The 144179-nt window shown below is 39.6% G+C and overlaps 1 protein-coding gene across 1 annotated transcript; it reads left to right on the plus strand.

The window, feature by feature from the left end:
- Window positions 1–240: 240 nt before the first annotated feature.
- On the plus strand, window positions 241–84865 carry tbkbp1 (TBK1 binding protein 1). Its single transcript, XM_011488385.3, has 10 exons — window positions 241–1011; window positions 50273–50532; window positions 58438–58563; window positions 64653–64757; window positions 67772–67919; window positions 70517–70719; window positions 71421–71482; window positions 75723–75838; window positions 79717–80504; window positions 81098–84865. Exons 2-10 carry the CDS (start codon window positions 50290–50292, stop codon window positions 81224–81226), a joined length of 1920 nt encoding a protein of 639 aa, XP_011486687.1. The 5' UTR covers window positions 241–1011; window positions 50273–50289; the 3' UTR covers window positions 81227–84865.
- The last annotated feature ends 59314 nt before the right edge of the window (window positions 84866–144179 follow it).

The following is a 144179-nucleotide window of genomic DNA, read 5'->3' on the forward strand; positions in this document are numbered from 1 at the left end:
ATTCAATTTGCTGGTTCAATATTGGCAAAAATAATTGATTTAAACATGTACATATATATCAACATTTGGGCAGAAATCATGATCTTTTATCCCAAAAATAAAAGAAATCACTGATTAGACAACGTAAGCTTAAAATTAAAACACTTGCAAAAACAGGAAGAAAACAATAAAGTAAAAAAAAGACATAATGATTTCAAAATAAAATAAAGTACAGGAAGAAAAATGTAAAAACAAAAAAATGCACTTAAAAAAAACAAAAATATAATGACATCAGAGTCAATAGATTACACATGATCATACTGGGGAAAAAACGTAAACACATCTAGCACCCACAAACCTGTTATTTCATTTAAATAGTTTTTTTATTCGTCCTCCAGTATTTCTATACAAGGAGACTCAGTGACAGCAGTCTCTCGTTCTTGGCTCAGATTCCTGCGTGTTCATCACAGAAGTGGGACATCGACCCACATTATTCCTATAGGGGTCGCAGCCGTAAATGGAGGAAGCAAACAAGGAAGACCAGACAGCTCACGCGCATTTTCCTGTCGGTGCGAAGAGCAGAAAGGTGCGAAAACCCTTCATGCATAGAGGATGGGAGCATAGGAGGAGGCATGTGGCTTTAAATGAAAGCTGTCGAATTGTTTGCTAAAAGCAGGAGCTATAAATAGTCTGGATAGGAGCTGCTTCAAAAACCAAGTGTGTGAACATCCTTGCAGGTTCAGGTTGCTAGAGGATTATTTTCCTGTGAAATGCGGTGAGTCAGATATGTTCTCGCTCAAAGGAGACTATTCCCGCGACATCACCATCATCCTCCCACGGAGTGGAGCTCCACGTTGCGCGATGTGATGCTCTGTCCTGCCCAGTATCAGCTACGGAAGGCGTGCTTAACCGCACAACAGGAGCACCAGAGAACCGGAGCAGCCCGTTTCCACCGTCCGGGACTCACATTCGGAGCGAGCGAACGTCCACCGCCGGCAGCCATGGCATCCACGCGTGGATCAGCTGGAGCGCGTAAGTTCCACGCGTGTACGTAATGTCTTTGATGTGTCGGACACTGGCGGGAAGGGGGAGTGGATATGGCAAAGTGGATGTTCAATGTTGAACACATCGCGCCACAGCCATGTTTTAGCGGGCCGAACGCGCGGATGTGAGATCCAAATGCAGCCGCACGCGTGGATCTGCTTTGCGGAGCGCATCGGTCACAGTCCTCTCAGAGGACAACGCTCTCTGCAACATCAGCAGGCAGCGCACAGAGCGGAGTCCCTGCCTGCCGCGCACTCCAGCTCGGTGCTGATGGAGAGCGATCAGGCAGCCAGAAGCAGCTGTCGAGTTTCAAGAACCCAGTTTTATCCCAGTATTGGTGCCAAAGTGGCAGAATAAGAGACAACAGCATCGTTTAGTCTGCAAAGACATTACAGATGGAGCGTCGGTCCCGGTTTGATTAGAGATTTAGTCACGCACCAGTAATTTCTCCTCCAGATTAATCCTGATGGGCTCATAACAATAACACATCAGTAAAAACTTTAAGCAGAACAAAAACCATTACCCTCAAATTAATAAAATGAAGCTGTATTTTATAAGACAAAGATGGACTTCACCTTTTGAAACAACAGCTGATGCTTGTATTTTTTATTTTTTGTAGTTTCATTTCACAAAAATTCAAAAAGGCTGCAAAAGCCTGAAAAGGCCACAAGCAAATGAGAAGCAGGCAGTCTCAATTGGCCTTTCCTGTAACAATCAAAACCCAAAACGTGCATGTCACCGGCTGAAAACCCTTGTTGATGCTTTCTTCAGCTGAATGTCAGAGTGTTCCCACAAGAGGATGCAATGTAAACAAACAATTCAGCTCTGCAGAACTCAAAGAATCCTTTAAAAACATACCAGGAAAGCATTTGTTCCACATTATACTGTTGATGCAACAACATCCATGGCACCCATGTAAAAAAAAAAAAAACTTTAAGCTATGAATCCTGTTAGGGAGGAAGAAGAAAGGAACTGAATCCCTCATCATCCATCATCTCCATCACTCCAGATGATAACACCTTTGTGTAACAAGGATAAAGGTGCTGCAACAATAACACAAATACTTTAATCTAGCCTGTTAAGGAGGGAAAATTGCTCACAATTCATCCTTTTCCTGTCGTGAACATGCATATTATGGGCTCTTTAAAGTAAGAAGTACCGAGTGATGTTGTAGGAAAAGCACTTTTAAGCAGCCACTTCCAACGAAAAGTATAGACTTTTCGGCACTTTTACATAGGTAAAAGTGCCGAAAAACACGCAAAACTCTCACATTCACTTGTTGCTACGCAAGTTCTTACTCCGTGGCTCTGTGGTAAAGAAAAAAGTGCAGCCACTGAATGTTCTTGCCAGTTAAACAAGGTCTAATTTTGACCAATCAAGGACTTGGATTTGGTAGTGATGTATGGATGGGGTCCATGTTATTTCAGGGAAATGCCAACCATTTGAAACTTGATCACGGAGGAGAATTAATAATGGCAGTTTAGCTCGGCCAGAATTATTTGACACCAAGGTCTATTCCAAGATTGTGCCTTTTTTTTGACATTTTGCACCAAGCCTCTGCCAACTGTAGGTGGTAGACATGCACTAGTAAACTGTAGCAAAAGAAAAAGAAGAAGCAGACCCTCCAAGTTTGTCCAGTGTGAACACCATGGGCTAAAAGCGCGTTCAAGAACCTGTGATTAGTGTGTTCTTGAATGTGCGTCACATTCCCGGTTTATCTGTAGCTTGTGGCTCCGAAATAGCAGAAATTGTGGTCACAAAAACCCCTGAATGCTCACTGATGATGCTGCTTTCAATGATCCAAAGATTTCCAAGCTGAGTCATTAGCCCCATGCCAAAGTCTGTCAGTCAGCGTCACTGTGCTTCATAGGGGTCTTTAGGTTACACAGAGAGCCCTTCTTCCTCCTGAGCTTTCCTCCGGCTGCACGGGCTTGATTCTTTCACATTTGCAACTGTTTAGCCCACCCTACCTCTCTGTCCCCCTGGGGTTCCCATCAAAAGGAGCTAATTCAGGAACCTGAATCATAACTTCACCTGTTAATCACACCACTGCTGTTCAGTCTCTGGTGGGTTCTGTCTTCTTTTGCTGATTTCTTGGCTTCCTGATCGTGTATTTTGAGCCCTCTTGGATCTCAGCAGGCTTCGATGTGCTTGAAGCTGTTGTGTAATGCACTCTGTAATGTGCTGATTAGTGCTGTACATGGTGTTTTTTTATTTATTTTTAAAGATGATGTGTTGGAAAATAATTATGACAAGGGTCTGACTGTTGGAAAGAAATGGCCTCTCTGAATCATGAAATAACTTTTTGTAAGGACATAACCCTCTGCACATCGCAAACAGATGTTTGGGCTTTTTTTGCTCTTCCTATTATTTAAAGACCCATGCCATTCATGTTTTAATCTATTTTTAAAGCGTTCCAAGTGGTCTTTAATTAAAATTATGCAGTTTTTAGCTAACATAAAAGAACCTTTTCTAGGACATAGTTTCTGCAGAGCAGCAGTAGTTCATTTGAAATTCACGTCTGACCAACCCCGTCCCCTCTTCCTGTCAACTATCTGTTTAGACACTACCGTTAGCTTACAGCCTCTCACACCCTTAGCCTAACATTACCGATGCAACAAAAAAGGCGAGCAATATTAAAGCTATCCAGTCGTACAGTTTTGAGCCAAATTCTGCTCAGACGAGGAAAATAAAGACATAAATGGATCTAGTAATCTACAAGTGGATCCATTAGAATGGAGTGGAGCAGGAAGCTCGTGGCCCGCTCACTGTATTTTCTCTGCACAAATAAGCTATTTTTTAAACAGCATTTTTTATCTGCTCCTGTTTCACAACAATTTAAATAAATAAGTTCTTAGAAATGCAATTTTAAGCTTAAGTTTCTTTATATAAGTCTTCCATCATCTGAATAATGCCACAAAAACATGTTAGAAACACCCAAAAAATGTAATCAGAGTGGATCTTTAAGGAGAAACACCTTGAGGGGACACCAAGACTGGTCAGGTGCAGCTTTGTCATTTCTGAGGATGAACATAAACCCACTCTTCAAGCGTTCATATAGATAATTAATAAATATGGATAATAAGATAATTGGGAGCCAATCTGTGCAGCATGACCTTGAAAAGAGCTCCTCAGGTCTGTTGTCAGAGTGTGTTTTTGTGTGTGCGACTGCTGACACAATCAGGTTCAGAACACTAGCATCTTATATTGAACAGAGGAAGGGATTTTTGGCGCTCGGCGCAAACGAGAAGCAGTTGCAGTTTGGACAACCTACTGGATGCTTTCAGAGATGCTGAATCCAGACCAAAATCTCTGCAAACATTCCAGTCTTTGGAGTTCAAGGATTCAGTATTCCACATTTGAAAAAGCAGGCCTCTCTTTTTGCAAATTACTTATTAAGGAATCTAAATAACTAAATCTAAATAATTATTTGTGACTTTTTTATTTTTAGCCTCAAACAAAATGTTGAGCTTTCGATCTAGTTTTATCATCAGTAAGTGAATACAACAATTAAAAAAACAATCCATCCAAGACTTCTTTTATTCTTTGTCCATTTCAGGCTGCAAATCCCAGCTCTTTTTGCATAAAGCAGTGTTTTTCAACCAGTGTTTTTCAACCAGAGATGGTCAGGTGCGCCGTGGGAAATTGCCCTAATTAACTGATCCAAAAACATTTACCATCTCCAGGATATCAGCTCTGTGTTCATCCAAACAGGCCCTAATAAAACACTGAGTAGTTAGGGATATGAAAGATCGTAAAATACTTTTTTCTTTGTGTTTATTTGATTCTAGTAAAGACATTTTGATAAGAATGACGGTACCGCAATTTAGCTGTAGCGGCAGCTGTTTTCGGAAAAGTCCCGCCCCTTCAACTGTGTCCACCAATCATTCTTGAAGGCTTAATCACATGTCATCTGTCTGACCAATCAGAAGTGGTTAAAGTCCTCACTTCCTGATTCGATTCTGCTCATAAACCTGCTTAGTTCCAACAAAAAGAACAGCTAAAGCTCATATTTAGGGGTGTAGCTTTTCGCGGGATCTGGTATCAGACTGTGGAAAAAGTGAACAAAACAATGAAGCTCAGAGACGCTAGTCCTTCTGGCCTTCGGCGGCTGTTTGCACTACATCTCCCATTAGGCATTGGGTTAAAGTGACAGCGTCTCAGTGCACGAGTCTTCCTTTGACGCCTTGAAACCACAACGAACACACATCAGACAGTTTTTAAGTCTTCTAACTTAACTTTTATTACATCAACTTTTATTACAAAAAAACAGCTTCAACTTCCAGCTTTTTCTGCCACAATTGTCAAAAAAATGCATGTGAGATTGTGGAGGGGCTGTAGATCAATACAGACTATGAATTTCTCCTTTTTTTTATTTTTTGACGCTGGTGTGCCGCTGGATTTTTATCAAGGATGAAGTGTGCCGTGGCTCAAAAAAGGTTGAAAAACATTAAGTAAAAATAAGAGTAGAGGTTTTGTTAACTCACTTCTCCTTTTTTCTAAACCTGTTATCAATCATTTAACTCATCCAGGAATATTTTCTAACATCAAAAACAAAAAAATGACTTTGATGTGGAAAACCCTCATGGTTCTGATAAAAGACGAAGAAGCGGTTGCACAAAACGATGGAAAAAATAAACCACGCTCTCCTATGTTCAGGCCAGGCCCCTGTTCATGCATACTTGATTGCTGTTTTTGTCTGCCCCACTTCAAACAGAAAGACAAGACAGAGGGATCATATAGAACTTTAAAAAATTCATTTCCTTTGACCCCTTTTTTTTCAAGAAAAAGATTTGTTTCAACGGGATCATTAGATTTTTTGGGCGCAAAAAAAGGCCATCTTAAATGTAAACCAACATGTTTCACCGTCTTTAGCTGGAGTAAGTAAACTATAGAGGGCTTTCTTCTACATTGTTGTTCAGGTATCACGATCCACTCTATTTTATAATCTTAAGGTTTCACATCCTTGGGGTTTGTGATCGTTTGCTTGTGCACAGCTCTCCTGAAATCCCATGTCAGCATAAAAAAAAAAGGCTTAGGTCTGGATTTTGACCGGGTCACTGCAACTGCATGATTATTCTCTTGTGCAGCCATTCTGTTGTAGATTTGCTACTGTGCTTGGGGTCATTGTCTGGTGTTATGACCTATTTTGTAACTCTTTTCAAATTGTGGGGCTTACAGATTACATGGATGATTGCATGAAATTACAATATTTATAACTATCAAATAAACTTGACAAATTTCACAAACATGTTTCAAATTAGCTTTGCTTAAAGACTCACTCTGATGAAAATCATGTTTTTTGGTGTTTTGAACATGTTCTTGTGGCATTTTTCTGATGATGGAGGACATATATAAAGGAAATTAGGCTTCAAATTGCATTTCTGAGAATTTCTAATGAAATTATTGTGAATAAGGAGCAGACGAAAAAATGCAGTCCGAAAAAGATAGTATATTGGTGATGTAGAAAATATGCTGGGGAGGCCACAAGCTCCATGCTCCAAGCTCTCAGCAACATTGAGAGAATGGGGTTGCTCCATGCCCAAATTTCTAATCAACTAATTCCACTCTGCAGAAACTACATCCTAAAGAACGACAGATTTTTGGATTTTACCAAAAAACAGCATAATCATAAGTAAAAGACCACTTGGAACACTTTTACAATAGATCAAAAGATGATCAGAGTGGGACTTAAATGGACTTTGAGGATGACCTATGACATGTACTTACATAAAGCCTTTCTACCTTCCTTGAAGACCCAAAGTGCTTTAGAGTCAGTTCCATTCACCCATGCACACACACGCATTCACATCGATGGCAGTTCCACTGCCTTACACCGCTGCAAACCTAAATCATCATTCTCCGTTAGGAATAGGCCTTAAAAGAGCAGAAGGAGCTCCAAAAAAGAAAAATAAATGTTTGTAAAACAGATCTTTGATTGTTTTCCAAACTGATTTTGGAGGGTCAACCACTGGCAGGGGTGTTGCAAAGGCCCCTGGAAGCCCCAATTTAAATTTAATTGCGCCCTAATTAAGCAGTGTAGTTTCCCTTTACATTATCTGATGTTTAAAAAACATTTGAAAGAAAGAAAAAATGTTAAGTTTGATTCTCAAAAGCAACATAAATGTAAAGATTTGTTTATATTTATGCCGACACATGAATGTGAATTATCTGATAGTACAGTTTTAACATGATTAAAATATTTTATTTATAATATAATTATAAAGGCTTAGGTCTTTACATTTCTCACATGCAGCTCCTTTGCTACGATATTTACATTTCTTTACACCCATCTTTTCCCTCTTCGTCCTATGGAGGGTCATAGGACTAAGCATTGAACTGCCCCGATTACTTCAGAGTAAAGCCGAGGTGAACCCTGGACAGTTTTTCCGGGACAGACACACTCAAACCTAAGGGAATATTTAGACCGGGGGTCGGCAACCTGTACCACTCAAAGAGCCATTTGGATCAGTTTCCCACAGAAATGAAATTAAAGGGAGCCGCAACACTGGGGGTGTTAGAAAAAATCGATCTGTCGATATATCGCGATAGTTCATTTGGCGATACTTGTATTGATTCAAAATGCAGTCATGATATTTATTTAACTATTATTTTAATTATTTATAAAAGTTAGGTTTCCTTTGATCTTTTGTCCATTTTACACGATCTTGAATAAACTTTTCCATCAGTGAGATGATGGAAAAAAATTCACTTTGATGCAGACTCGTTTCTATTTTTTTTGTTTGTTGCGGGACTGGAATCATTGACGGTGAGTCTAAGCCCCGCCCCACCTCTCTACCTGTTCACATCCTCTGCAGCTTCGAGTTGTTTCCCCCCGCGTGCAAGCCCCCCCTCCAGCGTGTTCTACACAGACAGCGCAACATACGGTCATCATAGCAGCAAGTTGACAGGATAGTAGGGGCGCCATAGTGCAAATGTTTATATATATATATAAACATTTGCGTTAAACGTTTGCATTATATATATATTTATTTAATGCGGAAATGGGTGGTTTTAGTCTAGGAAAAAAACATTTGGGTTTTTTGGCGTTCATGTGTCTCCTACGAGATCGCCACTGACTGTTTTTTAAGAAGAACTTTCCATCCAATGACAGCGTGCTCACGCTGCTCTCTTCCTCCTGCCCACTCGCACTACCAGACGGTGTTAAAGACAACACGACAATCTTAAAACATGACAGTTATTTTACAAAACCACAGACCACAGACAAAACCACAGACAGCCGCAGCACAAGGATAAAAGAGCCACATGGGCATCAATTCTTTTGATGTAGAATGAAATGGAGAAAGTGGAAAGTCCAGTGCTAATGATCTAAACTGGGGTATTTATGCATTTCACTCAATGAATGGATTCCATTCATTGAATGTGTGCAGACAGGGCGAGCATATCAGTGTTGAACAGTAGCCACAGCTCTTTTAACTATGTCTCTGAAAATCTTTACCCCTCCAACAACCAGTCTGCCTGCAAACAGCAAATCTTATCAAACATCTTGACATGGAGTTGACCAGTTTATACATTGCCTAGCTACAAAAGTGTTTTATTTGTTTATTGGCAAGTTAACTGTAGCCCAGTAGAAATGTTTTTTTTTAAAGAAAGTGTGTTCTTCAGGCAAAAATATATAACGAAATACAAAATTTACATATTTTCTTTTGGTGTTTTGAAGCTTGAAAAATCTAGTATCTGTTATGTATCCCACAAAAATTAATTAATCTTTCCCTTTTAAACTATCACAGTCCAATGATTTTATTGGACTGATGTGATGCATCAGTTGTGTGCTTTGGACAAGAGTTTATCATTTAACACATAAAAACAGATAATCTTTACATGTTTTATATTTACATATTTTTATTTTTACTCATATTTGTACATAAATCATCACACTTCCTTATTTGTCAAAATTTGCAGTAATCAATTTTTGAAAACCCAAAACTAAAAAACTCACCTCTAACTTTTCCTTCACTTCTCTCCTGGATTATGATGAAACTGAATATGTGTTATCCTTGTCATGAAGAGTGAAATTCGAAAACTTTCACTTTTGTTAATACAAATAAAAATGCCTCGACTCTTTGTTTGAGGATCACACCCTTCGACATGCAGCAACAGCAAACATCTTGCTTTCTTTGAATAAATTCCAACTGTTTTCACTAACAAAGTCTTTTAGAGACATAATGTTTGAATGAAATGTAAAAGAAATTCTTGCTGAAAGAAAAACAAAAGGCAGAAGGCAACAAAGACTTTCCAGAGTACAGGCTGTTCTTTTAAAAAGTGCAGAAGATGCTCCTGAAGTTATTTTTGTTTTTCGACAAACCTTGCCCTTTTTAGTCTTTCAAGCTCAGCTAGTTGCTTGTGTGCGACTTCTTCTATCTCCAGCTGGAGTTTGCTGTATATCAGCCTCATCAGAGCAGCCTAAACAAAGAACACTTACTTGTTTATTATATGGTGAAGCCTGCTCTTTGGAGATCAGATGATCCTGCAGCATCATTGGTACTGTGAAGGGCTGATATCATCTCTCATCTCAGCCAGATGAGCTCAGTACAATTGAATAAGGCTCTGATGACTCAGGATCTAATTAATGCTTAAGATGCAATAATTGTGGAAAATATATCTAAATGGGATTATGTAGAGCACAAAAGCATGGCAGGGAAATATTAATGAGGTTTTTGTCTAAATGTGTTCATTCCAGTTTCAGTTGCAGCATTTTTTGGATCCATTTCTAATCGTCAACACTTTTTTTTCTATAGTTACATTTATTTCAACTAGTATTTTAGATATTTTCACATTTCATCATATTTTCAAAATCTATGAAATAATGGTGTATCTGATTAACTGCGTTGTTGATTAGAAAGAAATTAATTTATTGTTTATGCCATTAAAGTTAACAGTAAATTCTCTACTGTCTGGCAGATTTTGTATAAATAGTTTTTTTTAAATAGCCGTCTATTGGGAGTTTTGAACCTTTCCAGTGATTGTATTGATGAGCAGCAGATAAACTGCCCTAGAAATTAAATCAACTCTTGTGGTTTTAGCCCACTGACTGTAAAAACAATGGACAGCTCAACCCCTCCCTTCTCGTGTTCCTAAAACGGGCGCTGCCATGTTAAAATATATATATATGGGTGATGTCACACCTCGATTCGTCCATTGTTTTTACATTCTATGGTTTAGATATAATTTTCTTGATGCTAGAATGTTGAAATAACAAAGAGCATCAACACACTAGCGCTATGGTGCAAAACTCTGCAGACTTTGTATGCTGAGGTTCAGCTCACTTGTTAGATCATCTTTTGCCTTTTGGCTGTTTCCCTTTAGGGGTCCCACAGCCAATCATCCCTGTTTGTTGTTCGCATGATTGATTTGGCTTTGCGACAGAAGGCTTTCCTGACACTACACTCTACGTTTACCCAAACTCACTTGGTAAACCTATTTATAAGAAGGTGTGGAGATAATATGAGGGATAAAAAGAGAAATGTGAAAAGGGGATGATAAGTGATGATAAAAAAGAGAGGAAAAAACTGAACAAAACAAGTAAATAGATGAGAGGAAATGACATAAACAAGAGCATGAAAATATGAGACAAGGAAAAGAATGAAATGACGTAAATTCAAAGCATGAATAAGGAAATATGTGAGCTAAGGACAAGAGAAGAAGCTTTATTAATCCAGAAGGAAGTTATAAAGAGCGAAATGACTTGAAAAAAAGGAGAATAAATACTTCAAAATGTGGAAGCAATGTCTAGAGATGGATTGACAAAACGAGAGAAGGAAGTTTAGAAAAACATAACATATTTTTCTAGCCTTTGAAGACACATAAAGACACATAAAAAATGAGATAAAGTGAAAAAATATGCAAAGGGAGAAAAAAATGAACCTAAAACGAGAATTGACCAGATGTTTAATTAGTCCCACAATGGGGATGTTTTACAATAGACCACTGACATAAACATTTAGTTCAAGTTGGCATCAAAAGCATCTTAATTTCAGAGTATATCATCAGTGTATTCCAAGTATAATTGCACTTACCTATATAATTGTATGTTTTAATAAACACAAAGAATAAAACAAAACAATTAACACTTTATTACCCCTAGCACAACAATTTACGTTATTTGTCCAGGCTGTTCTGCGTAATAGAGGAGGAGGGGAAAGCAATCACTTTGACGTAATAATATACGACTGTATCTTTAAATCATCTTTTACGTTTTTGGCCATCCAAATTTTGAAGGAAAGTACATAAAATAGTGAAAAATAAATGTGATATTTTCTTTTCAAGTAACTTTCAGTGGTTTGCACTCTCACCTCGCAGTGAGGAGGCCTAGCTTCAAATCCCAGCTAGGACCTCTCTGTGTGGATTTTTCATGTTCTCCTCATGGGTTGCTTGGGTTTTCTCAGGGAACTCCAGCTTCCTCTCATGGTCCAAAAGCATTTTTCAGGTGGATTGGTAGCTAGGTGGAAGTGTTTTTTTTATGTGTGGTTGTATGGCCCTGTGATGGACTGGTAACCTGTCCAGGGTGTACCCCACCACACATCACTATTCTGTTCAGGAGTCCAGGGCCTAGTCCCGTGGCAGACCTCTGCCGGCAGGCTGGGGACCAACGCCCTAGGGTTGTACTTGAGATTGTTCCTAGGGAATCTTTGACCAAAAACGCCAAACTAAAGGGGCCCAATGGCACTGTCCAACTGCTGTGCTGTGGTTAGTAGGCCCATGGTCACTATATCTGTTGTGAGGTAAGGTGGCAACGTTTGGCATCGAAAAAGCGATTTTAAGTGACATCACAAGCCCACTCTAGTCTCTGACTGCTTGAAAATGCTGGAGTTTCTACTGAACACCTGAGGTTCAGATTAGCCATAAAAATAGAAAGTAATTCCTCTTACCCAGCAGTGTCATTATCAGTGAGCAGAATACATTACAAACACACGACCCCCCCCCCCACACACACACGCAGACACACATTGAGGAAAGTGTCTGCCCAGAGTTGGTGCTAACATAAGTCACAGGATAAATAATATATACAAAACCACATTTATTCTCCTTATTGTCTGTGCTGTCGTCCTTTACTCGTTTGCAATGATTTGTGCCTCTGATTCCCATAATATGCGTTATGATTGTATTCCTATGTGGGATGTTTATGTAAGCTATTTACTGATTGAACCTCTTCAGGAGGATGCTAGAAGTGCTTGCTGGCTGATGGAATATTCATGGATGCCTTTTCAGGGTCACAAGCAGTAAAACATGGATGAAACAGAGAAAAAGAGGGGCTGACGCACTTTGGTGCTCTTGCTCTTTGAGTTAGTTTTACAGCTGATCCTTCTAGTTGAGCCTTTGCTCTTAAATAAGTCAAAGAGCTGCACAACCAGCTTTTGTCAGGTGGTTTATTATGCGACAGCATTTGTCTGTGTAATGTCAACAAGGGTTATTCTGGGAAAAGTCAGCTATGGATATTCATTTTTGATGCAACAGTGCATTGTTTGCTCAGGTTCAGTCTTGTGGTACCCCCCCCCCCCCCCCCCCAAAAAAAAAAGGGAAAAAAAAGAAATGACAGCTTTGTTTGAAGCATAACTGTTAAAAGTTGTTGTTTTGTAAGTCTTCTTGGTTAAGGTGGAGACCAAATTGACCAGTCATGAAGAGACAGTCATCTTGCATGATGCTCCATCAGCTGTCCAGACAGATTTCAGTCAACAAAGCTAATGGGATCCCAAAAATGCTGTGCAGCCAAAAACACCTGAAAGCAGGTTTTCTGCAAATACTTTCATAATCTGAACAGAGGATACACCTCACACAAGTGTGCCAACCTTGAAATGAGAAGCAGAGGTGCCTAAGGCCCCATTTGCACTGCTTGGTTCGAGTGACACAATTCCGATTTTTTCCTCTCACGTGGGACAGATTGGATATGATTCCGATCTGTGCCACCGCATGGATTTCGATTTTTTCAGATTGGATACAGGCCTCATTCATATGTGGAAATAAATCGGATATGAATTGGATACGTGCATTTGTGTGTGCCATGTAAGCAGACAAATCGGATATTCCCCAGTAAATGCGAGTCGTACGTGTCATCACCATCTATAATGCGAACTCTAATACAAAGAAATACAAAAGAATTTCCAATATATCGAAAATTTTATTCAATTCACAAACAGCAGTTCAAATAGCTTTTTCAAACATTTTGGCATCAACTCAAAAAAGTGCTTTCCAGGAAGTCAGGAATATATTAAAACACAGAGATAAAGACTGAACACATTTTCCAAGAAAAAAAGTAGCTAAGAACGTTTAGATCATGAACTCGTTTCAATTGAATTTTCAAACACACAACTCTGTAGTTAAAAGTGTGTTGGTGGAGAGGAATCACTAAACCTTTTGTGATCAAAGGCAACATGTCTGTGGCAGACTTTTCCTGACAAGACAGAGCAAACACAACAATATTGCACAAGGAAAAAAGGTCAAAGTTGAAATAATAATGCATCCGTATGTGTTTGAAACCAAAAGCACTGCATTTGTGGTAATGTCATACCTGCAGCAATAGGATTAGATATGTCAGAACAAAATACCATCAATATTTCTAATAAATTTACACCCATAACCTTAACATAATAAATAAGCATATTTTGACTTATTCATCTTTTGTTACATTATAAGACAGGGCCTGAATAACTTATTGCCAGTAAATTCTGAAATGATGCTTTATCGCATGTATAATGAAATGTTGTTACTTTTTCCTTAGTTTGCTGGCCTAATTCCTCATTTTTTCCAGTCACAGTAATTAGAGTGGGGATCAGCTGTAGTATTCATTCGAAAACTTTTTCACATTTCATATTGACATTTGGCAGAACAGAAAGAAAGTCCTGGTTTAATCTGACTTTAATTGGTTATTATTTTACAAACTGAACTCAAAACGTCATAAATATCAACTGCTGCGACGCCAAAAACATGAACTAAACAAAAAAACAGCTGTGCAGCGATAAACATCTGCAGCTAGCTGCTATGCGCTTTACCACTCACGCATGCGGGGCGCTCACGTTCCATCCACTGTTACTCATTTCACGCCACCTCTCATCAGCAACAGTTTCAAAATCACATGATCATTATCAGAATGTTTTCATTTCACCATTTTACCAGTAGATTCTTTTTGTTTTCCTATATGGGGCGCACTAATTTAAATTTAATTTTTTTTTTTTTTTAACTTGTTCTGTCCAACAACTGAGCAAACAGATTAGAGCTGAAGGCTTTTTGTGTTGGACAGGTTTTACTATCACAAAAAGAGGTTAGATAGCTTCGAGAAACTAGAGTGTAGATTTGTATAAACCCCTTTTTGTCCTATTATTTTTTATTTATTTGTTACATGTAGTGTGTGTGGGGAGGGAGAGGGGAAGAATGTGAAGGGAGGGTGGAAGAGAGTAAAAGGAAGAAAGGTGAAAAGGTTGGGGATACAAGCACTGATTTGAATAAGTTATTATTTTAAGCTGTAAAAATTATACCAGATCTGCTGGAAAGACAAATATTACAACAAAGGTGAAAATCTGACACTAAGATGAGCGAAAAAAAAAAAAAAAATCTGTCCATCAATACACTGTGGGTAAGGAGGAGGGATGAAGCAGACAAGGAGCAGTGTGGCAGTGTGCACGTGGGGGTGGAGATACATGCATGCTGCCGACGTGAACCGTGTGTTCATAAGGGGAACCAGATCCTACCCAGCCAGACCAGCCAGACCAGGAGAGGGGAGGAGAGCCCCCCAGGCCAGAAGCCCCCCCAGCACCCGGACCCAGGCAGCCCGGGAGGGGAGGAAGAGGGGACCGCCCCCCCCATAAATTGCGCCTTCTTGAAGGCTGATGTGGAAAAGAGGCAGTATTTATAGGCTGTAGGAGGGCGAGGTCACAATAACAGCGCTGCCTGATTGGACCCTTTCTTCATGACGCCATAGGGAAAAAAGATCATTGTAAGAAGAGATGATCACTCAAACCTGATTTTTTTTTAAATACGAAAGATACAAACAGATGACAGATCAAGTGATTATTGTTGTTACACCATCGTGTGCCGCTGTCTTTCCCTCCGTGCAAACTGTGGCATGCGTGCCCTAGGTTGCGACTACTAGGTTAAACATTAATCATTAAGAAATATTTGTATCCATTCATCCATTTTCAGAACCAACTGAATCCCTTTCGGGATTCTTTTCCAGAAATGCTGAAGTCTATTCCAGCTACTGTTGTGCAAAGGTAGGGTACACCCTGGACATTGCACTTCTTTGTTGCCGGGCCACACAACCACACACACAAGGCTATGGGAAGAAGCCGGAGTGCATGGAGTATAGACATTTTTGCAGAATCTGCAGAAACCCATGCATTCATGAAAAGAACATGCAAACTCCAAACAGAATGGTTCCAGCTGGGATTTTTTTATGTTGTGAGGTAAGAGCATTGACTACATATGAGAACTGGACTGAATGAGTATTACGTCACCTGTAGAAAATGGCTTACTTCCGGTTCATGGGAAATCAGGGTTTCGATTCCCAGGGGATGCAATGAGCTTAATCCAGTGTGGGCCCTTGGGTTAGACCCTTAGGCTGCTGCCTAACTATGTATCCAGCCCAGATAGGAGGATGGTATCAGGAAGGGCACCAGCACAAAAATCTCTGTGCAAATCAGTGACAGCTGACAGCTCAATAGAAGCCTATGGGATTTTGGCTTCTTGGAGCCAGCAAGTACTTCCTGTTTGGAACGGCAGGGGGCAGGGGGCACTCAGTCCAGTTCTCATATACAGTCAGTGGGGGAGAGTGCTAACCACTGTATCACCATGCAGCCCTAAGTAATTTTTCTTTCTTAAAATGTCAATAAAATCCACAAGCTCATATATTTTTTCTGTTCCAACTTTGAATTTGTGCCAAACCCATTGCGTTGAAGGTGTCACATGGTACCATATTTCTTGTTTTGTTTGTTTTTGTGACTCTACAATACCTTATCTGGCATAAATTTGTCAAACACCTTTTCTTTTACTCCCTTCCTTTTTCTTTTGTTCTCTATCTTTTTTATCTTTTGCTTGTATAACTGTGGGGTAAAATCAGCTGGCCAAGGCAGTGACTGCAGGCTGTCTCTTTCCTTCTCCTCTCCCGAGCAGCCCACCTGCATCAACGTTCTCTCTATCAGCGTTTTTTGGATATACATGAGTCATGTCAAAGGAAAGAAAGCCTTGCCTCTTACCAAACTCGACTTTGTCTCTCTCAGAGGCAGCAAACTCACACCTCCCACTGCACCGACCAGGCTTTTTTCATTGTTCAGAAGCAACCCCATTGACTTCACCAAAGTCTTTTCACAAGACTACAAAAGGACTTCAAGGATGCAAAGTGATTGGTTTTTTTATCTCCTCTTATGAAACCTTGAACATGGTGTGACAGCAGGAGGATGACATAACAGCGTTGTGTTTTGTTGTCAGAGGACACCTGGTTGCTGAGGAGACTGGAGGAATGTGATGTAACGGCAATGTAATGTGAGCACTCACTGTCTCAGCCCACTCGAGGCACTGTGCCGACCACGGAGGAACAATTTTGTGCAATTCACAGATGATGTCAAAATCTGTGTGTGGTCTGGTGAAAAAGCCTAGTTTGAGAAAGAGGTAGAGTGCTTTTTGCCAGGCTTGGAAACGTCACCCTCTCTGGGGATTCACACGGTTCTTTTTGTGTCTCAGGAAAACCAGGTTACCCACTTGCTTGCCGTTCCTTACTGGACTGCTTCAACTCTCTCCGGGGCAACTAAAAATATCTACACACTGAGAATGTCTCACCTGAGCTCTGCGGGAAAATGCTTAAAATGCTTTAATATACTCAATTAAAAAGATGTTCAGGAGGACTGTTTTGCAAACCCAGCTACAGAGATTTTGTTGAGCAAAATAAATAGATCATAAACAGGTCTGAGTGAAGTACAATGACAACATCCATAAGCACAAGTGTGCCTTCTTCAGTCTGCAGTCATGGCAGAGTGATGATCTGTCGTCTGACAGATGTTAAGGAAAAAATAATCAGGAAAATCTGTGGGTTTGCAGCAGGGCCAGGTCCATAGATTTCCAATAAATGTGTTGCCGGAAAAAAAAAAGCAAGCCTCAGGCGGAGTGACGCATGAGCATGACTGAGAGATGCTGCTGGGGTTTTGTGAGTTTTTTGTGCAGCTCTTCTTTTATCTTTTGTGAAGTGAGGTGAAGGCTGTCTCTCGTTCACCGTTAAGTTACCGTCTTTGACCCTTTTTCTGTGTTTGCAGTTGTAGTTTATGATGCTTTTCAGCTTTTTAAGAGCTCAACCAAATGGAAAAAAACTGCCAAAAAAGGCTCTTTAAAGACAGCTGGTACTATTGGAAGGGTGCTCCCATCAGGAATTTTGGAAGAAAAGGAAAAAGCTTTTTGATAACTGATAGAAGAATGTTTTTCTTTTCTATTTTATAATGCTAAATTTAACAAATAAATATTCCCTCAGTTATTATAATTAACAACAAAGCCTTCTGTTTAATAGGACTTAACTATAAAATCAAAGGATATACAGAATGAAAAAAAATGTTTTTAAATATTTCAGTCAATATCATTTTCTTGGTGACTGATGGTTCTTCAGGTTACTTTGAATATCTTTCAGATAAAAAGAATAAAAAAGAAAGTCCTCCAGACTTTATTACAAGTGTTTTCATTGGAAGTATGACAGGAATAAGGGGACGATTATTGTAAATGAGACAAAAGGTGAAATTCTTAAACAAATGCAGAGATACCATTTGAGGAAAAAAAAACTTTTAATGAAAAAACAAAACCCGTCATCTTTAAAAGCTCAATTGCAAAATCTGTAGATATGTAAAACTTATACACTCATATAGTTCAACAGTAGAGTGTAACACATGTATTTATACTTACACACATTCCTCTAGTTCTTTTTTGAGATGTCTAATTTGCCTTTAGTTGTTCTATGTTCGTTTTTGTCTTTGCTGCTGTAATTCAATCATTTTTCTGACAGGATTATTAAAGTCAGGAATATATTAAAACACAGAGATAAAAACTGAACACATTTTCTAGGAAAAAAAGTAGCTAAGAACGTTTAGATCATGAACTCATTTTAATTGAATTTTCATTGTTGTGCTGCTACAGGCAAATAATAACACGGGAAATTGAGGGGAAAAAGCAACTAAATCTGATTCACACAATGTGACATACACTTGCTAATGTATTTTAAAATGAAATGAAAAATAATGCGATCTTGCTGTCATAGCAGGTCAGACCAGAAACCACCCACTCAATGTAAATTTCTCAGCAAACACACAACTCTGTAGTTAAAAGTGTGTTGGTGGAGAGGAATCACTAACACTTTAGCGATCAAAGGCAACATGTCTGTGGCAGACTTTGCCTGACAAGACAGAGCAAACAAAGAAAGATGCACTTAATGTCATTTTTCTTTATCGTAAATAAGAGTCAATTTTGAAAATCAGGATTGTGTGTAGCTTTGGCTTGAAGCACATTTCCGCTTTCTTTGTAAAAGTTCTTGTTGAAAACCTTTTATAAAAATAAACCCAGGAAATCTGTAGCATTTGAGGAATGATGAAGCCTTGTGATGTTCAGTTCTAACTTTCCTCAAGGTCAAACACAGCTTTAGCCTGTGTACCGAGGACTCTGTTTACAGCTGTGGAACATGATAAATACAAGGCCAGTGAGTCATTTGCTGCTTTCTTTGCAATCTTTACTGCTAAGCAAAAAAACAACAACAAATAAAACAGGAATTAATTCAGGACATATATGAAGTTTTTCTCTCTATCGCTTTACATATATTTTATTTAAATCCATCAAAAAGCAAAAAGATTTAATTAACTAAAATAACTTCCCACAATTCTGTACAAAACTGATGAATAAGAAGAATGGTTTCAATCTTGGAGAGTCAAATTTGGCCACTATTCTTTGAAAATATTTTTACATTTTGGTAAAAAAAATTATTTTTATCAATTTTTTATTTTTGACTGCTGGTAATTTCTGCTACCCAAAATAAATAAATAAAACCACAAACATTGTCAAACTAACTTTAAAAGCCTGAAAGATAACTTTTGGGTTTTCCAGGGTTAAATTGCTAATAATAGAGGCCAATTTGTTTCCCTTACTATGTGTTTTTTTATGCATAATTGCCATTGAAAGGCTATTCCTAATATTAAATCTGTAATTTTATACACACATGGACCAAATTTTAAATGCCTTAAAAATAGACTTTCCAATTTCTGCCAAATCAGAGGCCTGGATCAGACACAGAAGGCAACTGAGGGAAAACATTTTTGGCAATCTGCTTTGCTTGCAAAGTAACAGACATCTATTTTCACAGTCTTTTTAAAAAGACTGTGAATATAGATATAAGATCAGCTAATTTATCTGTTGTATTGGGGTCACAGTGGCAGGCCTTCTTTTAAAATTCTCTGTGCATTTTCATGTCTTTATACGTAGAAAAGGGAAAATAGGATGCTCTCTTTTATCAAAGGCTTGCTTCAAAAGATGAAGAGCAAGCTGGCAGCTTTGGCCACTTCAAGTCCACGTTTGTAGCTTGAAAATTCAATAAGAGCCCTACAATAAGTCTGTAAGTGTTATTGTGTGTAATAATTGCAGCTCTTCCAGCTCAGTTTCTGTGAGCAGAGCACAGGCCATGAAAACCTCAGTGGCCGCTCCTCCTGACCTGTATTCCTCCCTTTGAATCTGTCCCTTTTCCAGCTGACTTCACTCCCTCAGCTGTAAAAAGAATGCGTATCGTCCTCATGTTAAGTCCCATGACGCCCCCAGGTCCCTTAGTTATTTTACTTATGTTGTGTTCTTTTCTCAGTCGTCTATTGGTTGTGTCTCTGTGTCAGCAGATGGTTGATTTCTGCAAACACCCATCATGTCTTTGCTGTTTCTTCAGAGATATCCTCCCATTACATCACCTTATTACCTAATAGTTATACACAATAGGGTTGTGCCGATGGACGATATCATCGTCCATCGTGATGGGTGACTGACATCCCGATGGAAAGACCACCATCGTGATGCCACGCCCCCGCCACGTTGCGCGTCGACACCATAAGCCGCGGTTACATGTACAAAATATCTTGATGGGATCAATGGTCAGATTAGAATCCAACCGTGTACATGGGCCCAGAAAAATGTTTTCAGAATATAAAAACGTTCACTAAGGTCACACTTTCCGTCGGAATAAATCATTCGCACATGCGCAGTAGGGTTTGAAAAACGGAAGGATATAAACTCCGCCGAGCGGCTTTTTTTTTTTCAAACTTTATTGTATGTAACAATTCAATACAAAACATTGTTAAACAGCGCCGAGCGGCTATATACATTGACATGTCAGCTCGGTAAAATACGAGACGATCTTCTAAACGTGCTTTTAATAATGTTACGGTTATTATGAAACACCTGTTCGCTCATCATTTGAATTTTAATCCGTGTGGTCAGTGCTTTTTCTGAACGAAGCCAGGATTAGCAGTATGCTAACACGGGCTAACAACATTAGCTTTGGGTGGTGCTGCTTGCTGGCTGCACGTAAACATGTAAGAATAACATCAGCTTTTATTTAGTCGGGACACGACTGGAAACACAAATCCGCGTGATTGTTTGAATGTTTTCTAAGGACTGAGCGACATTTCTGCTTGAAGCTCAAACCGCTGTGTGTGCTGACAATCCGAGCTGTGCACAGACACACACTTTTAGACCCGGTTCTGAGTTCGGTTGCTTGTACCCCTAGAGCTGCGGGACGGATCGCAGTCTTAAATCTCCCACACATACCGCTCATGTACCCCCCCCCCCCCCCCCCCCTTCCCATCAAACACAAAGCTGTAAGTCCGCACTCCCCCGGAAGTGCGGGAGCGGACTACTTCTTTTCTATTTTGTTTGTTACTTTTTTTGTTAAAGTCACTTCCCTCCGTTTATACTGGATCATCGCGGATTAGTCATCAGTCAGGAAATAAAATGAAAAAAGCAAAAAAAACGAATAGCAGTTATATAAGAACGAAAAATGTAAAAATACCCCCCCCCCCCGGCGATGTCAACGTCCATCCCGATGGTTGACAGCAAACATCGTCAACGGCCAATTTAAGGGACATCGCCCAACCCTAATACACAAAGTACATGATGACCTTCAACCTGAATCATTTCTGACTAAAAATTTTAGACTTTCAGTGTTAACCGGTGAATGAAATATCGATGGAAACAAGTGAAAAAAATATTCATGGTAACAGGTGAAAAAAAAAATGGAATGAAGCATCAGAGTTAAGGAGTTACTAAAATTGTTAATGGGTGAAAAAAGTATCGGTGTCAACGAGTAAATAAAGTATCTTTTTAACGAGTGAATAACATTTTTTGCTAATAGGTGAATAAATTATCTGTGTTAACGAGTGCATAAAATATTAATGGTAACAGGTGAAATAGATTTTCAAGTTGTCTAATATATTCCAACAAAAAAAACTAAAAAGTTACTGATATTAAGCCCTTCTGCCTTTTTCATACTTGCCTGCATTTGCGTAAATCTGATTGCGTGATCTGAAAGTGCAAAACTCAATCATTTTCTTTAACAAATTAACTGGCTGGTGCATATCTTAAATGGATGCAATTCAAGTGAAAGTGTGTTTATGAAAGTGTGTTTATGGCAGAAGGAACTGCAGTTACTTCCACTAACTGTTTTCTGGCATATGGTCTGGATTTGGGAAGAGATTACATGTCGCTTCACAGTTTAGCAAAGGACAATATGATCAGAACTAGTAACTTTTATAACAGTAATTGCTTGTTACACGCTGTGGCAAGAATCTCCTGTTTTTGCTTGTTATGTCAAGAAAAACTTCAAAACTGTATTTATTTAGTGTATTTTGGACTTTAACTTTTTGATCAAAGTATAACGAGTCTTGTGAAATCACATAATATATGATTGTGCAGCAACAAGTCTTATGTAGCTTCTGTTCTTGCTTTCTGATCTCTATAACTGAAAACACTTTGCCGGTGTGACATTTGCATCAGCTCCGCTCTCACAGATGGCCGGGTTGACCTCCTTGGGACTAAATTGGTGCTGGCTCTCCACTGACCTCCTCTAGACGTCAGTTTCATTATATCCTCAGCCACACAGCAACAGTCCAGTAAAGAAACAGTTTTTTTTTTTTTTTTTTAAATTAGCAGGGTTAAAGTTTATTTTTAAGCTAAAAATAACACAGTTCCCCTAAATGTTTCTCTTATTGGCAATCAGTGGAATGACACGAATATATAAGAAACTTAGATGTACTCTTTGGGGTTTATCAGTATATTTATCTAAAGAATGTTTAGTCTGTTCGACTTGCTGAAGAAAGCTGCTTTCTGTGCATCATATTTTGTTTCAAAGTCATGGAGGCTGCCTTTAGTTTACACTCTGTAAAATGTTGTAAAAATTGTTTAGACTGAATCCAGTTTGCTCGCATTAAAGTAATGACGAAAAATGACAACATTCGCCTTCATGTTAATGAAACTGTCATTTGTGCAAATGCATCGTTGGCAACACAGAGAGTGCAGAAGGACCGTATTTCTGTGATTAGAAACCTTTTGACTGATAAAGGTTTATCAAGAACACATTCAAGGCCCCCTGCAAAAGCTCCCTCATAGTTGCCTGTCAATAACTGGCGATGGGAATTTTCCTGAAAGCATGCTGTCACACAAATGTTTGGGTGCAGGCTCACTCAATAACCTATCATTTTGTGCAGGAAAGAAAATTGAATAACTGATTTTTCTTTTTTCTCTGAGCTTCAACCCCACACATTTTGATTTTTCACTACAAATGCGAAGTCATGCTGTCGCTTTTGCAATGCTGGGTGACATGCATGACAACTTTCAGTCTAGATCAGGAAAAGGTGATTGTGGGTAAGAAAGACAGACAAACAAAAGAGGGTAAATGATGAACATACATGTATGGTTCATGAAAAAGCAAGAGTGCAATGTTGTAAAAACCAACAGAATTCCTTGTGCTCCATTTTCTTTTTTCGAAAATGAGTTTATTGGTCTGTTAAACAAATTTATTGAGTCTGTTGATGGATAACAACAACCTCCCACTGAAAGTATTACTTAGGTGGCAGAGACTGAATGGAGAAGATGACTGCTGTTGTCAGAGATATTTTATGTCACCACCACTATAGCCCTGTGACTTACCAGTAGCTCCTACCACACACAACATGGACATCAGGTTTAATGATGGATTTTTGGACAAGTGTTTAGAAGCAAATTTGATGTGGGCCAAAATAGAGGCAAATTTGATGCTCAACTTGCGTTTGGTGTGAACGCAAGATAATAGTGGAAATGCTGTGCTGTGCATTGTTACCCAATGAAACAGTGCTCAGACTGAAAAGGATTGGACCAGGTATAGAGCTCTGTCGTACACAATGACTGACTGTTGAATGAGGAAGACTCATTTTCATGAACTAACCGGAACTTTTCAAAGGAATATGGGCTAAAACAGTTAAAAGCAGTTATTGTAAAACCAATTGTATGTTCTGACCAGTTGGAGCTCTGTGGTCTAAAAGAACAAGAATAGACACAAGTCCACTGTCTGCAGCCATGAGGACATCTTTTTTGCCTTCAGCAGAGCTGCTTCGGAGCTACAATGAGCTCTAAATTCAGACTGAAAATCCCCAAAGCCCATTTCTGTTCAAGCGCATAGAGTTGATCTGCAACAGTTTCCTCTAGAGCTTTAGAAACAAAGGTGAGATAAGATACAGGCCTGGAATTAGGTGCAAGTGAAGGATCAGGTGTTGACTTTTTTAGGAAAGGTTTAATTATAACAACCATGAAATCTCAAAGAACAAAGCCTCCTGTTTATAAGGACATTTTAATCAAATGTTTGTAGAAATAGGGATTACAGGGAAAATCTCTCTAAAACATTAAGTTGGCATCAAATAGAAGAGACAAATTGAAGATTCAGAGACTTTTATGAAAGTTCAGAGCTTTTAAGGACAAAAGGAACTTAAAAGCAAATATAGTTCAGTGTCCCCTGAAGTTGTGGTTCCTGAAAAACAAAAATCTTTGGTATTTTGAAGGTTTTTCCAAAATTTTCTCTGATTGTTGCTTTTTTATTTGGTAAAAAGCTCATGTGTGCTCATGAACCCTTCACGTTGTGATTTGTGTCACCTTAATAAGCAGATGCTGATGCATGACCGCTGATTGACGTCATGCAAGATGGATGTGCATTCTGCTCGTATATCGCAGCACTCACGCTTATTACTGATTCTCTCTGATCCAAGCCTCCAGTCTTTTACCGTCACGGCGTGACTTGACTCATCCATGCACCTGAATTGATCAGTTGCACCAGATTCTCATCTGAACACCCACAAATGCTTTTATGTAGCTCTCAGATTTATTTTAGCACAACTGTGTGGTTTACTGGATTTGATTTGTCACTTAAATTTTTCAAACTTGTGATAAATGGATCATTTTTGGCTTTGCATGAATCTGTGGATGCTTATAGACAGTCATCTTACTTTCCCAAGTTGTTGTTCATCCAATGTTTTATGTACAACATGCTTTCTAAAAAGATGTCAGAGGGACATTAAACTGGAAAGTAAGTAAATGTCAAACCATCAGTATATCATCAGAGGAAAACCGAGTTCTGTGGCTCTCCGAGAAGCACAAGTGCTGGGATGATAGGAAAGAAGACAAAAGTAGAAAAAAAATGGGAGGAAAAGCTGAAGGCACTGACATAATGCGAACCGATCCAGCTGTCAGAGTCTTTTGCTGCTATTAATCCAGTGCTCTCTGCTTTTGAATGTGATGAGATCGAACTGGTTCTGCTTTCCACTTCAAAGCAGTCGAGTCATGGTGTTCTGTACGTTCTCATTCTGCTCTGCAGCAGCTTATAAAACTGGCTAAAATGTATATTTTTTAAATGAAATTCCTGTTCATTGCAAACAATTTCAACTTTATTACAATCCTATAGGGACCCTTCTTCTGTTAAGTGTTAAACTTAATGAAATGTGCAGTAGCTTCTTGATTTTTAGAAGAATCCTGTTAAAAAAATTAAAGTCTTCAAAATTTTTTCCTGTATTTACATATCACATTCTCATTTATGCACACTTTATGCAGTATTAAGGGTAGGAGTTATTGTGTGTGGCTGGATTGTAGCAGCTGGTGCTGTGGGAGACGTTTTACTTTGGAAATGTTCCGGGATTGATAAAAAAAAAAAAATTGATATAAAAAAAACTAGACTACACCACTGATTTATACGCTGAAGCCTCCATCTTTTAACCACACCAACTACAAAGCATCTATAGCTCCCCTAGAATTTAGATGTAGTCATTTTTTGCCAAAAAACAATCTACAAATGAGGTAACTCCATCATGAGCCCACAGGGTTTCCTATTGCTTGCTCAGCACAGCGATTACACCAAAAACCTGTTAACGTTCAGATACAAAGGCCATCATAAATAAGGACAATTAGTACCTAATTGGGATGACCTGGATTATAAATATTCTTGGATTTGATGTTTATGTAACGTGTTAATTCACCAACAGTTGGGAATTTTGCCTAGAATAATTGTAGCTCGTTCTGGATCATATGGGAATAGGCGGTTGTTGAAGCATTTCTTTCCTGGTGCTGGTTCAAGGCGACCTTAATCTGGATGAGGAACTCTGAGTCCTCAGTCCTCTTTTCTGTTGTGTTTTTGTAATTTGCCCCTTCCCTTGACCAGTTTGAGAGATGACAGATGACCTCATCACCACAGCTTCAGGGCTCGTTAATGCACACCAACCCTACTATCTCCATAAATTATCCATGTTTTGCCACCAAGGTGGTGACCTTTTGTTTGGGCTGACAGAGTTCAAGCTGCATTGTTCTTTTAAGATCATCTGAAAAATGTAACCTCCCACATTTTTTTATTCCTGTCATGGTCAAAGAAAAAAAACAACATTCTTTAATTAATAAATGGCGCACAGAGTGTGTTCAATTTCTGTCTCCAGGTGGAAGTGAGCCTGTAAAATACATCAGAAAAGTCAGGTTTTAAAGAATTGCGGTAATTTCCAAATCCTTTGGTGGTGTCATTACTGTGCGAATTCTCCCTAAATCATTTGGTTCATCTATTATATAATCAAACCCTCTATTAGTGCAGTTTAAGGATCTACAAAGTGGATGGATGGCTTCAGGGCTGACTGCCTCTTCTACCCTGTCACATTTTCTCTTCATCATATTGTGGATCTTGTCCATTCACAGCAGCCATGTTTCACTCGAGCCTGCTGGCATGCCAACTGTGCACCGAGAGATAGCATCGCCCTCTCTTCCTTAATGCTCTTTTTACCAGCTGAGACCAAATTACAGGCTTTGTTTCTGCGGGAAACACAAGTGTTCATGAGTCACCCTACTCACTCACCTTGTCAGCAAGGAAGAAGGTGCTGAAAATGGGCCACATGTGTTCGTGACTGTGGGCAGTCATGGTTAATTAAGGAGGCTGAGTGAAACTAGTTGTTGGATTGTACATTTCTGGGTAAAAAACCCCCCACCATTGTTATATCTGTTAATTTCTGTCTTTTCCTTCTAGGGCTGCAGTTAGGTAGCACACTGAGTTGTTTTTCTAGCATTTGATTGGTTGATGCAATAATGAGAATTTTTTTTATCCCGTGTGAGGACGTTCTCATCCAAAGTCAGGAAAGAGTTTTCCAGTTTAAGGGTCAGTGATGAACTCTGAATAACAAGACGGATGGATGTGAGAGGCAGAGCTGAGAAGGTTTGACGTGTAATGTTAGGGAGACAATGAATAAATTGTCAATTTAGTTCCAATTTGGTGAGAAGAAGGATAACAGCAGTGAGAGCGAAGGAAGAGAAATGGAACGGACAGCAAATTGTCTCCATCTTGGCTTTGCCATTAATCTCCCAAATGGCAGCTGCCTAATTCTCGTGCAGGCACCCAACTCCCTGCTTGCCTTTAGTGCGCACAGCTGATTCCCTGGTGATGAATCATGGAGCAGCATGGCATGGCACAGCACGGCGTTTGTTAGAGATGCTGCTTCTCTCCTGCTGACAGGCTAAATAAACTTGGTGTGTCATGTGTATGTTTGTGTGTTGTGTGTGTGTGTATGTGTGCATTGTTCTTGCGGACAGTAGGGATGTAGGCAGAGTTGTGTGTGTGCTGATGACACTACAGATGTGCTTCAGGTGAACATAGAGTCTTGAAGATGTTTGTCGAAGCACAGTAACAACAGTGTCATTAACGGACAGATACTGCGGTTAGCTTTTTGTCATCTACTCAATATATATATATATATATATATATATATACAGCTATACATATATATATATATATATATATATATATATATATATATATACAGCTATACATATTATATATATATATATATATATATATATATATATATATATATATATATATATATATATATTCTATTCCTTAGAGTTTGGTCGATATTAACATGATAGTATCATGCAGTTGCTGCAGATTTGTCGGCTGCCCATCCATGATGCCACTCTATTGTTCCCATTAGGTTCTCTAATGGGTTGAGATCTGTGACTGTGACTGACATTTCAGTCCAGTGAACTCATTGTCATGTTTAAGAAACCAGTCTGAGATGTTATGTGAGATGAGTCAGCTTTGTGACATGGGGTGTTAACCTGCTGGGAGGAGCCTTTAGAAGATGGTACACTGTGGTAACAAAGAGATGGACATGGTCAGTAACAATACTTAGGTTTGTAACCATACTGAATTGGTACTAAGGGGCCCAAAGTGTGCCAAGAAAATATGACCCACACCATTACATCACCACCACCAACCTGACCCGTTGATACAAAGCAGGATGTAACCAGTGGTTATTTGAGTTAATGTTGCATTTCAATCAACTGGAACCAGTATGGCTATTCTCCTTTGACCTCAAGCATCAACAAGGCATTTCCGTCCACAAAACTGCTGCTCACAGCATATTTTTGTCAGGAACTGGCAGTGAAGGACCCAAAATGCAGGAGACCGGGCTTGGTGACACAAAATAAAAGATTTAATAAACAAATTGAAACACGACAAAACAATGGAAGCAACAAAAGGTGGCAAAGGAGAAAACAGCAGATGACCTGACAAGGATGAACAGAAAACAAAACACTTAAATAGGCTGAGGGCAATTAACTGAACGGAAGACAGCTGTGGATCATGAACCAGAAACCGGTGTGACTGACAAAGGAAACCAAAAACATGACCAACAACAACAAAACCAAGCTCAACCACAGAATCCTTACAATTTCCTCTTTTTTGGACCCTAGAGATGGTTGTCAGGAAAATCCCAGTAGATTAGCAGTTTCTGGAAACCTCAAACCAGTAAGAAACCAGTAGCATGCAGGTGATTGGGCCTGGAGTGTCAGGATCTGAAGGATTGGTGTCCTTAATTTAAATTTCAAAGGGGTTTGCTGGCTTCATAGATGGATGATGCATTTTTTGTTTCCTATTGTGTTTCAGCTAAAAACCCATGTCGTTCCAGCTGTGAAGTGTCTTTCTGCTTGCCAAAAAAGGACTGTATAAATCTAAAGTGACACAGAGACCCCAAAAAATTCACAGAAGCCATTAACACCAGTTAAGTTTGTTTGGATCAGCGTTAAACCGATAGAATAGTGATAATGTGCATGTCAGTGGTGATTAATGATTCTATCCAAAACTATAAATCACCCATGAAACACAACCTGAACAAGAAATTTTACCCATAAATTCATTACTAAGGATGTGTGAGCAATAAAATATTTTGCAAGCTCACATGTTTTTTTTTAAAAAAAAGGAAAAAATCTTATCTTCTAATCTTATTCTTATTTCTTATTCATCTTATCTTCATCATCTTTCTAAAATAATATAATGTTCAGCTAAGGTGAACCCACAAGTAACATTTAAAATTACTTACTTTTATCCCACCCCTACAGAAGGCCTTAGAAACCTTGCTGTTAGCATACGTAGTTTTTTTTAAAATATTGTTTTTTATTTAATATTTAGGCTGTTCAAAGAGTCTTGGTTATAGCTCAGAGTCAGATGTATTTGATTTCTGCTCTAAAAGGCCGTGCTGGCTTCTGGTCAGCCTGGAGCCATAAATGTGAATTTTACACCATCTGTCACAGAGAATTTCTGTTTAGTTTCTTCTCAGGAGTTCATGCTGAGAGTGACTTGACAAATTTATACCCTTCCTGTTTTAACCTGTGAAATATCTCAATCTGCCATTTTAACCATAAGTTAGAGGTATCTATTAAAGATATTGTTAGAAAAAGTTTTTTTTATAGTGTGTGAAAATTAGAACTTGTTTCTTAACCAAATGCAGCACATTAATATTTCTGTCCAGGACTGGGATGGAGTGCTGTGGTTTTTCAATTCAAATGAGTACTTATAGATTTCTGCCTTGAGGCAAACGGTTAAACCTCAGTTGCACAGATGGGGGCTGAAGATCTTCTGCAGGGGCACGCAGGTATTAAAAACAGTTTCACAGTATTTCTGACCCAAATCAAATAAGTGAAAATCAATGGCCTAAATTTACTGAGGGACAATCCACAAATGGAGAGCTGCTGTGATATTTCAAAGTACAACTAGGTGGAAAGCTGCAAGAAAACTAGGACTAAAAATAATTAAAAACATAAACACTTAATGAATGTAATTGAATTAGATTTTATTTTTTTGGTAATTTAAGCATAACAACCAGTTATTTTATACCACTGCTATCCATCGAATGAAAGAATGATAAGTAAATAGTTCAATTAACAAAATTTAAATTCATTGTAGGCACATAGTGTCAGCTCATGCTCAAGCAAACATAAAACTTGCTACACAATTTCAGCTCCTCATGAAACACATCTTTTGATCAACATTTATATTTCCTCTCATTATCTAAATTTTGGGCTGCAGAGTGGCGCAGTGGTTCTGGGGGACCTGAAACAGAACATCAATGGGGGACCTTTCTGTGTGGAGTTTGCATGGTCTGCCCGTGAATGCGTGGGTTCTTCAGCTTCCTCCCACTGCTTCACACACATGCTTCATAGGTCAATTGGCAATTCTAAGTGGGTGTGTGATTGTGGCCCTGCGACAGACTGGCAAACTGTCCAGGGTGTACCCTGCCTTTGCTCACAAGCGGCCGGGATAGGCTCCAGCGACCCCGAAAGGGATAAAACGGCAGTGAATGAATCTAGATTTTTTTTGTTTTTAACAGTGATTTGGTTGGACAGAAATGCATGTAATGCAGCTCCATATCCAAAATATGGGGAATAGGTGGAGGTGTTTGTACTGTCAAACTGAGATGTTCTCAGAAATGCCAGAAATCTGTGCTGGTCTTATTCAGCATGTGACTGACTGCACCCCTCCTACCCACTCACATACACATACCAGAAGTGAAGCTCCTACTAATTGTCCTGTAACATCTTTGGGGAATCTTACCCTTCATCTTTTGGGATCAGATCAGCACCACTTCAGAGTTCACTGATTGGTGCTCAAACTCACCTCTGGAAGTCCACATCAGCACAGCTTATTTAATCATGCAGAGGCACAGAATGGATCTGTCAAGGTTATTTATCTGAAAACACAAGACAGTAATAAAAAACAGACACAAGAGCCCAGGACGATTTCTCGAGAGGAGAGCCGAAACAGACAACCGTCCAACGCCTCTGTCTCCAACAGCTCTGCAGATGCCTGTCCGACCTCCTTTTTTATTTAGATGTGGTTGCTCTGGTTACAGAAAAGAATTATGAGCCTAAGAGATACAAGGTCAGTAGTTAACAATACACTCGTTTGAACTTCTTGCTGCCGACATGGGAGTGTTGGTTCACAGTTCCTGAATTGGGTCTTAACCGTTTGTATCCCAAACTCCACTTTCTCGGACACTTCTTCCTCCAGATGGCATGTGGAGAAGAAAAAAAACACAGCAGCCTTCAATGTGTAGGTCAACAGAGTTCAAAAAGCAGTCTTAAAATCAGCTGTTGGAATGATAATAAAGAAAATAAAGTATATACATCCATCAAACAAACATACCAGACATTGGGGTCAAACTTAGAGTCCAGATTGTCTGCAGTAGCACAAAGTCATGAACCAACGTCGTGATTGTTCAGATTGTCTGTTTTAAAGGATTCAGGCTCAGCGACCTTTAGGTTTAGTTGGTGTAAAAAGCATTATTAACAGGTGCTTTAGAAACAAAAGTGCTGGCTAGAGCTAATCTTTAGCAGACATAAAGATGTCTGCTAAAAGTGTTCAACATCCACCATGTGCAGATGACATGAGGGAATAGAAAGAAACTGAAAAGAAGAACTGGGCTGTACATGTAGTTCAGAGAGGTTTGGTGAGGCAGAAACAGATTAAGTAAAATTTGCTTTTAGCTCTAGGAAAGAAAAAGTAACTGAAAAAAGTAAGTGAAACTGAGCGGAAAAAAGCAGTTGTATTTCTCCTCACAGAAGCAGCAGCATTCAAATTTTACTCTGTTGGGAATCAGGCGGCTGTTACCTCTTTGATGCTGCCACTGTTATCGCCCCCAAACCATGGCTTGACTGAGCCGGCATGATTTCTGCTGTTCTCATGTTTATGCCCTCGGATACAACAGAGGTCCCGAATCACACACAGAACACTGTTTATATTCTCTCAGAGGCTTTAAGGAGCAATCTTCAGATTTACGTTTTTATCTCGACACATAAGGCCTCAAATGAACATTTTAGATGGGCAAAAACTGTCAAAATACATTTTTTGTGTCGTCTTTTTTTTATTTCCAAGTTCTTTCATTCATTTAAGACTTTTTGGTTTACTTAAATATTTCTTTTGTCATTTACTTGAAATATTATGACCTTTAAAAACATACATTTTGAAATGTTTGTTAATAGGTTGATTAGGTTGGCAAATTTACAAGCCAGGCTTTAAGCATTTAAATTCTGTGTAATCTGTACTAGAAACATTTTTTTAAATTGAATCTTTAGTAGAAATACTCCCCTTCATCTCACTGCAACCTTTAAAATGTCTCATGGATCCATAGCAGCAGCTAAATCAATCATCTTAAGCCCAAAAAACCACTATTTTTCCTCATTTATTTCAAAGCTCTACCAGAGACTTGCATATTTTAAAAGAACATTTAGCTCTCAAAATATAATTTTATTATTCTGAGAAGATGAATCCTGTAAAGCAAATTTTTGAGTGAATGATGCCAAATCAAAGAAACAGAACTACAGATCAAAGAAAATCTTTAAACTCTGATATAGTTATGTTTTGAACACCGATATGCTCTATAAATTCTTCATTTATTTTTTTTTTGTATTTTTTTTTAACTTGTCCTGTCCAAAAGCTGGGCAGACAGATGAGAGCTGAAGGCCTCTTGTGTTGGACATATTTTACTTTAACAACAGGGGTTATTAATCTTCAGACAAACCAGAGGTTGTGTTGGACCGGACGGAAAAGAAAAGAAGGGAAGAAGAGAGAGGGATGTTAGAGAAAGGGGGGGATAGGAGGGTGAACAGAAGGGGGGGGGGGGGTAAACCATGAAGCAGCATAAAGCAACAAGTTACTGGATGTTTATCATTACAGTAAAGGTTCAGATGTAATACAAATCTAAAAGGGCAGGGCCTGTCCACACACACACTCAAATGTTATAAACAAACCTGCTAGCTGCAAAAATGTCCACATGTCAACATGTACACAACACAGATAGTGTTCACACATGCATACTTATGCCTTCAAACCAACTAGTGTGAGATATTTCATTCAATCAATCACACAAAATATTAGTGCAAAGGTGAGCCTGTGCTCAATTGAGTGTTTATGTTCTTCTAAAATGGATGGTGGAATGTGAAAAGAAGGTGGAAGAGTGCCCAGCTATCCCCACACCAAGACTCCCGCCGCAGCAGCTGCGGCAGCCAGAACCCCCCAACGCCCTACGGCAGCAGGCAGAGAACAACAGCCCCCCGGGGCGATCACATCCACCACCCAGGCCAGGGCCAGCAGGGCCGTCGCGGGGCCCCGAGAGCCAGAGAGCAGGGGGGCATGGGGGGAAAGAGAGTGCTTGCCCAAGGCAAGGCAAGGCAAGTTCATTTGGATTGAACAATTCGTACACAAAGTAATTCAAGGTGCTTCACAAAACAGAAAAATGCATTAAAATCACAATACATCATAGAAATAATCAACGTAATATTTACTTTAAAAGAAAAGAAAAAAATTGAAAATTGAATTAAAAATAAAGGAAGGAAAGGAAAGAAAAGTCCAGATAGGACCTTTCAGTTATATACATGGCTAAACAGAAATGTTTTAAGTCTAGATTTGAACATGAACACAGAAGAGGCCTGTATTACGACTTAAGGAAGGCTGTTCCAGATTTTAGCTGCAGTATATTGAAACGCTGATTCCCCTTGTTTAGTTCTGACTCTGGGAATCAACAGGAGGCCGGTCCCTGAGGTCCTCAGAGTACGAGATGGTTCATATGCCACTAACATGTCAGAGATGTACTTTGGTGCGCGGCCATGGAGAGACTTGTACACAAGCAGAGCTGCTTTGAAGTCTATTCTTTGAGGTACAGGGAGCCAGTGCAGAGACCTGAGCACAGGGCTAATGTGATCATACTTCCTGGTTTTGGTCAGGACTCGAGCAGCAGCATTCTGGATGTACTGAAGCTGTTTTACGGCTCGTTTGGAGAGGCCGGTGAGCAGGCCGTTACAGTAGTCTAACCTACTGGAGACAAATGCATGAATACGTATTTCCAGGTCTGGCTTTGACATTAAGTTTTTGATTTTGGCAATGTTTTTCAGATGGTAAAATGCCGCTGATGTTACTGACTTGATATGGCTGTTAAAGTTTAGGTCAGAGTCCATGATTACCCCTAGATTTCTGACTTGATTTGAGGGTTTAAGAGACAGAGAATGAAGGTAGCTGCTGACACTTTCTCTTTGTTTCTGTGGGCCAAAAATAATAACTTCGGTCTTGTTTGGGTTTCGCTGGAGAAAGTTGTTCTGCATCCACGCACTGATCTGTTGGAGGCAGTGGCTGAGTGAATCCACCGGCCCATATTCACCTGTTGTCAGTGACACATAGATCTGAGTATCATCTGCATAGTTGTGATAAGATATGTTATTACTGCGTACCCTAGTGGCAGCATGTAGAGGTTGAACAGAAGGGGTCCCAGGATCGATCCCTGGGGCACACCACAAGTCAAGGCCATGTAGTCTGAGACACAACTCCCAATTTCAACAAAATATTTCCTGTCTTCTAGATAAGATTGAGCCAACTTAGGGCAGATCCAGAGATGCCAACCCAGTCTTGGAGTCTGTGCAAAAGGATCCCATGATCAACAGTATCAAAGGCAGCACTCAGGTCTACCAGGATTAAGACAGAGACTTTGCCATCATCAGTGTTCAGGCGGATGACGTTGGTTACCTTGAAAAGAGCAGTTTCTGTGCTATGATGGGGTCTAAAACCTGACTGGAAAACATCAAATGAATTGTTTAAAAAGAGAAAGTCAGTGAGCTGTTGGTCGACAACTTTTTCAAGGACTTTTCCTAAAAATGGCAGATTAGAGGTCTGTAATTATTAATAATTACAGGTCTGTAATTATTCAGTACAGTTTAATGACTGCAGTTTCTAAGGCCTCGGGAAATATTCCAGATTGAAGAGACATGTTAACTATTTGAGTAATTGATGGCAACACACTGTTCAGGACAGACTTTAGAAATCTAGTGGGTAACACATCAAGGCAGCATGTAGACGAGCTCAGACGGGTGATGGTCTCTTGGACAGTTTGGTCAGTGACAGGTACAAAGTGAGTCAGCTTAGAGTGAGTAGGTGGCCGTTGGATAGTTATATGTGTTGTGGAGTTGATGGCTTTTTTAATGCCCTGAACCTTGTCATTAAAAAATACAGCATACTCATTACATTTAGGTGTGGAAACCATGTCTATTGGTAGCTGCGTTGGAGGGTTAGTTAATCTGTTTACTGTTGTGAACAGGACACGAGAGTTGGTGCTGCAACTTCTAATGATTTCAGAGAATTACCTTTCCCTTGTTCTGCATAAGATCTGGTTGTAAGCGTACAAGTCCCCCTTATACATTCCATAATGAACCTGGAGTTTTGACTTGTGCCACTTTCGCTCAGCTCTGCGGCACTGTTGTTTCTGTGCCCTGACTAGATCATCGTTCCTCCAGGGAGCTTTCTGTTTATGTTTTCTCAATATAACCTTCATAGGGGCAATGGCATCCAAAACATTCAAGATGCTAGAAGTAACAGAATTTAGCATTTTATCAACATTGGCATTGGCGTTTTCAGGGTTTTTCATTTCTACAAACTGTGTCCTAGTGCTCTCATTTATTTGTGTCCTTTGGACAACTGCAGGGCCAGGCGGTGGTTTGGGAGCAACAGACAGGTCAAAGAATACACAGAAATGATCAGAGAGGGCGACATCAACCACACTGACATTGTAAATATTAACCCCCTTTGTGATGAGCAGCTCCAGAGTGTGCCCTCTGCTGTGGGTGGGGCAACTCACATGCTGAAATAGATCAAAGGTTTCAAGGACAGCCCAACCAGGAGAGCAGCCACCCCGCTGCGCCAGGAAGGCCCAACGCCGGGCCCCACCCGAGAAAGGTGCCCACAGCCCCAGACGAGCACCTCATCACCACCCAGGAGATCTGGGCATCCCCCCGCCCCAACCCTAGGTACGAGCCAGGACCCCCCAAGGGAGACCAGCTCCGCGCTCCAGGCAGCCACCCACCCGGCCCACAGTTGGTCCAGAAAGGAGCAAGGCAGGGGCCAGCCGTCCCCGCCCAGGAGGGGGACACCCCGGGGAGAAGGGGGGCCCATGAAGGGTGTTGTAAACATGGCCCGACCAGGCTCGGCCACAGTTGGAAATTTGGCGAGAACCAGAACCCACTCCACAGGGACATGGACACCCCTGGCTCAGGTGTGATGTGAACCCCGGCTTCTGGCCTTGCCAGAAAGCTCAGGGATCCCTCTCCCTGCGTGGAGAGAGGGCCGCCGGGTCCAGGAAGCCAGCACCCAGGGGACACGGCCGCCGTTGCCAAGGGTCCTGTACCCCCTACCAGGGATGGGGTAGGGGACAGATGGTCCAAGGTCCCACCTTCCTTGCGAAATGCTTGTGAGGGTGTGTGTGTTTATGTTGGAATGCATATTTTGAGGGGTGAAGGGTGTGTGTACTAAGGGGGTGCAGTTAAAATTGGCGGGTAGGGCACTGAGGGGGCATCTCCTAAATACTCACAGTGATGTCCCATCACCCTCCCCACCAAGGGGCCCTAGATGTCTGAGGTGCGGTTAAATTTGGCGGGTAGGGTGCTAAGAGGACATCTGCTGCTTGCTGGCAGTGATGTCCAAGCACCCCCCCTACCAAGGGCCCTACATGTCTAAGGTGCAAATAAAACCGAGAGAGGGGGGGCCCATTCCATACGGCAACCATGGGAGGGGGACCACTGCCAAGTAGCCCCCCCCCCCAAAGTGCATCACAGGCTAAACCCCCCACCCCCTCACATGCTCTATAAATTCTTAATTACTAATGCATTACTTTTTCATAAACTGCACAACATTACGTAATCAAACATGGAAAGTGCTACATTTGCTGGGGTCAGAAATTAATTTTCAAACTTATAGAGCGACAACATTTTTCCTCAATTACTCGACTGATTAAAGTTCCACTCCAATTAAAATTGTGTTTTTAACATGTTCATTAACATGTTTTAACATGTTCTGCCACATGGAGCATATATAAAGACATATATAAATACAATTAATCTTAAAATTGCATTTCTGAGTATTTCTTTATTCAAATATTTGTGAATCAGGAGCAGACAAAAAAACAGTTTGAAAAAGCCAATAGTTGTGATGCAGAAGCAATAACCGGCGGGTCAAAGGCTCCCTGCTCCACTCTATTCCAAATGGATGCTTTAGGTCCATGTATGTATTCAATTTCCTCATTTGAGCAGAAATCTGGATCAAAATGATATGGCTGATAGCTCCAATATTGCTCTCCATTTTTGTTGCACAAGTAATGTTAGGTTGGGGTTGTGGGCTAGGGTGAGAGCGTGTAAACAGACAGACAGACAGACAGACAGATAGACAGATACTTTATTTATCTCCCACGGGAGAAATTCTGGTGTCCGGTAGCAAAACACACGCACAAACACACACAATAAATAACAATAAATTAACAGTTCATGAAATAAAATAGCAGTTCATATCAGGCAGATTTGTTAAACAGCCTGATAGCTGCAGGGACAAATGAGTTCTTAAAGCGCTCTGTCCTGCAGCCCAGTGAAAGGAGCCTATTGCTCTGTGTGCTCCTCTGTGCAGACATTGTGTTGTGCAAAGGATGTTTGGGATTGTCCAGGATGCTTTGCGTTAAGGTCCTCATCCTCTTCTGCCTCACAGTTCCCACTGAGTCCACCCTCCTCCCAATCACAGATGCACACTTCTCTATCAGTTTGTCCAACCGATTGCAATCCGTTTTGGTCATACTGCCACAGAGAGCTCTCAGTTATGGGGAAGGGAAGAGGAGCAGGGTTGCTTTGCGCTCATGGTCCCGTCCACAACTCACAGATGAATTTCTGCCGCTCTGCAGAAAAGAAAATTGAACTACTGCCGCTCTGCAGAAATTATGTCCTAGAAAACGACACACATTTTTTTAAAATTTTAGTTAAAAACCTCCTAATCATAATTAAGAAACCACTATAAACACTTAAAATACATCAAGAGGATCGGACTGGGGCTTTAATGCCTTGTGAGTGTGAAGTATAGAGTTCTCCGCTCTCCTCGCTTTTGCTTAATACATTTTGTCATTAATGCAATCATTCCTAATGCAGAGCATAGATGACTTCCACCTGTTTCATACAAGGTGAGAGGTTTGTTAATGAGTTCACAAGAGAGCAGCCATTAGAGCTGCTCTGCGAGGTTACACTAAATACTGTCATCAGCCTGATACTCTTATAATTACAGCACAAGCACGCTGATGACAAGCATGTAGCTTCTGTTGATTGCAACGCTCTTCATATTAGTTTGTCCTGTTGCAGGAATCAAAACAACATGATGTCAAAGAAGGTGGGTTGGGTGCTTGGTGGTCGGTGGGGGTCTTCTGGTGGGGTTAGTGGTCCAGCGTCTGAAGGCTAGGGTTCCCATTGGGGTTCTAAATGCTCTGGGCGGGGGACCATGGATCTGCGCCCTAGGGGGAATGTGTAGCCTGACCCCTCTCCTGCTGTCTAGATTTGGGTGGCTGGAGAGCTCTATGGCACCCCTGCTGCGCTACCTGCTCGATCTGGCGCGTCCGGCTTAGACAGGGGCTGGAGGACGGGGTTCCGATGGGACAGTATTCCTATTTACACAAACATCTCACTAGGGAAGCCCGAGAGGGAGACAGAAAGAAGTGGAGGGCGGGGGGGGGGGGGGGTGTTTAAAAGAAATAGTATGTGTAGCAGTTAATCGAATATTTAATCAATATTTATTAAAACAAAACACTTCAAGGGAAAAGGGAAATAAAGGGTAAATAAATTACATTTCATAAAAAAGGGCCATCCTTCTCCCCCAGATTTTTATTGCCCTAGTTACGTGGGGACCATTGGTGAAAGTAACCACCAATTTTAAACGCACCTTTTAGTAGAACATACACAACAGATCAATCACCATGATGCACACCTTCACACATGCGGGGGACTTTGGGGGGAATGTTTGGGTGATCGGATGCCGCTGTTGGAGGACGGAGGCGTCCGTTTTGCCCCAACTCCACCAATTTTAACTGCACCGCCTTAGCATATGAACACACAATCACACCAGGACAGGGGTTGGAAACCTGTACCACTCAACGAGCCATTGTTAGAAAAAGATCGTTTAGCCCAGGGGTCGGGAACCTTTTTGGCCAAGAGAGCCATAAACGCCACATATTTTAAAATGTAATTTCGAAAGAGCCATACAATAATGTAGTGTCCCTTTCCCACACTGAGGCACGGAGACTTAACCTCTTTTAAGGTTCTTTATTCTGGTTACTGTAGACCGCAACAAGCACCGTACAATTAATTCAGCAACTCCTGAAAATCTCCCATTGACGTGAGCGCTTCTCTCAACTTTACGTTCCCCTGCTCCCGCTCCAGCCCTCCCATTTCCCTTATTTGGCCCATAGCTGAACCCCATTGGTCCAAACTACCTAACAACAGGCTGAGCGACAGAACTTAGAGCCAATGAGATCGCTGCATGATGCGTTCAATGAACTCCAGAACTTACAACGCGGCCCGACAGCCACCCAGTCCAACTCAGTCCGCGACAATATGTGTATCACTAAATATTCAAATGAATGTGTGCATTTGATGTAATTTCAACATTTTTAAAGTACAATAAGTCTGTAGATTCTTTTTAATAACATTGTTATGCTGTTGCTAATAAATGATGAGTATTTCTCGTGGTAGTTTTGCTGATGGTCTAGTCTGGTTGATACGTGGTGAGTTTCTGCTTCATGCAGGCATTGAGACTTTAAACGTGATCTTAGGTCTGACTGTTCTTTAGATGTGAGAAAGATTGCTCATATGCAGACGCGGAGCCAAATGTACACTCACACGCTGCAGTGACGGGCAGCGGGTTTTACGTTTTTACAATCCCTGCGTGATTCACCTTGCTGCCCGTGACCACAAACCCCCCCTCCCCCCCGCCCCCTATGCTTTCTTCCTCACACATCTCGTCCCTCTTTCTCAGAGACGGGAGCGCGCAGTTTTAGGCACGGCAACTCACAGGTTTCCAGTTGGTCCAAACTCTGTGAAATAATAGATAATAGTAAACTGATAATGCTGGCGCAGATTTTTCTCTCCAAGCACTGCTACTACTGCGCGCCTCTGGCATCGCATCGCGCCCGGGAAGGACTGGTCTAATAAAAAAAAAAAAAAACAAGCATAATTAAAGATTTGTCTGCGAGCCACATGTGACCATCAAAAGAGCCATATATGGCTCGCGAGCCATAGGTTCCCGACCCTTGGTTTAGCCGATATTTCGCGATAGTTCCTTTGGTGATACTTGTATTGATTCAAAATGCTGTCAAGATGTTTATTTAATTATTTATTTTAAGTATTTATGAGCGTTATGTTTCCTTTGATCGTTTGTCCATTATACACAACCTTGAATACACTTTTCTGTCTGTCAAACACCCAGAGTTTAGATGAGTGAAATGGTGGAAAACGTGGCAGACACGCCCCCTCCGCGTGCTCACGCTGCTCTTTTCCTCCTTCCAGCTCGCACTACCAGACAGTGTTAAAGGCACCACCACAATCTAAGAACATGATTGTTATTTTACACAACCACAGAGCCGCAGCACCAGGATGAAAGAGCAGCATGCGGCTCCGGAGCCACAGGTTGCCGACCCCTGCACCAGGAGGAAGGTGGTCGACAGTTGGATGCCGCGTGATGGTGTGTGTATGTGTGTGTATGAGCATCAACGCATGTAATGGAAGTTACATATGACACCCATCCCATGACCTTGTATTATCAACACCCCCCTTCCCCCTGTTCATGTCTGAGCGGCTAAGATTTAATAAAGTTCACATCTGTTACAAAAGGGGTTTATATAAACGCACTTGAAGAATAACAAACAACCCCGATTGTTAGCCTATCCCGGCCACTCGTTGGTGAAGGCAGGGGGAATCCTGGACAGGTCGCCAGTCTGTCACAGGTTTGCTGCTGTTATGTTGCATAAATAGAAACGTAAGTTCTGGTCTTCTTGGTGTTGATTTACCTGCCAGGGCAGTGGGAAGTTGAATTGATCAGTAATGAACCACAAAGGTTTTGGAGAATTTGTGACAGATTCACAATTTGGTCTTTGCGAGGCATGACAGCTTTAGAATCGTATCGCAGCCTGAATGAAAAAAAGCAGTGTTTATTTATTTACAGCATTGTAACTGACACGAAAATGACCACCATGAGCCCAGCCTCTCTACGCCTCTGCAGATTCATGTGGTCCACCAAACACAAAGGAGCCTGTGACTGTTACAGCTCTTCACACAGAGGCACAGAGGGAGGGGGGTTTCACTCTCCAGACAGAATGACCTCTAAAAATAGTCATTCTGATGAAACATTTTTCATTTTTAATAAAAAATCCCACATATTCCCTTATTATTGAGTTAGTTCTTTTGTTCTCTGCTTTTTACATACCATGGTTTTCTTTTGTTGACATAGAGAGGACGGACATTAGTACATTTATAATAATGAATTAAATACGCATAAATATAGAAACAGGGTCATAGAAATTTTTAAATAAACAAAATGTATAATTAAAGACATATCTTCTGCATGTTTTTCTGTTTGTTCTAGCTGGTATCAGTAATGTAAGTTTGAACCAAACATCACATTTGTGGGGTAAGGAAAGTTTGAGGTCCTTTACAAATTTGTCTTTGGTTTGCTTGAAGGGTTATTATTAATGTTGACTTCTTTAATTTGTTATAATTAAAAAAATAAAAGTTTTTAAACAGAGGTGTCATTAAAAAAAAGCCTAAAGAAAAAGTGAATTGAGATCACTAGAACTGCAAAACAATGCAAAAAAAGAATTGTTTTCAATTAAAGCTTTCACAGGCTGCAGGGGGCCATAGTGGTTGGCGCTCTCACAGCAAGGTAGCCCTGATTTAAATTCCAGCTGGCACATTTTTGTGTGGAGTTTGGATGTTCTTCTGATATATTCTCAGGTTTTGTCTGGGATTTCTGTCTTTCTCCCACAATCCAGAAACATGCATCACTGCAAAAACAGCCCCCTTAGATATAAATCAATAATTCTAGCAGATTTCCTTTTTTATTTTTTTGCATTTTCCAGAAAAAATAAAAAATAAAAATCTCTCAATGAGGTAAGACAAATTGTTCTACCAAGAACTCTTATTCTACGATTTTTCTGTCTTGAAACAAGTATCTTTTTATTATCTAAAGATTCAGCTTTTGCAGCAGTTATAGGATGATTGGTGTCTTTAAATTGTACCTTGGTTTGAATGTATGTGTGTGAGTCATGACCCTCCAACAGACTGGCGACCTGTTCAAGGTGCACCCCGCCTTTTCCCAAAAGCTGGGACAGGCTGCAGCAACCTGTGACCCCGAAAAGGATTCAATGGGTTCAGAAAATGGATGGATGGATGAAGCGCTTCCAGACTCAAATGTTCTTTTAACTTAATTTGAATGGATGAATATGCAGAAAATATTTCCCTCCTTGATATTACTTCAATTGTAAAATTGAACATACATTGGCATCTTGCTTCTTCAACCATGTCAAACAAAACCAACCCCTCTCTCTGTTTCCTTAATGATTACAGATCAGAAAGCAACTCCAATTCCTCACTCCACATTTACTAACATTTTCCATCCCTCCACCCCCCAAATGCATCTACAGTGGAGAGTTGTTATGGGGGAGCAACTGGAGATTTTCATAGAAATGTAGCTGCAAAGATTTTTGTGTGAGCTATAAAAAGACATACATTAAAGGGTCCACATCAAGCGGCTATTGAATGTTAATTGAAAACAGATTCATAACACTGATGAACGCGTTTTATTTTTGTCTGGTTAAGGAGGCTATTGGTCAATGCTGAATTTCCATACTTTCTTTTGATACTTTGCCAACAGCTATATGTTTAATATCTATGTGGTTCTAATATGTAGAGACATAAATATCTTATTGAACAGATGGCCTCAGTGTCTGCATGTTACAACTGTGGCACAGTGTAGCTTCAGTGTGTGGCATGAGAATTCCTTACAAAGACATAATGGTCTCCATGTTTATGGTTCCTTGGTCATGGTGTTGTTGTTTGGCTTTTTGCTGTTTTTGAATGTCCACTTATGCACAAAAGCTCTTCATGATTTTTATTTCATACTGTCAGTAATGACAGTATGACAGATGACGTGCTGTATCCAACATGGTATCTGCTATTTGAATTGCTTTATAAATACAACATATGACTGCTGCTGGGAAGCTGAAGAGGAGACCTGTTGGTGTAGGTTGGTGGGTTCGGACAACTAGAAAATATACATAATAATTAAACATTTTTTAACATTTGAGCAACCTCACTGCATTGGAATTAGAATCATCTACATCCTACAGCTCCAGCTACAACAAAACAAAAGTCAGTTTATTCATTTGACAGTTTAATGCAAACAAAACACACAATAGTACATGTATACAATGTGTAAGATTCTCCACGCAGCAGGGAATTCAGACATTTAGACTTTTCTTGGTGTGAAGCTAAAGAGGGACAGGATGCCTCTGACAGGTTCAGGAAACCGTTGAAAGCTTCATGACATGGAGGAGTTAATGTGAGACAGGAGAGGAAGGCAGGCTAAAATAAGTTAGATGAAGGATATTTTTGGGAGAGGAAAGCTTTTGTGAATGTGTGTGTGTGTAGTGCTGTGTGTGATAAATTACTTTCAGAGCAGCCAATTAGTGAAGCACAAAACCATGAATACTCCTGGGTTCCTAAGTGAAGTCCCAGTTCTTAGCCCAAGCTGAGGACAATGACAAGAGCATTTGAGACCACAAATTATTTCATTATTCAAAATTATAATATGTACTTATATTTTGGATCCACATTTTCATCTCTCTCTTTTGGTAAAAGCATATACATCATGGTTACATAAAATAGGAAAATCAGATTAAATCATAAAAATAATAACAGTTGTAAATCTTTGCAAACATTTCTCTTGTAGTCTGTTTTTTTTAAATTTCACAATATTGCAACAAAATAAATGAATAAATGTATGTCTAAATAGTAAATCAATAAAATGTTGAGATGGCGTTCTAATGGTGAAACTCAAAAAATATCTCTTTCTCTTGTACTCTTAAGTAAAGAAATGGACTACAGTTCTTATTTTCATACATACAAAAAATATCCAGTCAATAATAAATAAATAAAAACTATTCAATATTGATAGGTTGTAATTTTTACCCCATCATCCATGAATTTATTTACAATTATAAAAGAATTTCATCATGTTTTTTCCATTCATGTCAAATTAATTGAGCGAAGTCCTGGATTTAATACAACATATGTCATACGACATGAAGGGTTAAAAAGTTTGGAAACCCCTTTTTTATATAAATGTAAGGACAGTGTTTTTATCTTTTGGCATGTTTTTAAATTTAGTTTTTTTTCATTTACATTCTTGTGGTATTGAAAATATGTTTGGGTAAAACTAACTGAAGATGTTTTTTCTTTAATAACAAATTTAAAAAGTCAAAGTTTTCTTTATGAAAGAAAAAAATTAAAATAAATTAAATTATTGTTATAAAAAAAGCATTTACTTTTATGAAAGCATGCATATAAGGATATATACAGTTAAAACAAAACATTAAAAACGTTTACCTTTTAAGAAAATGTAAATTCATCACCTTTTAGTGTTAAAAATGTCTTTTTTAACGCGTTTTCTTATTTTTTTCTTTTACCCTGGCATTTTTTTATTTAAAGCTCATGTAAAGAAAGTCCAATCCCAGTAAAAGCTTTCTTTACTGAAGGCGTCTGCATTGTTAAGATGACTTAACCAAGGAACATGTCAGAACATCTCCATTTGTCTAAAATGTTGCAATTCCTTTTTAGGATAAATTATATGTGTAAATTTAAGATATCACAAAATCTTAACTGCCATTGTGAAAATCTAAATTAATTGTGGCTGACTTAGAAATCCTGGAAAAATTCTGTCAATGCCAATTGCTTTTGGCAAAATCCTTCCTGTATTGATTCCGTTCTCAGAAATCTCATCCTCTCAGCTTTTAAACTCTTTAGCATCTCTATTGCTGCTGTGCAGTACACTGTGAACAGATATAAGTGTTTACAAAGGGAAACTGTGCCAGCCTTGACAGCGTCATATCAACACTAGTCACTTACTATCTTCCCAGTGTTAATGTGGCTCTTCTGGCAGCTGACAGCCAATGACTGAAATTCGCCTGGATAATATTTGCTCCGTCTCATGTGTTTTGCTCCTGGATTGTTGGCCTCATGTGCACAGACGTGTGTTTTTGTGAGTCTCTGTGCGTGTGGGAGTGTTGTTGGATCATCCTCTTGGACCAGCATAGAATAGAGCTGTGGATGGGCTGAGGCTTTATTCCCCTTACTCTTCAAATGTGAGGAAAATAGCGCGGTGGAGGAAGATAGCAGATGAAAATAGCTCAGTAGGCAATCGCTGACTCACAAGGCAACGCTGGGATTCAGGACAGCATCCTTTCCAGTATGCATCAAATACATTTGCAGTTGTGTAACTCTCTCCTCTCTCAGTATCACCAAGCTCTCAGATTGTATCGACAAAGTATGACTTGTGGGTCTTTCGGGGAGGGGGAAGTCACATCAGTGGGGGCATTTTATCTCTTCTTCACCTGAGTATTTTGGGCTAACACTGGGTAACGTGATTGTTCAGCAGTTGTTTTTTCACCTAATATGGACCAATGAAACTTGCTAGCATCCTTTGGAGGCAGCATGCCCACAAACTACATAGCATCAATAGTGAGACGCTTTACCGCAGAGTAAAAACAAAAATCAGTTCTGATGTAGAACCAGATTAGAGATTTTACATTTAAATTAAAAATTATAAAAAGTTCTTATTTTCCATATGTGTACCAAATCTATTATGTTCATTTTTGACCTCAGCCTAGCTTCATCAGCTTTATTCATCTCCAGTCTCCATAACATGTCTCCTTTCTTAAAAATGGCCACCAGAGCAATTCTTCTCCTCTAGGCTGACCTGACAGGTCTCTTCCTTGTCAGGTCCTCCTGATCCTCCACAGAGAAGAAGGGGAGCACTGGGCAGACTCCCAGCAACTTTAAGAAGCAGGACTAAGCTGGGCAACTGACTGAGGCAACAAAGTCTATCAGTGGTATTTAGTTCCATCATGGGCAACAGGGTTAGATACAGTTAACAAGTTAAATCCATAATCAGTTTCCTCACTGGGATGCCAAAAGAAAAGACAAGGGGTGGGCAGGCCCTATGACAGAGTGGCGAGCTGTCCAGGGTGTCCCCTGCCTTCGCTTTTAAGTGGCCGGGATAGGCTCCAGCAGCCCCGTGACCCTGTAAGGGACAAAACGGAAGAAGATGAATGAATGAATGAATGAATGAATGAATGAATGAATGAATGAATGAATGAATGAAAAGGGGTGGGCAGAGGCAACCCCAGGGCAGATTGTGGTTAAAACAAGATCTGCCAAGCAAAACAGGATTTGAATGTCAGGCTGGAGAGCTGACAACTTTCTGGTGGTGAGCAGGGCATGACGAGGCAGATGAACAGGTGCAGGCAATGAAGGTGATTGCAGGAGAAGGCAGAGCAGACACCGAGAAGGTCAGAATCAACTACATTCTGAAAGTTTCTATTGCAAGTGCTAAACTTCTACCTTTTCTTTTTCTCTCTGTCTACTTCCACACTGTCCTCCTCTCCTTCAGTTTCAGATCAGATTATGTTGAGTAGTCGGAAATGGTTCTTCTATCCAAGAATATTTTTTTATCCAACATATACATAATGAGATCAGCAATAATTCAGTTTGTGGGAGAATGTTTCAAAAAAGCAAAAATAAACTTGACACAATCCTGATGGCTCTATCATAAACCATTAAAGTTAAGTTAGAGTCCCAGTAGCTCTCATACACCTACAGTGGTGGACAAAATTGTTGGTACCCCTCAGTTAAAGATAGAAAGTCCACAATGCTCACTGAAAGGACTTGAAACGTTCAAAAGTAACAATAAATTAAAATGTATTGAAAATTAAATAATCAAAATCAGCCATTGCTTTTGAGTTGTTGATTAACAGAATTATTAAAAAAAAAAAAAACTAATGAAATAGGGCTGGACAAAAATGATGGTACCCATAACTCAATATACAGTTGCACAACCTTTTGAGGCAATCACTGCACTTAAACGGTTTCTGTATTTGTCAATGAGCCTTCTGCACCTGTCAACAGGTATTTTGGTCCACTCCTCATGAGCAAACTGCTCCAGTTGTCTCAGGTTTGATGGGTGTCTTCTCCAAATTGCATGTTTCAGCTCCTTCCACAGATGTTCAATGGGATTCAGATCTGGGCTCATAGAAGGCCACTTCAGAATAGTCCAACGCTTTTCTCTGAGCCATTCTTGGGGTTTTTTGGCTGTGTGTTTAGGATCGTTGTCCTGTTGGAAGACCCATGACCTGCGACTGACACCAAGTTTTCAAACACTAGGCAGCACATTTCTATCCAGAATGTCTTGATAATCTTGAGATTTCATTTGACCTTGTACAACTTCAAGACACCCTGTGCCAGATGCAGCAAAGCAGCCCCAAAACAGAACTGAGCCTCCTCCATGTTTCACAGTAGGGACAGTGCTCTTTTCGTTGTATGATTCATTTTTGAGTCTACGAACATAGAGCTGATGTGCATTACCAAAATGCTCCAGTTTTGTCTCATCTGCCCAAAGGGCATTTTCCCAGAAGCTTTGTGGCTTGTCAACATGCATGTTTGCAAATTCCAGTCTCGCTTTTTAATGATTTCCTTTCAACAGTGGTGTTCTCCTTGGTCGTCTCCCATGAAGTCCACTCTGGCTCAAACAACGACGAATGGTGCGATCTGACACTGATGTGATCTAGGAGTTCACCTTTAATGTATTTGGAGGTTGTTCTGGGCTCTTTGGATACAGTTCCAACTATCCGTCTCCTCAATTTGTCATCAATTTTCCTCTTCTGGCTATGTCCAGAGAGGTTGGCTACTGTCCCGTGGGCCTTATACTTCTGAATAATATGTGCCACTGTCATCACAGGAACTTCAAGCTGCTTATAGATGGTTTTATAGCTGTGACGGTTCACAATTGGTCAATGGACAAAAATAGGTGTTTCTTGCAAGATCTTTTAATGTGTTTTTTTTTTTAGTTTTTTTCTTTGTAAAGGAAGATAAAAAAAGGTACAAAAACAGAATAGTTTCAAAACTAAAGTAATTTGGGCCCAACTGAAAAAAATAACTAAATGAAACAAAACAAGCGGGACTAAACTGAACAGGCCTGACCAGACTTAGCCATTACACTGACACACTGGGGAAGCTTTATAGACAGGGACAAACCATACTAGACACATGAGGGAGGGGAAACTAACCTAATCAAACTAATTAATCTGATTACAAAACAGAGAAACAGAAACCAAACAAAATCCATATAATACAAAAGTAGTCTTCAACAAAAAGTGGACTAAATCATTTCATTTAAATAAGCAAAATAAAGTCCATGAGAAGAGTTGGCAACCCCTGCAGTTCCCCAGTGGAATTTCCCAATCTCCTCTGCTGATTACTGTGGATGGCTCACCTGAGATGGAAACTCAGAAAACAAACAAAAGTAAATAAACTACTTTTTCTCACTTAAAACAAATTAATCAAATGTGTGCACCCATTGTTAATCTATTTTAAGTAAACAAAGTAAAAATTAATGTTTTAATTTAAAGAAAAATAAAGAAATACTAACACCTATGTGGTGGTTTGAGGTTGAACCACCACAATAGCCTTTACATTTACGATGTTTGTCTATAATTTTGTTTCTAATGTCCTGTGACAATTCTCTCCTTCGCTTTCTGTTGTCCATGTTCAGTGTGGTACACACCTTTTCAACAAACAGCAACGTGACTATTTGTCTCCCTTTAAATAGGCAGAGTGACCAGATTATGGGTTTGAAAACAGCGGTGATGTTAATTAAAGGACATACATGAGTTCATCATGACCCCCTGGGCAATTAGTTCTCAGTCTTTTTGGAGGTGCCATCATTTTGTCCAGCCCTATTTCATTAGTTTTTTTTTTTTTTAAATAATTCTGTTAATCAACAAATCAAAAGTAATGGCTGATCTTGATCATTTAATTTTCAATAAATTTAAATTTATTGTTACTTTTGAACGTTTCAAGTCATTTCAGTGAGTATTGTGGACTTTCTTTCTTTAACTGAGGGGTACCAACAATTTTGTCCACCACTGTAGGTGTGTGAAATTTGTTCTTCACATTTGACCCATCCCCTGGGGGAGCAGTGAGCTGCAGACACAGCTGCACTCTGGAACCAATCCCTTAATGCTGAGTGTCAAGGAGGGATGCATTGGGTCCCATTTGTTTGGAGTCTTTGGTATGACTCAGCCTGGATTTGAACTCATAAAATTCCAGTCACAGGGTGGACACTCTACCACAAGGCCACTGAGCTTTAGATTATGCTATGTTCAAACCAAGTATGTGATGCTTATTTAGGTTCTTGAAAGCGCTTTTAGGATATGCTTTTCATACTGGACTGTCGCTACTAGCACATGTGTTTAGTTGGTAGTGAAATGTTCAAGTCGTGCAAATGTCGCAAATCTTGCCTAAGGCTTTTTCTTTGACAGCTCTATTCCAGTATATGAAATAATATATATGATATATAATTTAATCCCATCTGGGCACAAACATCAATTATAAATTTCTCCTCAGGACAAATTAATAATTGCAATTCTGTGAATTACAAACGATTCTACTCATCTGATACTACTGAACCTGAGTTCCTGATTGGTCACCCTTCAACTGCTTTAACTTACAACCTAGGCTCAATGGCCACACATTTAGCATGTAGAGCCCGAAAATGGACTTAAAAAGTTAGTGGTGTGAATGCAAAAGTTTTGAACATGGATGCCCGGACCGCATGTTTAAGTGCGTTTACATAAACTTTCTGTTGGAAGTGGCTTCTTAAATGTGTGTTGCTGAAGCCAGTGTGAATGTAGAATTAGATGTAAAAAAGGACACCACTCCAATTCTCCAACAATGCAACATGAGTTATTGTTGGTTATTCTCAAGTTTTGTTTGTTTCATAATAAAAATCACCAGAATATATTTAGAGAAAGAATATGTTTTAAAATTTAATTTTAATGTCACGCTTTAAGGTTTTAAACATATATTTTAATATGGATAGCTTTCCAATCTTATTGGGGAGAAACCTAATTTTATTGCAAACATTCATAGACGATAGTCTAATCATAATAGCTTGTGTGTATCTTCTTTGCTGTCAGTATACAACATCCTTTACAGACTTCATGTTAACATGTTAAGATTTATGTTTTGCATTCAATAATACCAAGATTTTAAAACCCAGAGTTAAAAAATGAAGCCGTTTCCTGCCTGCAGTAAATATCAGTTGCAGAGTATTCCTCCTGTGTCTTCCTGCTCACTTTGCTTTTGAATATTTTACACTCAAAGCGACAGGATTCCGGCTGTTTCTGTAGAAAATGGCTTTGTTTTTTAAAAATCCTGCTAGCACTTTAAAAATGAGTTATTTTTGGAGAGTACATTGAATTAAACAGAAAAAATAAGTGTTAATAACAAGCTGTCTGTCTTTCAGATTGAGGTTTCAGAGTGATGCAGTCTCTGTTTGGTGGAGGAGAGCTGGGGCTGCTGGGAGGAGGCAACGACGCAGGAGGCCTCAAGGAGGATGGCTGCAGCAGCATGGCATGGAGGTCATCGCCTCTTCCTCCGGATGATGTCTACTCAGCCTCGCACTTTGCCCTCATCACTGCCTATCAGGACATCAAAACGAGGCTGGGCAGCCTCGAGCGAGAAAACAGCACTATAAAGAGGAAGCTAAAGATATATGAGATAAAGGTAAAGAGATATTTTAAGTCAAAATTGACACATAAATTTCAGATAGTTTATTAGGTCCAAGGGTCAAGAGAAGAAAATCCTCCAGTGTGTGTGTGGATATACCGTAGGTAGATAGATAGACAGACAGACAGACAGACAGACAGACAGACAGACAGACAGACAGACAGACAGACAGACAGACAGACAGACAGACAGACAGACAGACAGACAGACCCGGGTCGGGGACTAAAATGACAATCATTGAGTTCGGGTCGGGCCGGGCTTCTCTCTCACTGACTTTTTAAATAGATATATGTTTATAAAAATGTATACTAAAACGATGTGTGGATACTAAACTAAGGAATACTTGTTATAAATAAATAATTTGGTTAAAACACAGAAGGCGCTGCAAGGTAATTGTTATATAACTACTACTAAACAGGAAGCACAGACGCAGAGCCAGGGCACCCTTTGCGCACGTATCGTGAATGTAATCTTCCCTCCGCAAGTCTGCATCTATTTTGTTTAGGTATCCCCGATATGGAGCAGCAAGAAGTAAAGGATAAACTTAAGACAGGGGAACTGAAAAGGCAAACACGCACCGCCGCGGCTGCAGTATTTCTCCGCGTAATCAAGCGAGTGCGCATCAAGATCTCTCTTTCACTCTCTTTGTCTGGCCTCTTATTCTGTGTTCCAGCCTTATTTCGTTGTGCAAATGCATTTATCATGATCATAAAAATTTGTAGATTATTTAACCTTAAGAAATCTTGCATTTTTTTCTGCCGAAAATACTATGGGATAAATTAAAATTTCGGGTTAGCTTCGAGCTCGGGCCTGCAAATCAAGTTAATTGGTCGGGCTCAGGCTGGGTTGCCATTTATATTGACTGTATAAAGAGAACTGGATAGAGTGAGTGAGACGTCTCCCATAGAAAATGATTTCCATCCAGTTCTAATCAAATGAAGTCAATTCATTTGCCAACTATATGTTTGTCCATGTTGGAACCAGATGTCCTCAGTAAGCAGATTGGTCCATGTCGGTCTTAGTCTACATTTCTATGGCAACCACTCTCTCCAATCAGTAGTGAGCATATAAAAAGGCCACAGCCCTTCCACTGAAAGCAGTCTCAGGAGAATCTGTTAATCAAACGCTTCGAACATTCGACGGGAGGCTACCTACTTTTATTAGGGCATGTAATTGATCAGTTTATAACTCGAATAACTTGCTCATCAGAAAAAATCTCATGAAAAAAAATTAGGATTATCAAGAACAAAATAAAAAGATTTAGCAAATATAATGACTGCGTAAAAGCTGTTTATTTCTTAATAAAAGTCTATGGGATTTTGGCTTTTTGGGACCAGGGGTCACTCGGTCCAGTTCTCATGTATAGTCAATGGTCATTTTCTAGGACATAGATTCATTAGAAATTCCCCTCTGAGTTGTGGGCAGGACTGGTGGTGAAAAGTAAGCCACACTCTTCTTCCCATCATCCATCTGTTTACAGGTTCCCCCTGCTAGCTTACAGTCCCTCACAATCCCAACCCAACCTAACATTAGCGATGCCACAAAAATGGCGAGTGATATTGTAGTTACCTAGCCGTACAATTTTGATCCAGTTTGGACGAGAAGACGTACATAGATCTGGTCGTCTGCAAGTGGAAGCATCAAAAAAGCTGAGCAGGGGGCTTGTGGGCACGCCCAGCGTATTTTCTTTGTCACAACTACAAACTTTCCAAACAGCATTTTTTGTGAACTCCTAATGTATTTATTTATTTTGATTTAATCTTTATTTATCCTGGCAAGACAGATTGAGAACAATATTCTTATTTATAACTGTAGCCTGGCAAAAGGCAAGACCTTTTGATTCACAATGATTTCAATCTCAACCTAAAATCAGAGTTTGTTGATTTTGATAATATGACTCTAAATTCAGTAGAAACTATTTGTTTGCAGTTTTGACATGTTTCCCAGACATCATAACAGCAGGTGGATTAGCTGATTGAAAGACTGAAGGAAGCCAGGGCAAACAAGCTTAAAGGAGAGGGGTGGGACGCTTAAAAATGAGGAAAATATGGGAAAAGGAGGCACATGGGTGTTTGGCATGCATGAAAAGCAGAATGGAAATGTGGGAGGTAAAAACCACAATTATGTACAATTCATGGGGGAAATGGATTCCTGAAATCAGGAGAAAAGGAGGATTACATTTGAAATGACACTCCTGGTAAATGTGTTACATATTTAGGTGTTTGCATTCTGCTAGCTTTAGGAAATAAAAGGAAAGTTAGCGAACAAGGACGTTTTAGCAATGTTATTCCCCACGCTGTTGTTAAAGCTACTTTGAATTACCAGTGAGTTAGAAGGTGAATAACAGTATGCAGTTGTATTTGGTCATGTGCTTGGATATATTATATCAGACAAAAAGAAGAGAACATTTTTATAACTGTAGATGCAGTTTGGCATGTAAAGAGAGGAAAAGGTTTTGCATCCATTTAGTGAGCAGATGTTAAAAGCTTCAGGCAGCCAAACTGATGTTGACATACTCCCAAGCAGAAGTTTGTTTGAGGCCTAATCCCAGTGTGGCAGGTGTTGACTTTGGGAAGGAGGTGCAGATGTTTGCCATGTGGGCCGACTGTAGCTCAGGAGCCAGCAGGGCAGTCGGCGGTTCTATTCCTGGCATTGACGGTCAACATGCTGATGTTTCCTTTGGCAAGACTCTCCACCTTCTGTTGATAACAGTATACTATTCGCCTCCAATGATTGCATTGTGTAAAATTGAGAAATGAATAATGGTTTATCTAGCATATTATCTGAGACCGACTTCCATCAAACCAGATCCTGTTCCAGAGGAGTTTAGCTGAGGGAGTTACTCATTTTGGGAAGGCCCAGTTATCACATGTTTTCTTTTGATATTTTTAATTGGATATAGTTAAATTTTCCTAAAAGAAACTCAAAACCTTGCTTGAACCTTAGATGTAAATGAAAACATTAAAAAGGAGAATTCGTGAGATTACATTGTGATGAGCTGTCTGTGTGGGAAACAGAAGCAGCAGCAATTTTACTGAAAATTCTAACAAGGGACTGTTTTGGTGGCATGAACTGGAGAAGCAGGGTTTTCTTTTCAGAGAAACATTGCACTGGATACTTTTTTAAAATGCACTTGCTCAGGTTTATCAACCCCAGGGTCATATGGATCCGACCAGTAAATAATGTGCAAAATACCAATAAATCTTAAATCACGTAGGATTTCATAACTTTGCTTATTTTGGTCTTTTTTGTGTGTTCTGCCAATGTTCCTGTGAAAAAAATATGATTTTTTTTTTCATATTATGATAATTTCTTCTAATTTTTATGATAATGCCACAAATTTTGTGTGAATACTTTTGTATGTATGTCTTGACAATACACAAGGTCTGACATTTTGGTCTTAGAATCAATACAGTTGATTTTGAATGGAAGAAAAAAAAAGAAACCTGATGTGTGGCATCATGCCAAACCTTGTGGTGGGAATCATGTAAGAGTGAACCTGACTCTCTGTAATGACACATACTGTCTGGGGTTTACATGGAATGAAATTTGATGATGTTTAACTTCTTGAGTCCTTTTGTTAAACCGTTGTGCCTTTAAAAAAAAGGGAGTGTTTGTGAGTTAATAGCTTGATCTGGAATCAAGTTTAGAAAGTGTAAAAAATATTTTTACGTCTTTGTAATGCACTGTCTTGTCGATGGGCTTTTGTTGTGATCTAATATCAATGGGCTTCGTTCCGGTAATTGTAGGATAACGTAAAATAAAAAAAGGATCATGACTACATTAAATTCAATAGGAAAATTCTAAACTAAACTAAACTGGGCATCCCTGCCCTTAGACCCTCCTTTGCGGTAAGGAAAAACTCCTAAAAAACGGATTCTGGAAAATGGGAAGAAACCGCAGGGGCGTCCTCATGAAGGAGGGATCCTCCCCCTAGACTGACAGGAGATGTACCTGTTGCCTGTTCAACAGGTACATCGGACAGGCAAATAGAGATAATCTAACTCTACAACTACATGTTTAAATAGTGCAGCAGAAGGGCTTTATCCAGATGGAGTTGGGGGATGGCGTGGGGCGTGAGAAGAGCCAGAGGAGATCCAGAGTCAAGTGTAGGAGCAGGAGCAGAGAAGAGCCACAGAAGAGGTACATGGTCAGGTACAGGGACACAGATGAGCTAGGGGTGAGGACCACAGCCAAGTACAGGAGCACGGACGACTCAACTGGAATATGGAATCACTTCCACTCCCCCTGAGGGAAGCGGGACAGAGGGATGATGCATGAATCCCCCTGCACCAAACAGAGGCATGGAGAACTAAATGATAAACAAATGAATGAACAAGAATAGAGGAGAGAAGTAGATGAAAGTAGAGGATAGAACCCCAGTGCACCATACTTTCCCCAGCTTCAAACTTCTAGCAGCCTACTAACAACTAATCATGGCCTGGCAGCAGCAAGGACCATATTGTTTGCGCAACGATGGAGAAAAGCTAAAAAAGGTACAACATACCCTAAAATAACCTATCGAAACGCCAAAAAGAGATGTCAAAAGAAGGAAAAAGAGCTCAAAACGACATGGCCAGTGTGTAGCACAACAAAAAATACACAAACACACATACGGCCTTACCGCAAAAACCTCCAAATTGTTTTCGCAATAATGACAAAAAAAAACTCAAAGGAAAGGTATAAGCACAAAAAGACACGATGACCAGTATGTAGTAAAACAAAAAATGCATCAAAAGGCATAGTCAATCCTAACTGCAAAAATGTCTATTTCTACTTGTTTCTGCTTTGTTTCAGTATTATTACGTGTCTTCTTTCTTACTGTCTTTGAGCAAAAATTTGCACACATCTAGGATAAATTGAAAATGAATTTTCGACAAAATGAGATGATGACATCACAGCAAGCGATATCGTAAAAAAAATGAATGGGCCGAAAATTGCCCCCCACAAAAATTTCAACATACAGTTATGAAACCAAAACACACACGTGGGAGATATCCCAAGGAAGTTTTGAAATCAACATGGGATAGCCACACAACCTACGGCTTGGCGGCCACTTTTTGGGAAACTCTGAGAATTGGCAATTTTCGACTATATGGGAAAACAGCATTTTTGTTTGTGCGATTTTCACGAAATTTCACACACTGGCCACCAGCTTGAGTCTACAAACACCACAGAAGTTTCGTTGACCTTTGACCTTGGAAAGATGCCGCCATCTTGAAAAAAAAAAGCACCTTTAGTACCAGATACAAACGAAAACTTGTTGCTATTGTTATTAAGTTTAATACAAACAAGTTTCCAGTAAGTTAAATATTCTCTTATTTTAATTGCCAGTGTGGCAATGTTTTAAGCCTAACTTTAAATGCAGAAACTGTGTCGGCCTCTCTTACATGAGCTGGTAGCTGATTCCATATGACAGGGTCTTGGTGGCTAAAGGCTCTACCAACTGCACTTTTACAAATTCTAGGAACCACAAGCAGTACTGCATTTTGTGAGTGTTTCATGTCTATCCAATGTCTCATGTCCTTTTTGAGGAACTACACATAGAAATTAGCATTACCATAATAATCAAACACATGTTACTGTCTGAATACATTTTTATTTATGTAAATTAATCCTATTAAATAAAGAGACAATGAAGCACTGATTCATATTTTAATCTTGCATTTGTAGACCCCCAATACTCCTTTTAAACTGAAAGTATATGTTTTATTTAACTTAAATATGAAATAATCAGAAATTTGGACATTGTTGTTTTGTTTCAGACTCCAGAAAGTCCGTTTTCTGTTATGCAGTTCAAAGAATGCTTAAAAGAAATGTTAAAAGAAGTAAAAATACTCAAAACTGCTTATAGTTTGGACCTGTGTGCTGTTTTTTTCTCTTTGTGTTCTAGAGGATCCTGAGTTTTTATTGTGTCTGGATTGTTACTCTAGTCCCGATTTTTCCTTCAGATCAATTCATGATTTTTTTCAACCATTGCTGTTTGTGTTTAAGTTAATTACTTCTTTAATGTTTTAAAGTTCGGGATTTTATCTGCTCCTGCACAGATCCTCAAGGTTTTGTTTTCTCCCTTTTGGAGATGTTTAGATTCACTCATAATTCAGAGTTTTTAGTTCTTGGGTTTATTCAATGAAATTTCTTTTAAAAAATTATTTTCATTTAAACTTCTGTTAATTTCTACTCCAACTTCCTTCATGTTGGTTCTACTTCAAACCTAATGACAGAGGAGATGTTAATATTAGGGTTTTGCCAAATGTTGCTTCCATTCAGTAGTAAAAGTGTGTAATTATTTCACCTTGAATAATGAGACTTATTAAAACGCTGCTCATTAAAGCAGTAAAGAACCAAATGTGTTTAAATCTTTTAGGAGGGGAAAATGAAGCTGCAGGCGTTCTCCACAGCGAGCACAGGAGTCCTAAAAGCAGCTGCTGTGACAGTGGAGCTGGAAATGCTATGTGTAGCTTTGAACACATGCACTTTCTCTCCAGTAACAGGGTTCGCAACAGTCTGCATGCTCAGGCCCAAGGAGAGAACTGCACATGTTTACGGCTAATTCAAGAAGCGCCGTGCTAAATCGCAAAATGGGTTTCTTGATGTCTATAATCCGACACTCCATCAGAGATGCAATAGCTCCACATCAAAGCAAGTTCAGGAAATAAACAGCAGAGTTGTTATGTTAATGACAGAATTATATCATCAATCTGACTTTTCCATTACAACTAAAAATACTAACATTGCTGCTAAAATAGTAATAAAACAGCTGCAATTCTTTTTACAAACATTTTAATATTCCTATATTAGCTTCAGTTTTAAATTAGTCTCTTTTTAGTTGCAGTAGTACAATATATTTTTAAAGGCAAATAAAAGATACCGAACTGCATAAGGTGCAAGGTAAGGTAATTCAGGATACGATAAAAAGGTTATGATTCAAAATATGTTTAGTTGTAATATAGGTTATCAAGCACCTACAGATAATAAGCAGGGAAAATTAAACAGAAAGGAACTGGGCCAAAAAGTCTTTCGGTTTGATATTGTGGTAGATAAATTCATATGTCAAAACTTGCTGCAACATGTCAGGTGACATATTATCTAGACTATTTTGGAAAAAGATTTGGGAAAAGTGATAGTATACTGCATGAACATTGGATGAATGTGCAATTTTAAATATCTAATTTTTTTAAGGCAGGTTTGTTTTGTTGGTGTCTCACAAATGAGAGTCCAATCTCTGGTCAGTGTCATAATATCTCACAATCAAGGTTCATAATTCCAGATTTAAGATGTTCTATGACCCAAAATGAGTTGGGGATAGAAATATATTAGACATACATTAAAACAATGGCCTGGCATTGCTAGACCACATACTGCAAGGCATGGTGAAAAAAATGTACCTCAAGGTTATTTCATTCATTATTTAAACAAAGTTGTGTTTTTTGAAAACATTGTGTCAGTCATACATATTTTACTTAGCAATCTGTACAGTTTGTGGAGTCCCACAAGGCTCTATGCTTGGCCATTGTTGTTTCTGGAAATAGTTTCCACCTTATGAATTAGAATTTTTGAACGGTATCAAATATTAACTGACTTAAAATGTTCAGTTTTAGTTAAAAGTGGGAAAAACTTAAGTTTTAATACTTGGTGCCATAAACTTTTAGCTAGTTATAGGACAGTGAACTCAAGATTTTGTTATCCTTTGAACTGTAATAAGGAGTCAATCTTTTTCTTTTCTTTTTTTATTATTAAGTAATCTTTTTATTATATCATATCTAAACTGGCGTAAAAGACTTTACTCTAAAATCACGGAAAATTCCCTTTAATGCCTTTAGCTAGACCAGAAATGTTATTGGTGCAGTGTTGGTCCTCCTTTTTAATGAATGATTTGTGTCATATGTCTTCCTCTTGCAGTTTCCAATGATCAACGAGTTTGGTGAGGACACAAACTCATACTGCTCCTTTGAGAGTAAGGAGACGGTATTGTTGCAGTCTGAAAATGGCAACCTGCAGCAGAGGGTGAACGTCCTGACCCATGAGGTAAGAACAAACTAAAACCTAACATAACAGCCCTAATCATAAAAATATAAATTCACTTACACATCTTGTTTTCTATAAAGTGTAAAAATAAATCATGTATTGCTTCTTAAATCTTATTTGAGAGATTTTAATCTGCAGAAATCCCTTCCCTCAGGTGAATTAATTGAGTTAAATTTAAATTGAGGTCAACTCCACTGAATGGAGTCATGTCAAAAACCAATTAAGTTGCTCTCTGGGAAAATTTGTCTGAATGGTTTTGCAGAAAGTGTTCAAGAATCAATGCCACATGAGACTTTCATGCATAGTTAGACTTTAAATTCAACTAAACCTTAATGAGTGAACAACTTTAGAGAACAATAATGAAGGTAATGATTATAATTTCTTTTTTGGCAAAAACTGAACTAAACTGCTTTAGTTCTTATTTGTTCAGTAATAATCCCTTGACCTGAGAGAATAAAGGTTTTAGCAAATGAGACGACTATGGTGGAGCTGCAGCATAGTGGAAAACATGACACAGAGCCAGGAAATGCGAATTGTGAGCATCAATGGAGATACAAGTCGTGCTGTAAATGTGATAAAGGGGTCTTAAGCTACACACCAAACGCAATTCACACGACAAGTTTGCATTGGATGCCTCTCTTTCTACGTGCATCAAATTTTACTGCTTAATGCTTATAAACTACTAGATTCTCCAGACATGTGTGGGAGGAGCTGTACCCGACGCTCAAATAGCACAGCAGGACAAATAATGGCATCTGTACATTGATTGGACATTGAAACCAGACGCCTCTGATGCACGAATCATGTTTGGTATTAACGCATCTGAACACCTGGTGCTGAGAGTTATGAAGCATGAGGAGACTCACTGAACACACATGGTAACTTCAGTGGGCCTTTCATGCGGACCCTACAACAGACAGCTGAACTTTGACCAATCAGGAAGTCGGATTTGGTAGCAGCATATGAGTAGCATCCTTGTGAACACATGGGAGTGCCAACCGAGTGAAAAGCAATGGTGAAGGAGAACTTTATAATTACGGTTTGTGCTAGGGCTGTGTCTGAATTCCTTCACTAATCTCTGCATAGTGCAAAGTGCGTTCGCCATTTTGTAGTGCTGTCCATATCTACAGTTCCAAAATTGAGTCCTCTAGAAACTTCCCAGAGTCTCTGCGAAAAACCAGTGTGCGTCGATGCTCTCTAGACTGCCGAATGTAGACCATAATGCATTGCATTTTGCAAAAAAATCTATTGAAATGTATTTTTTTAATAAACCAGCAACGTTTTCATCTTCAGAACTCAGTGGATTCCTAAATAGTCATCGCAAAATGCTCATATCAATACGATTTTCTCGTTGTGAAATCTGTGAAGTCACAGTTGCAGTTTAAAGAGAAAAGTAGTCAGCATTGTGTCCAAAATGCTTTTAAAATCCAGGGCACTACATAGTCTCGCACTATATAGTTTTTTAGTAGTTAGGGATTAAGGTGGGAATTCTGACATAGCCTAAGTCTTTTGTACATTAGAATAAATGCACAACAATGGTGGGAATGTAGCATAAGACTCACAAGCCTGAGGTCCATTCTTAATTTTAGGCAAAATGATGCAGTTACTCCTGTCATTCATGTTAAACTTGTCTTATGTGAAATTTATATTATATTTATTTTGTTTTATGTCAATATTTATATATTCCACAGGAAGAAGATAAACTAGCAACAAGTAATCAAAGATACATCTAAAAGAATGGTGCAGAAAAATTTCTCATTTTTGTTGTTGAAGCTAAATTCAAAAAGTAAGTCAGTCATAAAAAACTAGTATAAAAATGTATAAAAACATATTGCCAAGTAGTAGCCAAAACTCTACTATCCCTCTGTAAAAATATTGGAAAAAATGGGGCTAAAGCTGGTAATTTGCATAAATTAAAGAAGACCTTTCTTTTTCTTTATAGTTTTTTTCTTTACATCCTCTGTTGCCTTTGTGTGCTGGAAAGTTGCTGATGGATGGAATCACTGGAACGTTCATTATTACATATTAAACCATTCACCCTACTTTGTTTACAGAGAAATAATGACTCTCTGGAGCCTCAGCATTTGCGTCCAATGGTGTATTACACCATAGATCATTCTGAAGATGATTGTGCTTCATTATAGCTTTGCCAGTCGTTTATATTTATCAGAGCCGCAGTAACCAAACAAAGAAGCTAAATCAGGATGAAGTCAGAGGGGAAAACGGGCAGAGAGAAGCACAAGAACATTCTGTTATACAGCATCATGTTGTGACTCTTTTTACTTGAGATTGGGGGTGGTGGGGGTGGCTGCAAACCCTCGTTTTAGCAGTTTGTTGTGTGGAATTTCACAAATGATGCATAGGTTAGAACTTCCCTTGATCAGCTAAACAAATGCAAAGTTTGGCATCCAGTTAGTACTTATTGAGGAAGGGAACTTTATTTTCAAGTTTATTGGATGAAACATCTTGTTAATAATCAAATAAGCAATGTTTGGGATGAAGAATACACCAGGATTAAAAGATTCCTTACACTGTATGAAAGACTAGTGTCTCTTTAAACCTTAGATGCTAAAATCAAACAACAAGAAAACAATCTTCAAAATGTTCTATCCTCTATAATAGAATTATTATTTAAAATAGATGAACTTTTAGTAGAAATGACCAAACATGGCTTCTCCAGCTTTTTGCATGTGTTCTCTGAAAATTTTTACCAAAAAGGAGAAGTTGTTGGAGAAACGTTGACTATCAAGAGAAGCTCTTGCTGAGTTTGAGCTAAACCAATAGATGTGTATTTCTAGAGATTGTTTTGCTTACATACACCAAGTAACCATGTAACAAACTGTGGAAGTTCAACCATGATAAAACACTATGACAAATTTACCATCCAGGAGAAAAGCCTTCATTTCACTTAAGTAAATTGGAGAAAAAGACTAGTATAGCAGGAGAACTGAATAGAAAGGGTAAGGGATTCTAAGTTACAAAAATAGAAATCTGTCACATTTGACTTCAACCTCTTGAGTCCGAGCTCTTGTTTGATACGCTTTTTTTATTTTTTTACTCACAGGGCCCCACGTAATCAGAATTATCTACAGTGTAAATAAAATCCACAATGTGATTTCCTTGTATGTGGATGCCAGGTCTCAAGATAAATCCCTGTTATACTGAGAGATTTTAAAATTTTAAAATAATAGTATTAAAATAAAACAACCAAAAAAATGAAAATACTATATAAAATTACCATGCTGGAAACTTTTATTTTTTAAAGATAAAACATTTTGCATTGGAGTAAAATGAGACTGACTTACATTTATAGTCAAGTCAAGTCAAGTCAACTTTATTTATAAAGCGATTTTAAAACAGCAGAAGCTGACCAAAGTGCTTAACAACGCAGAATAAAAACAAAACAACAAACAGCATAAAATCAGTAAATTAAATAAAAATCAATAAAACCAATAAAAACATCACCTCACACTGAGTTTAAAGGCAGGGAGAAAAAGTAAGTTTTTAACTTGGATTTAAAATCATTCAATGAACGGGCCTGCCTAACCTGCATAGGGAGTGCATTCCACAAGCTGGGGCCAGCAACGGCAAATGCTCTGTCCGCCGTGTCCTTGGCACATCCAGGAGCAGCTGGTCAGCTGATCTAAGTGAGCGGGAATGGGAATGCAGCTGTAGCAGCTCAGAGAGGTAGGGCGGAGCCAGACCATTGAAAGACCTAAAAACAAATAAAAGAACTTTAAAACCAACTCTAAAATGGACAGGCAGCCAGTGGAGAGAAGCCAGAACTGGTGTGATATGCCCTCTCTTCCACGTTCCAGATAACAAGCGTGCAGCAGCATTCTGCACCAGCTGGAGACGGGACAAGGATGAGTGAGGGGCACCAAAGTAAAGAGAGTTACAGTAACCTAGCCGAGTTATAACAAAGGCGTGGATTAGTGTCTCAAAGTGCTTTCTTGATAAAAACGATTTGACTTTAGCGAGCTTCCTTTACTGAAAGAAGCTGGATTTTACCACTGAACTGATCTGCTTGTCCAAATTAAAACCATTGTCCATCTTCACTCCTAAGTTTGTGACAGTAGATTTAACAGATTGAGTGAGAGAACCCAGAGCTATAGGGTGGGACCCACTGTTGCCACTTTATAATATGTCATCACCCCTTGGTGCTAGTATTTCTTTGAATCTAAGGGCCAGGCACCATATAAAATAACCAGTAATAGAATATTCATATATGATTTTGCCCCGCAAATGCCATGATAACATGGTTTTTTAAGCGCTATATAGTTAAGGACAAATTCAAGAACACCTCCAACCTAACACTAGTGGGGCAACAAAAATGGAAAGCACTATTGGCGCTGTCCAGCTGTGAAGTTTTGAGCCAGATGTCAGCTCAGATGAGACGTAGATGGATCTATTTGTCTACAAGTGGATGTATCAGAATAAAGCAGAGCAGGGAGCTAATGAATGGTTTTTCTACGTCACAAAAAATACGATGTTTTTCAAATTACATTTTTTTCGTCTGCTCTTGATTCATAACAATTTGAATTAAAAAAAATACTCACAAATGCAATTTAAAGCTTACTATTCTTCATATATGTCCTCCATTATCAGAAAAATGCCACAAGAACATGTTAAAAAGAGCAAAAACATCATTTTCATCGGAGTGGGTCTTTAAAATAAGAGCCCATGGTTCATAAATGATGACGAAATGATGGTGACAGCAGTAGAACAGAAAGATATCAGAAATGGATTCTGTGATCCACTTGGTTTGTGGCAAAATCCACTTAATTTTATGTTTAAGAAAAAAATGGGTCTGGGTTCTTATAGGTTAAAAGTGTAATCAGATGAAGTTTTAACCAGAAATCAACAGATTTCAGATATCGGCACATGAAGCAGACTTTCCTCTACAGTTGCCGTCAATACACAAAAACTGCTGAAAGTAAATGTAGCTTTGTTTTAGGTATCCTGATCCAAGAGGAAATTCCTGACAAGAGAATCCCCATGAAGCTGGAAAATATACCGACGATGGATTCAAACTGTACTGGTGTCCCTCCTGCTAATGATAGTTTATCATTAGCAGGAGGGACACCAGTACAGTTTGAATCCACCAGTCAGTGTGGCTGCTTTATGGTTGCTGGTTCAAATGTTGGTTACATTTTGTTTTTTTTTATAAATCAGAAACATGCAAAACTAAAACCCTGATTTAAGACTTATGCTATAAATGTATGTTTGTGTTTTAATATGTAGCCCTCTTTTTCTCTGCAGCTTAGTCACAGCGAACCGCTTTAGCTTTTCTCAGAAAAACAAAGCAATCATTTTTCCATTCACGCAATCTAACTGGCTGTTACTCCTATGTTCATATATTTTTAATACATCTGCTGCAACAAAAACATTCACACTGTAATTCACAGGTTGTTTTGTGAAGTGAACTCCTTAACACAACAACCACCTACAGCTTGCGGTCTAAAAGTTAAACCTTATGGAGTGATAATTACAACAAAAAATGGATGTCCTTTTATAAAAGAGTGGTATCTCTGGAGGCTTTGTGTTCTCCTCCCTCACAGTGCTGTCAGCTCGCAGTCCACATCATGGTGCCATTTTTCTGCAGCCGTATGTTTCCATAGACACGCTGAATAAACCTCAGCCCTTCATCACGCAGCACTGATATACCTCTTTGTCCTTGCTGTCACTGTCTATCACACTCCCTTGCAGATGTTCCCACTCTCTGCATTTTCTTTGTGTGTATTGTCTGAAGTGACCACACATTTTCAAGTTCTCTCACGAATGTCCTCACTTTAGAATATTTTTTTTTAACAAATGTGACCTTTAGCTTTTTGTCATTACAGGCCACTGTAAGAAGACACTGTTCATATTAAATCAAGACTTTTCTTTTTTTTACACACATGTTGTGCTTCTGCTGAATCTCAGTGTCTTTGTCCTTTCTGCTTATGAACTGATTTTATTTGGGTCACATTTGATTACTTCTTTTCTTTTTTGCCAAAGATGAAAAGCTGACGAATAGAGGGAGACTGTAAAAGGTGGAGCTTGATTTTTTTTGCTCGTTTCAGTTGTTTGTGTTTGTGTCATTTCAGCTGCAGAAGAGAAATGACAGAGAGGAGCAGCTGGGGGACGTCATAAAGGCTTATGAGAAAATTCACTTGGAGAAGAACAACCTCCAGAGAGACCTGGACAAGATGGTCAGGGAAAATGAACAACTTCACTCATTTTTTTCAGTTGTTTCTGGATAAAATATGTGTTTTATTTGTGTCTTACACAAAGCATTATCACAATCCTATACATTGTTCAAAAGACATGACACTGGTCTAACCCAAACACATCTCATACCTGTAAGAAAACCATTTTTTTCAACTCGACAGGATTTTATTTATCTTGTTTTGCTGATAAAAAAGTCCTAACATTTGCACTCCTATCATCTTTTGGTCTACTTTAGAAAGCGTTTCCAGTGGTCTTTTAAATATAATTATGACGTTTTTAGCTAAATTAAAAGCCAATATCGTTTTCTAGGACATTGTTTCCGCAGAGCAGCAGTAATTCTTTAGAATCGCCCTCTTGGAGTATGGTCATCTATCTGTTGAAATTCTCCCTCGCTAACTACCGGAATTCCCGGACTATAAGCCGCTACTTTTTTCCTGCGCTCACAGCGCTGCGGCTTATTCAGTGACGCGGCTAATTTACGGATTTAATTGGCGGCCGCCATGTATGTACATTCGGACTCAGTGAATAGTTTGAATTTTTTATCTAACACTAAGCACGAGTCATTTGTTTTTCAGCAAACTAAGTAGCCAAACAGCATGGACCTCACTTCAGGTTTTAGACACTTCAGTCATGGTTCAACAAAAAGAAACACGCATGCCCGGCCGCATCCCAGAATCCTTTGATGCCATTAGACCCAACGTGCACGTGATCGCCGCTACAATATGATGAAGCTTTCAAGTTAAAAGCAATCGTTAAAAGCTGCGTGAAAAAATCCACCATCACCAACGGGTTTGGAAAAGTCGGTCAGCTGCGTGACGGAGAGAACAGCGCATGTGGGAATAACATCAGCCTTTATTTTGTCGGGACACGACTGGAAACACAAATCCACGTGGTCGTTTTAACGGTTTCTAAGGACTGACCGGAATTTTGCATTGAAAAGCTCACAGCCTCCGTGTGAGCTAGAGACATGTTCTCCTGGCTGCTGCTCGTTCACATAGAGCTGCGGGGCCGATGGCAGTCTGATGGCTCCCACACGTAACAACGCATCCGCCCTTCATCCACAAAACGTACAGTTTTAAGTCCGATTGCTCTGCACAGACACGATTTGCTCCTCCCTGGAGCCGCCCTGGCCAGATGTGTCGGAGAAGATAGAAGGGGGGCGCGCGGGGCGAGCGCGGAGCTCAGAGGCGTCCGCGGAGCTACAGTGTTTGTTGTGAAAGGAAACTTCTGACGCACGTGCCGCGCTGAGGCGCGCGCTTTTCAGTCGCCGCTGCATTATTTTACTGCTGTGTGTTTTTTTAACCAGTCCTGTTAGTACCATAATGCTGCCGCGACACAAGCGGAAGGAGAGCTGTTCCTTTTCGCCCCCCCATCCACTGCTGCTATTGCTCATTCTTAAACACGTACAACAGTGAGGCCAGCCGGGCGTTGGCCCCGCCTTTAGCCCCTAAGACTCATGGGAAACGACGCAGCTTATGTATGTTTAAAAATAACTGAACACGCGAAAATGGGTGGGTGCGGCTTGTAATCGGGTGCGCTTTGTAGTCCGGATTTTACGGTAACAGCTTCTTACATCCCTAATCTAACATTACTGATGCACCTAAAATGGTGAGCAATTGCAGCTCAGACGAGGAAAACAAACATGTACATGTGGACGCATCGTCCAACTGTAGCACTTCCGACACAGCTACAAGCTTTATTAAATGGCATTTTTAGATCTCCTCATGAGACACAACGATTTAAATAAAAAGAATTCTTAGAAAAACAAATTTGTGCTTAAATTTCTTAATATATGTCCTCCATTATCAGAAAAATACCGCAAGCACATGTTAAAAGTACCAAAAATACAATTTTCATCAAAGTAGATCTTTGAAAATGAAAAATTTAACAGTAGGTGCATAAAACCAATTGATAGTTTACTTTGATAGTTTCATCACAGAGAAATGAAAATGCACGAGAACCTTACTAAGCAAAAGAGAGGCAAGAATATTTATCCTGGTAAGGCTAAGCTTCTTTATTGTAAGGCAATCAAAAAAAAAACAGAGACTTCTTTTCAGAGTATAAATACATTACTAGTTTGGACAAATATGTTTGTTTACTTAAGTTTGCTCATAGTTTTTAAAAACATGTGGTTTCATAAGAACAGGTTCAGCTCTGCTTCTAAACAGACAAATGATAAACATGGTTTTCCCTTCCATGGTGACAAACCCTCTTGTGAGTGAAATCCATCACTCCGAGAGCTTCAGCAGCCTCATGCTGTCAGTTGTCAGAAGATGAAGTTCGCTAAAAATGCTGGAGCTGCTACCTTCTAAGTGTTGGAGCAGTGTCAGCACCGCCCGAAGCAGAAGATGCCATCCCCAGTCTGGCATCATCTGCCCACTGGGCCTCATCGACCTTTAACCTTTTAACCTTTCCTGGGAAGTCAATTAAAAACAGCAAGTTTTATAAACAATATGCCACTCTGACTTCTTTTCATGTTTCTTAGAATTGTTGGTGAAGTAAATAAAAACCAAATCAAACTTTTTACACAGAGTTAAAAAATTGCCAGATTAGATCTCATCTAGCCTTTAAAATCTATTTAATCTCTGAAACAGTCCGTTACACAAATCATCTTCTTAACAAATTGTTTCTCCTTGTTTTTCTTTGAGTGAGTCATTTTTACGAGCTGCTGCTGTAGGAGAAATGTTACCAAGAGATACAATTATGTCTAAACATGCCTATTTGATGCTTGAACAGTTTGATATCTCTCATTATTTCTTCTTGCATAAAACCTCTAACCTGACAGTACTGCTTTACTGTTCTCACATGAGCTGCCCTTTTCATGTTTGAATTTGATCCGTTTTTTTGATAGAGTTATCAGTTATGGCTGTAAAAGACATGACAGAACGGCATTTAATGTCAGTTCTAACATAAGACAATGAAATCTGACTTGTAGTTTTCTCTGTTTAAATAAGTGCACATTGCTAAATTAAGCTTTTCTTCTGTCTCGTTGCAGACCAGCTTGGTGGAGAAGCATGTTGAGCGCATCCTTAACCTGGAATCAGCTCTTAGACAGAGGGACAATTCCCTGCAGAAGCTCAACATACAGATGCACAACAAGGACATGCAGTATCTGCAGCTCCACGCTGGTCCGGACGCACACTGTGAGTCATGCTTACAAGGACTTAGTGCTTGCATTTGTACATCACACGTGGGTGGAGTCCCACATGAGTGCAATGATCAAATCAGGACTCTTATATCTACAGTGGAGGAAACAAGTATTTGATCTTTTACTGATTTTGTAGGTTTGCCCACTTAAAAAGAAACTGACAGTCTGTCATCTTAATGGTAGATTCATTCTAACAGTGAGAGATAGAAAATCACAGGGGAAATCAAGAAATCAACTTTAAAGTATTTGTATACATTTATTGGCAAGTATTTGACCCCCTAGTAACCATTAAGAGTTCTGGTTAAACTCTCCTAATCAACCTGTCTGAACTGAAGACACCTCTTTGAACTAATCACCTGCAGGACAGACAACTGTCCACAGAATCAGTCCATCATTATGAGACCAGACTCAATATGGAAAGGCTAAAGAGCTTTCAGTGGATTTTGGGGAGAAGATTGTAGACATGCTCAAGACCATTATAGACTACAAAACAATCAAGAAAAAGCTGAGGATTAAGTTGACAACTGTTGCTGCAACATGACCATCAATGCACCGTTAGGTCTGGGCCTCCAAACCACATCTGACCTGGTGGTGTTTCCATGATCAAGAGGACAGTGAGAAATCAGCCTAAAATAACACAGCAGGAGTTAGTTGATGATCTCAAAGCAGCTGGAACCACAGTCACAAAGGAAACCATTGGTGATAATTTACGCCTCAATGGTTTACCATCCTGCAGAGCTGGAAAAGTCCCCCTGCTTAAGAAGACACATGTGCCGCCTGAAAATAGCCACGTTCAGATGAGACCAAAACTGAGCTCTTTGGTATCAACTCAACCTGTCATGTTGGAAGAAGAGAAATGCTGCCTATGACCACAAGAACATCATCCCCACTGTCAGGCATGGAGGGGGAAACATTATGTTTAGGGAGGGAGGGGGTTTCTGCACAGAGATAATTCAGGACGGGTGGAGCCATGTCCCATCAAATCCAGAGTGAGAACCTCCTTCCCTTTACTAGGAGGCTCAAAAAATGGGTCATGGATGGATCTTCCAACAGGGAAATGACCCAAAACAAACATTCAAGACAACCAAGTAATGGCTGAAGAAGAAGCAAATCAAGGTCCTGGAGTGGCCCAGTCAGTCTCTGGACCTCAATCCTATAGAAAACCAATAGAGAAGCTCAGGGTTGCTTAGCAACAGCCAACAAATCTGAATGATTTAGAAGTCATATGCAAAGAAGAGTGGACCAGAATTCCTCCTGATATGTGCAGAAACTTGACCATCAGCTGAAAGAAACGTCTGACCTCTGTGGTGCTGATAAGGGTTTTACCACAAAGTACTAAATCTTCATGGCAAGAGCGTTCACATATTTATTTTCCTCAATGAAATACATTAATCTATTAAAGTCGATTTCTACATTGTAATTGGGATTTACTATATTTTACTGTTCAAATGAACATACCATTAGAATCACAGACTGTCAATTAATTTAAATGGGAAAACCTGTAAAATCAGCAAGGGATCAAAAACTTGTTTTCGCCACTGTATGTTTGTAGAATGTTTCAAAGCAATAAGTGTCAGTGCATATCATGAATTGAAGAATTTAATTATGGGTTAACATTTTAAAGGTGTATTTTTTTTAAGACATTTATTCCAAAATGTATCTGAAAAAGCATTTTTAGAGGCCTTGGCCTGATTTGGAAAATCAGTGTGGACACTTTGTTCATTTGTTCTAGTCAACAGAGAGGAGTCCCATCAATTTTACAAGTGCTTTGGTGGAAATTCAATCATTCTGGCCTCAAAAACATTCTGAGGCAGTGCCGATCTGTATTATTCATCCTGTTGCTTCCATCTGCACCACTAAATGATCTCTGCTGCTATTGGCCAGTGTTAGCAAATGCCAAAAATGGGAGAAAAACCTGTGAATGATGAATAGATTTAAATTTTGAATGAGGATCATTTTGGGGAAGCTGCAGATTTTAGCCAAAGCCCGCAGTTAGTCAACTGGATGGGTTCTGAAGAGGTTCTGTGAACTTCAGCTGCTCTAAAGAGATGCTAAACAGTACCCTTGGCATTAAAGTGGGTGGCTGAAGCATGGAAGAAAATGTGTCACCACCTCAAAAGATGCTGATGATTTACTGCGATATGGAGGAGGTAGGGTTTTGCACAGACAGCGACTGTCCAGTAAATCAGGTTCGAGGCTTTTATTTGTCCTTTACCATGTGAGGCTAAAAAGGTTTGATTTATTGTAGTGTTCTGCATGAATGAAGGAAAAGGTGTTAAAATGGTGTAGTGCTGTCTGTAGGCAGTGTGTTTGCACCTGCGACAGCTCATGCGAGCGCCTGGTGAGGAGGCAGAGGGAGCGCAGATCAAATATGATGTTGCTGTGCAGCTTCTTCTGCAGCTCAAAGAATGTGTGAGCCGCATGCCCACACAGATCAAATTACTCAGGTACCAACTGAACAAAACACTGGCCTTGGAAGAACCAATCTCTTTTATGTTCATCTGCTGTACATCAGCTGTGGGAGCACGGTGGTTTTATGCCTTCCTGCTGCTCCTCCTTTCTCCCCTGACTCCAGGTTTTTTCCCCTCACAGTGTTGGACTGTCCAGCTCTGACCCTTCAGAGCTCCCGCAGCCTGGACGCCCTCTCCGACCTTAAGCTCCAGCGCCTGGAGGCTGAGCTGGAAGGGGCACGGCACGAAGCCCAGGGGGCGTGTCAGCGGGAGGAGGAGCTTAAGGCGGAGTGCGAGAGGCTGAAAGACGAGATGAGAGAGCTACAGAGCAGCCAGCGAGAGAGGGTCAGTGTTGACTGCTCTAAGTCTGCATTGAACACTGCAGGACAAGAAATGACTTGTGATGCAGTACCCGACTTTATCTTGTCAAATCAAACTTTATCCATAAAGCACTTTTCACACAACAATAATGCAAAGTGTTTTACACTTATAAACAAAAATTATAAAATACACAAGATGCCTTTAAACCTTTTGACCCCCAACACCTGACATAATGAAACATAAAATGAAAAAAATTCAAAGTATGAATGGAGTATAAAGTAGAAATAGAAACAGAAACTGAAGTGAAAACCTGCTTTGTGCTAATGTGAGAAAATGCTATTATGGGGATCCGTCCACGCCAGCAACTGACCTAATTATGATCACAGAGCACGCTACCATTAGAAACCCCCTGATCAAAACAACCAGCCACACCTAGGAGGTCCCACTGCAGTGACACCATCCCATGAGAAGAGTGGGTCACAGTGGGTAGGACCCCCCTCAGGAAGACAGCACACTTACAAAACGCTACCTTTTTTATTGCAAATATGTATGGAAAATTTGTCATTTATGTTTTAAAAAAACAACTCAGAGATGCATCTCGTCACTATTTGCCCTTATTGTTCCTTTTAAAATGTTGTATTTGTGTAGCCCGTGGCTGTCAGATTTTCTTCCAATATAGCACTTGCACCTGCATGCTAATCTAATTTCATGCTCTACTTCGACAGGAAATGAATTCTCCATGCAAGCAGTGTGATATGGAGTGGATAAAGAAGGTGGGAGATGAGCAGTAAGTGACCCCGGCATGTTCGCGGGCAGTGGGCCGGGGGAAATGAAAATGGAGATGGATGGTCGGCAGGAGCTCTGGAAATGTGGGATGGTGAAACTGTTTCAGCGAGAAGAAGTCTGCATATTTGTGCCTGACAGGTCTGACTGCATGATGCGGTCAGACCATCCTTCACAGGCTCCATTGGAAAGCATAATTAGAAGCCTCTTCATCACTGGATTAAAGAGTTAGTTGAAGCTTGAACAGAGCGGGAAGCTAATAGAATGAAAGTATATATGTAAAGGTGTTCATATTATTTCTTCTCTCACCTGAAGAGTAAAAAATGTATGTTTGAGACAGAAAATGACCACACTGACCACCGTATTCTGCTCCAAAAATATTTAACAAAACAACTTGTTTTGCAGGATTCTATTTTTTACAATAGTTTCTTATATATTATTATCCCAAAACCAAACATTCAGCAAACAGAATACACTTCAATAAATTGTTTTGTAGTGGAATGTAAGGTTTAATCTACAAAATGAAAAAAAGAGGGGAAAAACAGCTGATTGCTCTTATAGATATTTATTGTTAAATGAATTTTTATGTGCTATGACGGTACATGATGTAATTTACTTTTTTTCGTTGCTATTTAAATATAAATTTGGATATAGACGAAAACTTCCACCATTCAAAAAGAGTTGGCAGGAACTCACCTTGACCAGCAGGGGGCAGTGTGGATGCAAAGAATCCCTTCTCACTGTTCATTTCCTCATGCCATCATGTTTTAGGACATCATAAGAACTAAAGAATGTATAAACATGATTTTCAAAAAGTTTCAATTAAAGAACTGAATCACTGAAGATGATTTTTTTAACTTGTTTCTACTTGTGTCAGTTTCTGCCAATGAGAGTGAAATGTTTTCTTGATCAGGATGCCAATTTTCTCCAGCTGTCTGATGTTTACGAGGTTTTAGGCATAGCTAAAAAAGAAAGAGAAAAAAAGAACCACAGCAGGTTGGGCAACTACAAAATCCCACACAACGAAACCCCAGAGGTGTTTCGATGGGGAGCAAACAGAAAGTAAACTGTGCGGCACAGACCAGAGTCTGAGTCTTTTAGATTTTAGTCAGTGTGTGGTGGAAACCTACTGCTTTTTCCAGACCTTGGTCACCTTTTGGTTTTACTCAATAATATCACTCACGGTACTCCCACTATGCCTCCTGGAGCTTTTTCTTGTAATTAGGCCATTTAGTGTAAAGAGCTCAGACTGAAATGTGATCCAAAACACAACACATTTACACTTGTTTACCTGGTCATACTAAATATGTTGCTAAAGACTCAAGCTTCATAAATGTAACATGAAATCGTAACATTTTTGTGCAAGAAAACTGATAATTTTTGTACTTTAAATACAATGAAAGCTGAAAGAGACTTTCATGTGCATCATTAGTAACATTCATCAAGCACAACCTGCGCTGCTGCAGGATTGGATCCAATGACACCTGCACCAAAGTGTCTGACTAATCTGTGCTCAACCCAGAAAGTGAGCAGAGTTTCCAATAAAACACAGATGCTAAAGTGGAGTTTCTTGTAAAAAAATGTAAAGAAACGTGACTTTCTCGATCTTCTTGAACCTTAGCTAGAGGCATCACAGACTTTAGCTGTGTCTTGTATCTATCTGTGTTTCTTGTGTGTAAAACTAAAGCATTACTTTGGTGATGGCTTGCTGAGAAAACTGTTTAACACCTTTGTGTGTTCAGTTGAAAAGTGTGTGACACAAAATGCAGAAGTTCGTTGGGTACCAAGTGCAGAGTGTGAAAAGTCCCCACTGAGATCCGCCGGTTCTAACTTTCAGCTTCTGCAATTCTTTTAATATGCCTTTTTTTTAACACCACTAACATGATGCAAATCAGCAGACATCCAAATGCCAGCTTTACCCCAGTTTTGTTTACATTTGTTAACATATTACTCTGACGACAAACAGAGAACATGCAACAACCGAAGGCCGATGAAAGTGACGGCTCTGTCTTTCTAACATCAGTCGCAGGTCATGTTCCGGCCCACGTCCATCGCCCACATACTCATGCACATATACCTGATCAATCCACTTGCACTAACCTTTCATCGTTGCTGCATTGGCAAAATCACACCCCTCCTACGCACTGCAGTGCACACCTTACAGTAGGTGCACACAGCAGCTTACATTAAGGCAAAGAAAAAAAAGCAACACATGAAAACATGTGTAAAAGAGTACATAAAGGCATAACCTAAGGCATAACAAAGAATGCTTTGTGACGAAAGAAGCACTGTTAGGTGTGCTTTTGTGCAGGTTTTCACACATCCTGGCACGGCTGGGAACAGGGTCTGTGATTGGGTCTGCAAAGAGATTTTAGCAAATATGAAATGTGAGATTACAAAAGTGTGAAAAGGAGGAGATGCCTCAAGTTAAGCTGCAGAAATGTACTAAGTGCAGCCAAAAGACTCCTGAGTGGACTGAAGAAAGGAAGTAAATGAATCCTACAAACGCTTTTGACAGAAATAGAATGCCAAATCCATCCTCTTTACCAGTAAGTAGCCAAAAGAACGTTGTTCTTCTCCTGTTCTGCTGATTGTTTTCTGAGGAGCATACAGGGAGCACCTATCTCTCCGGCACAGAATGGCTTCAGAGTCGGTGCCAGGTTACGCCAACTCGAACCACAGAGAGGGATGTTTCTGTTGGGGGCTGATAGGGACTTTAAGTGTGAGTCATGGCACTATGCTGGAAAACTTGGTGGGCTGCATTCAACAGCCAAAACAACCCGTGGAATTTTTGACAGGTGAATTTTTTAATAAAAACTGCGAGCTTCCTTGATATGGGAAGCCAAAATTTACTAGTAAAATTATGTTTGGCTCCAAAGCTACGATGTGCAACATGTGTTTTTCTCAAAATCTGTGAAAATTGGAAAATAAAAAGAAGTTGTGAGTGATAATTTAGGAATGAAGATAATCCTTTAAAGATTTTATTTAAAAAAAAAGATAAATAAAGTTCAGCAATAGAGCAAAAGAGATTCAATTACTTCTACAGCAGGTGATTCAAAACATTTTTTTTTTTACAAACTCATTGTTTCATTGACAGGGATTTTCTTTTCAGAGGATGAATTAAAACCCACACTATATCTATTTTATTCTTGAAAGCTTTTGTAACTGTTCTTTATAGAATAAAAAGAAAAAACTCCCCATGAAAAGTGTGAGAAAGTCTTTACTGCAGTTTTTTATCTGCCACAATCTCCACGGAGAAATGAACTCAGGAAACCTTTTGGTCATTACTTCAAATTGGAAAGATGTTTTATCAGGTCTGTCGGCGGGGCGATGTTGTGGCACCTGCTTTTTTTCATGATTCTTTTTTTATTGTGGCTTTTCCATTCATCATTGGGTTCATGTTCATATAATCTGACTTGAAATTTTCCTTAAAAGATGCCTCTGTTTTTGTTAAAAGCTCTTTTTTAAATATTATTATACATTTAAAAATCTCATTGATTGAAGAAACAGTTCAACATTTCTTTAGATAGAAGTACCTTGATAAGAAACTACCTAAACTGTCACTCGGTGAGCTTTCCAGATTGTGTAGGTTCCTATCTTTTTTTATCAACATCCTTATCTTTCAGCATTTATCTTGTTTTTAGTCAAATTTCAGAGCACGCCAGAGGAGTTTAGAAAAATGTCATTATCATATTAGATAAAGGAGCTGCTTTTGGTTTTGACAGCACTGCTTGTGACTTATTTCTCAAGTTTTTTTTCTTATTGAAAACTGTTTTGCTCAGTGGATGCCATCAGCGCCATTATCCACTCGTGTGCTGCTGACCGCATCTCTGCAAATTGAAAAGTGTGTTTCAGAACGCCTTCAAAGCGATCTGCTGAGACAAAAGCTGCCTGTTTCATGGTTTAAGACAAGTGCCTGTAAACAGACCTTTTGCTGCTCTTGAAATAAACAGTTTACCCGCTAATTCATGACGCTTCTTGCATGAAATAGTGTGATTTCATGCAGCTCAGTTATGTAGTCTGACAAATAATCTAGAAATATGAGAGCTTCTGCTTTTCCATTCTCTGCTTTGTTATACATTCTTAGCTTTGTTAATCAGGATTTTTTTTTACAATAAAGACATTTAGACATTTCTGCGTATGTAATCATGTGATACGTTGATCCTTTTCCAACATTTGAATTTTCTACAAAAGCAGTTATTATTATGATTACATAAGTGCCCCCTTTTTTTTGCCTCCTTCAGGGTGAATTTGGCTCTGGCCTACACCGAATTAACAGAGGAACTGGGACGCCTTCGAGCACTAAGCGCCAAGCAGACAGAGATTCTGAGGAAAGCGACGCAGGAGCAGGCTAGTCCAGGTTAGCATCTTGCAGATGAGCAGAAAAAAAGGTTTTAACATTCTTTCATGACTCAAACGAATTTTGGGACTGTTTTTTCAATAGTCTCTGAACAAATCAAGCACAGTTTTTTGGTTTCAATTTCTTCAGAAACAATGAAACATCTGTAATGTATAAGTATGACATCAATCCTCACCTGTATATAAGGTTTGTTTGCAAAAAAAAAAAAACTTTCATGTCAATCAAATCATATAAAATCCTGCTTTTCTTCATTTCAAACTACAGAGTTTAGCACTGTTTATAATTTTGTAAATCTGTCACCTCTTAACAGAATCAACATTACCTAGCATTAACAAATAGATAGTACTTAAACACAAAAATACTTTGTTGTTTAATATATCTTGAGAAATGATTCAAACCCTCTAAGACACCATAAAAGTAAAGCATATGACAAATGTATTTTATTTTGCATTTTATTTTGTCTAGTGTGGTTTTTTGTGTATTGATTGTATATCTATTTTTAATAAAGCTTCGGTAACGAACTAATTTCCCTGATGTGGAATAAATAAAGTTCTATTCTATTCTATTCTAAAAGCACAGACGTGTCAAACAGTAGTCGCACCATTTTTTTGTTTTTGTTTCGATGTGCACCCACTAATGTCTGACAAGTGTGCATCTTCTGGAGGCTAATGCCCCCCCTGCACAGGCTGTATGCACATTCAATAATCCAAGAATAAAATAACAACAGGAGCACTAAACTGCAACATAAAACTAAAACAAACCACTTTTTTTTTTTTTTTTATTCAGAGCAATCTAGAAAATATGACCCAACTGGTACAATGTTATCTCTGGGCTATGTGTGTAATCTGCCAAACAATACACTAATGTTTAGTAATGGAAGAAAGACACATTTTTTTCTTTTTCTTTTGTTAGGCTTGTTAGAAAAACAGAAACAAAACAAGAATTTGAACATGCTTCCAAGTTGACCCATGAAAAAGCTTGTTGTTTTTAACGATGAAACAAAAATAAATATACTTTTCCTATTTTAACAATAGAGTAGAGTTTGTGTGGTGCTGTCAAATCTCTCTTGAGTGTGTCACTAACTAAACGAAATAGTACTGTTTGACTGTTTCCCTTTCAGGCGGAGAACACAAACACCCCCTCCGTTTTAACACCCCAACCCAGCAGCCACAAATTATGTTTCCTCTTTGTAATAGGAAGTGCCGCTAAAGTGGTGACTCACTCTTAAGGAGCATATCTTGCATTACAGGAAACACGACAACTGTACTTGTGCAGATACATCTTTTCATGATCACATTAAGGAACTTGAAGAGTGTTTCTAGTAACTGCATGTCCTGAAACAACACTATGCTGTTATGTAAATGGGTTCTGATAAGAATGAGCATCAACAATTGCTTGCAGCATCAGACAACCTGTTCTTTGAAGTATTGAATTTGTTATTTAACTCCATGAAATACTGAAATACTGCACGCATGTCAGAATATTGGAGACCTTGTAGTCTACAGCTTTACTGGCCAGCTTTATATGTTTTTTCATTTGTTTTTTGAGGCACATGCACCACTAATTTTTCTGCTCAAATACACCAGATTTCTATGGCATAATCAGCGTCCACTGAGCTTAATGATGAACTACATCAACTTAACAGACCATAGTAAGCAAAATGTTTACTTACAGGCAAAAGGCTGGATAATAATCAAAATCAAAATATCATTATTATTTAGGTGTGGGGTGGAACATAAGTGCTATTGTGTTTTAATAAAAAAAAATTGGACAAACTAATCCAAGGGTACATAATCAACGAAAGGCTTTATTCTGGTTTTTGTTATATTGGTTATAATAATAATTCATTTTATTTAACCTTGTAAAGCTCACTACATCAAAGAATTGATAGAAAACTCAATTTTTAATGAGATATAGATGGTATCAATTACGGCCTGAACCAGATTTGAAGGTTAGTAGAAATATTTGAACTAGATTATTAGTGTACAAGATAAATAGGAGTGGGCTAGACGCAGAACCGAGTGGAACTCCTGGTGAACAGTGACAAAATTAGAATAGAATTTTTCATATTTAACACACCGAGTTCTGTTATTTAAGTAGTTTGAGAACAAACCAACTGCATGCTCTGACGATCCAAAGCTGGTCAGTCTGTTTTTCCAGGCACCATGGTCAACAGTTTCAAAAACTTTTGAAAGATCAATAAAGAGTGACGCACAACACAGTTTCTTAACAAAGGCTTCAAGAATAGCATTCACCACTTTCACAGTAGCTGAACTGGTACTATGTTTTTTTTCTGAAGCCTTATTGATATTTGGAAAGAAGATCATTAGATGAGTAATCCTCATCATAAAGTTGAGAAAATTAGCAAAACATTTTCAAAATTGTTTTTCGAGATATATAATGGAAGCAATCATTAGACAACGTGCTCAACCACCTGAGCCACTGCTATGATGCTAAAGGTTATTTGATAGGGATGTAACGATGTATTTTAACAAAAATTCTATTCAATTCAATATTTACGGTTGCCAGTACGATTCAATTTCAACTATTTCATTAGTTCATTTTGAACGATCCCATTAGATCCAATGCACTAATCCAAGGACCTCTTTAGCTCAAAATTCAACAAGTAGATAAATAAATAAATACAGAGGTACTGAACAATACAGGGGAAGTTTTCCAGATTCCTTGTATTTCTTTCAAGATATTTAAGTGTAAAATAAATATGTGTACAAACAAACAAGTTAACAAGAATTAATGGTAAATTTATTCACATTTTAGTTTTTTAAAGTTCCGCCCACTGTTGTTTTTCCACATCAAAATAATCCAAAGGGATTATTGGAACATTCTGGCACACTGTATGGTCACATGTCTTTGTAAAATTCAAAGTGTTTCCATACATTGGACTGGAATGATGGACTGATCATTTTTTGGTGTCATCACGTGTGTGTTGTCCGCTGTAATGCACTCAGCGTTTTTACATTCAAGTAAAATTAACCCTTTGTCTCAATCCATATGGCATTTTCCAATGTTGATTCGATTTTCAATTTACAGTCAGGACCCTAAATATTTGGATAGAGACACATTCTTTCTAATTTAGTTTCTGTACATTACCACAGTGAATTTTAAATAAAACAACTCAGATGCCATTGAAGTGCAGACTTTCAGCTTTTATTCCATGGGTTGAACTAAAAGATTGCATCAAAATGTGAAAAACGAAAGCATTTTTTAATTCAATTTAACTCGATTTTGCCTCAGACAGATTGATCTGGTTTGATCCTAGGAATAGAAATTGATGAATTGATTAATTGTTAAATTCGCTGAAACCACGTCCCATCAAAGATTAATGTACAAAAAGACAAAGTAAAAACACAAATAAAAACATTAAAAAGATTTGGAAATGAAAGTGGTGATGGAAGCAACTAGGAATATGAGTGTTTTATCAATTAGTCTTTAAGTTGTCCGTAATCAGAAATCGTTATTTAGGACCCACATTTTCCCAGCATTCCCACGTGAATGATAGCATCATTAGGGTACCAGTACATGGAGTCATGAAAAGACAAAGTGAAATTGGAACAGGAATCTTTCTTGCTTTTTATTTTTAATCATCTTGGATGTCATCTGTATTATTTGGTAATAGTTAGTTTTGTTTTCTAAGAAAATGTTATTTAATTTATTAAGAAGTGCAGATTGAACCAAAAACATGTGATAAAATATCAGATATTTAGGTTACCATCGGACAGGAAACCTAAGAAATTAGTCTGCAATACAGCCTAGTGCAACTATATTGATAACATTCTAAGAAAATAAGATTTGCAAAGACTGGTTGAAGTTTTGGCTGACTTTCTAAAATGTTGTGTTTTTTCTGTCTGTTCCTTCAGTGCAGCTTCACTCTCCTATCCACCACCAGCGCCACTCCCCAGTTTCTCAGCGTCACTCCCCAATTCCACAGCGGCATTCTCCAGTCCCTCCACAACCCCACCACTCCCCAATCCAGCAGCGGCGCTCTCCAGTGCTGCAGCGCCTTTCCCCCGATATGCACCGCCGTTCGCCCTTACTTGATGTCAACAATGGACCGGCTTCGTACTCGTACAGGCCTCCCAGCCAGCACCTTAGAGCCAGCTTCCAGGGTCGTCGAAGTTACTCAGAAGTTGCAGATCCTTCAGCTTATCAGTGCCCACCCCGCTTCTCCCTCGACCCGGTCTCCACCCTTCCTAAGCCAAGGCCCTACATTGAGGGCTACCCAAAGCAGCAGTCCCAACATGTTGGCTCCCCCCACAGTGGGCTACAGCACAGAGGATCCCAGTCTCCCCACCAAAGTGGAGCAGGAAAAGATAGTAGCCTTGGAGAGAGCTCCATGCGCCACTCCAGAGAGATGCCGTTTCCGCTTTCAGAAGTGGCCCACCTTCATTACGAGCCACCTCCTCCACCTTCACCCACTTCACAGCCCCAACAGTCCTCCGAAGATGAGGAAGAGTGGACCTGCCCGCATCCCATCAGTCCACCAAGGACACTGGGCGTGCTTTCTCCGACAGCTGCCAGCGGTATCATGAGGGGCCCGGCTTCCTGCTCAGCCTTCCCCATCCCTCAGAGGCCTAACAACCTCAGCTGCCATCCTCAACAGGGGTACATGTCTACAGAGCATGCTCAGTCCTGGCCTTCAATCAATGTGAGTTACCCCCAAACCTTTCGCAAACTTTTCCAAAGCTTTAAGAAAAAGCACAAATAATAAAACTAACGTTTGATATTACCTGCCTTAACTGAGCACTTTCTGTTTTTTTCAAAGACCAGTTGTTTTTTTCTTGGTTACCTCTTTCACAGCAAACAAGTTCCTTTCAAAGAATAATTCAGCACTTTATGCTTATTCGTTTTTTTGCTGCAAGAGGAGAAGTTAGATCCCAGGCCTTGATAAGTTTCTGACTGTGCATGAAAAACAGAGATGGAGTGGAGATATAAAACCATAGAAGCAAGCAAACAAACAGGGAACTGAGGGAGAAGTTAGCTCTCAAAATAATCTTAAAATGAAGATTTAGATCGATGTAATTTAAATATCTATGCACTAATCGGCTAATATAAATTATTATTGCTTTTATGACCTTCTATTTTGATTTATTTAATTCAGGCTAAAAACATATTTTATGCTGTAGGTTCCAACTGTTTGCACATCCTGTTGGAAATGTAAATACTATCTAGAGCAGTAAGTTACCCAAAGTTGACAGATGATTTCTGGCTATGAGATCCATCCCTGTGTTTTTTTTACAGCTCTGGATGGAGACTGAGGAAAGTGACATGAGAAGCTGCCCTCTCTGCCAGCTGATTTTTCCTGTTGGCTACCCTGACGATGCCCTCATCAAGCACATCGACTCCCACCTGGAGAACAGCAAGATATGATTACTATGGCAACCAGCACACACTCTGCTCATATAGATTATGTGAGAGACTGGAACATCTGGCCAACTGGAAAGTCAGATGTTCACACAGGGGCATCTAAATGAAGTTTGAATCAGTCACGTGGGGATGGTGCATTGTTTTGATTTAATTCAGGTGGTTCTTGATCATCCATAGGATGTTTGTGGGTCTATGTGCCACAGCCTACATTTAGACAGATGCATTGGTGGTGCTTTTTGCCACTCTTCTGCTTTGATTCCTGATTTGCAGTTTCAGCCAATTGGGAGGCACTAGAGACACACTGGCAGGATCAGGAGCTCTGCATGTCTAAATGTTATCGTCAGTTTTCATCAGTATTTGATCAAAGATTTTGGACAACTCAATTTTAACCACAAAGCTTTAAATAATTCCGCTTTTATATTCTCAAACGCTGACTTTATTTTCTTTTTAGAGGAGCCTGTTTAGTCAGAGGCATGGGAAAAACTGGAGCGTTCATTGTTAAGTTTTCGACAGGTACATGTGCAGGATTATTAACTGATGAATAATTCTGTTTTTACAAGAAAATGAGGGCGAAAAAGCAGCTCAGTTTTTTAAAGCACCAGAATTCACATTTGCTTGGATTAGCATTTGAGCTGGGTCTTTGCCAAAGTACTGCAAAGAAAACAGTTGGTTTGGAACTAGTGATTTAATCTCCACAGATGTGTAACTTTCAGTGTTAAAATTTTTAAATTTTTACACTAATACATGTTTCAAATTTTTAATGTTTTATGCTAACACATACTGCTTGTGTGCTAGCTGTTGTTAGCTAATGGCCCTGTCACACTGCAGCTACGTACAATTTGCGCATGTTGCGCATCATTTATCATATATGACTGTTCATGGCAAAAGTGAGAAAAGTTGTGGTTCTTTATGAGAAATTTTCACAGAAGGATCACAAGTGAAACCACGTTTAAACCACAGAAGTACGAATGAACAACGCAAAGTACACGTAAACCTGCTCTTCATTACATTTCTTCTCGTTGACATTCAGCGCACTAAGCAGAAATGCCATAGTGTCAGCACCCGTGATGCTTTGTTTTAATTAAACGGTCAGATTCCCCTGCTCCGCACCAGTTCTAAGTCAGCTGCTAGGGACCCGCGAGAGACCTGACCCCCCACTCGGACGAGCTGGATGGTTCATGCACGGTTGGTGCATGCATTTAGAAAACTGACTACAACTACACATGACCTGCTGAAATCTCAACCGACAAGCTCAAAATTGAATTCACATAAAGACCCTTCGGCCGAGACCCTAAACCAGGGGTGTCAAACTCAAATTCACAGTGGGCCAAAATTAAGCAGTGGTGTAAAGTCATGGGCCAAACTCAATCTTTATTGCAAAATTAACTGCAACTGATATGTGTTGTTTAACCTTTTTATAAAATGTCTTCTTGTGTTATATTCTTTTGTTACAGCCACGTTAGCTCCGCACACAAGACAAACAGGTCTGTCCTTTAGAATCCTTGAACAGATAATCTGCCTCCCGTCTGTCTTGAAAACTCCTATTGTCCATCTTTCGTTTGGCCATTTTTGTGGAGGGTGAAATTAATTTGTTCAATGTGACTGGAGCTCTAATGCACATTTGATATGAATTTGCGGGAAAATTACAATCACACTGAGGGCCAAATGTGACCCACGGGCCTGAGTTTGACACATGTGCTTTGGACGGACATCTGCGCACAATAACAAATGACGAACGCAAGAAAAACTCTTGGGAATTGTGTAAATAATGCAGGTATCATGAAAGACCAAAATTTCATCTGTGTATGATTTGCAAATTGTACGTAGCGGCAATATGACACGGCCTTAAGGCCAATAGCATTTTTATGGGTAAGTGAAGCCATTTAACTCAGCATGTTATGCTAGGTTCACACCGAGCATGTGATGCACGTTCAACACATGGTGTTTGCATTGGACTGTCTTGAAACTTGGTGTGAAACGTCAAAGTAGGTCAAATCTCGTGAAATTTGCTCCAGGTTTTTTCTGTCACATCTCTCTTCTGATATGTGAAAGACTTGGTGTCATAAAATTCTGTCCGGGCAAAACCATCACTATTAATTTCTCCTTCATGATCATGGTTAGCACTTCCCTGAATTAAAAGGGATGCCAGCCAAATGTCACTACCAAATCAGAGACTCTGATTGATCAAAGATCAACGTGATTTAACTGTCAAGGTGCATTCAATGGCTGCGCGTTTTGCATGTAAAGCTCAAAAATGGTCATAAACACTTGCATAGCTATGCATGAACGCAACATGCAATGTTTACATAGATTTCTCATTGAAAGTGGCCGCTTGAAGCTGCATTGCTTAGGGTGTTGTGATTGTGACTTTAAACTAGTTTGTGAACCTATCTTTTAATTAAGAAAAAAAATCCTGGAATCCTAATTGACTAAAATTACCTAAACAAACCAAACCAGTTTCATCTGGGTCTTTAACAGCTGAAAGAGATGACCAGTTGGGGAGGGAGTCACTGGCTCCCCAACCCCCAGCTGAGGACAAAGGACTCTAAACGACCCTAAACCATGGAGGCTAAGTTGGACAATACCATCCAGTTTCAGGTCTGACTCCTCCCCCATGAGCGCATATACACCACCTCTTCGACAAGCCAATTCAGAATTGACAAAGCCTCTTGGAAAAGAGGTGAAACATCTTCTAACTTTAAATCCAAGTCCAGATGACAACCCCTAAACCTACTACAATGGAACCAACCTGGATGAATGAGAGTCTTCATAGACATACCTAAAATTAGACAAATAAAATTGAAATAACTACATTTTTATCCATAGAAAATCCAAAGGCCAAAAAACCTAAACTTCTAGAAAACGTTCATGCGAGATTTGATGCAATACAACAGCCAAGATAATATCTATATTGAAATACTATAATTAGTGCTTTTGTGTCAATTAGCACATTAAGGAAAAATAATATTTCCATATTTTATTTGTCAGAAACACCTTGGTTTCTTGACTGTGGCAAACAGCACAGCTTTAAGTACAATACATAAAAAAATTAAACAAGTAGCTAATCAGACTAGAATAAAGGAACCAATTTTGCAAAAACAAATTGTGAAAGTTAAAGACCACATGTGCACATTTCTAGCCTGTCGAATCCTAGCTGAGACTGGTGTTTGTGACTGACTGCTGTGTCAGAGGCATTTGTGGCTTCACAGATAAACTAATGTGGTGTTGTAACTGAATATGTAGCCTTTTCTGACAGTTCGACCGTTTATTTCTTATTCACTACACTGGATCCCAAAAGGATTAAATGGCAGTTGTTGAAGGGTGCTTACTGTAGTTTAACAATAAAATTGTTCAGTGTAAGCAAAAAAGAGAAGTTTCCATTGAAAACTGACAATTAAGCTAAAATGTAGCTTAAAGTCCAGAAATATTGGTTCAAAAAAGATACAACTTTAACTGTCATAGTCATAATAAAATTGATTACAGATTAATGATAAGGTGGAAAAATGAATTACCCAATATTATGCCAACAACTACATTGAATGACAAAAAGTCAAAGGCGGTGAAGGTCTCAGTTCTGCTGAGCATGTGCAAACTGCAAAAAAAACAATGGATGCATTGTGCTTTGCAGCATTCACTACTCCAGCGTAAATTCAAAACATATTTGGTAAATTCCTACAAAGCTCTGGCTGATTAATGTGCATTCGTCATACAAAAAACAAAAACAAATGACACAATGAAGATATATTTTTGTACACATTTATGTACCACCATTTTCTTTTTGTTATTTTAGTGTCAAGTATTTTATGTATATATATATATATATATATATATACATATATATATATATATATATATATATATATATATATATATATATATATATATATATATATATATATATATATATATATATATATATATATATATATATATATATATATACACACACACTACTAAATGGGAACGTTTTCTATATAAAGACTATAATTATTAACTGGGATTCATCTCAGTCTTCCTTAGAACCAGAACCTGACCTTCAGTTTGACGTCACAGCTTCCCAGGCAACCCAACCATGTATAAAGCAAGAACACAGATGGTTGCACTGTGACTGAGGCGTCTGATCCACTTCAGGAAAGAGCAGCAGGCACTTGAGTGTGTTCCATTTTTTTTGTAGACGTTCAAATAAAGCTCAGATCTGTAAAGTAAGTTTCACAAAAGGGCCCATTTCTGCCACACGCACTTTTTTTATGATCACTGATAAAACCAAACTCAAGACCGGCAGGGGAAGGTTCGGCTTATAAATGAAAAAAAAACAACAAATAATTAAATGATGTCAAACATTTTACTTTATAACGTACAGGGACACACAACCACCTGATGAGGTATACATCCAGAAACACACAGGGCCGGGATTTGTGGCAGCATCATCACAATAAAATAAAATAAATAAATAAAAACTCAAGTTGTAGAATCACCGCCAGCTGTGGTGGCTTGGACCAGAAAGGGGATTTTGCTTTAGTTTCCTCTTAAATTGATACACCAAGATACACTTATCTGGAGTCTGTATGATTCTGTTAGGGTCTTTGGACACAAACATTTTGATGTGTTATCAAAGCAAATAGCCCTTCTCATACTGCAAACATATTTTTTTTCTGCATAGAAAAGACAATGTATTGCTGTATTACAATAATATAAATGTCCGGTCAGAACTGTTAATTCAAAATTCATGAAGCAACTGAGATTTCATACAAACACAAAAACCAACTAATTGTGTGTGAACAGACAAAAAGAAAAAGTATTTAAAATCTGTCGAGCAAATGTAAAAAAAGCTTTCAAAAATGAGCTTCTGCTGCAGAACTGCAAATAACTGCATTTGTAAGGAAGGTTTATTGTCCAACAAAAATAACTTTTCAAAACTTGCACATTTAAATCAATTCAAGCAAAGAAAATGTTTCCGGGTTAAATGAATGATATTAGGATAACTTGAGTCACAAACTTTGCTTCTAGATTGCAAGAGATTATTCTGTGAAATATATTGATTTACTAAAACTCTGCATACCAAGTTGTTCAAGAAATGCATTAAATTCTAACTGCAGCGATAGCCCGTCACCTTCCTTTTAAACTCCTAACAAACATGAACATTACAGGTCATGTTCATGCAAGGCCTTAACATCATAGCCTTTTCTCTCAATAGGTTTAAAGGCGTCATTAAGCAGATTTACTGAATTGTTTGTTCTAGGGGTTGTACTTCCAACCACTTGGAGAAAGCAGAACATTAAATGCCTAAAGATATGTTTTATGAATATATACATTTGTTTTTTGTTTTTTTTAATTTATGAAGGGGGTGGGAGACAGAGAAAACAGCGCTTACTGCCTCCACCAAACCAGTTTCCTGGGGGAAACCCTAAAAATGAGTCAGACCTTCACAAGAAAGAGGTGAATTTCAAGAAATCCAAAAATATATCTAATAGTCAGTAATTAACAAACATTCAAACTAAATAGATAATCCTTTTTTTTGAAGAACCAACTAGCAAAAGTGTCCTACTTCTTTTACAATGTGTAACCAAATTGTAATAAACCAGAATTGTCTTCTGAGGATGGACTTGATTTATAAATTCAATGAGGGCTTTGTGACTCCCACCACTGTCCATAAATATGTCTTTCTATTGTCATCTGTACAAATATATAAAATTGTGTATAGACCAATATTTTGCGAGTGTTTAATGCTATTGCAATATGTATTCTACTATTTCACAACTTCAAATTGGAGTGCTTGTAAATTATTACATATATATAGAAATATAATCCCACCACACTAATTATGAATTATATGACAGTTACACACAACTTGATTTAAGTCCCTCAAACACCCACAATTTTTACGTTTCCATATCAACCTTATGAAGTTTTTTCGCAACTATGAAAGAAAAAATAAATGTTTGTCTGAAGTTTTTTTAATCACTGTTTAGAATTTTGTGATGTAATTTTTTTGTGTTTTTCAAAACAAAAGTTGAAATGTCTTTCTGTAACGACAATGTATGGATTGTTGCAGTAAAACTTTACAAAACTTCAACAAGAAGGAAATGTTTAGGACTTCATGAACAAAAGCTTGTTTCGTTCCTCTGGTAACAGGACCTGTGTTGGCTCCTAACCAAAGAGAAGTTGTTTCCTGTGTACCAAATAAAAGAAAAAAAAAACAGAGGATATGGCTTTTATGCTTGCAAAGATGCTGCATTGTGGTCAGGTTAGCATTTTCACAGCCACAATGTAATGGTTGGCAGCTTCCGTGCAGAACAGTGGCACCCTACATGAAACGCTTCATACAGGTTCTGCAATGCGAGAGGTCAGTTTGGTGCAGGTTTGGAGGATTCTGAGTTGTTTCCTGCATCCACAGCTGTCGCTGAACAGATCCTCACAATCTGATTTGATCTTGTTTCTTTGTTTTCATAGTTTTCCTCCATAACAGCAGACTGGCTCTACATTGTACTCAGGACATTACCAAGAAATAAACAACGGTCAACAGATCAGATCTGCCTGTATAGATGACAGTCTGTTTGATTTTTCATGTTTGTGTTGCTTCACACTCCTTATGTTTTTTTGTTTTTTTTGAGTAACCTTAAGTGCACACAGAGACCTCAGCACTAATGGACTCACCAGAACATTAGTGAACACTTATGTCTATGTGTAACTAATGGAACTACACTACAGATGTTAAGGACTTTTTAAATGTGTTAAACAAACAAGAAGAATTACATTTTAAAAAGTATCGTTTTCTTTCTCTCTGTGAATATTTTAATAAATTAACTGAAACTTGCACCAAAATAACTCATAACCTGCTTCTTTACTTTCTCATTGTGACGTTATCCGCTCCCTTTGACATCCTGGTGTGCTTAACTGGATTAATTGTAGTATCTGAGATGCACACAACCTTTGAAATTGTTGTACTTTTGTCCTGCAAGTATATCTTTTTTGGACCATAAGTTGCTCCACAGCATGAGTTGCAAAAAATGCATAAGAAAGTAGAAGAAAATCAAATATAAGTTACACTCTTGGCCAAACTATGTAAAACAATTCAACTTATACTGCAAAACATATGGTCAAATAAAGGGCTTAACTCTGAGAAAATTACCGTTAAGTCGCAGGAATTACATCCAGGGATACAAATTCTGAATGATCTACATGTTTGCTGCTTTATAAAGAGGATTATTTCCTTCCACAATAAAAGCACACAGTATATGTATTCTTATTAAGAATCTTATTGTACAGCTTCTGATCAACATACATTAATTTTAAAAAGATGTTTGGCACTTATTCTTTCTTTATTAATTAGAATTATATTATCATGTGAAAGTGTCGCCCTTTGGCACCTCTCAGGTGCCAAAGGGCCTAGCCCCCCCACCCCACCCAAAAAAAACAAAACAAAAAAAACAAAAACAGAAACCTTTAAATTTGACACTTTCCCTACACAAGGTGCAAAGCTAATTTGGCAATAATACCCTGTCTTTTTTAACCAGAGGCTTTTAATTTAAAAAATGCAATGTTCTCCCACATAATCATATTTCCTTTATTTGCTGCTAAAAAAAACTGCAAGGTTCTTTTTTGGTGTACAAATGTTGCAACTTTTTTGTTGTTTTAAAATTTCACTACAACATGATCATAGGAGGATGCTTTTATTTATTTTTTGTTTTACAATCAGAACATGCACCATATTACCAAAATTATTGGCTTACCCATCCAAATAACCAGAATCAGGTGTCCTAATCACTTAGCCTGGCCACAGATGTATAAAATCAACACTGAGGCATGCAGACTGTTTTCACAAACATTTGTAAAAGAATTGGCCGCTCTCAAGAGCTCAGTGAATTCCAGTGGGGAACAAAATTAGAAAGGAAGTGAGAGAACACCAGCAACTCCATCATGAAGTGGTAGGCCACATAAACTGATAGAGAGGGGTCAGCTGATGCTGAAGCACATTAGTGCAAAGAGGTTGCACAGTCAGTTGCTACAGAGCTCCAAACTTCATGTGACCTTCAGATTAGCCCAAGTACAGAAAGCAGAGAGCTTCATTGAATGGGTTTCCGTGGCCGAGCAGCTGCATCCAAGCCACACATCACCAAGTGCAAAGCGTTGGATGCAGTGATGTAAAGTACGCTACCACTGGACTCTAGAGCAGTGGAGACACGTTCTCTGGAGAGATGAATCCTACTTTTCCATCTGGCAATCTGATGGATGAGTCTGGGTTCGGGGGTTGCCAGGACAATGGTACATTTTGGACTTAATTGTGCAGAGTGAGAAATTCGGTGGAGGAAGTATTATGGTGTGGGATTGTTTTTCAGGACCTAGGTTTGGCCCCTTAGTTTCAGTGAAAGGAACTCTGAATGCATCAGGATACCAAAAGAGTTTGGACAAATCCATGCTCCCAACCTTGTGGGAACAGTTTGGAGTGGCCCCTTCCTCTTCCGACAAAGCAAGGTTCATGTGTGTGACCTCACCAATGCACTTTTGGAAGAATAGTCAAAAAATCCAAATAAACACACTCCTCAACCTTGTGGACAGTCTTCCTTGAAGAGTTGAAGCTGTGATATCTACAAAATGTGGACCCACATCATATTGAACTCCATGGGTTAGGAGGAGGATGGCAATTCAGTCAAGGCAGGTGAGCAATATTTTTGTTCTTAGATAATATTTGATTCAACAATGGCAATACGATAGTTTTATGTTTGTTATCAGGAAGATTTTTCATTTGAATTTCACAGCACAGCTTGCAAAACCTATCGTATTTTTAGGCCCTTGTTTTTTGTACTTGCAATTTGTTGATGCTGCATCTTAGGTGACAACGTTTGAAATTAGTCAGTTTACTGGAAGTGCTTCCAGTGCAAAAAACATCAAAACTTCACACGCCTCTTTGTACCAACCCTTTTTGTGTACCTCGAAATCGGGGCCTCCATCCTCCTGACCACGTTTGTTTCCTACACCTCTTGCTTTTTGCCACTGACAACAATGTATAGACTACCTCAGGAAAAAGAAGAATGCACCCACCCATCCGGCCCACAAAACCACAAACTTTGTTAGACTTAAACGAGATGCTAAAAAACAGCGAGAGCCCGCTGCAAAAAATAACAGAAACCACACGAACTCAGTGAAAAAGTCATGAAAAGCAGCACTGTGTCCCCTCCGATCAAAGCAACCTCTGAATGCACGCACAAACACAGCTCAGGATATCAACAATACGCATGCACACAAAAGCAAGCTGACATAATTCTTAGAAGTGGCTGTTTGGAGTGTTTGTACAATTTATGCAAAAGGGAATTGAAGTATGTGTTCAGAACAAACAATATTTAAAGCATTGCCTGGTATGTGCAGTAAATGATTGACATATTCATGTAGTTTTGTTTATTTATTCTAACTTCTTGGAAGGTTAGTGAAAGAAATAAGGAAAAATTAGCACTTGAGGTTTAAAAAATATTCCTAGCAGCTATCTTTAGTGTTTTTATGCACTTTTGACTTTTTACATCACTTGCAACAAGTAACTAGCCACCTCTGATGAATCATGTCTCTTATATAAAAGCTCCAATCTACTTTTTTTTCCCCGCAGGTGCATGAACTCTGAATTAGCCACTGCAAAAAAAAAGTACAGGAAACAACAGTGAAACTCTGAAACTATAGGTTCAAATGTAGATTTACTCAGAACAATTTTCAGTTCAAACCAGAACGATTCATTTTGAGGCCACAGATACAATCGCTGGAGAACAACCACCTCATTCACGTAGGAGTGGATGACAGTCGCCGAGGCGTCCCCCCCCCCCAGCTTCCTTTTTTTGCATAAAACATCTTCACCCAAAACGTTCACATTCTAGGAAATACTAGTTTTACAGTAAATGCATAGTCTGTGAGTCGATCCCACCGTATCCATTAATGTCATGCCATAAGTTGAATTAGGAAAAATCCAATACTGCTCCCACAGTGTGGTGCTATGGGCTGGCATGCTGTCCAGGCTATGTGGCTATTCCGTAAGAAAAATAGTGCTTAATTTTCAATAAAAATTAAAAAAAAAAATTTCATGATCTATCCCATTATAAGTCACCTAGTAATAAAGCTAGACATCATCTGTATACTTTACATGTACTGTCTTAAGATACAGAAAAATTATTATCATCTTGTATTTTGCTTCCATGAAGAAAGTGTGTCACTAGCCCACTAGGTGGCCACATAAACCACATAAACCACAGAAGTTTGGCTTCCCTGCAGAGCACACCAGTAGCTTTGAGTCACGGTATCTGATATTAACTAGGTGATCTCACAGTTTTGTTTTCTTTTTACCTCAGAAGAAAAAAGCTTATCTCAATTATGCCACTGTCTTCCTGTAATAAACCCGACTGTAAAGAAACAAAAAAATAGGATGTAAATGTAAAAGAAATTTGACAAATGCTTGTCTTTGTGGTCTTTTCTGATTTAATTAAATGAGTTCATCTATTTATTAAAACGCATTTTTATAACAGAACTCTAAGACTGATGCATATTTTGAGTTTAATAAACTCCTAACTACTGTACTTTCACTCTGACCTTATCCTTCTCAAATTTCTTAAGGTGTTTTTTCAGGTCTTAAATTTATATGATTCTTTGTTTGCACAAAAAAAAAAAAAAACTAAGACTTCACCAAATGTGGTAAATGACACTTTCACCTCATAACAAAAGTCTTTCTGGTCAACTATCAGCTGTTATTTTTTGGGATCAATGATCTAAAAGGCTTTCATTTATGTTTTCTACCCGCAAAAATAAGCAGGTTTCCGTATTTTGATTTGTGGTTGTAGCTTTACAGCGCAAACCAGCAGAAACTGGAATCATAGATGACCCTTTCTCTCATTTGACCTTTCCACTGTGTGTTGCCTTTCGCTTTTTTAAAATATCTAGTTCTATCACATTAAAAATAAATAATGTATCTTTTGCAAAGTAAAAAAAACATGTATAATATTCACAAGAAGTTGTCAGAATAATACATAACTCCAAAGGAAGCTTTTTTATTCCAAACATTTAGATGTCAAAAGAGGGACCATCAGGTTTTTTATTTTTAGAGCAGCATTTTAACAAAATTCATGCTGCTGAAAATACAAATTTTATGTGACTGAAAACAAAAATCCCAAAATATCGATATTTTAGAAAACTAACTCATATTCTTCATTAAACAGGGCCAACTCTTACTGTACCATGCACATGTTAGAATAGTGTCCGATAGTTTAAACTCATTCTGAACATTAATTAATCTATAAATGTATTTGGGAACTGGTTTGAGTGGTTTAACAACGAATTAACTTCAGTAGAAAGCATGTTTTTAATAGATTTTTGGGACCTGAAACCAATTTGAGTATTGGGAGAGGTGGAGAAGATCAAAATAAAGAATAAATGGATTGACATTTCCGTGTACATCAGATGGTTAAAATCTGGCTCAAAACTGGACAGCTGTATAGCTCCAACATTGTTTGCCATTTTTGTTGCACCAGTAGTGTTAGGTTGGGGTACTGAGGGGCTGTAAGGTACAGGAAGAGAATATAAACAAATTGTAAATGGCTTACTTCTAAAGTACTTTATCAAAGGCCCATAGCACGTTACAGTCACAGTCCCATTTACCCATGCACAGACACAATTACACACTGATGGCGGTGCCGCTGCCAAACAGGGTCACCTATCTATTTCCACCAAAATTGGGTTCAGTGTGTTGCCCAGAGACATTTCAAAGCATGCGTGGGCAAGGCGGGAATCAAACCTGTCATGGGGGGGTGGTCTTACTCTGGACCCAGAGTCCCGCCCACAACTTATGGACAAATTTCTAATGAGCTCCCGCCGGTCTGCAGACACTATGTCCTCAAAAACAACACAGGTTTTTGGATTTTGGCTGAAAGCAGCATAATCCTAGTTTTACAATAGTTCAAAAGATTATCGGATTGGGTTTTATAATCCTCACTCAGCCTTAACCGGGTGAGTTCCAGCTCACGGCATACCTTTCATCCGGTATAAGAGTCTGGGGTTAAATGAAATGTCTGCCCAAGATGGTAACAGATCAACACAGAGCAGTACATGTCTTGACCTGCTGTCCATCCCATTTTGCACTCACTAGTTTCAGAATTCCAATTAGTAATTTAAAGTACTCTAAGTATGAGAAAAACGGGAAACTGTAGGAAAAAAACATGCTGGTCAGCCATCTATCCATCCATCCATCCATCCATCAATCCAGTTTCAGAACCTGCTCAGTCCCTTTCAGGGTCGTGGGTTTGGAGCCACCTGGTTACTGCTGGGGAAGGTGGAGTACACCCTGAACAAGTCACCAGTCTGTTGCAGTGCCACACAACTACGCACACCCAGGGCAAATTTAGAATCAGTAATTAACATATAAACCATGCTTAAGGATTATGGGAGTAAACCGGAGTGCCCAGAGAAAACCCACAAATGCACAAGGAGAACATGCAAACTCCTGTTTGGGATTTGCATTAGGATGCGTTTGGATATAAGTTGGATGTCCTTCCTGTTACAGCCTTCTGTGTCTTCCCGGACTTGGGACTGGCAGACAGAAACACTGGATTGTGGCCTCTTGTGGTTGAACTACCGGTAATTTAATTTCAACTTTGATTTTATGTCTATTTAGTTTCTGCTTTTTTTGACTAAAGGACCAATCCTAATCCTGGTGAGTACACAAGCTGAGAAATGCATTGTATCATGACACCCAAATGTATATGCTGGATGGTATAATTTTCATGCTTGAAGACAAAGACACATGCATGCAGGCAGACACTTGTGCAACTGCACACAGATGTAACACGCACTTACACGCTCCAACACTTCACCAAACTGCATGGGTAGAGGTAGAGCTAGAGTCGGCATGAGGCGGTGAACTGCGTTTGAACCGCTGACCTCTGTAACTCACCCATATTGATGGCAGGCAGCGCGCTCGCTCACAACACAGCGCTTCAGCAAGCATAACATGGCCCCAGGGGCTTCAGCGGAGGAAGGGGGGTAGCGGGGATGGATGAATAGATGGATGGATGGATGGATGGATGGATGGATGGGTGTAGAGTCATATTTGCTTGTCTGGATGTTAGCTCGCTCTATCATGTATAAATGACAAAAAATCAGAACAGAATCATAATCCTAACAAATATCTTCACCTACTTGAGTGAAACATTTTGCTTGTAATCTATTTTTTGTGGCCGATCTACATTCATTGTCAGGGATAGCTCGCAGATCATTGCTCTAATTTTCCTATTTCAGCATTTTTTAGTACCGATTTTATTAAGATAATTATGTAAACATGTATCTATTTGACTTCAATTTTGGGCTTCAAGAAATGTTTGTAATGAGATTTCTGTCCACTTTTTTCCACTTACAGGTTCAAAAACTGAAGCAAGTAATTGATTCAAAATCTATTCAATTCGATAGGAATCTGAAAATGTAAACTAGTATTGTATTAAACTGTTCAAATCTTTCCCAAACATTCAGGAAATTGTATTTTTTAACTACTGCCAAATACACGTTTTTTTGGAGAATAGCTTTTAATGGCTGGAATGGGATGTGTTGTTTTGCACCTTAACCCTTGTGCTATCCTAGGCACTTCACCAATAGCGTACTGTCTAGACCCACTAGACAGTACACTGAACCTTTTTTCTTCAATGATTTGTGAACCTCACTGGTGTCCGTGGATTACATGAAATCCTCTCCACCTTTATCCACCTTTGTCATGGTAGGGAGAACACGACAATGTAAGGGTGGGTTCATCTAAGATAGCACAAAGGTTAATCTAACAGTGATGACAATTTGGAATATTTTCTCTTATGTCTGCAAGGCTTTGCTCTGGCTTCTCTGGTTTCCTCTTACCGATCAGAAGCATGTCAGGTTAACAGCTGTTGAGTGGGTTTGTGGTTTTCTGTTTGGCATGACCTCTTTCTCATGATAGCCCTGACATGCTATGATGAAGCGTTGAGAGCTTTACAGAATGGAGGAAATGTGGAAAGTAAGTCAATAATTCTTTCAAAATGTATTAAGCTTTTTCCTGCAGCCATAAAAGACACATACATTTTACCTTTTTCTTCCTTCAATGCTTAATTAAAAGTGTCCACGGCTGGTTCCAATCAGCAGAGCAGAGCAGAGAGGGGAGGGGGAGAGTAGACTGCCAGAGGCACTATGACAGTGCCCCCCCCCCAAACGACTGCCTCCAGGCGGTCCAGGATAGCGATCCGGGTGAGCACGGTAAAAATCCTCAATGAGGGAATGTCCAGAATTAAGGAACGAGAGATCCAAGAACGTTCCTCTGGACCGTAACCCTCCCAGTCCACCAGGAACTGATGCAGAAGGTCTTCCACACCTGCGACACAAATTGAGGTCCCCGATCGGAGAAAATGTCATTGGGGATTCCATGGTAGAGAAAAACAGTCTGAACGAGAATGTCAGCCATTTCCATGGCTGTGGTTAACTGTGGGAGGAATGAATTGAGCGGCTTTGGAAAAATGTTTAATGACAGTGAATATGACTGTGTTGCCTTGAGGACGGAGTCATGGCCGACTAGGTACGGGTAAAGGTTATAGTAGACCAGCGGGTGGAGAGTTAGATGACTTTGAGCGGGCACAGATGTTGCAGGCCGAGATATATACTCCCTAACATCTCGCTCCATAGCCGGCCAGAAAAACCGATGCCTTAGGAGGTTAAGGGTTCTTTGGACTCCTGCAGGACATGAAATACATGAAGCGTGTCCTGACGCCAGAGCCTCCTGGATGTATTTCTCCATGGCGGCTTTCTCAGGGTCAGACAGATTAACCCTTGTGCTATCTTAGATGACCCCACCCTTGCATTGATGTGTTCTCCCTACCATGACAAAGGTGGATAAAGGTAGAATTCATGTAATCCATGACACCAGTGAGGTTCACAAATCATTGAAGAAAAAAGGTGGGGGAAGAGCCCCCACATTAGTTTTACTGAAAACTGCTTTCAAATATTGATAGCATGAGGGAGTAGTAGAAAGATCGATTTCTTCAGTGTCAGAATTTTTACTGGATGGAATGGATGGTATAGCGGACTGCAGACAGTTAGCCAAACAATAAGTACTCCAATTATTTATATGATGGTTTTTCCAGTCAAACTGAGGATTATGAGTGCGGAGCCACAGAAAACCCAAAATGATGGGAGATTGGAGAGTCTGAGTTATAAAGAATAGTGACCTATTTGCATTAGCTCCTCAGTGTTTTTTCCTATAGGGTGCTGAATTGTAGGTAGTGGATGGTCCTGCGTGAACGAGTGTCAGGTTGCGTTGGAGGGAGCCTTTCTCTCGTGGTGATTGCGTTCCACCTGTCGTTCCCGAAGCCGGATGTCGGAACGCAGGGCTGCACAAACAAGCTCTTGAAAGGAATTAGTCTCAGGTTGGGAACACAAATGATCTTTGATGGTTTCATTCAACGATAGATAGAAAATGCCTTTAAGGCTACGTCAGGCCAACCCGCTTCCACAGCTAGAATGTGATAGCCAATTAAATGATCACTTACAGAGCGGCTGTGTTGCTTGAGGCTTAATAATCGGCGAGTAGCTTCTTCCTCCTTACGAGGTTGATCAAAAACAAGTCTTAATTCTCCAATGAAACGGTCAAACGGAACTTGATATATGGGGTTTGATGTGAGGAAAGCTTGAGCCCATTTTAACGCTTTGTTTCTTAGAGAATTAATGATTAAAGTTATCTTGCTATGATCAGCTTGATAAAATCTTGGTGCTTGCTGAAAAATGAGTTGGCATTGAAGGAGGAAACCTCCGCATGTTTCTACGTTACCATGAAAAGGTTTGGGTTGGAGCCGGAAGTTTTCTTGATTCCAAGCGGGTGCGGAAGTGTTGGCGTTACTGGAGGCCGGAAATGGAGCTGTAACTGCAGCGTTAGCAGAGTGCTGGCCCGTTAATTCCATCAATGCTTGAGAAATCCCATCGAGACATCGGAAAAGGTATTGTTGAGCTGTGGCCATCTGGGTTAAAGTTCGGCTTGGCGTCCCAGAGCTAATCCTTATTGTGTGACAGCTAGGCGGAGTCCTTCCGGGTCAGCTGGGTATGGATTTTGGCCAGTTCGTTCTGTCATGATGTGTATGATGTGGCAGACCCAGATGCTAGAACCCGGAAGAAAACTCAGGCTTAGTAGCAGATAAACAGATTTATTTTTCCAGAATGTAAAGTAGTTGGCGTTGTAAAAGTTCGTAGAATGAACAAGTCAGCAATCTTGCCAATGATTGAATGACATCAGAGTTGGATACGAAGCGTGGCGGAAGGATTTCTTGACAGACGTGATCCTTTGCTGGAGTTGTGGCATGGCAGGAGCGAACGAGACAGGAACAGGGCGTGGCTTGAATAGCGTGACTGGAGCAGGATGGATCGAGCAACTTGTGGAGAGGAGGAAACCAGGTGGACACTTGTGGTGAAGAACCTGAGAGTGGAGCGACAAGGTTAGGTAAGAATCAAGGTAAATAGAAACACAAGACATAAGTTGGCGACCAGACATAAGCTCCATTAGGAGCAACGAACTGGTGTTGAATGCTGGGGCTGGATCTCCTTAAGAAGGCTGGATGAAGATGAGGTAAGTGTCCACAGCTGGTTCCGATCAGCAGAGCAGAGAGGGGAGGGGGAGAGTAGACTGCCAGAGGCACTATGACATTTCAACTGTGAGGGACAAACCATACATGTCAGGAACTGGTGGCATGGGACCTAAAGTTCAGGAGACCAAGCTTGGTGGCAGAAACTTAAACATTTAATAAATAAACTCCAACATGTGAAAACCAAGGGAGAAACAAGATGGTGAAAAAATAGATGACCTGACAATGAAGAACTGAAAATCAGACACTTCAATGCACTGAGGGTAATTAATTGAAATGAAGACACAGTAAAATGAGAATCAAGAAAATCATACTGTATGACTTTTAAAGGATTGAATTGAATAATGGGGCAGAAAACAAATATTTAGTTCTGGCTTCACAGACCTGTTACTTCTACTTTAGGAAGCTCTTCTATCCTCCACGTGTTGTCTGTTTTAATGTCACCTTTTAGAACTGCTTGTCTGTATAAAGATACCTGCCCACACCGCTAAACAGTCAGACTGCAACCTTTCCACCATGACCAAGACCAAAGAGCTGTCAAAATACACCAGGGACAAGACTGCAGACCTGAACAAGACTGGGATGAACAAATCTACAATAATCAAGCGGCTTGATGATAAGAGTCAACTGTTGGAGCTATTGTTAAAAAATTGAAGAAATACAAGATCACTGACAATCTCCCTTCATCTGGGGCTCTGTGCAAGATCCTACCATTTGGGTACCATGTCCAGGCCTATCTGGATGATCTCTAGACATCAATCCAACAGAATCTATGGAGGGAGTTTCGGCCAAAGTGTATCTATGATGTACTTACTTTTAACTACTGGTAACTACCTTGTACTTTTTTTATCCTAATTTAAAACTACTCACTAATATGGCAGTGTGTGGAATGTAGGATAAGAAAAGGCTTTACTGTCTTGCACTTGTAGTGTTTTAAGTAACTACAACACTCAATAAGGGTACAGATTTAGATCTGCACCCTCTTAGTTACTATTTTTTGCTTATTGCTTGTATTAAAGCTTGTTTTAAGTATTTTAGAATCCCTGATACTGTACTTCATGCATTTATAATACATATACCGGTAGTAAAATCTGTCTACAACCCAACTAAGCTGACTAAAACTGAAGGCTTTTCGACATTCCTCTGAAGGCCTAGCTGCTGCAGTGCTTTTGGCTCCATGATTTTCCATAATGAAGAATCCACATGGATAAACTGATTTGATTCAACTTTGCTTTTGTAAACTAAATTAATCCATTTTGCGGCAGAATCACATGTCGCTTCACTTAAACAGTGAAATGTTTTCTCCATGTGGTCTCCAGTGGGCTCCAGATTGGCCCTGTATCAAGCATTGGGGTGACACAGAGGTGAGCCACCGTTCCCATAAATCATTTACCTAATTTTTATAATTTGGCATTAACATTTTAATGTTCAGACCCTAGACGTCCTGCAGAATCCCATTTCAAACATTTAGCTTCTTGCACTGCTTGAATGCGGAGCACACACTGGTGTAAGCATGTTTTTATTCATAACACACTATCAATATTGGATGCTGGATGGTAGAGTCTATATTAAATGGGAGCTATTTCACTAGATACCAGCTCTTACTGTCAGCACTGCCTTCTACTTAAATATTTGATAGAGAGCAGACAGCCACTGACGTATTACAAGGGTCTTCACTAGAGCATCCTCCCAGTTGCCAAACAGAGAGCACCGGAGAGTTCATCTTTGGTCCAGTGGCATGAAAAACATGACCTTCTTTGAAGCAGCCAGAGTAAGAATGATACTGCTGAGATCACTGTAAAGGTCTTTGAAGGGAAAGGCATTATTTTCCAGCATGTCATTTAATTCAACCTTTGTCATTTAATTAAGATCTCTGATTTTATGAGTTTTAAAAATACAAAGGCAGCTTTAAAACACCTCTATTCTGAATCCATTAAATATTACTGAAAGGCAGATCTGAAATTGGATAAACATCAAAAGTTAATTGCTTGTAAGTTGGGTCATGTCCCATTTCTGGTTAAATATTCATGTCAATCTGTCCAAAAAATATTTGGGGTGAATTTATTTAGAAAAGCCAAAGAAATAAACCACAAAAGCCACAAAACATAAAAAAGCAGGCTTCACCTATCCGAGCACTAATGTGGGGAGCTTCCCTTCAACTTCAAGTCTTCTAGCAAAACTCTTCTGTGTTGTGTTGTGTGTGCACAGCATCAGACTACATCTTCCTGGACAGAGCTCCATCTTATATATGTTTTTAGAAAAGTTTGTCTGTTGTCTTCACCTCTTGTTTTTTTGTTTTGTTTGTTTTCTTCCTCCTGATTTTCCTTTACTTTTTTTTCCATTAGATACATCTCAACCGCAAAAGGCTTTAGTTGATTACCTTTTAAAAGTTTTGGTCCTACTTTCCAAACATGTCTGTGCTAAATATGACTTAGACGTCCTGCGGTAAAAAAAAATAGATGCATACAATGTCTTCCGGCATCTTGAAACGAGTTTTTAGGTTCTGAACTGTCTGGTGTCACAATGGTAATCTGGCCGACTCAAGCATCTAGACGGCAACACTTGAGGGCGATGTCTGAGGTGTGTCAAGACACTTATGCCCAGACTTTTAGAAATCCAAATGGTCCATTCCAATTTGACATGGGTCAGGTTACACCGCTGTCCTGTTTTCCTGCTCTATGCAAGGAAAGGTTTCTGCTTTCTGTGTTAGAACTTGTGAGCTACCAAAACCCCAGTTCCTCTGTTGCGCTACGAACTACACAAATTTGTTGTGACAACAAATCCATCCATTTTCAGAACCCGCTGATGCTCTTTTGAGGTCATGGGGTTGCATCCCTAGTTGAAATATTTTTGCAACACTTAACTATACTCTGCAAAACAATACCTTCATGTGAATACAGCTTTTAGCTGTAATTTGTTATTTTTGTAAAATTGTTGGGACGCGATGAGCCTTTTTTTAACCCTCTAACCACGGGTTAAAGCTCAAGTGTGGACATAATTTTGACTACCCTAACTCTTTAATCCTTAACGCAATTAACATGATACCAGTAGATTCTGAAGCGGAGAAAAGCGACTTTGCACTAATATGCAATACTTCACTTCACTGTAGGGGAGTGTTTATGCGATCAGCATAAAAAACCTGATTTGGGACTGAACCGTGGTGCAAAACTTTGCATCAGTAATGTGCTTCATTTTGGTGCAAACCTGATATGAGAAGATGCTATTTTTTGTGTAAGAATCATCTGATTCTCGGCCATTCCCTAAATGGTCTAGTAGTTACCAAAGTTACCAGTTGTCAAAGAGCATATAGTATTTAGGTGTCAGTAGCAGACGCTACTGCCCCACTGCATTCTGATGCATCCACTTGTCGACGACTAGATCCATGTACGTCTTTGTTTTTCCTCGTCTTAGCTGGCATCTGGCTCAAAATTGTACACCTGGATAGCTCCAACATTGTTTGCCATTTCTGTTGGGAAGTAGGGGCAGGCTTACTCAGCACCAACAGTCCCGCCCACAACTAAGAGATGAATTTCTAATGAACTCCTGTCACTCTACAGAAAATATGTCCTATAAAACGTCACGTTTTGCTTAGAAACGGCATGATGATAAGGCTTTTTTTAGCCTCTGGGAAGGCTTTTACAACAGATCAAAAGATAATCAGAGTGGGACTTTAAACTAGCATTTGCTGCAGTCGGTGAATCAACTACATTTTGCAGAGATCCTTTTGAGACATTTTCACTTCCTGCGTGTGAGGATTGGTGCCTCTTCTGATAAAGCGTTCTTGGTTTTTAATCTTTTGGGTATTTTAGTCACCTTTTGTGTTCAGGTCTTGAGATTTGGTTTCCTAAAACCCCACCCCCACCCTCCACCTCCCTGTGCCATGAGCACACCTGGCTCTCTACAATCACAGCTGTTTTCTGTCACTTTAAAGCCTCTCTGTGTTTTAGCTTTCTCTTGGTTACTTCAGCAAAAACTGAACTTTTATTAGCCATTCAGATTCTTAGACAACAAATTTACATGAAATCTTTGGCAAAGAGCTGGGGGCAGGTGCTTAGAAATCTGCCAAATCAACCATATGGCCCCCCAGGTGGAAGTAACAGGAGTGGTTGAACAGGCGCTGCGATTTCCTCTCCAGATGGAAACTTTCACTTGAGCAGACTACATACAAGCTGTGGGTTTTGGTAACATATCCGACAAAGGTGTTGTAGCCGGCAGCAGCCCGCTTGACCCCGACTGCTTTACGTGAGAACGTAGTTCTTCAAAAAGTGTTGATCCCGTTTCAACACTTGTAGCTTTATTGTCAGTTACAATATGGAGTTTGGCAACACTTGTGAAGAGTGAGGCTGCGCTTCTCTCCGTAAGTGGGTGAGATCTGGAGATATGTCTGCATGTACAGACATCTCTCCTCAGTGATTGGTGGGCATGTTGCCTGACTTAGGGAGTTTTCATCATTAGACAAAGCAGAGGAGAGCTGCAGCCCCTTTTTTTTCCCCCTTACAGGCGGCAGTATCACAGCTCTGATCTGTCACCCTTCGCTTGCCTTAATGTGTGAAAGCAAGACGTGTTGCGCCTATTAGCACTTCTTGGCGAGGCTGGCATGCTGATCCCTCATCCCCGGGGAGCCCGGCAATATGGTGCTGCATGGTGACCGCCCGCCAGCCCTGGCTCCCACTGTCACAACACATCACGCATCCCCAGCAACCACCGCCAGCACCTCCTCTTCCACCGCACCTTCATCAGAAGCGCTGGATGAGTGACAGGAGGGCCTCGAGAGTAAGAGCTGCAGGTCAGCCGGAAAATTAAAAACTTTTTATGAGAAGGGGCAGGTCAAGTGGACTGGTACCCTAATTATGGAAAACAATTATAGTTTGAAACTATTTTCCTGAAACAAAGCCTACATTAAGACTGATTGTAATGAATAGAATGCAAACTATTTGACACTTGGGAAGATTAAAAAACGTATATTAGGCATACTTTACCAGGTTTTAGGTTGTTTGAACTTATCTTTCCAAGCTGTACTCAAAATCAGCAGTTGAGAAATTTGTTTCCTTATTTAGAGGTAAAATCTAGAAACAAGGATTTATTTTTTTAATTCCATACTTTTGACAATTGAATAACTTGATTTAGGACTCAAAAAGCTCAAATGTTTTGGTTCAATGTAAGGATGTTATTTAAAAGTTAAAGATGGGAGCATGGTGGCGCAGTGGTTGGCGCTCTTGTCTCACAGGAAGAAGGCCCCTGGTTTAAAGTCCTGGCTGAGGGACCTGTAACAGAACAATAATTGGGGATCTTTCTTGTGGATTTTGCATGTTCTCCCAGTGCATGTATGGGTTTTCTGCGGGGACTCTGGCTTCCTCCCACTGTCCAAAAACATGCTTTATAGGTTCATTAGTAATTTTAAATTGTCCCTAGGTGTGAATGTGAGAATGCATGGGTGTGTGATTGTAGCCCTGCAACAGACTGGTGGCTTGTCCAGGGTGCCCCCTGCCTTTACCCACAAGAGGGCGGGATAGGCTCCAGCAGCCCCGTGACCATGAAAGGGGAAAAAATGATTTGAAGATGAATTTTAAAGCTGATTAAAAGTTAACTTGCATTCATCGTAATTATGTTGGAAACAAAAAGTTAGATTTATATACTTAAAATAAGTTCTAGTTTTAGATTTTATGAAGATTTAAGGGTCAACTTTTACTAAGATGGTACACATTTTCCCTTTTAAATGCTTGTGTGGAACTCCTTGTTTTTAGATTTTGGTATCAAAATATTTCTTCTTAAGTAAAAATGACTTGCTACATGACTTACTACTTTCTAGTTTTCTAGTCATTTTCTTCTTAAGCTTATTGTTCTTTTCCTATTATTCTTGTTTCGCAGTGTATCTGCATACAATTCCAAAAACTTTATTAACCCTTGTGCTATCTTATATGACCCCCCCCTTACATTGACGTGTTCTCCCTACCATGACAAAGGTGGATAAAGGTGGAAAGATTTCATGTAATCCATGGAGACCATTGAGGTTCACAAATCATCGAAGAAAAAAGGTTCAGAGCACTATCTTGTGGGTCTAGATGACCCAACTCCCAGCGTTAACGTGCCTAGGATAGCACAAGAGTTACAGATGTATATTTCAGACAGAAAATAAAGGACATCTGAAACCCCCCAAAATTGCAAACGAAATTTTTAAAACTCTAGCTAAAAATGTTCATCTTATATTCATTCATCTTCCAATCTTCCCTTTCAGGGTCACGGGGCTGCCGGAGCCTATGCCGGCCACTTGCAGGTGAATGCTGGGGACACCCTGGACAGGTCACCAGCCTGTCGCAGGGCCACAATCACACACCCATGCACACTCACATTCATGTTTAACACAATTTAGAGTAACCAATTAACCTATGAAGCATATTTTTGGACAATGGAAGGAAACCGAAGTCCTTGGCGAAAACTCACGCATGCCCGGGGACAACATACAAGCCTTCACATAGAAAGGGCCATTGATGTTCTGTTTCAGGTCCCCCAGCCGGGACTTGAACCTTAAGCCTTCTTGCTGTTAAGCCAGTTAAAAATGTGTTTTGATTTATTTTGTTTCAGGATCATTTTCATTTGAGCTCAAATGTGCTCACTCTGAATTTTATGGTGTGCATTTTTTTTCTCCAGTAATAGGAATTTCCTGCTTTGCAACAGCTTCACAAAACTTGAAAATTGATCTGATGTTCGATTTTTTTTAGTTGTTATTAGTTTTTCTTTAAATTCTATAGTTGTTAAAAAGATTTAACAAAAAAGAAGTTTTATCGTCTTTAGTGCAGAGACACCAATGGTGCTTTTCGAGCCAAAGATTTGGTTTGATGTCCGAGGAATAAAAATTACACTTCAGAATGAGATTCTTTACAATCACAAAGAAACATTAGTCAGTCCAAATTCTTAAAAACAAATCTAAAAGGGCAACTATAGCTAAAAACATATAATGCAGCTGTGATAAGGCAAAAGGAGGATAGTAAAGCCTAATTTTTACATAAAAATATATCTTCTAAACAGTAAGGTCACATCAACATCACTTAACAAGTACAAAGTCAATTAAGAAAAAGCCAAATGAACACAAAGTAAATAATATTCTGGGTCACAATGTGACAAAACAAAGCAATATTAAAAACTAACACTAGATACATAAATGAAATCTTGTGAAACAGCAAGTGACAAACAAAACCCCAAAACCATGACATCCAGGGAAGCTGACATGATCTAATGGCTGATATAAGTGTCCATCCTTACACATGTATACAGACTGGGGGTATTGTCAGAAACAATAAGATTCCTGATATAAAGAGGCTGAAATGAGCTTCCCCAAAGGGTTTCTGGGTTAAACAGTCAAGACAGGTTGAGGAGCTTAGTCATTCTGGAGAACAGAGCTGCAGGTCCAGCTGTGGGGACTCAGGAATGAGGAAAGAGATGAACGCCTTTCAAACCAAGGATTTCTGACTTGCTCCCCTGAAAGAGACCCCAAAAATGGACATATAGTGCTGGAGAATTCCTCTGTGAGTGAAAAGATGCAGCATTTATGTGAGCAACTTCACATAAATCAATAATGTTACCTTTGATTAAAAACATATTGTAATTTATTTTTTGTATATTTGGAGAAAACAAACAAATCTACAAATACATGTTTAACTGAGCTAAAAAAAACTAACATTGAATTTTTGCTAAATGCTTTTTTTGCATCCAATTTTAAAACTACGTTCATACCACCCTGTGAAATGCACGTTCAAGCGACCACTTTCAATGAGAAGTCTATGTAAATGAACGTATGTGCTCATTTTGCATTAGAAACTCGTGGTCAAGTGTTGCTACTCAAGTTTCTATGATCAAATTTGGGCTCTACGTACAAAACACGTGTCCACTGATCGCCTGGTGAAAGGTAAACCACATTGAACTCAGACCAGTCAGGGACTCAAATTTGGTAGTGGCGTTTTGGATGGGGTCTCTGTTTTTATTCATGGAAGTGTCAACCGTTTGAAAATTGATCATAGAGGAGAAATCAATAATTGCAATTTGTACTAGGCCAGAATTATATGACACCAAATCCTTCATATAGGGGAATAGAGCTGTGAAAGAAAAATGATGGAGCAAGATTCGCAAGATTTGCCCCACTTTAAAAATTTGCACCAGGCTTCTTCTAACTGTTGGGGGCAGACAAGAGCTAGTCGCTACTATCGCTTAGGGTTGTGACAGTGTGAATACAATGGGCTAAACGTGCATTCTTGACCGTCCACCACATGGCTGGTGCGAATTCATCATCAGTCTTGTAAGTCATCCTCAATGAAAAAAATTGAAAGTTGACTTTAAAAAACTCACAAAGATGATCTGTATGTTTACTGAAAATATCATTAAACCTAAGCGGACCCCCTCAATGATGTGACTTGTTTGTAAGTGGAATGATGGAAAGCCTGTCTGGGAAGTTGTCTTTTTGGTTCCCAACTGGAAACACTGAACCACCAGACGGGTCAGTCACACTAATCATACCAGCAATAGTTTCCTTTGTGTGTTCCACATTTGTGTGTCTGCGGCAGAGTGCTAAGTGCTTCTCTGTGTGGTAATGAGTGGTCTCTGCCTCTCTGTCTACCATTGAGTCATGATGCTTCCACTGACTGCATTTTCGAACCTTCAACCACAGTCGAGCATATCAGCATGTATGTGGGTGGAACCCACCGACTATGAGTTTGTGTGGTTGAGCAAATAATTTACCGCCAGAAGAAATGAGCCAGCATGTACGACATGTACTGTCATTTTTGGTGTAAGCGCTGAAGAGACATTTTACCTGAAGAAAAGCATGCAGACAAGTGTTTTCTTTGTGCAGAAAGTGATCACTGAGATGCAACTCCTTAAATTTATGACTCAGACAGAAACTTCTCAGACCAAAATTTGAGGTCGGCTTCTAGTTTTGCATCTAAACATTTTCCCATTTCACAAGAAGGCACAAAGTCCCCGTGTTTACTGTCTAGGTGTGTCTTTTCATGGAGGGATGTGATGAAAGTTCTGGCTTAATGGACAGACTTGTGACCCACGGTGACACAATTAGGGGCTATGTGCCTGTTACAAGTCTCGGTTCCCTTTACTTTTCTATACCCATCACAAAAGGTGTAGCCAAAAGAGCTATCCCCACAGGTTATTGCAGCAGAGTGCTGCTCTGACACCATCTTTCAGCTATGAGCGCTGTGCCTGTGAGGCCCCTGCTATCACGGTTTATCCCTTGTGCCACAGCAGCAGAGCCCACCGGCCATCCTCTGCCGCTGTGATGCCGAGCGCCGGCGACGGACAGGTTCTGACCTGAAATTAAATAAAAATCCTGCGTGCCAGAGGTGACGCCCAGACAGTAAAGGATATTTAATAGCTGTGATGAAGGCGGGGAAGCGGGTGAGGACGGGGTGCAGCGAGGTTTGTGTGCTGTCACAGCTCCATGCCTGGCTGCCCATGCTCACATTAACACTGACAAGACAAAGAGGTGACACATCTCAGCCTGCAGGGTCCGGGCTATATGGACACATCCATGCACTTGTTGGTATTACTCAGACCCATAAACAAATACACATGTATTTACAGTATTTGTCCTGCACATGAACAAGGAAAAAAAAAAGTTTCTTTGTCATGTGAAATGGAGAGAAGTTTTAGAGCTTCCCAGGCTAACAAACTAATTTAAATTAATTTTGGCATCCTTGATAATTCCTCCATCTGCTTATTTTGTTTCACTTGAAAACTGTCCTCACTTGACTTAGATTAAGAATAGATCTCTTGACACTAAATTGAAGAATCTCTGTCCCTAAAAGCCAGAGAGTCTCTATGAAGCAGCACAAAAAGTCTCTGGGTGCAAACAGGCTCTCCATGCACACATGATGCTTCACAGACGGTTCAGAGAACAGATGAAGGGTGGCAAAAAGCGATTCCAAACCAGACTGAACTCTGGGACATCTCTGTTTTGGACAGCTTTAACAAGCAGAGGGCATGCAGCGGTCACCAGGGGTAGGGCTCAGGTCAAGGGGGGCCGCCGCAGCATCCTGAGGAGGGTGTTGGGCAGGGAGGAGAGCGGATGAGGATGGTTGGGGGGAGGAGCACGATGCGTAGTGGTGTCACCATAATGTCAGCCTGTGTCAAGTGCAATCATTGTTAGCTGTAATTTTCTGAGCAATTAGAGGCCTTATATTGAGTATGCTTGCCAGATGACAAACAGAGATTGGCTGAAGGAGTTCCTCACAGCTACACACAAACACACACGCAGAGGTTACACACACATGCAATGAACAAAAGCTCAATAAAAACGTTTGCCACAGTGTTGGATTTTTTTCATTTTCATTTATATATTTGTTCCTTTCCTGAAAATTATGGAATGTCCAATATGTTTAAAGGTTTGTTGTACATTATTGAACATTTTCATGATTGGAAAGGAGCAGAATTGAAGAATACAATTCTTATATGTTTTGTGATGTTTTTATTTGATATGTGACACATGTCAGTCATGTGATAAGACCTTACAAGCTGTCAGCAAGAAATTTGGTAACACTTTATAGTAAGATTCTTTAACAAGCTTTGTTAACACATTAACATGCATTATAAATTAATTTATAGGGTGTTAGTAAGACATTTATTAGTACAATAAGTCTAATAAGGTTTATTAAATTACTTAGTTAACACATTTACAAGCATTATTATTAGGATGTTTTCAAGATGCTAGTGATGCATTTACTGATATTATAGGTGCCTAACAAATGTGTCAGTGTTAATAAGCTTAATAAGATTTATTAACAACCTTTGTTAACAAATTAAGAAGTATTATTATTGTTTAGGGTTCTAGTAAGATATTTATTAGCATTACAGACGCCTGACACAAGTCTAAGTGTTCATAAGCTTAATAAGTTTTATTAACTAACTTAACAAATTGATAGGCTTTATTAATGTGTCAGATGCTAGGAAGATATTTATTAGCATTATAGATGTCTTGCAAATACCTGAAAGTGTTAATAAGATTTATTAACATCTAAAGTCAGACCATTGTCTTCTAAATCCATATTACTAAACTGCTTATAAGCTTTACAAATGTATTAATTCACTATTAATTTGTTACGTTAGTTAATAAAACTTATTAAACTTATGAACACTTAGGCTTGTGTCAGGCATCTATAATGCTAATAAATATCTTACTAGAACCCCAAACAATAATAATACTTCTTAATTTGTTAACAAAGGTTGTTAATAAATCTTATTAAGCTTATTAACACTGACACATTTGTTAGGCACCTATAATATCAGTAAATGCATCATTAGCATTTTGAAAACATCCTAATAATAATCCTTGTAAATGTGTTAACTAAGTAATTTAATAAACCTTATTAGGCTTATTGTACTAATAAATGTCTTACTAACACCCTACAAATTCATTTATAATGCTTGTTAATGTGTTAACAAAGCTTGTTAAGGAATCTTAATATAAAGTGTTACCAAATTTATTTACAAAAGTAAATTGTAAAAACAAAGTTTTATGAGATTTTAGAAGAACAGCTCACATGCAATAAAAGTGTGATACAAAGAGTCAGGGTGTTGTAGGGAGATTTTTCACTGAAATCTGAGTTAAATTTAATTTTTCTCAATTATTCTCAATTTCTTCAATGCACAAAAAGATACACTGGGCTGTTATTTCAGTAATATAAGGGAAGGAATCTGAAATCATTTTATTCACAACATTTACAGGGTGGAAGGCTGGTTTTCTGAAGCGTGGGGCGGGTCTCCCTTGAGGGGGGCCCTGACTTGTGCCTGGGCTTGGGGAGGGGGGATGCGTGGAACTCCTGGGTGGTGGTGGGCGGCTTGTCTGGGGCTGGGGGTGCTGTCCAGGGTTGGGGTCACGGGCTGGGCCCCCTGGCGAGGCAGAGGACTATCCTCCTGGCTGGGCTGTGCCTGCATTCTCCTACGTTTTCCTGTGCCACCCTGCTCTTTGGTGTTGGGGGCTGAAGGGCGTTAAAAAACAAAAGAATAGATCTCTTGACACTAAATTGAAGAATGTCTGTCCCTAAAAGCCAGAGAGTATCTATGAATCAGCAGAAAAAAAGTCTCCGGGTGCAAACAGACTCTCCATGCATGATGCTTCACAGATGGCTCAGAGAACAGATAAAGGGTGGAAAAAGTGATCCAAACCAGGCTGAACTCTCATCTGTGTTTTGGATCAGAGTGGGACTTTCAGCATCATCATGTATGACTAAGGCAGGGATAAGTGCAATACTCAATAGCTGGCTTTACATCTGCAAAGCAGTGAGTGACACAACCACATGTTTCTCTGTCCACAGATATTGATTGGAGCTTATCTAACAAGGCTGTTGCAGATCTAAAGGTTTGCCCAATTATCAATCAGAAGGCCACACTTCCTTTGAGCACAAATTTTACATTTAAAGATAAAAGAAGATTAAACCTTAAACTCAATCGAAAAAAGATGTGCACAAAACGGTTTTGTGATAAAAGATTTTTCCTTTTTTCTTTACATTTTTGAATCCTCTAAAGGTGTGCTACTCTACTGTAAATTCTGAAGTTCTCCTTCTATTACTGTAGGATTTTTTTAAAAAGTATATACTAAAGTTTTGTTTCTACAAAATCTCAGAAATTCAAACATCCAATTCCAACCTGAGATAAATGAGTAATTTTCTGCTAGAAACATTTTTGTTTACATACGTGTTTCTGCATGCAGATTTTGTGGAAAAGCAGCAGATTTAAACAGACATAGTGTTCTGCGCCCCTTTCACACACACAGAGCCTCTCTTGCTGATACTTTCAGAAAGCTTTAGCATCACCCACCACATGGGCATCTTGCAGTGTCACCCGCTGTCTACTGACACACGTCTATCTGAGTTGCTGCCCACATCCTGTCTGCTCATGTTGGCTGGTCCGCTGTCAGCAGAGCAGCTCAAGCACCAGCATCTGTCTCCCCTGACCCCGGACAGTGGGAGGATCAGAATATGACACCAACCCAGACCCACGCAGAAAGACAGCTGTGATTTTTGACAGTGGAGTCAGAGGCATTAAACAGAGACAATCATTGAGTAAATGAAAGACAACGAAAAATCAACTTAAATTCCTAATTTTAACATCCTTTTAAAACAAATCTATAACATGTTTATGTTAACTAGTGTATTTTATTACATGGCAGACTTTAGTTGAACCCATTTTAGACCTACAGGATCAACTATAAACGGCTTCTCAATTAAGGATGCCATTCACAGTAATTATTTTATTTTATTTTACTTGTCCTGTCCAACAGCTGAGCACACAGATAGGAGCTGACGGCCTCTTGTGTTGGACATATTTAACTGTTACAACAGGGGGATGGATCTTGTGACACACAACGTGTGTATTTGTATAAACCCCTCTAGTAATTTAGGCTAAACTTTATTTAAAGTGATTACACTTGTATGCTTTTTTTCTTGGACCGGACAGAAAAGAAGAAGAGAACAGAAGGTAGGGATGTTGGAGAAGGGGGGTAAGGGCACAGACGAAAGCGGGAAGAGGGGAGTTAAGGAAATCTGGAGGATGATCACAGAGTTGGTTGGGGGGGATGTACAATCATAAAGCAACAAGATGCTGGAGGCTTATCATTATTTCTTTACAGCACAAAGAAATCATTTCTCATTTGTAGTTCACTCTCTGTGTTAATACAAAATGATTGAGATACTCTGTCACATTTGAACGTTTATCAGAAGTTATTGAAGCCAAATCTGTGAAGACCTTTCAAACTTTACCAAGTCCTCCGAGTGCTGCACTCTGATTGGTTGACTCCGCCTCCTTTAACCCCCCCCCCCCCCCCCACACACACACACACACACACTTCCATTATCGGACACAGATCAGTTTTGACACAAGTTTCTCGCAAGGAATGTGTCAGAATTCAGAGCGCAGTTGTAGCGCACTTGTGATTTGTGCCAGCAGATTCGAGCACACGCAAAGGCACATTTGAGCAGTTGTAATCAAAGATTTGAAGTTGTAACTCCAAATGAACACATGCAAATGGAAATTTGTCGGTTGTAATTTAGTTTGTCAAACTTTACAGTAGAAGATTTTTACACACAGATGCAGATTTTTGGTGTGCAAGTTCCCACATTCTATATGACAAGTTCTCACATCAAATCTAGAAGTGCGTTCCTTTTGGAACATATTTACCTTCATACCCGTGACCCCTAAAGGGATATGGCAGGTTTAGAAAATGGATAGATACTTTGCAGCTGCAAAAGAATTTTGCTTAAAATATTGATTATTACTGGTCTCCACAGTCCCAAATGCAAGAGATCAGTCCCCTCCAAGAGCACCTGCCTGCAGGCATCAACTGCCAGAACTTTAGGTCTTCGACCGGAACCAGAAGTCCCCTGATGTCACTAAAAAAAACCCATTATTTTAACTGGTGACCCTAACAGTGCTTTTTTTAATGTCTTAAGCTTTATTAAAAAAAATTCTTATAATTCTGAACACTTCTGGGTTAGGGTTTGGGTAAGTTGCACAATTTCCGCCTACGGCCGATGATGTCAGGCCCCATCTTGTCTGCAACCAGGTCCCTCTTGTTTCCTTTTAGATCTTATGCTAGGTTCTAATGAGAACGAGGCAGAACCATTAACACCTGCCAAGTTAAACAAGAAATTGTTTTTCATCTTGTTTTTTTTCTTTTTTTTCCTGTTGGTAATACCCAAACAATACTCTTTTTGGACGATTTGTTTAAAGCCTGCAATTGTTCGCCCTTGTCTGTTCCTGTACTTTTTGTTTGACTGTGACAAATGGGGTGAGAACGGGGCGGAAAGAGACAAATAGTGAGACGTATGGGACAAACACAAAGGAAGGTAAACAGGGAAAGAGAGAAGATGCTCTGCATACAGAGGAAGAGATCCGAGGCTGCAAACCCCCCTCCCCCTCCATCATGAAGGTGTATAAATACCCCATTTTCCTCCAAGGCAAGTTAAGCCCAGCAGGACCCTTGTTGCTCCCCCTTTTATCCTTCTTGTCCAGCTCCTACCCCTCCCCATCCACCTCCCCTATTATATTGTCTAATTAGGATCTTGGGCCTTGTTAGGGCTAGCAGCCCCGTGGGCCAAAAGATCTAAAAAGATTATTCTAACTGACGTAACAAGTCACTGCCAAAGGGACAGATGCTAATTTTAATTAATTAAATGGAAGGGTCAGCTTATGACAAACCTGGGCCAGAGGGAGGGTCGGTGTGCTTGGACCAGCCAGATCCCTGTTCCTCTGGAGGGGACGATCCAGATGGATGTTGTTCATATCACAACGTGTTCACCTGAGAACTTCCACTATCTAGAAGTGGATGATATTAGAGAGTTTCACTCTGTTTTATTTCCAATTGTACAGTTCTGAAAATGTCATCTTGAGGGACGTTGAATTGTGAAAAGTTCAGCTTTTCCATTCGCAAGACAAAAAAATTCCAGCTATTTAAAAATTATGCAACTTTCTTAACACATTGAGGGTTTTTATCTCTTTTTCACAAATGACTCAAGTAAAACCAGAAACATCACAATAAAAGAAAAAAACATCAAAAATGATCTTTTTTTTCCATTTCAATCTGGCTACTGCATTTCAGGCCTTTTTCCCTTTTGTATTAGTCCAAAACCAAAAAAAAAGGAAACTTCTTTGATACATTGAGGTCAAAGAAGTCAATTTAAAAACATCTACTAAAAAAAAAAATCAACAAGTAAACTGATCTATAAGACGGATCTGTAAGCATGTTGTATGCGCGGAAAATAATTAACAAGATGCAGTTGTGAAAAATTAATTTATCCCAGAGGAAAGCTGTTAAAAATGTGTTTAATAATCGTGGTCTGAACATTGCTGCCTTTTGAATCGCCTGCTTCTTTTGAGTACTAATATGGTGAGACTATTTAGACTTTTTTTTATTTTTTCCGACATGTATTTGGATCACAGGCTATTTGGATTATCTTGATTGTCAGGACCTGGTTGTGAAGGACCCAAAATCTTAAAACACTTAATAGATAAACTTAAACATGACAAAAACCATGAAACAACCCCAAAAGGGTGACAAAGCAGATGACCTGACAATAAATAACTGAAAACAAGAGACTTCTTTAGGATCATCAATACAAATCAAGACAGCTGTGGACAATTGGCAACCCAGACCTGGGGCCTGTTTCAGAAAGGAGGTTCAACCAACTCTGAGGTTAAACTTGAACTCTGAGTTGGTCAATCGAGAGATTAACAACTCTGAGTTTTCTGTTTCAGAGAAGCTGATCCCAGTTAGGTCAATCAACTCTGAGTGGACTGATTCGGAGTTAAGCGTGCGCACCGCGACTATAAGAAGCCATTATCAATGGAGCGCAGATATTACGAGTTACCATGGCAACTGTGAAAACAAGATGTCTGCATATTTTTCGCCAGCTGAACTTGACGTGCTGCTGCAGAGTTACAGTGAATATCAGCACATATTCCAGAAGAAAAGCAACAGCGCTGCATCTGCAAAACAGAGAGAGTTAGCGTGGGAAAACATAGCTGCTCAAGTTAATGCGTAAGTTTGCATTTAAATCATTGTTATAAAATATTGGCTGTAATAAGTTTTTGAATAGCGTAAGGTGTGAAATAAAAAATGGTGATATTTAGGTGTACTTTTGAAGTGTTATTCCTGGTGTGATTGCATGAAATGCTGCACAGTGTACAGAACCAATCTGGGGGAAAATGCATTTAACGTCGGTAATGTTTAGAGGACTTTTTTGTTAACCTTCCCCTCTTGCAAACGTTGGTCAGTTTAATATTAATACATGGAATTGTGTTTTTAAAAGTGAACTTATGTCTACCCTTGTATTGATCAAGTGGTATAGGTTTATATGAGATTAATAAAGTAAGCAGTGCTAGCAAATTGTGTTTCCAAAAAGTAATTGTTACATTAATCTAATCCAATGTCCCTGATTTCATTTTCATGTAGATGCAATCCTGCAGGAATTAAAAGAACATGGCAGCAGCTAAAAATGAAGGATAAAAACATAATTCAATCAGGTATAATTTGAGCATCTCATGGATGTAGGCTTTGTTGACAATATTTGATATATGAAACATCTACATAGGCAAGGCAAGGCAAGGCAAGATTATTTGTATAGCACAATTCGTACACAAAGTAATTCAAGGTGCTTCACAAAACAGAAAAATGCATTAAAATCACAATACATCATAGAAATAATCAACATAAAATTTACTTTAAAAGAAAAGGAAAAAAAAAAAAAAAGATTTAAAAAGAAAGGAAGGAAAGAAGGGTACAGATAGGACCTTTCAGTCATATACACGGCTAAACAGAAATGTTTTAAGTCTAGATTTGAACATGAACACAGAAGAGGCCTGTCTTACGCCTTCAGGGAGGCTGTTCCAGATTTTAGCTGCAGAATATTGAAACGCTGATTCCCCTTGTTTAGTTCTGACTCTGGGAATCAACAGGAGGCCGGTCCCTGAGGTCCTCAGAGTACGAGATGGTTCATATGGCACTAACATGTCAGAGATGCACTTTGGTGCTCGGCCATGGAGAGACTTGTACACAAGCAGAGCTGCTTTGAAGTCTATTCTTTGAGGTACAGGGAGCCAGTGCAGAGACCTGAGCACAGGACTGATGTGATCATACTTCCTGGTTCTGGTCAGGACTCGAGCAGCAGCATTCTGGATGTACTGAAGCTGTTTTACAGCTCGTTTGGACAGGCCGGTGAGCAGGCCGTTACAGTAGTCTAACCTACTGGAGACAAATGCATGAATACGTATTTCCAGGTCTGGCTTTGAGATTATGTTTTTGATTTTGGCAATGTTTTTCAGGTGGTAAAATGCCGCTGATGTTACTGACTTGATATGGCTGTTAAAGTTCAGGTCAGAGTCCATGATTACCCCTAGATTTCTGACTTGATTTGAGGGTTTAAGAGACAGAGAATGAAGGTAGCTGCTGACAATTTCTCTTTGTTTCTGTGGGCCAAAAACAATAACTTCGGTCTTGTCTGAGTTTAGCTGGAGAAAGTTGTTCTGCATCCACGGACTGATCTGTTGGAGGCAGTGGTTGAGAGAATCCACCGGCCCATATTCACCTGTTGTCAGTGACACATAGATCTGAGTATCATCTGCATAGTTGTGATAAGATATGTTATTACTGCGTATTAACTGCCCTAGTGGCAGCATGTAGAGGTTGAACAGAAGGGGTCCCAGGATCGATCCCTGGGGCACACCACAATTCAAGCCCATGTAGTCTGAGACACAACTCCCAATTTCAACAAAATATTTCCTGTCTTCTAGATAAGACTTGAGCCAACTTAGGGCAGATCCAGAGATGCCAACCCAGTCTTGGAGTCTGTGCAAAAGGATCCCATGATCAACAGTATCAAAGGCAGCGCTCAGGTCTAGCAGGATTAAGACAGAGACTTTTCCATCATCAGTGTTCAGGCGGATGTCATTGGTTACCTTGATAAGAGCAGTTTCTGTGCTATGATGGGGTCTAAAACCTGACTGGAAAACATCAAACGAATTGTTTAATAAGAGAAAGTCAGTGAGCTGTTGGTAGACAACTTTTTCAAGGACTTTTCCTAAAAATGGCAGATTAGAGATAGGTCTGTAATTATTCAGTACAGTGGGATCAAGACCGCTCTTTTTCAGGAGGGGTTTAATGACTGCAGTTTTTAAGGCCTCTGGAAATATTCCAGATTGAAGAGACATGTTAACTATTTGAGTAATTGATGGCAACACGCTGTTCAAGACAGACTTTAGAAATCTAGTGGGTAACACATCAAGGCAGCATGTAGACGAGCTCAGACGGGTGATGGTCTCTTGGACAGTTTGGTCAGTGACAGGTATAAAGTGAGTCAGCTTAGAGTGAGTAGGTGGCCGTTCGATAGTTATATGTGTTGTGGAGTTGATGGCTTTTTTAATGCCCTGAACCTTGTCATTGAAAAATACAGCAAACTCATTACATTTAGGTGTACAAACCAATTCTATTGGTAGCTGGGTTGGAGGGTTAGTTAATCTGTTAACTGTTGTGAACAGGATACGAGAGTTGCTGCTGCAACTTCCAATTATTTCAGAGAAGTACCTTTCCCTTGTTCTGCATAAGATCTGGTTATAAGCGTACAACTCCGCCTTATATATTCCATAATGAACCTCGAGTTTTGACTTGCGCCACTTTCGCTCGGCTCTGCGGCACTGTTGTTTCTGTGCCCTGACTAGATCATCATTCCTCCAGGGAGCTTTCTGTCTATGTTTTCTCAATTGAACTTTCATAGGGGCAATGGCATCCAGAACATTCAAGATGCTAGAAGTAACAGAATTCAGCATTTCATTAACATTGGCACCAGAGACGTTTTCAGGGTTTATCATTTCTACAAACTGTGCCCTAGTGCTCTCATTTATTTGTCTCCTTTGGACAACTGCAGGGCCAGGCGGTGGTTTGGGAGCAACAGACAGGTCAAAGAATACACAGAAATGATCAGAGAGGGCGACATCAACCACACTGACATTGTAAATAGTAACCCCCCTTGTGATGAGCAGGTCCAGAGTGTGCCCTCTGCTGTGGGTGGGGCAACTCACATGCTGAATTAGACCAAAGGTTTCAAGGACAGCATTGAGCTCTTTTGCATTTCTGTCATTGACATTATCAACATGAACATTAAAATCACCTGTAATGACTAGACCATCAAAGTCTGTGCACACAACTGAGAGCATTTCAGTGAAATCATCTACATAGCAATACCTAATGTTGTTTTCATTGTATATATATAATTGACTGCAACGAAAAACGGTAACGCTCAAACAAAACCGTATGGGGAAATGAAAAAAAATCGAGTCTAGGTCTCAAAATCCTTGCACGACGTAAATGTAATTCTCTACGAATTATTGCAGCCTCCTCGTCTATTGGGTCCTCCAAAAAAGGACAAGCCATTCTTGTCACTTAGACCGTCTCTGTGTGACGGAAATTTGGGCAATGAAGGTTAAAGCGAAAAATACCGCTTCGTCTTTAAAAAGGGGAGGGGACAGGCAGAAACCTTGAGTTTAGAGGATAAAACCTGCTCCCGACCAGGTTAGGTTCACAGCGTAAGTAACCATGGACACTGACTCCGAGTATAAGTTACCTCTCTTTCAGAAACGGGTTTGACTTACTCTGCTTTCTCTGGTTTAACAAACCTCCCATTCTGAAACGGAAAACCCAGGGTTTCCCTGATTTCAGGGTTAACGCACTCAGAGTTTACACTTAACCTCCTTTCTGAAACAGGCCCCCGCTGTGACTGAAAACAGCAAACACAACATGACGAAAAACAAAAACTAAAGCACTCAATCCTCAAGAGTCATAACATTAAAACTTAAAAATAAATAAAAGAAGGTTTAACCTATCATGCAAAGTTTAAGAGTTGCCAGTGCTAAAACGTAATCTATCTGTGGCTGAGGAATTAGTGGAAGGTTTTTAGACATCCAGACACTGGAACACTAGAGCCTAGACAAGATAAATACAACCTGCACAGTAAAAGTTCAAGAAGACAAGCTTATTTTGTAGTATTTGGTCAACTTTTATAACATTGGCTACATTTTCAGATCTTTTAAGCCAGGATTTAACATTTTATTTCAACATTGAAATTTGTAGCATTTGGGCTGCATGGTGGCGCAATGGTAAGCACTCTCTCTCCACAGTGAGAAGGTTCGAATCCCGGTTGGGACCTTTCTGTGTGGAGTTTGCATGTTCTCTCCGTACATTTGTGGGTGAACACTTATGCATGTGGGAAAACACAGTCCAAAAGCATTTTTCATGGGTTAATTGGTTACTGTAAAGCAGGGGTCAGCACTCTAGGGCATGTAGGCCACAGCTGGCACACGGAGGGAAAGACAGTGGCACGGGTATGTGACAACAACAAGCGCTTTAACTGTTGTCTGTTTGTATTTTCTGGGATTTAAAAGAAAGGGGTTGAGTGACAATCTCTACTTAAAATTAGCTTTCTTTTCCCACTTGGGGTCAAAAGGAAAGTGTCCAATCATGCAGCAATGTTACTGTGACCCCGCCCACCTATATAGATACTGCTACTACTTTTACGCCAGCTTTCATGATCGGGCAATTTAAATCAATGTGCACCATAGGGGGAAAAAAACGAAATTTGCTGCGAAGAAATTAAAACGTCCTAATAATGTTCTTGAAACTGTTGCAAGTGAGATGACAGTTGGGTTGATCTGAGATTGTGTCTGTGGATGGAACATGAGCGCATGCACGAGTGGGAAAAGCGCGAAGCTGATCCATGAGTTGTTGCACACGTTTATGACTGCACAGCTGTTTTTTTTGGTCATGTTTTTGGGTGCTGCAGTGTCTGACATTTATATAGTTATATGTTCAGTTTGTTGAATAATAACCAAGACAAGACCGGTTTATACTTCACAGCGATCAGCCATCATGTCAATCATATCCACAGTCGCACAGTCTTGTTCATACTAATGTTGGCTGGTTTTGATTCCAACTTTCCGATGAATTTCTAAGTGGCGTTTATACTTTTGAAGCGACACGATCTTCTCCGGTGTTTATTATTTTATTTTTATAGTGAACGATATCCTGCTAGTAAACTTGCGGCGTCTGTGAATTGCAGATAAACGATGAAGCAGAGGAGGCAGTGGTGTGTTTGTCCAATGAACAGAAGCAGGCAACAAAAAGGCGGGGGAATATGTAAAATAAAAATGTAAAAAAGGGGAGAATTGCAATCTCTTCTGCTTTAAAATATGAGATATAAGATATATCTTTCCAGTAATTTTCTCTATTTTCTATATGGTTGTTCTATATGGTTGTTCATGCTCTCTTCCTCTGTGTCTGTGAGTGAAGTTCTGCATTTCTAAGAACTTCTTCAGTTTGGTAAGTTTTCAATATCTTCAGTTTCTGCCGTCATCTAATCGCTGAAATCAATGCAAGTTAAATGACGTGATTTGCTTGTGACTACACCACAGGTGTAAAATTCCAGTCATTAGTGACATCACCAGCCGGTGTCACATTCTGCAGCGATTGGGGCGATTCCGCCCCGATGGCCCAGCGACCACTGCGACCCGAGTGATTACAAATCACTGTGAAGTATAAACCAGCCCTTATACCCAGACTTTGTTTCTGTTCTGCCAAATGTCATTTGATATGCAAACAAGTTTCAAAAATAATACTTCAGCTGATTGCCACTCCATTTACTGAGGATGAAAAAAATGAAAATGGCGCTGTTTAAATGTGGAACATTTAAAAGTAAAAACATTTAATTTTACATGCAATAAAAGCCCCATCACAGAATTAACTTACATTAAGATATTCAGGCCCTGTTTCAATGTAACAAAAGATGAAAAAGCCAAAATACACTTTTTTTCATGTTAATGGTTGTGAAGTTCTTAGACATACAGTATATATTTTGTTCTGACGTATCCAATCCTATTGCTGTGGGTATGTCACACCACAAATTCTGTACGTTTTGTCTCTTGATAGTTGCAATACTAATTCAACTTTGGCCTATTTTCCTTGTGCAATATTGTTATGAAAGCACTTTTTGGAGTTAATGCCAAAACGTGTTTTTAAAAAAAAGCTATTTGACCTGTTGTTTGTGAATTAAATAATGTGTAATAATGTTTTTGTATTTCTTTGTACCAGAGTTTGCTTTAGAGTTGGCGATGGCACAGTCATTAAGGAGAACATTTCAAACTGGCTCTTAATGTCATAAACATTGCTGACCCCATCTCTAAAGGGTCCCTTGGTGTGCATTTGTGAGTGTCTGTTGGAGTGATTGTGCACTGTGACAGACTGGAAACCTATCTATGGTGAAGCTCGCCTTCGCCCAACAGTAGCCGGGACAGGCTCCAGCAACCTCCAGACCCCTAAAAGAATATAGTAGTGGGTTAGGAAAATGGATGAATGACATTTGTATGCATAACTTCCATCAGTGGGCTTTTGCATCTGGTCAATTTTGTGGGCAAATTTTCTCTGTTCATAACCAAAATCTTCATTTTGTTTTTAATCATCTTTCTTTTTAATCTCATGTCAAATGATGTTTGAAACTTGTCTTTCTATTAATCCAGGTTGATTATGAAATATGTTCCATCAGATAACTACTAATGGTTTAATTCTGAGATAATTTCACATTTTTGTTTGTTTTTTTTGCATCACGAAGATGTCACTTTTCCTATTCCCCTATATCATTTTTAAAAGTGAAAGGTTGTCTTGCTGGTTGTTGTCAGAGGCAGTTGCCCTTTGTTTGCCGAAGTGGGGAGGACCTTCAGTAGCAACCACAGGTGTCTACCGAGCAGCACAGACCAAACCAATACTGACAATGAAACCACAACGTCTACTGGCTCCTGATGTCTGTCAGTCTGACTGTCAGCTTTGCTTTTAGCACAAAAGAAAGTGGTAGATGAGCAAATGATAATGGCGCACACTGTGTTCTGGTGAAGGTGTTGTGCACCGCCACAGGATTTGATCTCAAGACTTTCCCCCCACCCTGTATTTCCCTTTTCCCCCTGACCTAGTTTTGGCATTTGATCTTGACTAGAAGATCAACCCCTAGAGGGTGCGCAGTGTCAGCCTTGTACCATGTCAATTCCCACACAAAGGGCAGCCTTTGTCACTTCATATTTTCAAAGCTCCAAAACCCTGGATTTTTTTATTGTTATTTCTGTGGCTGGGGTCATTTCCTGGTGGTGGCTCTGCCTCCCTCTTGTCCTTCCCTGTGGTGCACCTGCTGCCATTGTTGACTGTCACCCAGCAGGAAGCCAAATATCTCCATTCACTGATAATGCTTCTGAACTTGATCCAACAAACCTCCTGTACTGTCAAGAAAAAAACTGTAGCACTGTGTTTAAATATCCAATACCAGTATAGAAATGTTTTTATATTTAAGCAAGAAGAAAGAATACTCTGAGAAAAATTATTATAAATTACAGGAAGTTGACAATTAAATAATTCCGCCCCTTTAAAGATTAATGAAATACTTCAATGAATGAAATTAATCTTGGAATTTTATTTCATGTGAAAAAAGTTGAAAAGTTCTACAAAAAATACCAGACTTTTTCCCTCCGACCTATCGTCGCTTTGCTTCATGACTCACAAACACTGGGCATCATTATAACAAGGTGTCCTTGATGATGCCCCACACAAATGAACCAAAGTGCCATCTTTGCCATCACCTCTTACTTCTTGACAACAGTAGATTGAGGGCTCCTCCTGGCAGGAAGTGAGCCCAGAACTGGTATTATTGGTGGCCAACAGCGGCCGGCCGACACAGCCAATGTTTTGCCAGGGGTCAGCAGCCATCACACATGGAGGCTTAATGCTGCTGATGAGAGAAAGCCCGCCTCGCGGGCCTGTACAACCCCGAGGTGTGGCCACTCAGCGTCAGTTTAACCTGAGCTGACAGATTGTCCACGAAGCTGCACTCAAACAGGCGTGCACACCCTGACACATGCACTACTTCATGAACAAAAAAGGGGCACACTTATAAATATCCACAGCCACAAAAAAAAAAAAGAATTTTATTCACAAAAGCACTAACAGGCATTCAATAAAACACCAAAAAGGCTAACTCTCTTTTTACTGTTACCTTCATCACACAAGTTGTGCGTAAATTCAACACGTTTGTGCATAAAAACTTCGTTCTCTCCAGTTATTATGATACTTTTCACACAATTCACACATTATCAAAGGAAGTTTTATTGACAAACACTGATAGGAATATTTTCCAAATTGGATAATTTTGGGTGCATCATCATCTTACCTCTTGTTTACTTTTTAATTTTAAGAAGAATGTACAGTAGGTTCAACCATGCAATTTACCAAATGCATTTACAAATTTCCGAATACACTTTTCCAGTGTCAATCACAATGAAGTAGAAAAATATATTCAAAAAGGATTGATTTAAGACTCCCTGCTAAAAGTGTTGTAGAAATGTGTGCATAAATGCATAATTTTAATGTTGTAGTGTAAAATATACATTATATTTTTGTTCAATATTTACTTCTTTTTTATGTTCCTTATACCTACTTATAATTTTATGCTAATTTAACTTATTAGATTTTTTTTCCCCCTCTTGTACATCAAATCTCAGTGCTAATTAATGAACCATATACAAATACATTTCTAGACTTTTTCCTCGACTTTTGAACCTGTAAAATGTTTGCAAAACCTTCACCGGAGCACCCAAAGGTAATTTCCGATTACTTTGAATGAAAACAAAGTCGGTGTTGCTCCTCTTAGTTGTAGGCTTAAACAGTTTCAGGCATGGTTTTGAGAATTTCTATACAAAGCCTCATTGAGCGCAAGTTTGTATTCTGTGTTTATGGGTTGATTACTCTTTAAAAGTATATAAAGCCTTTTATTAAATTATTTTTGTGATTTGCTGTTTCAGATTGACATCACAGTTGGCTGCTGTGTCAGCTTCTGTGTTCAATTTAAAAGAAATATCTTTTGAAAGGGTTCAACTGAAAGCTTTTTGTTTCCTGTCGGTCTATCACATTTACTCTTGTGCGTATAATTCTCTTAGTAGTGTGAACCATAAAATAAATCCACATTTTATTGGACCGTCTTTTTAGCCTATGGTTGGGAAATTCTACAACGTGCTCAGTTAACGCTTTAATTTTAAGTCACGGCATTGAATTCAATGTTTTGTTTCATATTGGTTTGTTTTTACTTTTTAATTTAAATTGTATTATAGTGTTTTGAAACTGATGATTTTAACATTTTTGAGCAGAAGTGCCATTTTGTATATTTTTCCTGTGAAAAAACCTTTTTATTCATTTTAGAATCTAATTCTGTTTTGTCAGTTCCACCCTCACAACTGTCGTCTCCCTTAATCACTCTCTTCAAAACAAAGGTCTAGAAAAAAAGAAATATCTATAAAAACATGGTTATCATTTGGAAATGTCTCAAAAATAAATGCAAGAGAAGTGCAAATGAATGCTAAAAAACCCTCCATTACATTTAAAACGAAAGTCTGAAATGTAAGTAATTGGATGGACAGGATGTTCAGCTACTTTCTTTAGTGGCCATAGAGTTCTTCTTTAGTGCAGATTTAATGGGTGCTGAAATAAAGTAATGACAACGTTTGTGACATTTTCCCGACCTTTTGATCATGAGACACAAGTGTGTCACTTGAGTTGGCAATAAGAGTCACAAAACAGCAAAGACGGTGAAGATGCGTGTCTTGAAAGTCCTTCCAGAGGTCTTTTGAACCTGATGCCAATGACATCAATTATATGAGTGTAATGATCTTGTAAATAACCTGTTGATGTATTGATACTTAATCATCTCTCAACTCCTAGCTTTCATCAGACAGCTGGAGGCCAGCTCTGGTGTTCCAAGAGAGCAATGTTCTATAAAGCTGCACATTAGCCAGAAGGAACTAAGAGAAAGTGTTGAAGACACATTGGAGAAACATTCTGACAAGTTCTAGTTTTGCCGCTCATCTACATGAAAGTCTTCACCAGAACTGGTCAAATTGATGAGTTATCCACTTAGCTAATACGTTATTAGCTTCTAATCACATGACCTGGAAAGCAAGGCAACACTTAAGAGATGTCCTTGAAATACAAGTTAAAAATAACCTTCAATGCTCACAAAACAGTATGGAATCTGAATTTTTACTTAACTAACAAGAACAAAACAAAGAACCAAGTGTAATTTTGAGTACAGTTAAAAAGGATCAATGAATTCTGGTCTTTTCTGTTTTTTAAAAACCTTTTCATTTGAATCCACACTTAATAGCTCTTAAGAACAGTGTTGGAAGTCTTGTACTTCATGTGCTTCTCTTGCAAAATTTAAACATCCTGTTTGTTGTTGTTCAGTGACACTGCAGTGCAGAAACTGTGCACAGACTAAAGCTGGCAGCAGAATGGTGGATGTGTGTTGGGAGTGAAAGGAAACACCGCCGCGTTGATCTCACGGAATGCAACATGCCAGAAAGCTAGCTCCACTGGCACCACCCCAAATGCCTTCAGTCCCTCTGCCTTTAACCCCCAACTTCAGCACCATTCCCTTCTCTACCACTTCTCTCCTCCTCCCTTTCCCTCTCTTTCAAAACCCTTGAAACAGGAGAACCATCGTCTCCACTTCCTAAGATCAGCGTTCGCTGTCCACAGGCCTCCGGACAGACGGCATTCCTTCCCTCTGCCGCTGTTGCTGGCCGGCTGTTGCAGCGGGCATCTAGAATAGATCTCTGACGTCCGCTGGGTTACTGACTGATGCACTGGGATTCGATGCAACAGCAAAGACAAAAACATATGTTGCAGGCAGATAGAACAATCTAACTACCATATTTTCTGGACTAGAAGTTGCATGAGCCAAGAAAATGCATGATGAAGAAAAAAACAAAACAAAAAAACGATACACAATAGGAGCGTCTAGTTTATGAACACATTTTTGGATAGACACCGGGCATCTACTTTGATTTACATCCAAAGAGGCAAAAGATGCGAATTTGACGGGCGAATCGCGTTCAGTGTGAATGCAGCATTACGCCTGGTATATATATATATATATATATATATATATATATATATATATATATATATATATATATATATATATATAAGTCGCTCCAAAGTATGAGTCGCACTTTTGGGAGAAAAGTGCAATGTTTCTGAACAAATCTGCCAAGCCAGGCGCAATGCTGCGTTCACACTGAACGCGATTCACCCGTCAAATTCGCATCTGTTGCCTCTTTGGATGTAAATCAAAGTAGATGCCCGATGTCTATCCAAAAATGTGTTCATAAACTTGATGCTCCTATCGTGTGTGAGAGAAGCTAGGGTCAAGTTTTTGGCCTCATCGCTACATGGAAGCATTTCCTTTATACCTCATTTATAATGCATGGAAGCCCCAGATGATGCTGAGAGATCAGGTTTATTTATTTTTGAAGAGTTTTACAAAAGCATTGGTAATTACATTCCCATGGGTTCATAAGATCATTCAGTTTTATTTTCTTTTCAACAGTGATCTTTACCATCTACTGCAGGAGCTACATCTGAATGACGCAGCTTTCAACAGTAATTCAGTCTCTCTGTGACCCAATTTGAGGATTTGCTGTCCGACATTAGTTCTAGGAAGGAAGAAAACAAAAACAATAACGTCTCAATGCAAATACGAAAAATATAAAGTTCAGGAAGACAATGATCAGATTGTCCTCCATTTTTGTTTAGGACACCGCTTCTTTTTCTTTGTTGCTGTAAGTAGCAAATACTGATACTTAAGTTGGCTTCCAGCAGTTGTCAGAGGAAAACAATCGCTAAAGGGCAATCTGTTGTTAGTGGGAGAATACAAATATATGAGCCAATATATATCTTTTTTAAAACTAACCTACAAGTCACTCTTAAATATAAGTCACTCCCTGGCCAAACTATGCAAAAAAATGCAACATATACTCTGAAAAAGATGGTACACCAATTGTTGCAGCACTCTATGAAATGTCAGAGCAGTGGATGCTTTTACAAAAGAATGGAAGACTTGATACGGCAATGTCAGGGTGGGGGAGGGGAGAGGCCATGTCCTCAATAGTGACCCGACATTGACCCCATATGCTAATTGAACAAATCAATACAATCAATAGAGAAAAATAACACAACAATAGCTGAATATCCGAGGTCATCCAGAGCTGTTGATGAGATCTCTGATGCCTCAATCCAGACTGTTTTAAAGCAAGATAATCTGATTTTTTATTTTTAGTTCTGCTTCCTTTCTCTTTAGTCAGACAGAAGTTCCTTCCCAACTGTTGCATGCTTTGTTTTGAACGATAGAGTTCACCCACAGGTTATCTAATAGATAAACCTCTTGTACCGCTCAGAAGTGTTCATGAAAAAACACCAGCATGCTCTTTGTCACCCATTGAAAGATCAAATGTGTTGCCCCACATAGTTTATGTCACATTCTTTTTCTTTTTTTTATGACTGTACTTGCTGCAGAACTGAACTCACAAAAACTTTGTGGGAAGTAATGCTAAAACAGTTTCCTGTTGGCAGAGAAACTGGGAAAAGGTTAGGGAGGAAGTGAAGCGAGGGATTGGGTAGTGGATTGCATGGTTGTCACTTTTGCTGGCGTCCATTTGCATGATTCATGTTGACTGAAGCCCTGCGCTTGTCAGAGGAGGTGTCTGCAGTAAAAGTGCCACAGCCCTCCAGATTGACACTCATTAATGAGGGGCTGCAACCAGAGGGAGCCCACAGGGGGCAAGAGGGCAGGGAGGAGGGCGAGAGGCCACATCCCACTAAAAATAAATGATTTCTAATGATTGATACAGATAGCAGTGGACTGATAGGGCCAAATGAGTATGAGGGCTTAGGTGGCCATGGTAGGCTAGACCTCTGGTTGGCAGGCTGTTGTCAGATGAAACGCCGCTTAAAGCCAGCGAAAACATGTCTCGACTGAATCCAAACACACATGCACACACAGCACCTCAGTGCCAGCATGAACCCCGTCCACCCTGCTTCACTTGTTGTGTTTGACCACCCCCAGCAGTGCCCCTCTGCCTTCTGCCACTCAAACTATATAGCCCCAGATGCACACACTTGGATTACACACGTAGCACACAAATGCCAGCGCTTGCCCAAAAGCAAGTCAAACGAACAGGGGCTGTAAGACTCAATCATCTGCCCACACACTCCTTTCCTTTCTCAGCCTCTTGTGCTTCAACTGTTGGCTGTAAGTCCCCAAAAACCCTGCATCCATCCATGTTTTTGTACAATGCAGCCAAGGCTCAAGTCGTTCACGCCACATGACACTTGCTGCCAATCATTCAATCAATAGCTGCTTCATTACAGTGATTGTATTATCAAAGCCGCCAGCATTAAGACTGCAGTGTTAGGCAGAAAGAGGACAGGCTTATTTTAAACAGCACTCAGATCAGATTTCCTTCAAAAAAATTAGCAACTGATTTTCAGGCAGTGTTTTCCAAAGAGTGTTAGGGTGCAGGAAGCCTCAAAAGTTTTCATCAAAATCTAAAACTTAATGGAAATATTAAAAAAGCCACATAGTGGCTTTTCATCATTAAAGCAGTCTATAGGAGGGTTTTTTTTTACTTTACCATGCATCCCCATTAAGAAATTTAAAGATAAAAACCTCCAAACTAATTCAATTGACACCTTTTTTTAAAACATATCTTTATTACATTTATTAAATTATTAACCAGCTTAGAATCAATTATAAAGAGTTATTTGGTTGTAAAGATGTGAAAAAGAAGTTTAATTTAAGTTCAAAAGAAGCTACTATAGAATCAAACATTGAGTCAGTGAGTTTGCATTCCTGTAGTATTAGTTACCATTTATAGCGGCGTTTCTAAGAAGTGGCAGACACTATGATCTGACTAAATAGAGCCAATCACAATGACCCAAAACACATCTATGATTGGCTGATTTGAGGCACACTGTGCCAAGTCAAGCGGGTGTACAAACATGGTTGAACACACACGGCATAGGTGTTGAGTGAGCAAGTGTACATGTGTGAGCGAGCAGCACAAAAGGGAGAACCCCTCGGAGTGCAAAACTATTAAACGCTGTTAAAGAAAGATTGATTTCTGCTTTTTTTAATGGTATCAACAAAACTAATATTTCAGACCATCTATCACAAAAATGATTAAAAAAAAATTTTTTTTCAATTGATTATTTCACAGTGAAACAACTCAAAAATATGTAGTAGATATAAAAAATCCTAAAAAAATGTTGTTTATATTTTAAAAGGGAAAAATGTATGATGATGTATGACACTGCAGAAAAAAGAGGTGAAGAAAAAAACGTGAAAAAGCACAGATTAAGACACCAACTACCTTAATGATTTCAAGTTTAAAACAGATATAACCACACATTGTTTAAATACATTGCGACAGTATCATGAAGAGACTCACCAAAATTATGCAGTCTATCATAATTGTGTAATGATCTATATTGCATGAAACCTTGGATAATGCAACTGTGATATTAAATTCACCTCTTTAAATTACCAAAACAGAAACAAAAATCTCTCATTGTTGGTGTAATAATCAGATTTATGATGCAGTAAGTTTTTTTCTTTTGTTTTTTTGTTTTTTTGTCTTTATGCTGCAGCCCTCAAATAAACCTCAGAGGTTTATTTTGTTGAACTCATTTTTGGTTGTTGCTTCCAGTCAGCGTTGCTGTGACAGCACTGGGTGTGAAAACAGAAACACAGAAACCATGAGATACTTGTTTCTTTGTCTTTATCTCTTTGTCATCCAGGATAAAAAAAGGAAACAAGAAAAAATCACGATAAGTACATCACTTTTAAAGATATGAAAGCTGTATTAAATCGAAAATTGGAGGATACAAACTGCTAAGAGACAACTATGAGATGAAGCTAATTGTTGATAGCTTGATGAGAGCAAAGAGTCCCATATACAATAATAAAATGGTAAATGTTGTATACTTACATAGCACTTTCATCATCATCAGAGTAGTGTGCTTAAACATAATTAAAATTGAAACAAAGCGCTGCACATTTAAAGCAAAACGTAAAAAAAACTGTTAAAAACAAACGTAATAAATAAGTGATGAAAAACACAATAAAACTTGGAAGTAAAACACATAAAGCACATAAATGTGAAATACCAGGGCAAAATCTCATGTGTGACCAAAAAATGAATCTTGAGCCGAGTCTTAATAATGGACAGTAAAGATGCCTGTCTAATATTTAGCTGCAAAGTTTTCCAAAGCTTCGGAGGACAAACAGAAAAAGCTTGTTCCCCCCTACACTTCCTTTTAGACCCCAGTACCTCAAGAACAAGCTGATCAGCAACCGGGTTGGAGTGTAGGGAGATAGAAGCTCAGCAAGGGATGGCGGGGCGAGACCACTCAAAGGTTTAAGAACAAATGAAAGGATCTTAAAGTGAACTCTGAAATGAACAGGCAGTCAGTGGAGGGAAGTCAGAACTGGTGTAATGTGGTCCCTCTTTCGCGCTCCAACCCGGACACGGGCAGCAGCATTCTGGACCAGTTGCAGACGTGAGCGGGACAACTGGCTGATCCCTAAAGCAACTTTTCTAAGGCCCAAAGTGCTTTACAGTCCTGAAGCAATATGAAGTTAAGTGTCTTGCACAGGGGAAGCAATGCAGGGATTGAAAATACAATATTTCAATAAGAGGTCGACCACTCTACCTCTGCACCACGGCTGTCCCAAGTGATGTTCACAAGTTATAATTTTTCACAAGTTTTTAAGTGTTTTAGTTGCATCACATTTGGTCCCACATCTTGACCTACTTTGGGACCTTTGGAGGGAAACTTAACTTGCTTACAAAATGTGTGTAAAGAAAAAAAGCTAAGCATCCTCTTTAGGCATTGTGGGGTCTGATGTTTTTGTTGCTCTTGTAAGTAGATAAACTAAGATATGCATTTTTTATTCACATGAAATTATTATTAAAGGTTGTTTTTTATTCATTCTTTAAGGAATCATCCTCAATTTTAAATAATTGATTTTAGGCCGAAAACACGACTTCCAAAGAATAGATGTGGAGCGCTTGTGATTAAAGGGGTCAACTCTAGGCAGCATCTGGACCCCATGTCACATCAGTTGTAACCATTTTAATTCAAATGTTATTTTGACTTTGTTTCAGGGATTTGGATCCACTCTGCACCAATGTTTAGACAATCCGAGATTGGGGTTTTATGTTAACAGGGGGAAAAAAGGTCTGGAGAGTGACAAATGTTATAAAATGTTGGTATACTTCACTCCCAAATTTAGTTTCTGTGAGAGTCTTGTATGTTGGATCAGTCAATTACCAGATGAACACTTCTGTGCCTTAGTCTGGGGAGGTGACTCAGTCAAACCCATGGAAATTCCTGGCTGATCAGGCAGCACCTGACACCTCATTCAGAGGGATTTATGTCTTCATAATTAGGCATTAATAGGAGAATGTCTCCACAGAAGCAGCTGATGTACAGCTGCCACTCTGGATAAACTAAAATAAGCTTGTTAGTGATGGAAAATAAAACGTTTTTTGATCTTAGCTTTTTGGCTAAGATCAAGTGTAGTATCAATTGCCCAGGCATTTTGAAAACAGCATATTATTTTCTTGGCCAGTGTACAGTGTTCCCTCATTTTCAGCAGGGGTTATGTTCTAAAAATTACCCAGGATAGCTGAAATCCACAAAGTAGCATTATAGATGTTTTAAGGTTGTGAAACGCCTCATTGCAAACTTTGTACACTTTTTCTCTGAAATGAACTTTTTTTTACACTTTTATCCCTTTTTAAACTCGCAAAGTTCAAGCTTTCATAAAAAAAATTGTTCAGTGTTATAGAGATTAAGGATTTATGTAGATATGGCAAGCTGAACAGATTTTGCACTGTAAAGGAGACACAGCACAGAGGACTTTGATTGACAAGGTCTACGGCAGATCACGATGCAAAAAGTTAAAATTCCACTGAAAAAAATTCTGCAAAACAGCGGCCCTAGTGAACCGTGATATAGCAAGGGAACACTGTATTGCAATTCTTTTTTTCCCCCCAACATTAATAATTGCTTCAACAAGCAACCAGCCAAATACTGGCAACTGCTCAAAATTAGGAAAAAATTCCCACCTCAATTATTTTTTATTTGCTTTCAATTATGAAACTTTTAAGGGCAAATAGAAGACTGAAGCAAATCTGGAAAAATGACGAATGCAACAGAAACTGGTTACTACGTGTATCTGTGACCTTTTTACTAAAATGTGACCACATTTACTGGAACAACTTTTTCAAGATTTTCCTCCTCATTTCCTTTTTTTGACACCAACACTGATGTTTTGTTCTCTGATTTTCTGAAGCCCTGAAGACCCACTCCAAAGAAAATCGTGTTTTTGGTGGTTTAACCCCATTCTTGAGCATTTTTTTCGTGTTTCTTTACTCAAATTCCAATGAATCAGACAAAAAATATTTTGTTCGAAATGTATAAAACTTATAAAATACCCTGAACACAGGTATGTGCCCCGCGTTAAGTTGGGAGTGTGGAGTCAAATGAATCAGAAAGTGTGATGTGTGAATAAACTATAGTAGATAAATGAGCATGCAGGTTTATTTTTTGGCAGAAACCTGGCACTGCCAGTTCATTAGCCGTTGTTGTGGTTGGGCTACCTATTAACGGTTATTCCTTTTGCAACACAACAGACAGAGGGAGAAACTCAGTCATGCCCCTTTTTAATAACCGCTTGCCAGATGACATGATCAGAGGACCAGTAGGTGTTTTTTTCCCAATTTCAGAATGAATATGAATGTAAAAAAGAGAAAAACGGCATAAAGAGGTTTTTATTATCACACTTTTTTTTAAACCACAACCTCTGTGTGAAAAAAGTCAAACCGCGGCAAAGAACCCAAGTTCTGCAGCTGCAAAGCAAGCCCAATCATTAATCAGAAAAGCCTGTGGCTTTCAGATGGCACCAAGTGTTAACGCACTGATGTGTTATGATTTAGCATAAGCTTTATGTTGAGCTTCCATGTCATGTCCTGTTCAGACGAAAAGACCTTTAATACTTTCTGGTGGTTCGTATTTAAGCATACTTGTAATGCCAAGTACATACTGGAGACATGGCTACAGTCGCTCATCAACAGCCTCAGTCACAGACCTATTGGTAATGAGAGTGTTTTAGCAAACAAAATCTTCATGAGTTTGGTTCTAAACTCAACATTTATGTGCAAATGAGTCCCAAAAGAACCAGGGCCGTCTGACCTGCTCATTTTCACATATAGACGGTCAGCCTGACAGAGGGGCTTGCGGGGATCATAAACAAGCTGCATGACAGGCAGAGGAAGCAGACAATATGTTTGTGTCTGAAAACTGGGTTACCAGTAAGTGCAAAAGAAGCCAATGGTTTTTGAGAGGAGGGGGCATTGCCCCATCATGGAGCAGGACAGAAGAATTTTGGGAAATGCACAGCTGCCCTATTTTTTCAGAGCTGTGCACTACACAGTGTGTGTAGACTCCTGAGGCTCTACAGCAGGGGTCGGGAACCTTTTTGGCCAAGAGAGCCATAAACGCCACATATTTTGAAAAGTAATTTCGAAAGAGCCATACAATAATGTAGTGTCCCTTTCCCACACTGAGGCACTGAGACTTAACCTCTTTTAAGGTTCTTTATTCTGGTTACTGCAGACGGCAACAAACGCCGCACAATTAATTCAGCAACTCCTCAATCTCTCCAGCGAGATGAAAGCGCTTCTGCCAACTTTATATTCCCCTGCTCCCACTCCAGCCCTCCCATTTCCCTTATTCGGCCCATAGCTGAACCCCATTGGTCCAAATTGCCTAACAACAGGCTGAGCGACAGAACTGAGGGCCAATCAGATCTCTGCTTGATGCGTTCATTGAACTCCAGAACTTTTAACGTGGCCCAACAGCCACCCAGTCCAAGTCAGTAGGCAACGATATGTTTAAAACTAAATATACAAGTGAATGTGTGCATTTGATGTAATTTCAACATTTTTAAAGTACAATAAGTCTGTGGATTCTTTTTAATAACATTGTAATGCTGTTGCTGATAAATAAGGCGTTGAGACTTTAAACGTGATCGTAGGTCTGAATGTTCTGTAGATGTGACAAAGACTTCTCACATAAAGACGCGGAGCCAAACACACACTCACACGCTGCAGTGAGTGACGGGCAGCGGGTTTTACGTTATTAAAATCCCTGCGCAATTCACCTGCTACCTGTGCCCACAACTCCACCCCCCACCCCCACCCTCTGCTTTCTTCCTCTAACATCCCGTCCCCGCAACTGCGCGCTCTTTCTCGGAGACGGGAGCGTGCAGTTTTAGGCACGGCAATTCACAGGTTTCCGCTGGTACAAACTCTGTGAAATAATAGATAATAGTAAATTGATAGTGCTCTCCAAGCACCGCTACTACTGCGCGCCTCTGGCATCGCATCGCGCCCGAGAAGGACTGGTCTAATGAAAAAAAAAAAGTGTAATTAAAGATTTGTCTGCGAGCCACATGTGACCATCAAAAGAGCCATATATGGCTCGCGAGCCATAGGTTCCCGACCCCTGCTCTACAGGCTTCAGATCAAGTTTCAGCTTTTTTTAACTTTTTCTCTCAAGTTTATGAAAACTATGATGCATTCACTTATAGTGTTGCGATAATTCATCTTCTTCCGTTTTGTCCCTTATGGGGTCACGGGGCTGCCAGAGCCTATCCTGGCAACTTATGGGCAAAGGCCACATTTCACACATCCATTCAATCTCACACTCACGCCTATGGACAATTTAGAGTTGCCAATTGACCAATGAAGGATGTTTTTGGACAGTGAGAGGAAGCCGGAGACCCCGGAGAAAACTCCACACAAACTCCACTTAGAAAGGCCCCCCATTGCTGTACTGTTTCTGGTCCCCCAGCCAGGACTTGCTGTGAGACATGAGTGCTAACCACAGCGCCACCATGCAGCCCGTCATACCATACCATCATACCCACCATATTCATTGAGGTAAATCACCAAATACATTTGTGTGAATTTTGGAGACTAATAAGAACTTGATCTGATGGCCTTTCAATGCTAGATCAATTTCTGCTTTGAGCTATGAAAGCCTTCACTTTAAGCCTTATTCACATGCACCTGTATGGGGGTTGACCCATATATGTCCTACAGGTTTTTGGGTTGTCCAGGCCCATAGAGGGTCATAAGAGGAGCAGCCGCATCTTAAGGGGAGCACAGATATGTTTTGTTGTGCCCTTAAGCCTCATACAGCCACCTTAAGGGACGTAATGAAAATGGAACGTTCTTTTGTGGTGCATATGGTAAGTGAAGTATTTGTAAGGCTAATGGAAGTTGCACACACTTATGATGTACATTTCAATAGGGAACCTGTGTTTCCCGCACAGGGTTTGCCATATTTTAGCCCACATCTAGGGAAGTAAAAACTAAGGCTTTAAGGACTTTATGTAACTTTTTTGTGCTTTTAACAATTGTGAAACAACCCTTCCCTCTATCTTTTCACTCAAAGTTGAATTGAAGCCCTCTTACCTTTACGCATAGAATACCAAAAGAGGAGGGCTGCGAGGAAAATGCCAGCAGCAGAATGTGAAGCAGAGACTGAGATGTGGCTGTGGTTTACCTCTACCTCCCTGTGTTCTTAAGGGTTAGCTAAAGTTTAGAAGTCAAGCACAGAGTGCCAACTGTCCTATTACTGCCCCACCACAACAGCACCCCCCCTCAAAACAAGCACTTGGAGAAATGTGGTAAGTGTTTGAGAAAGTCACACTACCACATGTGCCAATGGAGATGTTCATGTACTCCACAGGGGATATGATGGCGACGTTTTTTTTATTTTTTTCTTGCAGGCATTTAGGGAAATGTGAAGGTCACACAGAAAATAAAGCTGTTTTAAAAACTTGATCATCTGCTCACATTGTGTCATGGATTTGTGAAGAATTCTCAAAAAAAAGGTTTAATGTAAAGAGTGCAGGAGCAGGTCCAATGTTACCTCACAATGGTTTGAGCCATCTGGCTGGACAGACCCACCCGGAATTGATCACCAGCTAATTATAGGCTAAGGAAGTGTCAGCTTGTTGGTTTCTAGGTTGCTGAGGAATACATTTGCACTTCACCAAGAGTTCATGAGCTATCGGGTGTGAATTCCGCTGAGCACTAAGTGCTATCTTTCCTACCTTACCGTCTGTCTGAAGCTCACAAGATCTCTGTATTCACACTTTCGTCACTTAATTTCATCACCTCTGTGGTGTCAGAGGGGGCTTGAAGCCCCCTTAGGTGCCCCATTTAAAATTTGAATTTGCATATTTTGCGTTGATTATCTGTGTTGTGGAATCTCAGACAGATTTCTGCAGAAACGCATGATCCCGAGATCCAGCCAAGTCAAATGAGAAGAGTTTAGGATTAGGGTTACACGACCTCGCTCTGTTTCCCATGGCTCTAACAGCTGCCAATAGCAAAAGCAGAAAAGTAAAAGATATTAAATTATCCACTGAGATAAAATTTGTGCTTTTTGTATTTTTAACATGGTCTTGTGGCATTTTTCTGACAATGGAGGATATATATGAATAGAAATTAAGCTTAAATCCTCTTTGTTTTCCTGGTATGGCTCAAAACTGTACGGCTGCATAACTCCAATATTGCTTACCACTTTTGTTGCACTGGTAATGTCTGTTAGAGGTTGTGAGGGGCTGTAAGCTAGCAGGAGTGTGTAAACAGATAACTTAGCTATGGTTAATGTGAAGTGGGGGTTGCGTCGTATCAACAGTCCCGCTCACAACTCAGAGGTGAATTTCTAAAGAACTCCCGCCGCTCTGCAGAAACTGTGCAAGAAAATGACAAGTTGTTTTTATTTTGGTTAAAAGCGGCATAATTATAATTAAATAAATAGATCAAAACATGATCAAAGTGAGACTTTAAAGCGCCTATATCATGCTTTTCTTAAGTGCTTCAGATAAAGCTATATCCATATATATGATAATGTATTACTTTTGGCACACTAAAGAACACTTTTTTAATGAAATATAAGTTATTTACGCAGCTCATTTTCCTACCCGGAAGTAAGACGTCTCAATATCAATCTCTGAGGCACCAGCTTTTGCAGAATGCCAGAATAAAATGCCAAATATTATAGGAGGCAGACAGAATAAACATACTAAACTATGTACTAAAATTTTTTATCACATATAAGGTTTTTTTTATGCCTGATCAGAACTTCAACACAATAAAGAAGGGAATACACATGTATCGTCAATACTTATCCTAAATCTTTTAATTGCTTTCCTAATGAGATAAACTTAAAGTAAAACAGCTTTTTGATTAACAGCTGAGCAACTAATAAGATATTTTTGTCAAAGTGTGATTTCTTTTTTTTTAAAGTATTTCTTTGTTATTCTAAATCTGTGAGGATTCAACTTGAATTTAAAAATCTATAACCAGGATAAAATATGGCATTTTTAATTATAGGGATTTTATCAAGAAATAAATTCACACTTCAAAAGAAAATGAAAGGCACTGAAAATATTGAACAGATAACCTTTCCAGATTCTTTAGGGTTCAGAATTCTGTCAAAAATTTATTTTTTAATGTGGTTTATGGTGTTAAAGTCAGGAACCATTAAACTTTTTTTCCTACAACCTTTAAGGATTTCTTTATTATGATAATGACGTTTTTTGGGCATGTCAAGTAATGACGTACCCTATATGGATGGATGGGTTTGGGCCTATTAGTACTGTGGATTTACATTATTTTTAAATTGGTAATATTTCATATGTTGATGATTTATTTAATACTCCAAGTGCTATGTATGAATGCTAATATACACTTTGTGAGCACACTAATTTTTATTTAATGGTCCTGTGTCACATTCCGGCCAAGAGTACAGATGGTGAGCTACAGAAATACTTTGAGCCCAAATTGACTAAACCCACTTTATTGTGTTTTGTTAGGTGTAATAGTCCATCGCTCTTGTAAGATAAAAAAAACACCAAATTGAGGATTTTACCTTCTGATAAGTATATAAAAAAGATTCCTTTCTTCTTCTTTTTTTCAAAAACACAACTATCATTTAAACAGATGAAAATGTACTTTGGGGTTCTGGTAAAGAAAAAAAATGATAGCTAACATCTCATACTGTCATCCACTGTGGCAGTAAAGGTGGGTTTGTGTAATACCTGCTGCAGTTATAGACATCTCATGTCTATACAATACAAGGGTTTTTGTTCACAGCAAGCACCAGACTTAAGGTCCAGTAAAATGAATTCCAAAGCTCAGCCTGTACACTGACTGTGATTTTTGAGCCATGTGGTCTCCCGCCATGCCCACCCACCTCGTTTTGATACTAGATATTTAGGGCTGGGGGCTTGAGTACCCAAACAACAGTAGATTTGAAATAGGATCCAAAATATGACAAAAATAATTCTGCAATGACTCCTACATAGTCAAGCTGTAACATTCAAAAACAGATCAATTTTAATAAATGCTGCAGAAATAAAGCATAAAGGAAGTAGGTATTAGTAACAGATATATATGAGTGTAACATAGTGAACATTTTGGTCATGAGTTATGGAGCATGCAACCTCATCATATTTCAAATAGAGACTGGGGGGGGGGGGGGGGGGGGGCGCTTTCCAGAGCGGATTCAGCAGATTGTAAATTGACCTGTGTCAACTTAAAGGCTTCATGCCTAACTTTAGGGTTAAGTTTGCTGACATGAATGAAGTCTCACTTGAGGACATTTAATGGGGTGAATCTGAAAAGTTTACCTTCTTACAACAAAAATAAAAAGAGGAAACACTATTAAAGGACTCTCCACTCCATGTTATCACTGTCTCACTGCTGTTCGTAATGATTGACTGTAACAGTCTCATAAAGAGACCCTTTGACAGGAAGACAGTCCTGAGGACTTGATTCAAATGGATGAGGAGTGCCAACATTTCTTTTCTATTTTGTCAAGGCACCTGGAAGCATCATACAGTTGCAACTATTGATTCAGTATTGCCAAATACAAACTCTAAACAGGGAGGGGAAACACAGCACAAAGAAGTAAACCAGTGAGTTTCCACCTCCTCACTGCAGCATTTATACAAAGAAGAAATTTTCCAACCTTTCCAAGATTTGCTCTTTTGGATTTGCTGTTTATCCTATTGTTGTCAGGCATTATGTCTCTATCTTAATCTCATTTCCACTTCTTACTTTGGATTGTTGGATGATGTCTCTTTCTTCACTTAGTACAGGAGCTGCACCAGCGACCATTCGTGAATTCAGATTGTTGGGTATTTTTGGGTTGACCAAAGTACCACAATGGCCCAACAGCAAACTTGTGCTATCACAAGTAAGAGTCCAAAACAAGCATATTCATTAAGTTTCATTTGATTCATCACAAAGAAAGTCATGTGAGACTGGATGAATGAAGCAGAACAATACTCAGAGATCCATCCATCTTCCTATGCGTATCCTGGGCCGGGTCGCGGGGGCAACAGTCTGAGCAAAGATGCCCAGACTTCCCTCGTGCTGGCCACTTCCTCAAGCTCTTCTGGGGGGACCCCGAAGTGTTCCCAAGCCAACCGAGAGACGTTGTCTCTCCAGTGTGTCCTGGGTCTTCCCCAGGCCTCCGCCCAGTGGGACATGCCCGGAACACCTCCCCAGGGAGGCATCCAGGAGGCATCCGGACTAGATGGCCAAGCCACCTCAACTGGCTCCTCTCGATGTGGAGGAGAAGCGGTTGTACTCTGAGCTCTCCGTGAGTGACTGAGCTTCTCTCCCCATGTCTAAGGGAGCACCCAGCCACCCTACGGAGGAAGCTCATTTCAGCCGCTTGTATTTTGGCATACTCAGAGATGATAAAGTTAAACTGTCATCAAATGAGACATGATGTGTACTGAGAAATGTTCCTGAAGGATGTCTTGCTCCTGTTGACCAGAGTGAGGTACTGATGAGTCTGTACCTCCAGAATGCTTAGGAGAGTTTGTAGTCAGGAAGTACGCTGTGGAAAGCAAAAACTAGAAGCGTCCTGATTCTAGTGAAACCAATGCAATAATCCTTGGGGGAAATCTTGCGTTCAAGAGGAGGTGAAGGTCAGTCACCAGTCTGTTGCAGGGCCTGTGATGACAACACAGTAGCAAACTAAAACTAGCAATGGTGATGTAGATGTCACAGTGCCTGTCAGTCTCCTCCCCCTCCCAGCGCTCCTGCTCTGTCGATTGGAACCAGCTGATCTTCAACTCCTCATCTTCCTGCCGGCCTTCATAAGGGAGCTACTCACCAGTATCCAGCGCCAGTTCGTTATCCTCACTCCGGTGCTTAAATCTGGCCTTTTAGTCTTTGCTAAATTATCAAAGTTCTTGTACTTACCACACCTTGTACTCATCTTCAGGTTCTTTCCACTGGTCACGCTGGTTCCTCATCCTCCTGAGCTCCAAGCGTCGCTCCAAGCTGATTCCGCCGTCCTCAGCGTTCACACCTCGCCTCAAGTTGTTTCCGCCGTCCTCGGCGTCCACGCCTCGCCTCAAGTTGGTCCCGCTGTCCTCAGCGCCCACGCCTCGCTCCCTCTGGCTCCACGCTCCGACGCATCTTCGCGTCACTCCTCTCAAGCTCCGCTGTCCTCAGCTTATCGTACTGTCCTCACCGTCATCAGTTCCAAGAACATCAGGAGCATTCCATGGAGGTTCTTCTCACCACGTTCTCCCCGAAACTTTATTTATCTCTTGGAAAATAAAACTATTCCAAGTACCTCCTGGTCGTGAGTTACTTCCGGGTTTCAGCCACTGGGTCTGCTACGCCTACGACATCAATGACAGAACGAACTGGCCAACACCCAGACCCAGCTGACCCGGAAGGGCTCCGCATTGCCGTCTCGCAGCAAGGTTTAGCTCTTGGCTGCCAAGCTGAATCACTCAACCAGATGGCTTCCGCACCGCAAGATCTTTTTCGCCGTTTGGACAGTATTTCCCAAACCCTGGTTGAGCTAACTAGTCAACAGTCGGCTAAGGCTGCTTCAAGCTCTCTACCTTCAGCAGCTGGAAGTGCTAATCAGTCCACCGCTCCATGGACCCAAGAGAACTTTCAGTTACAACCAGAACCTTTCCAAGGTGACGTAAATTCATGCGGTGGATTGCTTTTACACCCGTATCACTCACCGCACCAAACCCGTTCAACTAATCACCTCCGGTAACCACCACGAAGTCATACAATTCTACATCACTACGTCATGAGGATCTTTTCTACCTGTTTACTCAAGTAAGCTGCATGAGATAGATTAGATGATGAGGGCAGGAGGTACAGAAAAAAAGAGGCATTCCACTTAGTGTCAGGGAAGGAGCATAACAAGTCGTTTTGCAAATTCAAAAATAACACTATGTTTTTAGTCCCTTTTGTTCAATTCAAATTCAAATTTTGTTTTGTGAAACAACAAGGGGTAACTTTGGGCACTGCAACAACTTCATGCTGTGTTCACACTGAATGTGATTCACGTCAGCCGTCTCTGTTTTGCCACTCGGCAAATTCTGTGCTTGCCGCTTCACCAAAAATGTGTTCCTGAGCGGGTCGGAGGAGCTTCCAGCTAATGTTTTTAGCCAACAGCTACATGGAGCATTGTCTGTGTTTCTCTCATTTACAATGCATAGAAAACATTTATGATGTTGAGAGATCAGGTTTATTTATTTTTAAGAGCTTTATAAAAACAACTGTAATCACGTCCTCATGTTTGGGATCATTCAGATTTTCCCCATTCATTGTCTCCCGCTGCTCTGTCTGTAAGACGGCCGCTGCATTTCTCAAGCTCTCTGACCGAGTTTGAAAGCTGGCTGTTAACCCAAAAGGGAAAATATAAAAACAAGAATAAATTCAGGGGACCTTTTTTATTGTCTCAATGAAAATATCTTAAAGTTCAGGAGCCGGCTGTCTTTCCATCTAGCAGCAGCTCTGTCTGGCCACCAGGTTGCCTCCTGGGAGCCGCATGGGGAGAACACAGACCTGTCTAGGGTGTACCCGCCTTCACCCAACAGTAGCTTGGACGGGTTCCTGAAACCCTGCTGCCCCAAAACGGGATACAGTGGGTTAAGAAACTGAATTGAAGTTCAGAAGAACTATTGATCAATTCACTACATTGGATGTGTTTTCTATCCGCTGTCATTGGCTGCCACAGAAAACGTCACATGCCCAAAGTTGAGTCCCTTATTGATTGATGCTACGCGGTGACCTTCCCAGTGTTCAGATTTTTTTTTTAACTCTGGCCCACTCAAATTGCGCTGCAGGACCTGAGATTGCGTCTGTACCATTGACTTAACATTAAAACTGGCCACCTCTCCAGCGAGAATCGCGTTCAGTGTAAACACAGCGTAAGACTCTGCCAGTAGTAACAGCAAAGATCATTAGTAATTACCTCGATAAACAAATTTATAAAAATGTTAAAAAATATATGTCAAATTAATTAAAATTTGCTAAAATTGGCTCTATAATCAGTGGTGGACAGTGGTGTACAGTACTTGAGTAAATGGACTTTGTTACTTTACGCAAGTATTTTTTGGCCACTGAGTGTCAAAAAGATAAGCAACTTTTACTCTTTACTCGATAACCGTTTTGATTGAATATGTGTAGTCTTTACTCCAGTACACACATTTGAACGAACATTTAACGTTAGTTGTTACACTGTGATTGTGCGCAACAAGTCCGCATCTTTATCTACGTTACCATACCTGTCTTGTTTTGGGCGGATTAGATGATATTGCCATCTGCAGGGTGTTGAAGGTACTGGATGACAGTGTTGCCTGATGTGCTGGTGATGACAGTTGTCATCAAGGCTCAACACTCCCCCACCGACATCTGCTGCTTGGAAGCTTCTTTTCAGTTGTGCTGGCCTCAATTTCAGGCCAAAAAGAGCTGGAATAAGTTCCAAGAACTTTGAGCACCAACTTTTGTTAGAGCTGAAAAAAAATATGGCCCCCTTTTGAAATTGAGAGATGAATCGCATCCAAGTCAGCTCTGAATTTTAAGTTATTACGCTTTATTTCTTTTTTGGGGGGGGGGGGATTTTTTGTGGCTTTTTTGAACATTTTGGTGACTGAGACTGACTTTTTGTTCAATTTTTTAAATCCATTTTGTTCTGCCGAGTTGAAAGATCAAAATCGATTTAAAAAATTGAACAAAAAGTCAGTCTCAGTCACCAAAATGTTCAAAAAAGGCACAAACAATCCCCCCCCCCCCCCCCCCTAAAAGAAGGTACAAGGGTTAATGCTCACCTGAAATCTGGTGTCAAGAAAGCAACCCCTGGTCTGCTTTTGGAGGTGAGGATTTCCGGTCACTTGCAAATGAAATCTCGTGCGGTTCAGTTCAGCATGAATACTCCATAGAGGAACATCTTTCAATTCAACAGAAATTAACAAATGAGAGATGGTTTGCAAAAGCAGAATTTGAGTTTTAATGGAAAACGGAAGAAGGAAAATGTGTTTATTTTATAGACGTTTATTTTTTAAATAAAGCGGCTGGGTTGGTAAGGTGAGCGGCTATCACGCAGGAATCCAGGGTTCGATTCCCGGAGGGGAATAAACAATGGTACTGAGTCAATTACCATATCAATTGAGCAATGAACATCACCCAGTGAGGGTCCTTAGGCAAGGCCCTTAGCGCTACTGCCTCCCGAGAGCAGTTAGGCTGCAGCTCACCGCTCCCCCAGGGGATGGGTCAAATGCGGAGAAGAATCTCCCCATTGTGAGATCAATAAAGTACCTATTATTATTAAAGACGTTTAAAAAAAAGTTTGAAATAGAATGGGAACATTAAACAAAAATTAGTCCACCCATTAGGCCTGCACAATATACCGCAAATTTATCGTTATCGCAATATCCAGCTCTGCAATATGCATATCGCGAAAGACGGCGAATATCGCAATAAATCGCAAACCCAAAATGTGTTAAAACAATCTTCTAGCAGCTTGAAGCATTTAACGAATCAAATAAATCCCTTTATGCCTTGACCAATCAGATGGACGCCTTCCCATTGTTGACCAATCAGATGGAGGCCTATTATGTTAACCCTGGTCCTGAAGAGCCTCAACCCTGCCTGTTTTCCAGCTCTCCTTAACCAGCTTGCTGTTGATTGGCTGACTCAAGTGATTTAACATCCTGATTGACTGAACACACCTGATTTTGGTTATCATTATCGAGCAGTCTAGGGAGAATTGGAAAACAGACAGGGTTGAGGCTCTTGAGGACCAGGGTTAGCCACCCTGACGTTTGTCCCCCATGTCGATGAGGGTCATTTGGAGTATAATTTTTAAACTGTTGCAATGAAATGGGAATGATGTTTTTGTTTATTTTTCTATTTGTTTATTTACCGCAAATTTATCGTTATCGCAATATGGATCACTAATATCGCATATCGCAAGTTTTCCTCATATCGTGCAGCCCTACCACCCATCTTAACAGTTTTCCAAAAATGGATCATTATACAGTAACAAAGCAGAGTCTGCAAAAAAAAAGATACTCTTTCTCACTCCTTTAAAATCAAATCAGCCGTTGAAGACAGAGCAAATGTATTTGTAGTTTCAAATACATTTTAAATACATTATTGAAACTAGACTTGTCTGTGAAAAATCTAACAATTACATGGTTAATGGGAAATTGCTCTCTTCCAAAACCCAACCTTGTGGTCATCTGATAAACTGCAACATTCTTTAACTTCTTTGTTGGCTTCAAATCCCAAAGATGTGGTCTTCAATGAGACTCTGCCCTGAGTGGTAATCCCAAATCTCCACTGTAAATGTTGGTTGGGGATTAACATCAGAACATGGGAGAGGAGAGAGAAAAAAAAGGATACTGAGAGGATACTGAATAACTTAATGCATATTATTGAAAAGATGGCTTAGTTTGTTGGGTGTGGGACTGGCAACCAAGGTTCACTTCCCAGGGGAACAGTGAGCTACAAAATCCAGT

Source organism: Oryzias latipes, chromosome 19 (assembly GCF_002234675.1).
Source record: "Oryzias latipes chromosome 19, ASM223467v1".
In the NCBI taxonomy this organism is placed as follows: domain Eukaryota; kingdom Metazoa; phylum Chordata; class Actinopteri; order Beloniformes; family Adrianichthyidae; genus Oryzias; species Oryzias latipes.

What these genes read in the sequence shown, in the direction of transcription:
- tbkbp1 (XM_011488385.3), top strand. Translation starts at nt 50,290, where the DNA reads ATGCAGTCTCTGTTTGGTGGAGGAGAGCTGGGGCTGCTGGGAGGAGGC. An exon ending in TAAAGATATATGAGATAAAG is followed by an intron (nt 50,533 to 58,437) that starts GTAAAGAGATAT and finishes TTCCTCTTGCAG; the next exon opens with TTTCCAATGATCAACGAGTT. An exon ending in TGAACGTCCTGACCCATGAG is followed by an intron (nt 58,564 to 64,652) that starts GTAAGAACAAAC and finishes GTGTCATTTCAG; the next exon opens with CTGCAGAAGAGAAATGACAG.